We start from the raw sequence: 144179 nt of genomic DNA, 5'->3' as shown, positions 1-144179 counted from the left end.
CTAGCCATCTTTGAGAGAATAAGAGAAGAAAGATTCATATTTTTGGATAGAACAAAGTTGCATGATAAAGAAAGAAAGAAAGTGAAGTTTCTAAAAGCCTTATAGCTTATAGAAGATAAGAATAGACGTCTTCGTACCGATCCTCTAGACTCTAGCAAGCTTGCTCATGATTCGTGAGACCTATATAACCTAGTGCTTTGATACAAACTTGTCACGACCGAAAATTACAACCAACAGGGCCGTGATGGTGCTAAACATCACTTGCTAGGAAAGCCAACACATAACGATAAATAAGGAAAATAGGCTAACAGTTAACAACATAATGATATTATGGAATAAAAGTAGACTCGGAAAATACATAATTAATATAAACCAACACCGACTAATCAACCATCTCACGGTCTGGTTTCACACGTACATGAGCTACTAAGAGAGCTACAAACATAGTTCGAAATGAAACGTAGTACTATCTGATACAAGCAAAATGTTATAATGAGAGCGAAGATGACTCCGGAGTCTACGGATGAGAAAGTAGCACTACCTCAAGTCTCCCTGATATCCAAGCTATGCTAGGACCCACACCAGAATCTGCACAAGAGTGCAAGAGTTTAGTATGAGAACAACTGATACCATGTACTCAATAAGCACCAAACCTAACCTCATCGAGGTAGTGATGAGGCTATGACAACACACTTACCATAAAGACATGTACAGTTAATAAGCAGCACAAATAACAATAGAGATCACAGTAATAATAATAGGAATTTAAAGTAGGAAATAGTAAAAAGAATCTAATATAAGTAATGATAATCACGTTTCATAAATAATGCAACCAAAACCCTTTTCAGCGGCTCAAATCAACGGAAAAGGAATGATATCCATAATTGACACAGCCAAAGCCCCACAAAGAAAGTCCATATCATAAAGAAAACCAACATCTCATAACACATACATTGTGGCGTACAACCCGATCCAACACATACAAACATCATTGCGGCGGCAACCCGATCCCATGGCCATACTATTATTATGGCGAACAAGCCATTCCTTGTCATAATATTGTCACAATGGCAACCCGATCCAATATATCGATTTACACAGAATCATCCAACAAAACATCCAAATATAGAGAAATTCATAATAACTATCGAGGAGAATAAATAAGCATAATTTACTAAGGAAAAGATGGACACATACAAGAAGTAATGGCAAATCCCATGTTTCTAGAGCTAATATTACTTATGTAAAGCAACAAGGATCCAAACAAGGTTATTAACACGCAAGCGATCAAATGATCGCATAATCCCCAACATAGCACATGAAAATCATGCATGAAACTAGTATAGACATCTTCTAGTAAAGGCATTTATTAAGTAAAAGCATGTACCCAACAAGTCATACATCAAATAAAAGCATATAACAAATAAGAGCATGTATCAAATGAAGGCATATAGAAAGTAAAGCAAGTGACAAGTAAGGCATGTATCAAATAAAAGGCATGAAATAAGTAATACTTATAATAGATAAAGGATCGGAACATGTCAGAGCATGTAATAAATAAAACATAAATAAACTAGCTCTACCTGCATGCTTGACCTATGATACACTCATCACCTAGCATATACACCATCCCCAACACATAATTCATGTAGCAAATAGACTCAATAGCTTTTCAATTCCCACAATCAAGGTTAACCACGATACTTACCTCTTCTGAAACCCAATCAACAATCCAACAAGCTTTGATTTTTGCACAAGCCTCCAAACAAGTTGATTATAGTTAAATAATATTCAAATAAGTCGAAAAAAAGCTTTAAAAACTATCCTACTATCAAAAAGGTTTGATCTTTGACATATTTGAAAAAGCCAACAAAAAGTTAACCCAGACCCACATGGTCGAAATCCAAAATTAAGACCTAATCCCGATTACCAATTCTGCCATGCATCCAAATATGTGATTTGTTTTTAGATCCAACCTCAAATAAGGTCTAAATCTCTAAAATACAAAATCCTAAATTTCTATCCCAAAACCCAATTTCTACTCTATAAAAACGGGATGAAAATCTATGGAAATTAATCAAAAAAAAGTTAAAGTTACTAACCTATGAAGTTGGGATGAAAATATCTACAAAAGTTGGGTTTACACAAAGTCTAGATCTCAAAAATGAAAGAAAATGAGATAAAACACGAAACCCTTCTCTTTTACCTAGCTGCAGATGTTGCATTTGCAGACATCAAAAATGTGATCACTTAGCTCGCAATAGATAACTAACGTCGGTGCAAATACCGCATTTGCGACTACGCCATCGCAAATTCAAACAACACAAATGCGACCCAGACATCACAAATATGATCCTCCCCTAAGCTGATCTCCTTCGCAAATGCAAGCCAGCATTCGTAAATGCAGACATCACATTGTGCTTCGCAATTGCGAACCCACCTTCGCTCTTCCCAAAATCGCAAATGCGAGGTAGCATTCACAAATGCGAGACTCATATTTTCGATGTTGCCTTTACATTTGCGACAATAGCAGCACCAACAAATCTCAAGTCTTCCAAAATAGCCCGAAACCAATACAAAACTCACCTGAGCCTCTCGGGCCCAAATCAAAACATCCACACAAGCATATAAATATCATACGAACTCACTCATAAGCTCAAAAAAACAAATTAAGATCAAGAGTCAAGAATCACATATCAACTCTCAAAGATTTCAAAGTTCATAAGTTTAAATTTTTAACTTTTCACAATAAGCATTGAAATAGACTTGGGTCACCTGAGACCCCAACCAAACATGCGTACAAGTCCACAATCCTCACACGAACTTACTGGAATTGTCAAAATACCAATCCGAGGTTATTTACCTACAATATTGACTGTGGTCAACCCCAATAACTTCTAAGTTCAAAAATAAAGTTTTAGTTGAAAATCACATTTAAATTTTTCAAAAATCAAAATGGATCATGCATGCAAGTCATAATTCATCAAATAGAGTTATGTAAGGTCTCAAATCAAAACATGGGAAGCTAGAACTCAAAATGACCTGTCGGGCCATTACATTTTCCAAATGCGATCGCTCCAATTACAAGTGTGTTAACTTTACTCATCTAGTACAAGCTACTCGACCGACAAGTCACACAGAATTCCACAAGGAACCTCAAACGACGTGGTTTGTGCACCATACAAGAAATAACCCAAATACATCAAATTTGTAAAAAAAATAATTGATCACTCTTAGGACTCCCGAGTCTATGGTATCCTTCTCAACAACTCTCTGAGCATCTATATACCTCGCTCAAATAAGCAAACCAACTCAACCCAGCAAAACACTTGGCAAAATTGCCATGATCATACTGTGGACTGCTATTCTCATCAAATCGGATGGTAGCAAGTATCTCATATAACTATAACCCTTTTGCATGGCATATCCGTATGACACCTTGCGTTGTATAAGAAATCTGACCCAACATAGAACATGCGGTCACAATGGCCTACTAGTAAACTGATCCCAAATTCCTCTAAAATAGGTAATAAGCCTTCCATAAGCATTTAGTGATCTGTTCCAACTTCTTCTCATGGATGTTCAAGTAAATTTCTAACCCACCAGTGTCAACTACTAATATCTAGCCAGTATCATCTCAAATACTGGGAAGCAACACCTTGTATCCATTTCCTTCATGCTCTTCCAACTACACAGGCAGCAGATGATCTGCTACACCCTTGTCGAACCTGAATGCATTGAATTCTCTAGAGTGTAAGTCTTTGAACTCCTTACTTAACCTCATTATCGTTCTAACACAAGGAAACAACGCATACAACCTCTTGAACCATACTTCTTATCCCAATAGGCCTCCATAAGATGTATTTTACTACACTTAAGCATATTTTCTCCAATTCAATACTACTGATCATGTGTCTTATCAAGTACTAACTTCCTTAAGTTACCCATAGCAGATACACAGACCCAACTATATAGTCATTAACTTACTATCACTGCCCACATCAAAAGAGATAGTTCTGCCTCTAGAAAGTCCGATATCTAAACTTCAAGAACTTTGAGTTATGAACTCTTTTATTGATCTTGGGAAACTAAATGATAAACACAATTAGGGGTGCTTGGCTTGGCTCAATATAGGGATAGAAAGAGGCCTAGTTTCCTAGGACATTTTTGTAAGTTGTTTAGAGTACCAGAACCTCATTCCCCTATTTTATGCTTATCGTAGGTCCATTTGATGTTATATAACTTTTGAGAATGGGAGGTTTGGTTCCCGAGGGGTTCGGAGTGAGTTGAAACACTTAGTTTAATTTTGGAAGTCTTAAGTTATAAGAGTTGATCAAGCTTTGACTTTTGGGTACACGACCCTAGATTGGTTATTTGGAGGTTCCAATAAGTTCATTTGATTATTTTGGACTTGGACGTATGTTTAGATTTGGTTTTGGAGGTTCTTAGGTGAGTTCGGCACCATTTGTCAAAATTTGGTATTTTGAAGGATTTTGGAGTTCATAAGTTTGACCAATAGTTGACTTTAATGTTATCAAACTCCGATTGGTGTTCCGGGACTGTGGATAGGTTCGTGTAGTTTAACTGAACTTGTATGCAAAGTTTCATGTCATGACCTAGCTATACTAAGCGGCCATGATGACACCTAACTCACTTTCTAGGCAAGCCAAGCATAACAAAGACGAAAGACGAATCATAATAACAGATTTGTTAAAACTGATGCAAGTCAAAAACCTTCAACATAACATAGTAACATCAATACATGATAAAAATTCCCTAAAACTGGTAAATATAGATTCAGGAGTTCTAAAACGGAAATACAAGTCTGAACAGCTAAATAACAATACTGTCTGAAATAAAGACAACAGTACATGGAAAAGAAACTCCAAGATTGTGGTCGAAATGCAGCTCTACCTCGTCTCTCGGATAACTCAGCAAGCAACACTCTACTACTAGTGGCTCGTTCCAACACATGGATCTGCACAATTAAGTGCAGCGTTTAGTATGAGTACAACCAATCCCATTTACTCAGCAAGTATCATAACTAACCTCGGCGAGGTAATAGAATCATGAATTATAAATGATACTCATTATTCACCTGTACAGTTCATGAATTCAACAAGTACAGAATAATAGTATGATCAAGTTATGAATCACAGAAAGAATCACCTTGGTGCACATAATTAGTTAACGAACTCTGCTCAGTCAAAGATCCAGTATATAAAGAAAGAATGCCAACAAATAAGGTAAGCAACCAAGGAAATTGCAAGTAAAGATGAAATGCAATAACCAAAACAACATTGGACAGCTTTTCCTTAGAATTTCCATAATCGTACCAAACCACTAATTAGTTTTTCTCAATAACATCATGTACACCATCAAGAAGGAACATGAGAGGGTGACCCTAGGGGGATGGATCCATATCCACACGCTTCACGGACAACTCACATGATGCATAGACAACTCATGTGCCAATAATATTAACTGCACGGACAACTCACGTGCTAATAATATCAATATCTGGATTTGCATGGATAACTTACGTGCTAACAATATCAACCGAACGGACAACTCATGTGCCAATATTACAATCCGTCGGCGTGGTCACAGGCTCAATATCATAATCTATCCGGTATGGTCACAGACTCAATAGCACAATCCGCCCCGCGTGGTCACGAGCTACCAATCCAAACCATGTCACAAAGAAAGCAGATATACAGGAATACTTGTACATGATCCAACTTGTCACGACCCCAAATTTCCTCCATAGGATGTCATGATGGCACCTAGTCTCTAAGACTAGGTAAGCCTATCAATGCGAAATAAATAATCTTCAAATTCACATAACTTCAACTCCTAAAACCCGGTAGAAATAAGTCACAAGCTTCTAAGGATTTATCCTCAATGAATCTATATATATCAGGGTCTAAGGAAAAATAAGGAAGCAACATAATAATGATAGAAGGGGACTCCGGAATCTGTGGACACTGGCAGATATACCTCGAAGTCTCCGTATACAGGTAGATCACTGATCTGGACTAGTAGGATGTACCTGAATCTGCACAAAACGATGTGCAGAAGCGTAGTATGAGTACACCACGGCGGTACCCCGTAAGTGCCAAGCCTAACCTCGGTAGAGTAGTGACGAGGTCAGGTCAGGCCCTACTGAAATAATAAAAGACAAGGTGAAATGTTTAACAATATAATAAAAATAAAATGACAATGGAAATTAATCAAGTAAGTAGTAGGTGACCAATTAACTACGCAAAATAATGGCAAATAATATCTCATGGAAACAAAACAGAATTCTTTTCAACTTTAAGAAAATCACAACAATAATCAAAGGCAACTGCGGCCATAAATCAATATCAACAAGGGCACTCCCGAGGTACCACCTCATAGTCCCAAATCATAAATAAATTCACAATATCTCATTTTCTTATATCACCGCGAGAGCCTTCACATTTAATTTTTTCCGAAATATCATCCCGCATTTTAGCCACCCTTATCACACCGCATGACTTCTAGTAGTTCTCCTACTAGCCACGCGTATCAAGCCACCCTTATCTCACCGCATGCATTTCAACACCCAGACCTTATACCACCGCATGCGTATCAATATCACATTATATCATAATTTGCACCTCAAGTGCCCAAATATTTCAATTTGCCAAAATAAATAACATCAATAATATTTTCCACAACAGGGAGCTCACCGCTCAATCATAATGAGTACAAAAATCTCACAAAATATTTGAGAATTAAATAACTCAGCAAAAATAATATTTAAAAAATTTTAATACGTTGCCTCAGTTCTAAATTTAAAATATCAAATACTTCATATTAATAACATTTAAATTAAAGAAATTCCACCTTCAAATAATGCACAGAATAAAAGAGACCAAGTTTTAGCCAAACAGGTAAAAACAATTAGCAGGAGAAAGTCAAGCAAATTTAAAGTATATAAATCAGATCAACGATGGAGAATATAACAAGATTTAATAATTTAATTAATATGCAACAGTGATCTACACAATTTAAAAACATAATCTTTCACATTTAGCCCGTGTACACACTCGTTACCTCGTATACACGACTTTCATCACATTACTATTATCACATCAATACCAATCCTAGGGGAAATTTTTCCCACACAAGGTTAGACAAGTCACTTACCTCGACTTGCTCCAATTTAATCCATTAGTAGGCCTTTTCCTCCATTATCCAACTCTGAATGGCTCGAATCTAGCAAAACTAATTCGATATAGTCAACAAAAATTATAGGAATCAATTTCATAAGAAAATACTACATTTTTTAATAAAATCCGAAATTAACTCAAAAATCCCCAGTGGGGCCCACATCTCGGAATCCGGCAAAAGTTACGAAATCCGACAACCCATTCAATTACGAGTCCAACCATACCAAGTTCACTCAAATCCGACTCTGAATCGACACCGAAATCTCAAAACTTCGTTTCTATGAGATTTCTAAAATTTTCTCGAATTTCCATCTCAATACACTAATTAAAGGGTGAAAACAATGATATATTCCTGTATATTGACCAAATCCGAGTTAGAATCACTTACCCAAATATTTTTCCTTAAAAATCTGTCAAGAATCACCTCTGCTCAAGCTCAAATTCGTCAAAAATGGCAAATGGGACGAAATTCCCAGTTTTATAAAACTGCCGAGGCAGCCATCGATCCTGGGCATCGATCATGGCTTCGATCTCTATGGCCCTCGATCACTGGCCTCGATCATAGCCCTCTATCCTGGGCCTCGATCCTGGGCCTTCGATCATGGCCCTCGAACCTTGCCTTCGATCATGGCCCTCGAGCCTGCCTTCGATCATGGCCCTAGAGCCTTGCCTTCGATCATGGCCCTCGATCTTGCCTTTGATCATGGCCCTCGAGCCTAGCCTTCGATCCTTGGCTCGATTTCTGGGCTCGATTTCTAGCAGAAGAAGATTTGCAGCAGCTTTTTGCAGCAGCTGTTTAAGTCCCACTTTCGATCCGTTAACCAACCGAAACACACCCGAGGCCCTCGAGACCTCAACCAAATATACCAACAAGTCCTAAAACATCATACGAACTTATTTGAAACCTCAAATCACATCAAACAACGCTAAAATCACAGTTCATACCCTAATTCAAGCTTAATGAAATTTAAGAATTTCCAACTTCTACATTTGATGCCGAAACCTATCAAATCAAGCCCGGTTGGCCTCAAATTTTGCACACAAGTCATAAATGACATAACAGAGCTATAAAAAATTTTAGAACTGGATTCCGACCCTGATATCAAAAAGTCAACTCCCCGATCAAACTTCCAAACTTAAATTCCTATTTTAGCCATTTCAAGCCTAATTTAGTTATGGACTTCCAAATAAAATTCCGATCACGCTCCTAAGTTCAAAATCACCATACAGAGCTGTTGGAATCATCAAAATTCTATTCCGGGGTTGTTTACACATAGGTCGACATCCAGCCAACCTTTTCTACTTAAGTTTTAAACTTTGGAACTAAGTATTCTAATTCATTCTAAAATCTCTCCGGACCTAAACCAATTACTCCGGCAAATCATATATCAGTGATAAAGTATAGAATGAGTAGTAATTAGGAAAACAGGGCTACAACTTTTAAAATGATTGGCCGGGTCGTTACATCCATGAACATCAAATTTCATACTCCTGGAATGCTGTAACTGACATGCTATGGTGTGTGCATGTGCAAGTGTATGTCATAGTTCAAATCATGTAAATAGATCATAAAAATAGCAATTATCAGATTCAATCAAGAGATTAACCTCTATGTAACCTCAGACATGGCTCAGAAACCTCTCAACTGGGGTACAAATAAGAGAAACATCATAGCATGAAGCTTAGCAATTACTTCAAGGCATATCACAGCCTAAGCACTACCCCGAGCATGAATAATACCCTGGTGCATGCACATGGGCTTAGCCCCACACATGCGCGCCACCCATAGCACGTAGCTATCACAAATAACTCAGGCAACTAGTGCATCAACCAAGTTTAAGTAAGATACTTAAGCAAGCCAAATCAATCCTCTAATAAGCCCTTCCCGCGTGAATCAACCTCCAGACGACTTGAATCTAGCCAAAATAATTTAATATTATCAATAAAAGCCATAGGAAACGATTCTAAATAATAAAGCTAAGATCTTGAATCAAATATGCAAAGTCAACCCCGGACCCGCATCCCGGAACCCAACCTAACTCACAATTTCCAAACACCCACTCTGATATGAGTTCAAATATATGTGTTTCATCCAATTCCAACACCAAATCGACCCTCAAATCATCAAATCTAACTCTCCAAAATAATAGTCCAAAAACACCCTAAATCCCACCTTTAATTCATATAAATTAGGCAAAATACATCGACAACCCCTTTAAGTTGTCCACACTTTTCATTTTGATACTCCATCTTAAGTCTTTTCCATTTGAAAACTCCAACAGCAACTCGAATGTGTCATTTAGACAAAAAAATTACAGGCAGCCAAACACAAAAGGAACGTGAAATTCACACACCAGACTGACGAAAAAGACAAGGACACGTGGATTTAACTTAAACAAATATAAAAAATTAGAAAATAATTAAATATAAAAATGAGAACCCCACCCACCCATTGTCATCTTCCCCAATGACCATTCCTTGCCGGTAAAATCAATTTCCAGCTATTGTTTTCCAACTCTTCTCCAAAGAATTGGTCCGTTCTTTCTTCATTTTCTTCTTTTTCTTCACGTTGGAGCTTTGGCCAATTTGTTTTTTGAAAGATCCAAATCTGATTTTCTCCTTCTATAGATTCAAGAAAATTCGCCAGGAAAAATAAAGTTTCGCCCTTTTTTGAGATGTAAATCTGATTTTTCTTGGGATTACAGTCATAAAGTTTAATTTCGTTAATGTTGAGAAAAAATGAAACTTCGCCGGAAAAAAATAATGTTTCGCCGGAAATGTTATTATTAAGATTTTTCTTCTTCTTAATGTTAATTTTGTTACTTTTAAAAGAGGTAACAAAGTTTTTCTTTCTTGTTCATGCTACTTTTGGACAACTCACAAGATTTTTGTTATTTTTGGGCTGAGGAGATAGCGATGAGTGCAGCTTACGTAATATTTTTGTGCTTCTGTGCGTGAGTTATTTGGTGGTGTTGGGGATGCTCATTTTTAGACATAAAGGGGTTGTTGGACGTGGTTATTTTGAGTGTTACACTAAAGCTTGGTAAAGCTCACATGGTGTAAATTGATAGGATATGGTGGAATGAGAAGATGGAGAGGTGAGAGAAAGAAATTTACTTTGTTTTTTTAAAATTTTTTCTCTATTGACGTTTATTCTTTGGGACCCAAAACAATAGCATTTCATGCTCTCTAAAGAGGTGAGCAACACACACTATGCCACATCACCAAATTGTGTTTAAATAACATATTTGACATGTGCTTGGTCTATTCAAATGGAATGGATTTAAGATGAAGTATCGAAGTTAAAAGTGAGGACAACTTTAAGGGGTTGTCGATGTATTCTGCCTATAAATTATATGTAACAATCTATGAGTAATCAATATCTAACACTAAAATCAAGTAAGGATCACTTACCCATTCAATTGCGATGAAAAGCCCTCCAAATATTGCCTCAAACTGAGCTCCATAATTCCAAAAATGAGAAAAATGATCAAACCCTCGATATATGCATTATGTCCAGCAAAACCGCATCTGCGGTCCATAACATCGCACCTACAGTACCACATTTGTGGTCAAATTCTCGCATCTCCGAGTTCCACTAAAGTACTAACCTACCGATTATGTGGTCAACCTCTCGCACATGTGCACCTGCTTCTGCAATAAACCTTCCGTATATGCAGTCCCTCCAGCAAAATTCCACTTTTCTGGCCCCCTCCTCGCAGAAGCGCATCTGCTTCGGAACCATGTGCGCATATAAGGACTTCCCCCTGCCAGGACAACCTCGCACTTACGCAACAAAGGCCACACCTACAGCTCTGCATCTGTGACCAAGTCCCAGATGCGAAAACACCAGAAGCCCTGAACCTTCAGGAAAATAACTATGTCGAAAAATGATCCGAACTTAATTCGAAACACACCCGGGGGACCCCGGGACCTCGTCCAATCATACCAACCAATCCCAAATCATAACACGGCCTACTCTAGCCTCTAATCACGCAAATCAATATCAAAACCACGAATCGCACCTCAATTCAGGCCTAAGGAACTAATCCAATTTTCAACTTCCAAAACTCGTGTCAAACCATATCAAATCAACTCGAAATGACCTCAAACTTTTGCATGCAAGTCCCAAATGATACAATGGACCTATCCCAACTCCCGAAAGCAAAATACGAACCCGATATCAAAAAGGTCAACCCCCAGTCAAACCTTCAACCTTCCAAACCTACAACTTTTCAACTTTTGCCAAAAAGCACCAAATCAACCTACGGACCTCCAAATCAACATTTAAACATACGTCTAAGTCCAAAATCACAATTCAAAACTATTGGAACCATCAAAACTCCATTCCGAAGTCGTCTACATAAATGTCAAACTCCAGTCAACTCTTACAACTTAAGCTTCCAACCTTGGGACTACGGGTCCCAATTCACTCTTAAACCTCCCCGAAACCAAGCCAACCACCCCGACAAGTCACGTAACCACAAATGTACATAATTAAAACATCCAATAGGGAAAATAGGGCAAAAATACTCAAAACGACCGGCGAGTCGTTACATTCTCCCCCTCTTAAATATACATTCATCCTCGAACGGGTCTAGAATCATACTTGGAGACCCAAAAAGGTCAGGATACCTGCTTCGCATCTCCTGTTAGGTCTCCCAAGTAGCCTCCTCGGCCGACTGACCCCTCTAATGAACCTTCACCGATGCTATATTCTTCAACCTCAACTTTCGAACCTGCCGGTCCAAAATGGATACCGTCTCCACATCATAAGTCTAATCCCTATCTAGATGCACCTTGTTGAAGTCCAATACATGTGATAGATCACCGTAATACTTCCGGAGCATGGAAACATTAAATACTGGTGAACTCCAGATAGACTAGGTGGCAAGGAAAGCCTGTAAGACACCTCTCCGACTCTCTCAAACACCTCAAAAGGACCAATATACCTAGGGCTCAACTTACCCTTCCCTCCGAACCTCATCACACCCTTCATGGGCGAATCTCTGAGTAGATCCTTCTCACCCACCATATATGAAACATCACGAACCTTCCTGTCAGCATAACTCTTCTGCCTGGACTGCGTTGTACGAAGCCGCTCCTTAATTAACTTCACCATCTCCAAGACTTCATGGACCAAATCAGTGCCCAACAACCTAGGCTCCCCATGCTCAAACCAACCAACAAAAGAACGATATCTTTTCCCAAATATGGACTCATAAGGAGCTATCTGGATACTCGAGTGATAGTTGTTGTTGTAGGCAAACACTGCTTACGGAAAAAATTGATCCCATGATCCTCTGAAATCAATGACATAAACACATAACTTATCCTCCAAAATCTGAATTATGCACTCGGACAGCCCATCCGTCTAGGGATGAAATGTCATACTCAGCTTAACCTGTGTGTCGAACTCTCGATGCACTGCTCTCCAAAAATGCGATGTGAACTGAGCACCTCAATTTGAGATAATAGACACGGGCACACCATGAAGGCGAACAATCTCATGAATATAAATTAGAGCCAGCTACTCTGAAGAATAGGTAGTTTGACTAGAATAAAGTGTGAAGACTTGGTCAGTCTGTCTACAATCACCCACACTACATCAAATCTACTCAAGGTATCCATAGTGATATGCTCCCACTTCTACTTGAAATATCAAGCCTCTGAAGCAAACCACCGGGTCTCTGATGCTCTTACTTCACCTGCTGACAATTCAAACACCGAGCAACATACTGAACAATATCTTTCATCATCCTCCGCCACCAATAGTGCTGCCTCAAATCATTGTACATCTTCACGACCCCTAGATTAATGGAATCCGCAAACTATGGGCCTCCTCAAGAATCAACTCTCGCAACCCATCCACATTCAGAATATAGATCTGACCCTATAACCTCAATACCCCATCATCACCAATAGTAACCTCTTTGGCATCACCGTGTTGTACTGTGTCCTTTAGGACAAGCAAGTGGGTATCATCATACTGACGTGCCTTGATGAGCTCAAACAAGGACGACCATGATACAACACAAGCAAGAACCCAACTAGGCTCTGAAACATCCAACCTTATGAACCGATTGGCCAAAGCCTAAACATCCAATGCTAATGGTCTCTACCCAACTGGAATATAAGCAAGACTCCCCATGCTCTCAGCCTTCCTACTCAAAGCATCAGCCACCATATTGGCCTTCTTTGGATGATAAAGAATGGTGATATCATAGTCCTTTAGTAACTCTATACACCTCTGTTACATCAAGTTCATATTTGTTTTCTTGAATAAGTGCTGGAGACTCTTGTGATCTGTGAACACCTCGCAAGACACGCCATAAAGATAATGCCTCCAAAGCTTAAGCGCGTGAACAATGGCTGCCAACTCCAAATCATGTACTAGGTAGTTCTTCTCATGGGGATTCAACTTATGCGAAGCATAACCAATCAATTTACACTCCTACATCAACACAAACACCCAATTTCAATCCGTGAAGCATCATAATAGACTATGTAGGAACCCATCCCGTAGGTAAAACCAAAACAGGAATTGTAATCAAGGCAGTCTTGAGCTTCTGAAAGCTCTCGCCACACTCATCAAACCACCTGAATTGGGCACTCTTCTGTGTCAATCTAGTCAATATGGTTGAAATAGATGAAAATCCCTCCACAAACAGGCGATAACACCCAGCCGAACCAAGAAAACTTCGGATCTTAATAGTAGTAGACAGTCTGGGCCAACTCTGAACTGCCCCAATCTTTCAGATCCACCTCAATCCCCTCATTAGATACTACATGACCCAAGAATGCCACTAAATGAAGCCAAAACTCACACTTGGAGAATTTAGCATATAGTTTGTTCTCCATCAAAGTCTAGAGCACAATCCTCAAGTGTTTCTCGTGATCCTTCCGGCTACGAGAATACACCAATATATCATCAATGACAACTATGACGAAGAAATCAAGATATGGCTAAAATACATTGTTCATTAATTGCATATATGATGTTGGGGCATTGGTCATCCCCTCGCAGATGCAAAAACACTAGAAGCCCTGAACCTTCAGCAAAACAACAAAGTCCAAATTGGTTCGAACTCAATTAAAAACAACCCCGAGGCCCCCGGGACCCCGTTCAATCATACCAACCAAATTCAAAACATAACACGGACCTACTTGAGACCTCAAATCAAGCAAAACAATATCAAACCCATGAATCGCACCTCAATTCAACTCTAAGGAACTAATCCAACTTTCAACTTCCAAAACTCATGCCGAACCATATCAAATCAGCTCGGAATGACCTCAAATTTTTACATGCAAGTCCCAAATGACACAATGGACCTATCCCAACTTATCAAGACCAAAATTCAAACCCGATATTAATAGGGTCAACCACAGGTCAAACTTATCAACCTTCAAAACCTTTAACTTTCCAACTTTCGCCAAAAAGTACCAAATCAACCTACGGACTCCAAATCAACATCCGGACATATGCCTAAGTCCAAAATTGCCATACGAAGTTATTGGAACCATCAAAACTCCATTCTGGAGTCATCTACATAAAACCCAAACTCCGATCAACTCTTACAACTTAAGCTTCCAACCTTGGGAATAAGTGTCCCAATTCAGTCCTAAACCTCCTCGAAACCAAACCAATCACCCGATGAGTCATGCAACCACAAATGCACATAAGTAAAACATCAAATAGGGGAAACAGGGAAAAAATACTCAAAATAATTGGATGTATCATTATATTTGGTTGAGATCTGAGGTGTTTAGGAATGAATCGAATGCCTAGTTGGATGTTTGGAATCTTAGGAGCTCAATATATGGTTTGGCTTTTGATTCTGTATGTGTTTTGAAACCTTGGTTAGGTACGGTTAGTGCTTATGGAATTGTTGGAATGTTTGGATGGGGTACCGGGGGCTCGGGTGAGTTTCAAACCACCCGGGGCATGTTTTGCAATTGTTGATTTATGGTGTAGGAGCAGTTCTTCGCAATCGCGGAATGGAGGCTCGCGATCGCGTAAGGGAGTTTGGCAAATAGCCACATTCATGTAAGTTGGTACGTGATCGTGTAGAGTATGTTCAAGGGGCCAGAAGCTTATGCCTTGTGATCGCGTAGGATGGTTCACGATCACGTAGGTTGGGCTGGCAGAGCTTCGCGATCACGTTGGTTTCGTAGCGACTGCAATGAAGGACTTTCGGGCAGTGTTGGCTAGTGCTTCATGATCACGTGGGCAAAGACCAAAAAGCTAGCAGGGGTATTTTGGGTCCAAATTTTGGGACTGGACTCAATTTTTACCATTTTTGAGTTTTGGAGAACGTGAAGAAGATAATTGAAGAGGAAATTCAGTACAATCTTGAGGGTAAGTAATTTTTACTTGGATTTGATCATATATCTTAATTTCTCATGGATTTCTACACCTAAAACATGAAATTTTTAAGTGAAATTTGGGATTTTTGTCTATAACCTAAGAGAGTGTAATTTGAGGTTTTGGAAATTGATTTGCACTTGGATTTGAAAACTAAATACATATTTGGACTCGTTGGGTTATGAGTCAATATGATCTAGTTCTAAACTCGAGCTTTGACCATGTGAGCCTCGATTGACTTTTGTAGACTTTTTGAAAATTTATTAAATATTGAAACTTTATTATTTGAAATTGGTTTCTATGAATTTATTTTACCTTATTGAGTATTGTGTAGCTAGATTTGAGCCGTTTGGAGGAGATTTCCAAGAAAGAGCACTTTTTGAAGCTTTAAGCTAGCCCAGGAAGAGGTAAGTATCTTTGTTATCCTCGTTAAGAGGGAATTCACCTAAAATAAACTTGACTGCTATGTGTTACTTGATTTGGGGTGGTGTATATGTGAGGTGATGAGATTATATAAACGAACCAAGGATTTTATCGAGTTTAAGGTAGTTTTAGGCTTCTTTATGCCTTGTTTGATTATGCACCCTTCATGACACATGCTTTATTTGATTGTGTGACTACGTGGGCTTTATAATTATGCTACAAATCATGTATGCTTATGGTTCCTTATTTGGACATGATGATGCATTCTTGATATATTGAGCTACTTTGCTTGAGCCATAGTCATACTTCATTCTCATGAACATACATTCGCATATTTATTTCTCTATCTTTGTGTACCATACATGTATTATATGAGCTGAGTTAGGTCATGATGGTATTTTTCTGTGCGGATTGACAAATGGCACTGTGAGATACTTTGGCACATTGAGACATATGAGCGGGTTGAGGACACTGATTATTGAACCATTATTATATCGACACTTGGATATGGATCCGTCCCTCTGGAGTCTGGTGATCTCCCATGTTACCTTGGGCCCTGTGAGTGTCAGAAATATGAATTTATGCTTAGTGAGGGGCATTTATGCCAGGCACACGTACAATGCTAAGTGTATGTGGTGTGAGGAGCGCATGTGCCAGGCACACGGGGTGTGCTGAGTGTGTATGGACCATACATCATGCATTCATGTTGTAGTATCCATTTACCTGCTATTTCGTGCACATCATTATCTTATGTGAACTCAGTGAAAGGATTTAGCTTTGAGCATTATATCTGTGAAGCATGCATATTATCTTTCCTCGACTGTGATTCATATTACGGATATGCACTGCTTTGGAACTGTTCTATCTCTTTATTTATATTTGTGAATATCTGATTGTAGAAGTAAGTATCATATTAGTAATAGCCTCATTGCTACTTCTTTTAGGCTAGACTTGATACTTACGATTGTACCCATACTATACTTCTACACATTCTTGTGTATATTCAGATATGGGTACTAGTGGAGTACAGTAGGGTGCTTAGCTATTGATCTCAGAGACTCAAGATGTAAAGACCTGATAGGTTGTTTTTAGTTCTAGCTTTCCGTTTTGTGATTTGAAGCTTTGAATAGCTTCATATAATATTTATGACTTGTGTGCATGGTTCATTTCGATTTTCAAAAGGTTTAGATATGTTTTGGTAGATAAATTCAATTCTAGTGCTTTAATGTTGTTAGAGTTGTCCACGTTCAACATTTTTGGTAAACAACCTCGGATCGGATATTAGCTCATGTTATTCCATTTTTTAGACCTAGACTCGTTAGGAAGCGATTTTTGAGAGGGTGTTCTTCAAAACATCAAAGGATAGTAACTTTAACTAGTTTTTGATTAGTTTCTATTATTACCCATAGATTTGCATCCCAAAATCTAGGATTTAAAGAGTAGAAAATAGAATTTTGGGTAAAACTTAAGAAAATTGAATTTTGGAGATTTAGACCTTGATTTGAGGTCGGATCTTGAAATAAATCACATATTTGGACTCGGGGATTAATGGGTAATCAGGATTTGGTCTTGATTTCGGAGTTCGACTAAGTGGGCACGGGCTGACTTTTTAGTTTACTTTTCCAATATGTTAAATATCAAACATGTTTAGCATTAGAAGGGTTCCTTGATCTTGTTTTGTCTTATTTGAGTAGTATTTGGCTAGATTCGAGTTGTTTGGAGGCTTATTCTAAAGGGAAAGCAGTCTTGGAGAGTTGATTTGTTCTAAAAAGAGGTAAGTGTCGTGGTTAATCCTAATTTGAGGGAATTAGGTTGTAAGTGTTTACTTGATATGTGCTAAATGTGTTGGGGATGGCGTATATGCATGGTAACGAGTGTATATGCATTTGTTGTGGGTTAAAGCATACGGGTAAAGTAGTTTATTCATATATTTGTTTAATTCTTGTGTTATTCTCTTATGCTATGTTGGATTGTGAGACTCCTTGATTACTTACATTTTATTGGTCATGTTTGGGGCCTTGTTGGTATATATTAATGAGATGGATCTTGAAATGTTTAATTGTCTATCATGTTTATCCTTTCCTTGGTATATTATGCTTACTCATTTTCTCTACGGTATTATGTCATGCTCTTTGTCATGTTTGTTGCTTGAGTTGTGTTTTCATGTGGATTGGTATTAAGATTGTATTGAGTTGCATGCCACAATATTATATTAGTTGGATCGGGTTGCAAGCCGCAACGGTATTAAGATTGGACAGGGTTGCACACTGCAACGATGTTGATGTTGAATCGGGTTGCGTGCCGTAACGGATATAATTTCTTGAGCTTATTTCATGTTTGTTGTTTCTCCTCTGTAGTATTTGTTTGAGGTTATTTATTCTTTTATTTGAACTTATTCTTTTATTCTTCTCTACGTTTCTATTGCTTTCTGCTTATTACTTCCACAGGTTTATAAGTAAGTGTCTTGTCATAGCCTCGTCACTACCTCGTTGAGGTTAGGCTTGATACGTACTGAGTATGTTGGGTTGGTTGTACTCATACCATATTTTTGCACTTCTTTTGCAGATCTAGGCATTGTTCCTAGCGGTTTTTAGAGGGGTAACTAGCTTGGACTACTGGGAGACTCGATGTAATACTTCACACCTGTATGCACACTCTGGAGTCGTCTTCCTTATAATTTGTTATTGTTTAATTATATCAGACAGTATTGTACTTTATTTAAGATGTTGTATTTCGTACTCTTAGAAGCTCATGTACGCAGTGACACCAGTCTTTGGAGGTGTTTAAGATTGTAGTTTTGGTTTTAGAATCGTTATGTATTATGGAGATTTTACTCTTATTTATGATTTTATGTAATTATATGTTAGATTTGGTTCTTTTATTATTGTTAAGTGTTGGCTTGTCTAGCAAGAGGTGTTAGTGCGCTATCACGACCCCTTGGTTAGGATTTTGGGTCGTGATAAACTAGTATCAAAGTACTAGATTGCATAGATCTCATAAATTATGAGCAAGCTTTGTTTAATCTTGAGGATTGGTACGAAGACATGTGTACTTATCTTCGAGAGACTATAAGTCTTTTTAGGAAACTTCACTTTCTTTATTTCTCTGTTGTGCAACTTTGTTCTATTCAAAAGTTTGAATCTTTATTGTATTATTCTCTAACAACTGGTAAGGACACGCTCTTCAGTCACAGTAGAGCAGGAGCTGGAGCCCTAGGTTGTAGCCACTATCAGGGGTAAAGGCTGGGGAAGGGGCAGAGCTAGAGCCCAGCCCAAGGTATGTGCCGCAACACCTGCAGCTACTCATGCTCGTGCTAGAACAACATCAGTCGAGTTGTAGATAGCTCCAGATGATGAGCAGATACTTGATGAGGTTAAGCTGGTAGGGCCAGTCCAAGTTCCAGAGTGGTTTATTGCTACCCTAGTGCTTCAGACGCCTTGGTCTGTATGGTTGGCCTTATGGAGAGCATAGCTCAGGCAGGTATACTTCCTATGGCACCAGCCACTTTTCAGGCTGGGGGAGGAACTCTGATTCCTGCTATTCGCACTACGGAGCATATGGATCATGGATATCAGACCCCATGACCTACTAGTTGGTGTGGTTCAGCCTGTCATTGCAGCACAACCTGAGACTAGGCCCGCGATGTCAACTGATGAGCTGAAGAGGATGGATAGGTTTCAGAAGTTGTTTCCTCCTCACTTTATTAGTGCACCTTTAGAGGACACCCATGAGTTCTTGTATCGATGTGTAAGGCCCCGTGAAATTTCACCAATAATCTGACGTCTTATGGTGCCGAGGTAGGCTCGGACTTTTTGGGTTGTGGAATGCATTGTGGAGTTGGTGGAAGAAATTTGCAGAACATGGCATTTCTACGGTCTTTTATGCGACCGCAAATCAGTTCTGCGGGCCGCATAACCATCATAGAGTTGACAGAAGAAGCTCAATTTTGAAGGTCATTTTTCGGTCAATTATGGGGCCGCATAACCATTCCACGGGCCACACTTCCATCACAAAATCGGCATGAGAAATTCCAGAGGGAGGTTTCGCGATCCATTTTGTGGCGTAGAAGTTATATGCAGACCACAGATCTATCGCAGACCGGACCAGGCCAACCCAGGTTTTTGAAGGCCATTCCGCAGTCCATTCTGCGGACTGCATACTTATTTCTCGGTCGCATTTACTATTGCAGATCTAGTTCGGAGGGTCCATTTTGGGAATTTTTCCAACCCAGCCCTATTTTAATAAAATGCCTTTGGGGTCGTTTTGAAGTCAAAAATCTGATATTTTGAGAGAGAGAGAGAGAGAGAGAGAGAGAGAGAGAGAGAGAGAGAGAGAGAGAGAGAGAGAGAGAGAGAGAGAGAGAGAGAGAGAGAGAGAGGGAACTAGAAATAGAAAGAGGAGCTCCAACATCATCCACTCTAATTCCTTGCTCAAAACCTTGGAGATTCAACAAGAAAGCCCCCAAAACCTTCTGCTACAGAGGTAAGGTTCTATCCTCTAGCTCTCAATTTCGAAATTGGGCTGAGTGTAAGTAGTGGGAGGTATGAATCTTGAGAATAGGAGTTGGTCATTTGTGCATGCACGTACCAATAAAGGTAGTGGGGGGGATTGTGGAGCTAATATTTGTGATAATTTTATGTTGGGATTGGTTGTGGAATGAAGAATCACCACCATAGGGCCTTGTAGTCGAAATTGCACACTTAATGTTCGACGAAATGTTTAAATGAGCTGAACCTATAAGCACCTTCCTAACTATGGCTCAATTTTGTTATGTCTCTATAGATTGAAATTGCTAGGAGTCTTGAAACATTGTAGTAACCCTAATTAAAGCTCAAACAAGGTATGTTGTCTAAACTAAAATTGTAGAATCGAATCCCATGAATTTTGCGTAAACTCCAAGCATGGTTCTGTTCAAGTTCCCATTTTTATTGTTCTGAATTGCTTCGAATGATCTATTTACGTAATTGATTATGTACCCAAGTTATATTCCAATTTCCCCTATTATATCACTCTCATTTGAAAGAATGTTTCAAGTATGGTTAATGTATCAAGTGCTTATGATTTTTAATTCATGTTTCAATTGCAAATCATTATGCTCTCTTTTGGGGAAGAAGATTCAATGTGTTTAGGACACTTATCACTTATGTATTTAAAGTCATGATTTTTAAATGTTCTCTATGTTGATGACATATGATGATCCTTGAAAGTGAAATAATGAGAATATGAAATATTGAAATGCGACCATCGTGCCAAGAACAATGAATTACGTGTACGGCCAAGAGTGCCAACGAAGTGAAAGAGATTGAAGAAGGCTATGAGATGAATTGTAACTCTTTTACATAAATGTTTTGGAAATATCTTTAGGTCACCGAGGAAGGGTGGGTTGAAATGACCTAAACCCGAAACTACACGTGCCAGAGATAAATTCGTATATTAACGTGTTGAGATTATTTCCCTTAATTGGGATGAGATGATAGCTAGCAAAGGACCGTGTCGGCCCATACAGCATTGTGGTGAGACGGCTTAGCCGATCGGAGAGTGACCGGATACCATGCCGCACACATGGTAGTGGTGTTGTGTTTCTATGTCTACCCGCACACACTAGGGTGAGACGGCTTAGCCGATCGGGCAGAGATCGGTCCCCATGCCATAAGCATGGTGGTATATCGGTACCAAATATCTTACAACTTTAAAACATTAATATTTACTTGCGGATTCGCCTTGCTATTAACTTGGCATTTTAGCGTACTTGAGTTTCTTATTGATTCCATGTTTTTTGTTGATACTCTATTCCATGAGAGGGTATTTAGTTTTACATACTACTACTATTCCATATGTACTAACATTCCTTTTTATCGGGGGCGCTGCATCTTTAATGGATGCAGATGGTTCCTCGGCAGGTGGCAGTGACCAATGATAGCATCATACCCTCTTCTCAGCGATTTTGGTGAGCCATATTCTATACTGGGTCCCATATATTGTATTGTCTTCATGTATATTTACTTTTGAGGTATATTTGGGGCCTTGTCATTGGCACTCCCATATGGTACTCATATTCTCTTAGAGATTCCGTAGACATGTCGTGGGTTGTATTTTGATTTGGGATTGACAAACTAGAAATGTTGTAATTGTCAAAAATGATTCCACTTTTAAACTATGAATATGTAATATTTTGGAAGTTTCTATAAGTATTGAGATGGGTGTTGTACGTGTTATTCTCTCATTGTCTAACCTTTGATATTCATCCTCGCATTATTCATGGGTAAAGTTGGGTGGAAGGCATCAAGTAGGCTCGCTTGACTGGGATATCTCGGTTGAGCGCCGGTCACGCTCCCCGAGGTCGGGGCATGACACGTGTCATAAACTTTTGTGCAATTTAGAACTGGTTGAGTCGAATGGAGTTGACTTCACCGCCTTTCAGATGCATGTTTCGGCCAAGAGGTGGAAGACTTATGAGATGAGCAGACTAGGAGGATTACCTCCTCTTACTTGGACTAATTTTTTATAGTTTTTCTTGGTGAAGTTCATTCCGCTCACACAAAGGGATGAGCTATGCAGCCAGCTTGAGCGCCTTTAGCCGGGTGATATGACATTCACCCAGAAGGAGACAAGATTTGTTGATTTGTCCCATTATACAGCTGTCCTAATCCCTAACGAGAGAGAAGGTACAGAAGTTCATAGTGGATCTTGCTTATGGCATCAGACTTCAGATATCTAGAGAGGCCGAGACTGAGACTTTATTCACTCGGGCAGTTGAGATTGCTAGGAGGATCGAGCATATCTGTGGAAAAGTGAAAGAGGCGACATAAGATAGGAGACCTCATCATTCTGGTGATTTTAGTGGTGCCTCGTGTGGAGGCAGGGGTCAGATTGGCAAAGGTAATGCTATCAAGTTGGTTCAGCCAAGACTCTAGGTTTCTCATGGTCCTTCATGCAACTGTGGTACTTATAGTTCTTACCCAGGCCAGTTATCATATAGTGCACCTCCAGCTCAGGGTCCTATCAGTACACCCCCAATATAGAGTTTCTATAGTGGTCATTCAGGTCCTCACGAATAGCTTCAGATTCAGCTGCCACATCAGCAGAAGGGTTGCTTTGACTTCGGAGATGCAGGTCACATCAGGAGGATTTGCCCCAAATTTTTGAGTGGTACGTTGTCACGACCCAGCCTAGGGCCGTGATGGATAATCGACACTAAGTGACGATCCTCACTAAACCTGTTGATAATCTATTAATCATGAATATAAACTGATAAACTGAACAAGCATAAGCATAGCTGATAAGAACTGTATAATCTGGAAAGCCGACAAGGTTAACACAAGCTGACATATAAAAACATACTAATTGCACAAGTGCATATCTACAGGCCTCTAGGAGTGCTGAACTGAATAAGTACTGGACATAACAAGGCCCTGCCATACCCAAACTATATGATTGTACATATACCAAAAGATAATTAATTTCGAGAGTAAGTGAGTGACTCCAACAGCTGGTGGATGGCCTACTTATGTGGCTCAAGCGTTGATCTATCTGGACCTACGCGGTATGAAATGCAACGCCCTGGAAGGGACGTGAGTATGATATATACATAGTATGTAGGGTGTAAAACATATGTAAAGCATACTAAACTATGACTATAAGATGGAAATTTGAATATGAGCTGAAAGCTAAACAAGAATGTGAACTAACAACTGATCTAGAACTAAAGCGAAGTTTAAGCTGAAACTGTGTTGAAACTGAACTACTATCTGAATTGGTACCTGTATGGCGTTATGGGCTATATCCCCCCAATCAGGTAACTGTACATCTGAACTAGCCTCATGTATAGTCATGTAATGCACATTGTAGCTATATATGCGTATATAACATGCTTGGCTAGCGTTATGGGCTATATCCCCCCAGCGGGTAAATATATAATCAATAGGTCTGACTGGTATTATAGGCTATATCCCCCAGCATATAATCAATAGGCCTCGCTGGCGTTATGTGCTACATCCCCCAGCATAATCAATGTAAGCATGTATGAGGCATAACACATGTGGCAGCATCATATGGACTCAAGAGATCATGAAGGAAGCTATAAACGGAATCACAAACGTAATCTGACGCTCGTCATCCATAAGTTGGACGGAGGAGCCTATCCCCATTTTAGGGAGAACTGAGCATGTACATTACATACTAACACTAATTAACTCATTATGATCCCTCTATGATCAAATTAGAACGAAGGAACTCAAAATTTGTCCAACTCTTTGAATTTCTAAAAATTTCTACAGAGTTTCCCCTAAAACTGGACGATCCCTAAAAACATAGCAAGCACCACAATATACATGGGAATGGATACCTGTACATGATGATAACATCAAACGAAAGGAGATACATTTATCCACAATAGTGTCAAACGGTCAACAAAATAGAATTATGAACGTAATGTCGGCTCACAGTGGCTAACTTGAGACATAAAACATGATAATTAAGCTTATATAATCTTAAATGTAGCTATTAGGATCATATTGGGGTTAGGTATACATAAAAACATCAAAGGAACAGAACAAACGGAAGTCCGGATGGCATAGGCCAAATGGGCGATTTGCCCTTTTGGTTATTGTTGTGTTTTGAAGTTCCAAGTTTCTTCCATACTTTACATATGGAATTGAATAATATACAAGGATACAATACATGCTGAAATTTCCCTTGAACAACTCTTAAAAGATCAAGAAGAAAGTCTAGAATATAGCTAAACCAAATCATGCCGAAAACGAAACGAAAACCCTACATACCTCTTGTGTTCTTGCTTCCAAAACTTGTTCCCTTTTATCCATACCTTTCCTTATGCTTGTATAGCTAAAATACAAAGGTGACAAGCTTGCTTAGCTACGAATATCTTTCCAAAACTTGAGTTATAAGGAGAAAGAAGGACGACAAAGTCAAAGCTCTTTTCAAAACTCGAGTTATAAGGAGAAAGGAGGACGGCAAAATCTTTCCAATGTCGTAAGGATTGCGTTGATGTGTTCGCTTCTTGATTTTGAGTTGTGGATGATGGACTTGCTTCAAAACCCTAAGATACTTCTTGTAGAGCTATGAAAGATCTGCTTGTGCATGAATTTGTTGGAAAATGAGGAAAAAGAAGACTAAGTCTTCTATTTATAGTAAGGTTGAAAAGTCAGCCACATATGTGCTTCACCGGCCCTTCTTCCGGTGCTCATATCTCTTTATCCGAATGTCGTATGAATGAGCGATTAAAAGCATTGGAAACTAAATTCCAAGACCTTCAATTTGGTATATAATATTTTCCCAAAATACCTCATATAACTAACAAAATTAATTCCTCAAAAGGCAAGTTCATAGTCAGTTTTTCCCCTACTTATCTGATTTTCCCAAACTTTATATTCACTATCCAAACATCATATATAGTTATATTATAACTCTAAACTCATCTAAATTATGTTTAGCAAGTCCTTTACACAATATATGACATCATAGAAGTACGGGGTGTAACATACACCACAACAAGGTATCATGCCATGGTTCCAGTATCAGTTGCCACACCACCCACCAGTCAGCTAGAGGTGGCGGTTAGCCATCTAGAAATAGAGGTCATCCAGGTGAGGTCGTCCTAGGGGTAGAGGACAGGCTGGTGGGGCTCAGCCCCATTTTATACATTTCTTGGGAGGCCTAAGGCAGAGTCATCTGATGCAGTCATCACAAGTATTATCTCTGATAAAGATGATTCAATTTTGTTTGATCCGCGGTCTAATTATTCATATGTGTCTTCATATTTTGCATCACACTTGAGTATGCCTCATGATTCTCTTAATATTCCTGTTTATGTGCTTGCGCTGATTGGGGATTCTATAATAGTGGATCGGGTGTATCGGTCTTGTATTGGTACTATTAATGGTTTTGATACCACAGTTGATCTCTTGTTTGTGGATATGGTGGATTTTGAGGATATTCTTGGTATGGATTGGGTGTCACTCTATCACATAATCTTGGATTGTCACACTAAGACTATGACTTTAGCTATGCTAGGGTTCCCTAGACTAGAGTGGAGAGGGAACCTTGGTCATTCCACAAGTAGGGTAATTTCTTTCATGAAGGCTCAGCGCATGGTTGAGAAGGGATATTTAGCATATATTTATTACATTCAAGATTCTAGTATGAAGTTTCCTTTTATGGATTCAGTACCGGTAGTAAGAAAGGTTCTAGAGGTATTTCCTGCATATCTATCATGCATGCCACCCGATAGGGATATTGATATTTGTATTGATTTGGTTTCTAACACTCAACCTATATTTGTTTCTCCATACCCATGGCTCCAATCGAGTTGAAGGAATTGAAGTAATAGTTATAGGATTCGCTTGATAATGGGTTCATTAGACCGAGTATTTCTCCTTGGGGTGCACCGGTGTTGTTCGTGAAGGAAAAGGATGGCTCTATGAGGACGTGCATTGATTATCGGTGGTTGAACAAGGTTACTATCAAGAACAAGTATCCATTACCTCGTATTGATAATTTGTTTGACCAGCTTCAGGGTTCCAAGTGTTCTCCAAGATTGATTTAAGGTCCTTCTATCATCAAGTGAAGATTATGGCTTCGGATGTCCCTAATATGGCTTTTAGGACTCATTATAGTCATTATGAATTCTTGGTTATGTCCTTCAGTTCGACTAATGCTCCAGCAACTTTGATGGATCTGATGAACCGAGTGTTCAAGCCTTATTTGGATTTCTTTGTGATTGTATTCATTGATGATATTCTGGTTTACTATCATAGTAGAGAGGAGCATGAGAATCACTTACGGGTTGAACTACAGACTCTAAAGGATCATCCGCTTTATGCCAAGTTTTCGAAGAGTGTGTTCTGGTTGGACTCAGTTGCATTCTTGGGTCATGTGGTGACTAGCGACGGTATCAAGGTTGATCCTAAGAAGATTGTGGTTGTTTAAAATTGGTCTAAACCTACATCAGCTACAGTCATTCGGAGTTTTTTGGGTTTGGCAAGCTACTATCGTTGTTTTATTGATGGGTTTTTATCTATTGCAGCTCCATTGACCAAGCTGACTCAGAAAGGATCTCCTTTTAAATGGTTGATGAGTGTGAGGAGAGCTATCGGAATCTCAAGGTTGCTTTGACTATGGCTCAAGTATTGGTGTTGCCCACAGGTTTGGGGCCTTATACCTTGTATTGTGATTCTTCGTGCATTGGGCTTGGTGTAATTTTAATGCATGATGGTATGGTGATTGCCTACGCATCCTGTAAGTTGAATACCCATGAGAAGAACTATCATGTTCATTATTTGAAGTTGGCAGCATAGTGCATGCACTCAAGATTCGGAGGCACTACTTGTACGATGTATCATGTAAGGTCTACACTGATTGTTAGAATCTCCAATACTTGTTCAAGTAGAAGGATTTGAATTTGAGGCAGCTAAGGTGGTTGAAGTTGCTGAAAGATTATGATAACACTATCTTTTATCATCTAGGCAAGGCAAATGTGGCAGCGGATGACTTGAGTAGAAATGTGGCAGCGGATGACTTGAGTATGGGTAGTTTGGCATTTATTCCAGCTGAGGCTCTGGCTATGGATGTTAAGGATCTAGCTAACAGATTTGTGAGATTAGATATTTTTGATCCTGGAAGGGTTTTTTCTTGTGTTGTTGCGCGGTTGTCCTTGTTTGAGCGTATCAAGGCTCGTCGGTATGATGATCCACATTTGTTGGTGCTTAAGGACTTTTGTGCAGCGAGGTGGTGCCAAGAATATAGTTATTGGATATGATGGTGTATTGTAGCTTCAATGTCGGATTTGTGTTAAGGATGTTGATGGTTTGAGTGAGTTAATTCTCCAAGAGGATCATATTTCACGGTATTCTATTCATCCAAGTATCGCGAAGATGTATCGTGAATTGAAGCAGCATTACTGGTGGAAGAAAATGAAGAAGGACATTGTTGGGAATGCTTCACGGTGTTGAATTACCAGTAAGTGAAGTATGAACAACAAAAACCAATAGGTTTAACTCAAAGGTTGGTGATACCAGAGTGAAAGTGGAAGCACATTACTATAGACCTTTTTGGTAGAATTACCATGGACTTTGAGGAAGTTTGATGCTATTTGGGTCATTATGGATAGATTGACCAAATCTGCACATTTCATTTCGGTGGTGACTTCTTGCATTTCAGAGATGTTGGCTCAGATCTACATCAGAGAGATTGGTTGGTGATGCCTTAGATAAGGTGAAGTTGATTCAGGATCATCTTCAAATAGCATAAAGTAGGTAGAAGAGTTATGCCGAATGTCCATGATGTGGATTTTATGGAGAGCGAGAAGGTACTTTTGAAAGTTTTTCCTAAGAAGGGTGTGATGAGATTTGGGAAGAAGCGCAAGTTGAGTCCGATGTTTATTGGTTCATTTGTGGTATTAGAGAGAGTTGGGGAGGTTTCTTGTAGGCTGGCATTGCCTCCCAACCTAGTAGGGTTACATCCGGTATTTCACGTTTCTATGCTTCGGAAGCATCATGAAAATAAGTAGCAAGTTCCGGACTTTGGTACGGTGCAGCTTGATGAGAATTTGACTTATGAAAAAAAGACAGTAGCTATTGTAGATCGGTAGGTTCGAAAGTTGAGATCAAAGGATATTTCTTCCGTGAAAGTGCTTTGGAAAGGGCAGTCAACTGAGGAGGCTACTTGGGAGACCGAGCCCGATATGAAGAGTAGATATCTGCATCTTTTTGCCAGTTCAGGTACATTTCTACGTCTGTTTGAGGACGAACGTTTCTTTTAGAGATGGAGAATGTAACGACCCAATAGGTCATTTAGAGTTCTAGATTTCCGTTTCTTGACTTGATGTCTTGAATAGCTTAATTTGATATTTTATGACTTATGTGCATGGTTCGTTTTAATTTCCAAAAAGTTTAGATGTATTTTTGTAGAGAAATTCAATTCTAGAGCTTTAATGTTGTTAGAGTAGACCACAATAAATATTCTTGGTAAACAACCTCGGATCAGTATTTTAATAATTTTGGTAGGTAGGTCTGTATGATGATTTTGGACTTGTACTTATATTTGGTTTGGATACAGGGTGACCCGAGGCCATTTCAGCGCTTATAATTGAAAGGTGGAAATTTGAGTTATGAAAATGTGAATTCTTGAGTTTTGATGTTTGATTCTTGATTTTTAATGTTAGTTTGATATTTTGAGCTTACGACCGAGTTCGTATAAGGTTAATATACTTGTATCGATGTTTGGAATGGAACCCGAGGGGCTCGAGTGATTTTCAGATTAGTTTTGAGCTATTTACGTAAGTGTTTCCATTGTTGGTGCTGCAGTCATCATATCCCTAAAATATAGCTCATTTTATTCTATTTTTGAGACCTAGACTTCATTAGGAGGCGATATTTGGGAGAATTTTCTTCACAACTTTAAAGGTTAGTAACTTTAACTTTTTTTAAACTAATTTCTATTATTCCCCATAGATTTTTATCCCTAAATCTAGGATTTTAAAGAGTAGAAAATAAGATTTTCGGTTGAACTTAAAAAAATAAATTTTGGAGATCTAGATCTCGATTTGAGAGTGAATCTCAAAATAAATCACATATTTGGACTTGGAGATGAATAGGTAATCGAGATTTGCTCTTGGTTTCAGATTTTGACCAAGTGGTTTGGCTTTTTTGTTGAATTTCCAAATATGTTAAAGACCAAACCATTTTAGTATTAGGAGGGCTCCTTAAGCTTGTTTTGACTTATTTGAGTAATATATGAGTAGATTCGAGTTGTTTGGAGGCTTGTTCTAGGGAAAGCGGTCTTGGAGAGTTAATTTATTCCGGAAAGAAGTAAGTATCATGGTTAACCCTGATTTGAGGGAATTAAGTTGTAAGTATTTACTTGCTATGTGCTAAATGTATTGGGACAAGCGTATATCATGGTGACGAGTGCATATACCTTTGTCATGGGCTAACGCATGCGGCTAGAAGTAGTTTATACATGTCTTTATTTAATTCTTGTATTATTCACTTATGATATGTTGGATTGTGAGACTCCTTGATTACTTAAATGTTATTGGCCATGCTTGGAACCTTGTTGGGATATATAAACGAGATGGTCCGAGAAATTTGAATATTATATATATATATATATATATATATATATATATATATAACCCATAGTTTTAAAAATAGCTAAGAACCTAAGGGATCGTTTGGTACAAGGGATAAGACATAATTAATCGTGGGATTAAATTTGAGATGAGTATATCCCACATTTGATTGAGATAAAATTGCAATATAACTAATCTTAGGATTAGTTTTCCCGGGAGTGTAGTATTATTTTTATCCCTATGGGAGGGTGGGATAACAATCCCAGGATAATTAATCCTGGAACAAGTTGTTTCCCAACCGAACGACCTCTAAAAGATTGAACCATAGAGCTTAATAGCATATTTGGCCAAGCTTCTTTGAGGCCAAAAGTAATTCTTTTATCAAAAAAATGCTTTTTCAAAGTTGAGGTGTTTGGTCAAGTTTTAGGAGGAAGAAAAATGTTTTTAAGTAGAAGCAAAAGCTATTTTTGACAAGCTGAAAAAATGGCTTCACCTTAGAAACAGAAGCTATTTTTAATTTTTCTCTTGGAAAAAGTACCCTTAAAAAATATTGTGTATACCAAAAAAATCGAACTCAATTTAACCTAATATTTAGCTATTCTAAACGCAATTCTCCTAATGTATAAGTAATTCTTTTTATTTTTAGGATAAATTTCTAATATATGGTGGCTTTCGAGGTGAATAACTTTTATATTCGTTGAATGATGTTATATTTGAATTATTAAAATAGCAAAGTATTTTCAAATTATTTTTATATTTTAATGCTAATCTTTCATAATAAAAATTTAAAATTGTTTATCTGCTTAAATGACATCAACTATTAAATAAATCTATTCATGTTCTTGTTCATAATTTGACATGTCAACTTTTTGAAAAGCTTGGCTAAACATAAATTGTTGCTCAAAAGTGCTTTTCAAATTGATTAGCTAAACACAAACTGTTTTTGTTTTTCAAAAGTATTATCTCTAAAAGTTTTTTTTGAAAAAAATACTTCTCAAAATAAACTGATTTCAAAAGTTTCGCCACACATGCTATAAATCCTGAATCTATCTCTGTCCACTATTTTTTGAAGGAAAAAAAAAAAAGAACTAAATGCTTAACAACAAATGCATATACACTTAATAATCATGATGATTACCATATTACTGTATTACAATCTCTTTGGTATATATCAAGCTCTAACTGACAGGAGACAAGTTTTTGCCCAAACTCAATATTACATCTGGTTTTTAAACTTAAGAGATAAAGGTCAATGTAATTTGTACTCAAGGGAAGTAGATCCTCGGCCATGTAGAAATAAATACATAACAACATTTTGTTTCTACATTAGAAAATTATTGTAGCCGAAATCCTAAAATCAAGTTTGCAAATATATTATTTTTTAAAGAATGCACAACATGATATAAGTCAAAATTATACAAAGGCCTATAAAACATGGGACTCTCTTGGGAGGCACCAGTGCAAAATTTATTGAAAGGAAGATAAGAATGATATTAGACTCCAGGACTTTGATCTAGTGGTAAGAGTGCAATGCCTAATGTGCAGATCAAATGCACGTCATAGGTTCAAACCCTACCTCAAACAAAAATCTACTATTTAAGTGGAGAAGGATAAAGAGACAGTCCCATTATCAATCATCTAAGCCTGAAAATACGGTAAGAAAACAAGATAATCCTCTGTTGTAATTTAATGAAGATGAGGGCAAAACAAGCTCTACTTCTATTAGTGATATTCAGCTTAAAGTATGTATATTTATATGTATATTGCTTTACATTTTACTCATATTTCGTAGATTTCGGAAGTGTAATCTAATAATTTTGTACTAATTTGTGGTATTTTTATGTTTAGGAGTCATCCGGAGGCAATTGGGGATGAAAGTGCACGAGTTGAAGCAAAAATGGAGCAAAACAAAAAAGTGGGATAGTGTAGCGCCACAGGTAGCGTGGGGCGCTACCTGTGGCCCTGTTTCCAGAACGTCAAAAATCCCAGTACCAGGGCTAGTTCCTCACACTACCCTAGGCGCTGGTTACGGAAAATCACTCTTACTTCACCCGGGACAAGGTTATTTTGGCTCAAGACCCCTCCTCCCCCTCCCCAACCACCAACTCGTATAAAAGTAAGTCTAAAACTAATTTGGAGGATATTTAACTTATATTGAAGGATAATTCACGTGGGTGAACACACATCATGCATGGAGGAGGCTTCTAACTAGTTTTTCTTCTCTTCTCTTCTTTTAGTTTCATAGTTTATTAGTTCTAGAGTTTTGGGTGCTACATGAATGTTGTAGTTTGAAGCTTGAATTGTTCTTATTATTTTATCATATTGGTTTATTTATTCAATCTTGCACTTAATTATTTGATTGCTTGATCACCAGTTGAATACTATCTATGAATCTAGGATTGAACTCGGGAGAGGGAATTCTTGATTGCATATAAGATTGAGTAGAGCGAGATCTTGAACCTGAGTATCGGGAACGGATTTGCGGTTAGGATATGGATATATCTAATCGCCTTGTTTGGTTACTATACAGAAATTATTAATGCGTTCTTGTTAATCCTAATTTCATAGGAATATAGGCATTAGGTTAGCTTGAATAGGCGAGTAGTACTTCGGGAGAAGGCTACGAGTAATATTAACCCTGTCAATCAATAAACTAGATAAATTAATTAGACAATTTAAGTGGAAGACTCAACGGGATTGTTATCTAACCCATAGCTCTATAATATTTTCTCTCATTGAATTCGTCTCTAATATTCGCTAAATTGCTTCCTTTAATCTCTTAGTTTGTTATTCTAGACTAGTTGTAGTTAAATATTCATACTTTAGGATTCACTTGAATAGATTAATTGTTTGGGTTTAATTTAGTTGATAGTTAATCATAAGTCTCAGTAGGTACGATATCTGGACTTAAAATCCTATATTACTTGTCGATCATGTATAGTTGCGTGTGCGTTTGGGAGCAACAAGTTTTTGGCGTCGTTGCCGAGGACTTGGAATTTAACTATTTTTCTAGATTACACTTTTACTTCTTATCTATTCAAGTTTTTAAATTTTTGTTTTGTTTAATATTTTATTATCTTTTTTTGATGGCATATTGAAATGAGAATTGGTCGAATATTGATTATACTTATTTTGGTGATCCCTGTCCATATTGTGAAGGACCACACTTGTGGCAAAATTATGAATCTCAATCTTATGGGTGGAATTTATGTAATATGTGTGGTTGTCAAGATGGCCATTGGGATGGTTGTCCTAATTCTTTTTACCCTTCTCTGAGCCTTTATTATGATGTTTCTAATAATGTTTATGAGTTTGATAGGAGCAATGAAGTGGAAGATATGGAACGCGTTGCTCGTATTATGGACATGATGAGGCAAGTAGCCGAGCAATAAGATGAAAATCAAAAGGCTATACAAAGAATTAGTGCAGCAATCATGAGAATGAAAGCTGAGGCGGAAGAATTGGCTAAAGAGAGAGAGTGCCCACAAGAAGCAGATGTAGTGAGCCAATCTTGGCTAGAGGAACAAGCTCATCTGATAAAATTTCATGAGTCTCTCTGTGATGGCCTTTCAGATATGATAGAACAACTGATAGAAGGAAGAACAGAGCTCAGGCAAGAGATAGATCAATTTGGCTCAGATATCGATGACCTGCAGGCTAAATTGAATAAAAAGGTTGAGGCGTCCGATGCCCTACAACCAATTATTGTGAATACTGGCCAGCATGTAGAGCTGAAAGAGGAAATCTAACTATTCGACCACAATATTATTAATGATGCCAAGGTAGAGGGAGTGTGCAAAAGTGAGGATGTTAAAAGTAAAGCGTTTTTAGAGTTTGAGCATATTAGACCTCATTCTAAACACTTTTCAACATTGTGTTTAGTTGGTGACACAAGAATTGATCCATTCGAGCATATGGATGAGTCAATAGATGAGGAACAAGGTGCATATATTTTGAAATTTGTGATGCCAAGGAGACAAAATGACATACCTCGCTTAAGGACCAAGACGTGCAAGATGCGACATCTATTGCTTGGTTCCTTTATTTTCACACCACCGCCCCAGGAACGTGATAGAAAAATTAATGCAAAATTGGGGGCGCAATTCATATCGTCAAAGTGGAAGAAAAAGTGGTGAAGTGGTACAAGTCGTGTCGCGACGTTAAATCAAGTGCTTGTTGGGAGACAACCCAATTCTATTTTTTTCTTTTTATTTTGTTTACTTTTTTTATTTATTATTGTATTATTTTTGTAGTGTTATTTTTGTATTTTTGTAGGAGTATGATCATGGAATCAAAGCCAATAGGCATGTGCAAAAGCGAGGGTTGAAACTAAGTGTGGGGTGCCCGCACAAAGGATCATACATTGGAGAATTCTGAATATCCCGTGAGCTGCTAATGCTTCGGCTTTTGGCCTACCAGGGAGTCTCTTTTACCCTCTTGTTATATATTATGTGCATTGAGGGCATTGTACAATTTTAAGTGTGGAGTGAGGAGATTATATGGGTAATTTTATGTGCTATCCTAGCTTAATTGTACTATTGTTTCTTAGTGTATTGATATTTGTAATTAAAAAACATTTAAAAAACGAAAATTGAGGAAAAAAATCAGAAAAAAGCTCGGACTTTTCTCGACGATGGATTTTGTGGACAGCATTCTTGAGGGATTAAGGTCCAATAAAAAATTTAATTTTTTTGTTTCTAGTTAGTTTTAGTTAGATAATAATCCTCTGTGATTTTTCTTTGTGCCTCGGTTCTTTTTTATGGGATGTAGCTTGAACCGGGTTGTAATTTCTTTTTTTTAGTAAATTAGAATTTAGGAAATAAAAGAAGGAAGATTGATGAACTTAGGCTCCTTTGACTTGTTTGATAGTAGCGTATTTAAACTTTGGCATGTGGAGGATCTTCCCTATGTTTTGAAATTGTTCATGATGCCTTGATGAAATTGGATAGCATGTTTTGTGACGCCTATGTCTCTTTTATTTGACTATTGTTCACATTGTGCTTAATGCTTAATATCTTGTGGCTGCGTGAATACTTGCATTGTTTGAGAGTCGGAATGAGATCGTCCTTAGTGAGTCATGTGACATGTGTGAAGTGAGGTTTGTGTAGTCCATGTTATTGTAATTGAGTCTAGAACTTGCCCGGTATGTGAGTTGAAGCGAAATTTTAGGTGATGCTCGGTTTGAAAAATAATTTTAGGCTTTCTTTGATCTTTTTTAGCTTAATTGCTTATCACAAATAAAATTGATCTCTAGTAAACCCTTTTGAGCCTATAGACTTTTAATTGGCACTCACATTACGAGGTTATACCCTTTTATTCTTAATCGACATTATTTTGATCCCGTTACCTCTGAAAGCACTTTAATTGTGAATTGAACGCTAGAATAAGTAAGGACTAAGTGTGGGGTGGCTTTCTAGTGGAACCAATGAAAGAAAGAAAGGTGCACTTATTTTGTAGAATAATACTCCACTAGCGAAAATTGAGAAAAAAAATCTAAAATAAAAAGAGAAGGAAAAAAGATAGAGATGAATAAATTGTTGTCTTGTTCTTGCTAGGGGGATATAAAGTAAAGTAGTGCTTAAAGAAAGAGGGAATAATTTTGGGGAATCATCTTTTTTGTGAAATTGAAGTAGATTGAAGAAGTTGCGCTTAAAGTTTATTATGTGATGTGTTAAAGTACTTAGGAGGGTGAACCACTAATCCTAAATATATCCTACTTGTCCCTTAGCCCACATTACAACCATATAAAGTCCTAATTGATTTTAGATCGAGTGAGCCTACATTAGTAGAGATTTACATTATGGGCAAGCCTATAGTACCTTTTGCATGCATATGACTTCTATGTGAGAGTGAGAGATTTTCTTTGATATATGTGAGTCCTTAAACTATATTTGATCATGAGATTCGAATGTGTGGATTCAACTTACTCTCTTGTTCTTGTTGTGAGGACATATGGTTTCATGAGGGATATGTAACGTTATTAAACTTCTCTGTGATGTTGGATGTTCAAGCCATGAGTGCATTGTGATATTGAGTCGGCTTTTGAGGCTAGGATTGTTATGAGCACGTTATCTTTGCTGTGAATATTTTTGAAGAATGGCATACGTAAAGGGAAGTGTAAGGGATTGCATATGCTACAGTTTAATTATTGCTATCAACCATAGTCAAGGGTAGAGTGTATGGTTAAAAAATTGAAGCGCTCTTCCCTAGTTGAGATAGGTACGTTGTTGGGGTGTAGTTATAGTTCCATAGTTCGAGAGCGATCAAGAGTCTAAGTGTGGGGTGTTGATATTCGGCTTAAAATATGTATATTTATATGCATATTGCCTCGCATTTAACTCATGTTTCGTAGATTTCGGATATGTAATCTAATAATTTGTGCTAATTTGTGGTATTTTTATGTTTAAGAGTCATCCGGAGGCAATGTGGGACGAAAGTGCACGAGTTGAAGCAAAAATGGAGCAAAACGAAAAAGTGGGACAGTGTAGCGCCACAGGTAGCGTGGGGCGCTACCTGTGGCCTTCTTTCCAGAACCTCAAAAATCCCAGCACCAGGGCTAGCGCCCCACGCTACCCTGGGCGCTGGTGACGGGAAATCACTCCTACTTCACCCGGGACAAGGTTATTTCGGCCCAAGACCCCCCCCCCCCCCCCAACTCGTATAAAAGCAAGTCTAAACCTAATTTGGAGGACATTAACATACACTGAAGGAGAATTCACGTGGGTGAACACACACCACTCTTGGAGGAGGCTTCTAACTAGTTTTTCTTCTTTTAGTTTCATAGTTTATTAGTTCTAGAGTTTTGGGTGCTACATGAACGTTGTAGTTTGAAGCTTGAATTGTTCTTATTATTTTATCGTATTGATTTATTTATTCTATCTTGCACTTATTTATTTGATTGCCTGATCACCAATTGAATACTATCTGCGAATCTAGGATTGAACTAGGGAGAGGGAGATTGCATATAACATTGAGTAGAGCGAGATCTTGAACCTGAGTATCGGGAACGGATTTGCGATTAAGATATAGATATATCTAATCGCTTTGTTTAGTTACTATATAGGAATTATTAATGCGTTCTCGTTAATCCTAATTCCATAGGAATATAGGCGTTTGGTTAGCTTGAATAGACGAGTAGTACTTCGGGAAAAGGCTACGAGTAATATTAACCATGTCGATCAATAAACTAGATAAATTAATTAGACAATTTAAGTGGAAGACTCAACGGGATTGTTAGCTAACCCATAGCTCTAGAATATTTTCTCTCATTGAATTCGTCTCTAATATTCGCCAAATTGTTTCCTTCAATCTCTTAGTTTGCTACTCTAGAATAGTTGTAGTTAAATATTCATACTTTAGGATTCACTTGAATAGATTAATTATTTGGATTTAATTTAGTTGATAGTTAATCACAAATTCTTGTGGGTACGATATCTGGATTTACAATCCTATATTACTTGTCGACCACGTATACTTGCGTGTGCGTTTGGAAGCAACAATGTAATGCAAAATAAGCCCCATCGGTGATACCATTACACCAACAGTGTCCTATAATCTAACACGTTAACAATGCTCATTTACAAATTCTCTTAAGAAAACACTAATGATCTTTTGCATTTCTAATAGCAAAAATAAGATCTTCAGTTGGATTGTACACTGTTGTGATAGAAATTACAGCATGGATTTAGCAAAAAATGACAGAAAGCACTTCGCAGAATGCATTTCACCAATAGGGACAAATATAAAAAAGAACAAATCTTTAGCCACCATCACAATTTCATTTTTCTTGAATATGTTCTTGATGTTGTTTCTTATTCCTTGGCTCTCCCTTCCCATGTTCTGTCTGCGTAAATGTGCCCTTTTCTTTTTGTACGTGTTTGGGAAGGTGAGAGAAAGGTTATTGTGTACAAGGGATGCACCACTTGCTTTTATCACTGTGCTTATCTGGTCCGGAACTCATTCCTGAATCTAGTTAGATTGTTGGAGAACTTATCCCTGTTCTTCTGATCCAAGCTTCGAGTTATATCAGCCATAAGTTTGTCAAAGCACAGTGAAAGACGCTGTTGTTGGTCTGTTGGCTGCAGATGAAAATGGATAAATAGGAGCTGTCAGCACAAGGAAGTAGATCATTAGTCCACGAAGATGTGCATTGATACAACCAATCCACCTTTTTCGTCTTATGGTAAAAAAAATGATTGTTGGATTACGAACAATGATACCAAATAGACCAACATTATAGCAATAGACAAAATAAATTATCCCTAACTAACAAGTTTCTCATACCTGTGAAGACAAAATCTGAGCTCTTAAGTTTGAGAACATCTGCAAGATGCGAATGAATCATAATCATAATCATATCAGGAATAGAGTAATAAACAATCATTCCTCTCCACTATAAAGCATATTCTAATATCTAAATGATTCTATTTGCTACAATGTAATGCATTCATTAAATGATTTCTTCCTATAAACCTGTGATGCAGGTGGATTAACAAAGAATATATCATAACGGAACTCCATGGATTAAACCATGACAACCTTTTAGAAAGAAGCAATGGACTAGGCAAAGGGAAAACATCAAGCTCAGTGGATACAACAACTATTTCCGACATCTAATTAGTAGAAGCGTTTAGAACAACACAAACACATCTCAACTGTAAACGCAAGATTAAGTCTGCTGATTCAATCATCCATAATGTGATATAGTTATGATTTGCTTTTGTTACTACCATAATTTAATGAAATTCAGAATGTGGAACTGGTGATTTAACTTGCTCACAGAACCCAATACTGCGTCTTTTGTGAAAACACAGGCACAGACATATGTATGTGTGTATCATAGTCACATTTGCATCTTGCAGTTTTCGAAATAATAAGTAGGACGGAATCTAAATGCTACAAAAATCAGTGTCACCTCTTCGCTGATGAGTATCATACTCAGCATCGGTCTACTTAGGCTCCACTGGTTGCCACAATCTTCAAACAGAACAATCTCAAAGAGAGTCTTCATTATCTATCAGGGAAAATGATCACGTTGGCATAACAAATGAATCAGTTCCATATCACAAGAACTTTTTTTCTTTGATAAGGTAAAGTAAATTTCGTTAAAATCAATACCAAGAAGGTACTATAAAGGGTAGAAGAAGAAGGGAATTACAAATTTTGACTATGACCCCATGCTGTCTAAAAAATGAAAAAAAAAAAAATGTGACATGCTATCAAACATATGACCCCTTACACCAAAAGTATATATTTTGTAAATTAAACACCTATGCTTTACAATAGAAATGTTATTTGTCTTTCTCTCAAGCATCTCTTGTTTCTCTCAAAGCCAAACAGTCCACTGCATAATGGAGCAGTCTTCCACAATGTCTTCGATCTTTTGCTTATCTTCTGACCCTGCCAGCACAGTAATAGGCTCCTTATATCCCCTGGCATGACCCAGCTAACTCCAAAGAGATTTAAAACAATGAGCAGATTAGCCATACTTTACAGGAATAACTGTCTGCTGCTCTCCTGAGAACTTTCGCAGAAGAAGCATCTACTGCATAAGGGCAATCCTATTCTTTGAAGATTATCCTGAGTCAAACAAGTATTCCTAGTTGAAACTCAAGTAAAACAACCACTCTGGGAGGTACTCTTGATTTCCAAATAAGTTTCCAAGGCCAATCAGCATTCCAGCAACCATTTTATTTTTTAAACAGATTACATTAGCTCTTAACAGCAAAGTCTCCCCTTTTACTGGACAAGTCAGATCAGTGACTCATTTTTCTCATCATTTAAAGATACAGACTGTACAGCCTCTAGTAGAAGACCAAACTCATCAATCTCCAAATCATTGAGATTTCTTCTAAGTTGCAGATGCATCTAGCTTCAGAGAAACAGTCAGCCACCAAACTTTTATTTACAGCCAAACTAACATAAAGTATGAATTTTTGCGCACACTCTAATGTCCATCTAATGATCCAACCAATATTTTACATGTTTACCGTTTCCCACATTCAATCTAGTATATAGTTGGAAGTCACTCCAATAACTACAGATATGCTTCCAGATAGTTATTTGTTATGCGTAGGTGTAGATTAGGAGTCCAATGATCTACAATCCCATATTTGGTGAAAAATAACATCTTTCTATAATCCTGCTTTACCATCATTAAATCTCCAGAGCCATTTGATAAGTACACTCCCAAACTTTTATTTTGAAACTTGAGATTCTTCACTTCCATGCCACCACTTTCTTTATGAATCATCACCTGTTGCCATTGATAGATGCTTCATTTTCTGTGTAGCACTACCTTGCCAGAGGAAATTATTTCTCAGCTTATTTAATCTTTTCTGCACAGTAGAACAGAATAGGATAAGGCCTCAAATATGTAGGCATGGTATCCAACACAACATTCAACAAAGTGAGTCTCCCACCAAACCTTTATTTGAAGCTTGAGATTCTTCACTCCTGTGCCACCACCTTCTCTATTTATCATCACAAGTTGCACATGACTAGACATATCTTTCTTGTGTAGCATTATCTTGTCAGGGGAATTATCCCTCAGCTGATCTAATATTTCTCCACAGTAGAAGGGATGGGGATAAGGGGCATCAAATAGGTAGGTATGTCATCCAACATACCATTCACCAAAATGAATCTCCCACCAAAGGGTAAATATAGTTTTTTCCATGCAGAGAATTTTCTCATATCTGCCAAGAACTCCCAGCCAAATCCCTTTGGCCTTCAATTTAGCAGCAAGAGGAAGACCCAAATAAGTAGCAGGGTAAGCTTCTATTTTGATCCGAGTATATCAGAGAGCTCCAGAAGAATACTTTCTGCATTTAGAGCGAAAATGCTACTTTTGGCCAGATTAGTTTTAAGACCAGACAATGCTTAAAATGTCAATATGATGATTCTAAGATGAAATACTTGGCGTTAGAAAATGAAATCATTAGCATAAAATTTGTCCGACCAAGTATTTCATATATGTCAGATATCCAGTTTTTTTTCTCACTTTTTACCATCAATCTGGAAACCCTCAAGCCATCTAAGACTTTTAGCCCTCTTTAGCAAAAGACTTGGTGCTTCCATCACCTTGACAAAGAGATGAGGTGAAAGTGGACCACCTTGTCTTAAGCCTCTCTGCAGCTTAAAGAAACCTTCAGGATCCCCATTAATAAGAATAGCAAACCTGATAGTAGATATACATGTATGTATCCACTGGATCAATTTGTCCCCGGACCCCATTAACTTTATTATATGAAGCAAAAATGACCATTTCACATGGTCATATGCTTTTCCTAAATCCAATCTACAGGTTACCCCATGCCTGTCTATCTGCAAATACTGGTCCGAGCATTCATTAGCAACATAGCAGCATCAATGTTTTGCCTGTCTTTTATAAAGGCAATCTGATTCACAAAGATTTGTTAATCACCATCTTCGAGTAGTCAGTAAGGACCTTAGTAAACACTTCCAAGCATGCTGATGGGCCTATAATCTTTTATTTCCATAGAAATTTTCTTTTGGTGTAAGCGCTATGAATGTGGCATTAAAACTCCTTAAAAAGTGTCTTCTTTGTAAAAAAAAATCAAATTTTTTTATTATATCATTTTCATAGTAGGCCAACATTTCTGAAAGGATATACTGAATCCATCAGGTCCAAAAGCTTTCTCCCCTACAAACTGTTGTCACTGATTCCACTTCCTCAGCAATAAACTGTCTTTGCAGGCAATAAACTGTCTCTCATCATCGGGAAGAACAACCAACATGTTATCTTCCTATACACTTCTCCATTTTTCATTCTCTATCAACAGCTTCTCATAAGAGCCCAAAATGTGATTCTTAATCAACTTTTTGTCTCCTACCGGCTTGCCATGAATGTTATTAAAAGCCATTGCTTCGTCACCTAAAGTGATGAAGTGATAGGTTATCGCTTCACCGGTGAAGCCATACCTATCACTTCACAGGCAGGAGCAAATTTATGGGGGAGATTATGGGGCACTAGAACTCATGGTCTCTCTGCAAAATTAGATATTTTATGTGCATATTTTCTAAAATTGGTATAATATTAACTGTTGGACCCATGCTCCAAGAAGGCTGAATGGTACACTTGGTTGAAGGTTGAGTTATTTACCAAGAGGAATAGGGATCAATTCTCACTTAATACATTTTTTCTCCTTTTTTTAGTAGTGCACCCATATACTAGGAATCATAAATCCGCCTCTGTTCACAGGTGAAGTCATGTGCGTCAAAGGAGTGTGCAGTCCAAAAAATCACACAATGTCATCCCACAGAGAAGTAGTTGATTCTTTGAATCTCAACTTTGAGGAGTTTGATCAATATCTGCATTATTTATTGTCCCAGGGCGAGTGGGGCATGGTACGAAACTCGATGGATAATGGGCCCCCCTCTACTCTCCTTCATTTAAATACTCAACTTTTGTCCATGGCAAGGTTAAAAACTGTGACATGCACCCAGACATCATGTGTTGTGCTCATACCACTTGACCGAAGTTCTCGGGGTAGAAAAATATCTGCACTACTGCATATTAGATGCTGAAATTAATTGTTTCTTGTAACGACCCGGCCAGTTGTTTTGTGTATTTGAGCCTCGTAAACCTATTTGATGATTCTCGTATGCTTGTTTGTTGTTTTTTGACTTGCGGGGATGGTTGGTTTGGTTTCTGGAAGGTTTTGGAATGAATTGGAACACTAGTTCCATGGTTAGAAGCTTAAGTTGTAAAAGTTGACCAAGGTTTGAGTTTGAGTAAACGACTTCGGATTCGTGTTTTGATGGTTCGATAGGTTTGTGTGGTGATTTTTTACTTAGGCGTATGTCCGGATTTGGATTGGAGGTTCCTAGGTTGATTTGGCTCTAATTGGCAAAAGTTGAAAATTTAAAGGTTTGAAAAGTTTATAAGTTTGACCGAGAGTTGATTTTGAGGTTATCGGGTTCAGATTGTCGTTCCGGGAATTGGAATAGGTCTATTTTGTCATTTGAAACTTTTGTGCAAAGTTTGGTGGCATTTCGAGTTGGTTTGATAGGAATCAGATGTTTGGTTGGAAGTTTAGAAGCTTATGAACGTAAGAGAAGTTCAATTGATGTTTGATCGTCGATTTGTAGATGTGGTGATCTTGCATGTGTTTGGAGACTTCGGATAGGTCCGGGTAGTGTTTACGGACTTATTGGTATGATTGGACGTGGTCTTTGGTGGCTCGGGTGAGTTTCAGACCACCCGGAGCTTGGTTGAATTGCAGATTTTCTGTTGGTGTATGGTGTGCTTCGCGATCGCGGAGGCTTATTTGGGGCAACTGTGGTATTTGTTCTCCACGTTCGCGAATAGGGTGTCGTGTTCGCGAAGGGGTGGGGTCGTTGGTCTTCGCGTTCGCAGGTAAAGGGCTCGCTTTCGCGCAGAGGAGAAGGCTAGCTAGGACTGGGGTTAGCCTTCGCGTTCCCAAAGTTTGGGACGTGTTCGTGTAAGCTTAAGTTGCTCGTGTATCGCGCTCGCAGGTGGTTGACCGCGTTCGCGAAGAGTCTTTTTGGGCAGAGGCTAAGTTGTGCTTCGCGAACACGAGGCTTGGGCCGCGTTCGTGAAGGGTATCACTGGGCAGACTTATAAGTGATGTAATTTCAGGACTTAGACCCATTATTTCATATTTTTAGCCGTAGACTTGGAGATAGGCAATATTTGAAGAGGATTTTCACACAAGGCAAGAGGGTAAGTGATTTCTATCTGATTTTAACATTATATCTTGTTTCTCCATGGATTATTACACAGATTATGGGATTCGAAAGAGAAACTTTTGGGGGTTTTGGCTATGATTTTGGAGAGTGAAAAATGGAGATTTGAACCCCCATTCGGAGTCGGATTTGGATGAAACTTGTAATTTGGACTTGTATTCGAATGGGTAGTCGGAATTTGTGACTTTGGTCGGGTTCGAAAAGCGGGCCCGAGTTGACTTTTTGGTTGACTTCGTTTTATTTATTAAAGATCGAGCCTTTATGCTCCGATGTTGTTTCCTTTAGCATTATTTGACATAGTGGTGTGTTATTTGACTAGATTTGTGCCGTATGGAGGTCGATTCGCATGGGAAGGCATTTTTGGAGTATTGATTCAAGCACTTTCAGGTAAGTAACTTGTCTAAACTTGGTGAAGGTAATTTCCCTGTTGGCTATGATATTTGAGACATGTTGGGGGTAACGCACGTGCTAGGTGACGAGCGTATGCGTACACCGGGGTTATTCATGATCCAGGTTGACCTTAGGCTATTATGGGCCTTGTTTCGCTATCATGCTCCACTATTTCCATGTTTTCTCCACTTGTATGACTACGTGAGCTATTATTCATGTTAGAAATCATGCCTATGCTATGTGCTCATTTGTTTGAGACATGAAAGGGTTATTCTTGCTATATTGAGTTGTTTGCCTTAATTGTAGTCATATTCTCGGTCATGATGTTACATATGCGTATTATATCTCTATCTCTATGCATTCTTGATATGTTATCTCACATATTGTTGGTTCCCTTATATGTGTGACACGAGTTGAGCGGAGTATTGTGAGATGTGACCATTTGAGACTCGAGCAGTTGATGACTGATCTTGGCCATAGAGTTGATCTGATACTGATAGTGAGGTGACGTGTGCGCCAAGCCCACATTGGGCTGAGTGGTATTGATTATGAGATGTCGCGTGCGTCGGGCCCTATATTGGGCTAAGTGATATTGATCGTTGACTTAGATCCGATCAGCGCTTGGGCTAGGACCAGCCCCTCCGGAGTCACACCCACAGGTCATATATATGCCTTGTGAGGGACTTGTGTCAGACACCCGTATAGTGCTGAGTGTGGTTATGTGTGATGATTGAAGGGTATTTGTGTCGGGCACTATACATGTGCTGAGATTGGGTATACTTGATGATTTAACTACGATATTGTTGATTCTAGCATGGATACTTGTCATAAAGGTATAGAGTTGTGTTTTTTCCCTCATGCTAATTGGTACTTAATGTCTCTATTTGATGTGTAGAACGTGGAATCACAGTAAAATTGATAAAACTATATTTAGGTGATTTTTGTGGAAGAATTTATGTCTTAACTTTTATTCTTGAAAAGCATGCTTATTTCCCTTCTTATTGTGAAAAGGTTGAACTTGATATTACTTGAGCAACTTTTCCTTTTTGCCGTTATTATACTATTATTGTTGTTGTTGGCTATTTGAAATGAATATTGGACCTTGCCAAGCTCGTCACTGCTTTCAGCCCGAGGTTAGGTTTGTTCTTTATTGAGTACATGGGGTCGGTTGTACTCATAAAACACTATGTACTTCATGTGCAGATCCAAGTGCTGCTGAGAGAGGTGATTGCTAAAGAGTGGCTTCGGCACTAGTTTTGTAGGTTTCGAGGTAGCTGTTATTTCCATTCGCAGGCCTTGAAGTCCCTTTTCTCTTAGTTCATGTTATATTATACCATCTTTAGACAATATTGTATTTTGTGTTCAGACTCTGTATTTGAATTCTGTAGCGTTCATGTACTCGATGATACCAGATCGTGGGATGGTTTTCAGTTGCATTGTTATTATTGATTTCAGTTATTTATGTTATTCCGATGTTGAGATTATTTAATAATGTTATTTAAGTTTGTTTCTGCTAATCGATTGTTGGCTTGCCTAGCAAGCAGTGTTAAGCACTGTCACGGCTCCGATGGGATTTTGGGTCATGACATTTCTATTGAAACCTTACATAGATAGATATATGTTTATCTTTTGAAATTTTTCAATAATTGTGCGCTTCACTTCAAAGAAGCATGAAGCTTTCACTTCTTGCTTTTCGCCAACACCATGGACTTTGTTGCTTTCTTTATGCTTTTTACTTTTATCACCTTGCTTGATCCATAAACAGCTTTATTCGGCCTCCACTATGTTTCTTCAGCTTTGGCAATCTCTTCAGCTCTTTTGAAAGGTTAGACTGCATGGATTCCACCTCATACTCAGCTCCTCCTACCAAATTTGACTAATCCATCATAGCAAGTTTTTCCAAAACAACTTTCTATATTTCTTGCAGCATACCAAAGACTTCCTTAGTTCCTTGTCCATTTTTTGATATCCAGGTTCAACAACTTCAACTTTTTGGCTAGGGCAACATTCCCTGTACCTCATATGATTTTCACCATCTATCCACTAAATCAATGAATTCATTTCCAGCCAATTTAAAATGACCTTTCTGTATTCCAATCCCCCCATTCCAAGAGAATAGATTAGTGATTTGCACAAACTCTAGGAAGGCCCCTCGGTTTTATAGTCTTAAAAGAAGTCACCCTGTTTAGTAGATACAAGGAACCTATCGATCCTTGATGCACAAGAAATATCATTACCCCTTAATCAGTTGAATTGTCCACATTGGAAGGGATAATCCATCATAGGTAACTCATCAACTACTTTTGTGAAATCTCTTATAGATCTAGGATTGAAAACTCCGTCACATCTTTCGTCGCTAAATCTTGTGACATTGAAATCCCATCCGACAACACATGATGATGCTTCGAACCCCTAATTATCAACCATTTCATGCCAAACCTCCTTTCTCCCCCATCACAAGGACAATAGACATCCGGAGTTCAACTCCTACAACAAAACAGTAGCCGCGCAGACCCATCAATCGTTACATATCCATATTGTCTTGTCCAGCAACAGTAGAATACCTCCACTACTTCCCTAGGCTTCCACAATCAGCCCTTCTGCTCATGTACTGCCCCCTATCTTTTTGATAAGAGAAAAATCTGCATTCTTCATTTTTGTTTCCACAAAACAGATGATATCTGCTTTCCAATCTCTAACCATCAGCCTGATCAATCTTTATTCATCTTTATCTTTTAGGGGTTCCAAAAGCTTAACTTCAAATTCACTTTTTTTCATTCGATAACTTCCTCCTGCTGCCCACTGCCCATATATCCACTAGCATCACCATAATTGACATTAAACGAGCAATTTCAAATCCCTTTAAATATAGGAGAAGGATTTTTAGAGTTTGACACCAATTTATAGGTCCTGATCTTTCCAATCTGTAGTAACATATCAAGGAGCTCATTTTCGAGTTCCATCATATGAACCCCAAGTAGTTTACACATTTTCAGTATATTCCTTCTTACCCATCTTGACGCCCTTCTCGGTTTAATCTTTTACTGAAATTGCGCATAAATATATCAAAGGAGAATCAACAGAGCATGTGTTCGTGTGAATTCTTCAAAAACCTTTGAATGAAATTCTGCTGAAAATTTTCCCATGTCATATTGTTATCTTCAGGTAACGACTCCATCTCAACCTTTCATCCTCGAAATATTCCAGAGAAAAGCTTTCTTCGGACCTATGGGGAAGGTCTTGAACAAACATATCCAAAGAAGCAAGCACAGAGACTGTAGTATCTTTATTTCCCATCGATTCCAACATCTGCATGGAGCTCTCAACTTTCCGACACTATAAGATACATGAGATAAGGGTCTGGGTCTTTAAACATGGGTCTTTAGCTTTGGACTTGCAGATATTTTTAAAATTGGCTCCCCATCCATTAGATATATGAATGTTTGAAACAGCTGGGCTGCTCCTCATTTTCACCAATGAATTGGATGGGCCTATCTACTTACTAGAAGACCCAGGCGCACCAGACTCAAAATTAGAAGAGGAAAATTGGATCCCCGTCCATTAGATGTATGAATGTTCGAAACGGTTGGGTTGCTCCTTATTTTCACCAATGAATAAGATGGGCTACTTTTATTATTGAAAGAATTACAACAAAATACATTTGACTTCACACCATAACAAAAAATGGCCCACGTTTTTAAGTTTTACCTGACCTATCCCATATTGTACATATTTTGAAAGCACTAATAAATTCAAAATCTATGTTCTTACAACTATTGCTTTCACTCTCTCTTCTTCTCACATCTTCTACATTTGCTTCAAGGGGCCGTCCGCCATTACTGCTTCTCCCCGTGTATCACCTGGTTGCAATGTAAGAAAATTGAAGAGTAGAAGTCCACCATTGAAGGTCATTCAAAGCTTTGCTTTCGAAAATAGGATTTTTTGAGTTTATTAGTTGTTTGGATTGGGTGTTGTTCCAATTGATTGAAAATATCAAAAGGAGTTCAAAATCTAAATTTGAAGTGATTTGGAGTAGATTTGAGCAAGATTTGAGTTAAATTTCAGAAAAGACGCAATGAAGAAGACGAAGTTAGTTTTTTGTATAATTATGTATAATCTTGTATAATAGTGTATACGAGTGTATAAATACATCTTATACACTTTTATACACCTTTATACAAGCGTCTGTAGACGAACTTCTTCCACGATTTTCAGTTGCAATTCTTGTTCAAAACCAGTCCAAATCTCCATTAAATGACTTCAAATTTTATATACAACCTCCTTATAGTATTTCTAACAAGTCTAAATAACACCCACTCCAAATTTCTCACAAAATCAAATTCAGAATTTAAACCCACATATTTAAGCTTGTTAAAAATTTAATTTTCACCACCCAAATGGATTTGGTTTGTTGAACTAATATTTTAGTCACAGTTACTGATTCAAAAATTAACTTAAAAGCTTGAGCAATCTTTTTTAAAAATTAAATAGTAATTTCGAGAACCTATTGGAGTTGAATGTTGAATCTTAGCCTATTATTTTTGGGCTAATTGGTTGTAAATTGAAATATGGGCTATAAAATTGAAAAGTAGGGAGCCTAGTTGTTCTTATGTGAAATTTTCCCTTTATTACTTGTCTACTTTTATAAGACCCAGGCGCACCAGACTTAAAAATTAGAAAAGCAAAGCCTTCACAAGATGGCCCTTTTCATTTTTAAATTTTAAATCTGGTTGCGCAATTGACATGCATCCCGTACGCATGTTAGAATTCCACAATGGATTCTTATTGGGAAACTGCGACACTGCATTCAAACCACCAAGGTTCTACACCTCATCTCTTCCATTTCTGTGATAGCCGTATTTTACATCCTGGTCAACTTTCTCCACCCAAGCATTGGATTCCACCCATATCCGAACACTAAACGTGAAGTTATCCACCATGATTTTAATCGTCGTCGGGACTTTTATCTCCGCAAAACACATGCAGATTCTAGCCCATCTCAAGTATATTTTGTATCTCTTATTATCATCCATTTCTAGAAAATAGAATCTGTCTCCAATTTTTCTTGAAGATGTCTTTCGACCGCAGAAAACTTGAACATCTTATCCAAACTTGGTCGGGGCGCTAATTTTGTCGATGACAAACGTTGATCAGTGACCACCATTTAATTCTTTAACTCATCTAGCCGGAATATTTCAATTCTTGCAGCCCATTTTTGAAATTCCCAATGACTAGGGCAATTTTCTGGAATCACCAAAGCACCCAATTAAGCATGTATACAAATACTCCCTATACCTGAGGGAATTGTTGTCAATCAAGAATATATTGCTCCGTTCTATCGTTTTTTAAGATTCTAATATCTTCCCTTTGCCAAATCTTTATCTGTACCACATAAGGACAAATCCACTCCAGGTGGTCACTCTTTAGACATCTCTTCCTTCCACGACCCTTTCTCAACAAATTTAATCATTGTATTAGCAGAGTCCAGCCATCCCAAGTTCTCTCCCAATTGTGGAATGATATTGTGGATCTTTTTTCTTCCCTTCACAGACACTACTATAATATAATTTACAAACAAATTGAAATTTTAGAAGATAAACTACTATGGCGGTACTATGATATACAATAGAAACTTTATCTATACTCGTAGAATTAGACCGACAGAGGGCCCAACATTCACTACCTATTGTTGAACATAATTGTGGCATGTGAGACTTTTGAACAGAGTAGTAATGAGCATGCTATACCATCTTCCGAAATCTACTGCATTTTCCAGCCCAAACTCCACATTCCCGCACCACCACCCGAACAAAAATATGTATATAAGAACAATAACAAAAAAAATAAAAGATGAAACCTCATGAAATAAAAGGGACAAAACGAACTGGAGGGAGGGGTCAAAAAGAACAGAGTTCCCTGATGACTGGACTGCCACGGCTAAAACGAATATGCAGTTTCTAAAAAAGGTCTTGAAATCATTAATCCTTTAAATAAAAAGAGCAGTTGAACTTACTTCAAGAAATATGTTCGGACAATCTGCTAAATGCTGAGCCAGGTTAAGAGCCACGGGGGTAGTTGGTGACTCTCCAGCTGTTATGTGATCGAAATAAAAAGTAGCCAAGTTGTCCACAGCAGATGCACACTAAAAATAAATAAATTGGAGTCAGTTTGTTGAGAACGAATTATATGATTCATCCCAGCAAGGCTGTTATTGAAGCGTGACCACCTTATACAAAAGCTTAAGCTGTCAGATAGAGCACACTTTTAATTATTTAACTAGTTTTTGGCCACTTATTCCTATCAATTTTATATAATATATGTTAATAAATAGTGAGCATATTCGACCGACTTAATTATTAAATACAAAATAAGTAGGTTTACATAAATATGTAATATGAACATATCCTGCTTCCTTTTTCTTATAGACAATTAATAGAGCCTAATTATCATATGCCTTCTCTATTACTGTAAGTTCGTTCCTCATTGTTCTTTCAACACTTTGGATTGGAGCTCAATTTGATATAATAATATAAAGGAAACTATAACACCACCTATATGTAGATTGACTTCATTCCTTCAACACATGAATTATGGTGATTTAGAAAGGAAGAAATATAATACGTATATTTGAAAACTATTAAAATCTATGTTAATATTAAGAATAAACAAAGAGAAAAACAGATGCATATCTGATATGGAGCTCGCTGGCATAGAGAAACACCGAACTAATCAGAGTAGCACAAATGCACATAGAGGGGGACATATGAGATGGAGCTCGTTGGTTGTTAAGCATATATCGATCTCATTTAAAATCACAACTTAGAAAGTATTTCTGTATAGGTCTGCCTTCTTTTTCCCCTCATCCAAGAACTTTACATATCTATCCTTGACGTGTGGTCATCTCCTTTTGCACTCAATTTGAATCTCTACCTTTTGTAATTGTGCTCTCATTAACTTACATATATAGATGATATATTGACACTACCTTTGCCTTTTCATTTTTTCTAGAGCTTAGGTTATTTGAACTTTAAGTATAGTTGTTCAAGTGTTATTAATTCATTGGTAGTATAAAAAAAATTACTGCTCAATGTGAGAAAAGAATATAAACATAATAGAATTTACGAAGTGATTTTGTGGGTTATTAACGTATAAATGAAAGAAATAATTAAAAAATTAGATAAATATGAAAATAGCAAGAAGTACATGGAAGAGGTGCAACTTTACTAATATGAGTATTTATTATGGAATGTTTTCCCTAACGTTTCTGCACATTAGTATAATAAAGTTTTGGTTTAAAGTTGATGAAAGAAGAACTTATTTATTTTTTAAGGGTATTAATGTCACTTAATTTTATAAGGATATTTTAGTCTTTCAACTTCACACTAAAGCCTTCACACTTATATTATAGTATAATTATATTAGGTCTCACTTGTGGACCTGATTGGGTCAAACACGTGAAATATTTTTTGCTTTTTGAGTGGTGGTGAGATTTGAACTCACGACCTTTGCCTGCTCAGCCACCATGTTGAAGTGTGTGACCACCTCGTATAAAAGTTTAAGATGTTAGAGAAGAGCACACTTTTAATACTTACTTATATTATGTCTCAACACTTGCAAAGATCAAACAAATACAAAGAAATGGCATCCAACATCCCAAGGACAATGGTCGAACACAGCACAAACCTGTGATTTGATATTTGCATCCAGTACTTTAAGTCCAGACTCAAGAGATCCAGCAATAAATATAAAGCTACTTGAGTCCAAGTTTAGTATCAAATGGATCTGGTTTTTCATCATGATTTCCAGGAATGTGAAGTAAGCTCCTGAAAGCTGTAGGATAAGACAACTGGAAGTGGTTATATTGTTAAAATGAAATGCAGACAATGTGATAATTTACAGAGGGAAAAAGAATATATACCCCACAAAATTCGTGTAAGAGGTATGTCCACTGCTGAGGACACAACCAGGGATCAAACCACTTTTAAAGATAAACAGCTTAAAGAAATTAGCTCAATTTGACACCACTGCTCATTCGAAGAATGTTGAGGCTCTAATTTTTAAGAAGCAGCAACAGCGCTGATTGAACAGATAAATTTTTGCCAGAATAACAATGAGAAGGTCCACTTTAAAAATAAGTGGTCAGTAGTTTAAAATATTTGACTCGATTATACCAATCAAAAGAAAATGTAAGCTATAGACAAAGACACAGAAAAAAATGAAAAAGGAACTGAAAAAGAAAACCAAAATGATCAACTTCTTCTCTGCATCTGCTCCCCACATACACAAGACTCAAAGACGGCTTAAATCTACTTCAAGCAAACACTAAAGGCATACAAATGGCACTCCAAACACATACAGAACTACAAGTGGCTGCTACCAAATCCATATTTAAAGATGTATATCCTGGTAAAATAATTTTAATCAAGATACTTCTGCAGTTTTCATATGCTAGCATCATAGTCAGAACCAAATTGCCTAAATGTCAGTTCCAACATAATGCCCAATAGGTAACAGGACTATTTCTTTCCACCAGGATGTTGACCTCTCAAATGTCTCAGTAGTCTCTATATTTTCCCGTGTTGTAATTGTGTCACTTATAAGTATGTTTTCTTAGCTGAGCGAATGTAGACAACTCACAATAAACCATACTTTACATCTGCAACAAGCACATAGAAACTATGGGCTCAAACTTGGTGCATATGTGAATTGTGATGCTCCCATTCTTTGTTGGGAGTACACTCCAAAATAAGTAGAGTGCTGGCAACAAATTTTGATGTTTGTTGGGAAGTTTATATGTTCCAAAATCACATAAAATATCTTTGCTCAGAGCATAAAGCAGCAGAAGGTTTTATCTCCAGAAACAAAATCAGTCTGAACATACTATCTTGTTAACATCATATAGTAAGAGGAGGCAATTCTCATGTGATAAGCATCTAAGAATAAAATAACCAGCGATATTTTTGAATAAATCAGCTCTTAATATAATACCTTTCTATATGCGAGTATATCAGCCAAAGGAATAGATAGAGCCATCCTCATAGAAATGTCAAAAGCATCTGCTAGCGCTCTGTCCCCATAAATCTCAAACACCCCAAAGTTGACATAGTTACCAGCAAGTGCTACAGTGTAGAGTAAAGCATAAGCAATTACATAATGATGAAAGGACGATCAATTCAGTTTTTTACATTCCCATTTGTTAACATTACATTTTCAGGGTTACTGTAGTGTTGATCAGCTAAATACACAGATGGGGAAAATACATACAATCTGCTAGGCAAAGAGCCACATATATTTTGCACAAGGGAACAGAGGGACAAAGAGAAAAGGGGAAACAAAGGAGAAAGAAAACAAAGGGTTAACAGAACTTGCTAAAACAGCTGTTCACTTGACTGTTAAGAAAAATAAGATGGGGTGGATAATTGAAAAAGCTACTCCTCTAAATTTACAGAGTTTAGAGGAAGAGAAGGACCCAGAATTTGAGGCTTCAATTTGGGTGCACCAGAACATAATCAGACTCGGCAAGGTGTTTGTGATAAATTTTCAGGGATGCGAGAAAGAAGCATTGGCGCTTTTCATGAAAATTGACAACAAGAGACAAGAGAACAAAGGGTTTCCAGATATGCAAGTGTCAGAAACTCCACGACGAAAAGGAATTAAAGAACTAAAAGGGCTGAAAATAGGAAGCAACTTCAGAAGCAATAGTACTAGAAGTAAGGGGGGCGTATGGTTATCCAGGATCAATGAAGGTAAACATTCTCTTATGGAATGTTAGGGGGTTGAATCGACATAGAAAAAGAATGTTGATCAAGAGTTTAATTCACAAGTGGAAAGCAGATGTATATTGTTTTCAAGAATCAAAAATCGAAGGAGACATTGGAGAGATAGTAAAAGAACTGTGGAAATAATAGATGGGGGAAATATGCACAATTGGAAGCTAGTGGGTTTAGAGGGGGGTTATTAGTTTTGTGGGATGGTAGAATGTTGGAAGGGGAGATTAGTAGCTTGGGATCATATACTATAACCTGTAAATTTTCTGGGAAAAGTCAGGAATTTACCTGGAATTTATCCAGTGTATATGCACCAAATGATAGGAAGGAAAGGGAGAAAGTCCGGTGGGAATTAGCAGGAGCTAGGGGGCTCTTTGAGTGGTCATGGCTGGTATGCGGGGACTTCAATAAAGTGAGGTTTCCATCAGAGAAGAAGAATTGCAATAGAATCTCTAGAGCAATGAATGAATTTTCAGAGTTTATTGAAGACGTGGAGTTGGTGGATTTACAACTGGCAAGAGGTAACTACACTTGGAGAATGTGATAGCAGCTAGGTTGGATAGGTTCTTAATCTCTATGGATTGCAATGAGAGCTTCAGAAATATTAAGCAATCAATCCATCATAGAGTGACATCTGATCATTCCCATGTGATGCTTCAATGTGGCAATTGGGATCCAGTCAAATTCTATTTCAAGTTTGAGAATTGGTGGCTTCAAACTGAGGGCTTCCAAACAAGGATTAAACACTGGTGGAACTCTTTTAATTGTGACGGAAGACCTGATTTTATCCTGGCCTTAAACTTAATGCAAAAACTTAATATCCTAAACCAACTAGCTGAACGGGAGGAAATACATGATCAGAGATGTCTGACTGAGGAAGAAATACATGTTAAGTCTGCTTTAGCTCCGGAATTTGAAGAGATTGCTAGAAATGAGGAGGTGGCTTGGAGGCAAAGAGCTAGGGCTCTTTGGTTGAAACAAGTGAATAAAAACACTACATATTTCCACAAAACTGCAAATGCTCATAGGAGATACAGTAATATTGACAAATTGAATGTAGAAGGGGAAACTATGGAGTGTCCGGCAGACATAAAAAAGGAGAATGTCACATTCTACCAAAAGCTATATTCTGAACCAGAAATATGGAAGCCACAGGGCAATCTCAAAAATTGTCCTATAATTTCTCCAGAGGAGAACTTAATGTTGCAAAGTCCTTTTGAAACTCAGGAGATCTGGGAAAGTGTAAAGGCATGTGTAGGGGACAAAGCACCAAGTCCTGGTGAATATTCTATGGCTTTCTTCATTCAATGATGGGAGGTAGTGAACAAGGAAGTAGTAACTGCAATCCAGAAATTACATGAACAGGGTGTGTTTGGAAAGAGTTTTAATGCTACCTTTGTGGCATTAATTCCTAAGAAGGTGGGGGCCAAAGAGTTGAAAGATTTCAGTCCTGTGAGAAAGCACGGGAGAAAATATATTATTGAAAGACTCAAAAAAGTAGTAAACAAGCAGGTGGATGCTCAACAGATGACTTTCATTTGGGGCAGACAGATAATGGATGCACTTTTAATCGCCAATGAATGGGTAGATGCAAGATTGAAAAGCAAAGAGCCTGGAATATTATGCACACTGGACATAGAGAAGGCATATGATCACTTAAATTGGAACTTTCTGTTGGAAACTCTGATTAAAATGGATATTGGGGGTAGATGGATTAACTGGATAAAATTTTGCATCAGTACAGTGAAGTTCTCAATTCTGGTCAATGGTTCATCAGCTGGTTTTTCCTTCTCAGAGGGGTTTGAGGCAGGGAGACCCTTTATCTCCTTTTCTCTTCATAATCGCTATGGAAGGATTGAATGATATGTTAAAAACTGCCCAATTAAACAATTGGATAAGGGGTTTTAAGGTAAATTCTAGGGCAGACAGCAATACGGAGATATCCCATCTACAGTATGCTGATGACACTATTGTATTTTGTGAGGCTGACAGTGAGCAACTGAAAGTGTTAAGGGCAATTTTTATCTTGTTTGAAGCTACATCTGGATTACATATTAACTGGAACAAAAGTTTTACGTATCCAATAAATATTGTAAATGAGATCCAATGCTTGTCTAGAATTCTTGGAGGTAAAATAGGGGAGCTTCCTACCGTTTATCTGGGAATGCCATTGGGGGCAAAGAGCAAATCAAAAGGGATATGGAATGGTGTTATAGAGAAATGTGAAAAGAAGTTGACTAACTGGAAGAGTCAGCACCTATCAAAGGGGGTAGATTAACTCTAATTAACTCTGTATTGGATGCTACGCCTGCTAACATGATGTCCCTGTTTCCTATTCCTGTGAACGTAGTGAAGAGAATAGATGCATTAAGAAGGAACTTCTTGTGGGAAGGGAGCTGTGATAAGAAGAAAATACATTTAGTCAAAGAGAACTCTCATACAATCAACAAGAAGGAAGGGGGGTTGGGAATAAAGAACTTGAGAACTCAGACTCAAAGCTTGATGATGAAGTGGTTATGGAGATTTGCTGAAGAAGAACAATCCTTATGGAAAGAGGTGATTAGGGAGAAGTATGGTATGGATGGTAAATGGACAACAAAATCAGTGAATGGGCCTTATGGGGTTAGTCTATGGAAATCCATCAGGAATCTATGGCCTAAATTCATGAACAAAACCAAATTCAGTGTAGGAAATGGCATGAAGATATCCTTTTGGAAGGATAATTGGTTAGGGCAAGGATCTTTGAGACAAATGTTTCCTGACATCTACATCCTCAATCAGCAACAAAAAGCAACAACAGGAGAGGCTTACTTACAGAAGACTGAGTTTTACAATATTATAGAAAAGTTCAAAGGAATTTCAAACTCTGAAGACAGTATGAATTGGCAAGGAAATAAAATTGGGAAGTTTTCTGTTAAATCAGCTTATAAGGAATTCAACCTTTCCATGAATCAAGTCAGTTGTTGGCCACGGAAACTGATTTGGAAAGTTAAAATTCCATATAAAATTGCTTGCTTTTCTTGGTTGTTGGCAAAGGAGGCGGTGTTGACACAGGACAATCTAGTCAAGAGAGGATATCAATTATGCTCTAAATGCTACTTATGTGGAGAGGAGGCAGAGTCAATTAGTCATTTAGTCATCTCTTTTTACACTGCAGGTTGACTGCTCAACTGTGGAGATTTATCAACTTAAGGGGTATTTTGTGGACTATGCCAAGAATAATTCCTGAAGTTCTTACATGCTGGAATAGAGATGGTAATTTGTCTAATCAGAAGGAGAGATGGAGGAGTCCCTGCTTGCATCTGGTAGATAATTTGGGAAGAGAGAAACCAGAGATGTTTTGAAGACAAGTACAATCATGTCCAGAAGATGAAAACGAAGTGTCTATTGTTGTTCCACTTTTGGTGTAAAAGAAAACTTTTAGAAGACCATGAGTCTATTTTTGATGTTTTAGATTCCTTGTGAGAAGAACAAGGATTAGGAGTCTTTCTTCCTCTCCTATGTAATTATGGGATGTGTAGTCTTTATTAATATACAATATGTTACCTTCTCAAAAAAAAAAATCCTAAAATTCCAAGTTAATAGAAAAATCAACTTTATAAAATATACTAATTCTTATTCAGAGAAATAAAACTTAGTCAAAACAAAAATAATAAGCTACTCTACTGAAGTTTATCACAGGTAGAAGACAAAAGAGGGGGGAAAACAAGGCAACGTAAAACACAAGTAGTGGGCTCCGAAACTCTTCTCCTAGGCATAAAACTTAACAGTCAGGAGAAGGTTAGTCTTAAGAGCAAACAACATACAGGAAGCCTTCCATTTGAAGGGCCATACACAGGGAAATCTAGAATATAACCAAAATATATTTTTTGAGAATGAATATAACCAAAATATTTTAGAAGCTAAAAATTCCTACCTCTCGAAAGAATAGTCAAAGAAATCCAAATACCCTTGTATTTGAACTGATACATATCCACGTGACTAGGCAGAGAGAGAATTCTGGATCCATATGCAACAATTAATTTGCTGACTTCTCGAAAAAGAAGAATGCCATTGGGAGATGAGGTTTCAAAATTCAGTCGTTGGGACTTGTTCAGCACAAACTCGGCTATGAATTTAAGCAGCGGTGTTGTCACCTAATACATTAATAAAAATGAAGACACAATTATATTAGCTTTAAAGGAGAAGAAGACAAAAGTCTCCAGTGTGCACCAAAGCACAAGCACTTTCTAGGGATCAACTTCTCTGTTTTTTTTTAATTATAATGTGCTAAGATCAGAGTGAATGAAATAGCAATAGAAAAATATCTTAAATTTTAAGGGAAAATTGCCCCCTACAAGTTGATATCACAAAAAGTTACTTTTTTTGTTTTCAATATTTGTTAGATCTCCTGCAAGGGAAAAAAGTTTCAACAATCTGGTACGCTTCATCTCACCAGCATGTTAACCCATATACACAAATGTTCTTTATCCAGGACCGACACTGCAAACAGAGTAGCTCATTCTTGTATTGGCAAGTAAATGTCAAGAGAGAGATATACGCACAGCATATATTTGGATGTGCTTCCATTGGGTACGAATTCTATGGAAGAATGTATGGAAAGGGAAAACAGAACAGTAGTAAAGATTTAACAGTAGAATCTCTAATGCTCTTTAAAGATTAAATCTCACCTCTGGAGTGTCTGCCCATATTGTTATGGCCTTAACAAGAAGGGGAATATGTGCTGGATATAACCAATCAAATAGGAAACCATATGTTCTTCGGCTGTTGAACAGTAGGAATAGGAGGACAAAGATGAAGTGAGAGCGTTTGAAAAAACCAAGTCTTATGCCTCAACAGGAAAATTCATATTGACCATGCTACTAACCTACTTGTAGCCATTGCAATTCCTCTGAGATCCCTCATCAACCCAATTAATGCTTGCTTAACATCATCAGTGCGAAACAAGGCATCCAGAATCAGTTCCAAACTCAGCAAGACCTTTTATTGCATCATTACCGCTCAACTCATCAGTGTGAGGAACAGAAACATAATTACAGCTTCTGAACTTTTACAATAAGGCGAATGACTAGGAGCAGTTTATTCATGGAAAAAAGAGTTGAGCAACTTCTGGTGCAATTAAACAAAAACAAAGCTGAGGTAAAACTCTTTCGCATACTATTCATCGTGGTAAGACAAATTAGAAAGTTACATAATTATTGCTCCAAACACACACCTGCAGAAGTGGGTCCATTGATGCTTTAAATTTCAAAAAGCTATCTTCCATAAAGATCAACAAGCCAATAATATAGTAAAAGGTAGTTCTACTACGAGAGCACCTGTAGTCCCCCAAAAACGGGAATTCTTCCCTCTAAATATGAAAAATTTAAAGTATTAGTCCAACCAAAGCTACAAATGTTTAGGAATCAGCAGAAAAGAGAGCAATGTACCACAGCTATAAATGATACTTACATTACGATTGGATATTATTAATTGAGTAGTATCCAACTTTACAAGAAGCTTTGCAGTCATATATCTGCCAACCCAAGAAGATTAAAGTAATTAGAATAGAACAAGGAGATGCCTCAACTCTAATAATAGAGAAAAACTTGAGAAGAAAAGTAAGATGATACTTGCCCAGATGCCATTTCCAACATGAGATTCAGTGTTTGACTGATAACTTCCTCGCTCTAATGAAAAAGAAGAGATATAATGATTCATGATCATGGCAAAATCACAAATAATCAATTATGACAATTACCTCTCCATAAAACTTAAGATTGGTTGCTATCTTCCCAACAATGACATTCAATATTAGCATATGATCATGGAGCCCAAGAAGCTCAGCCAATTTAGCATATAGTTGCTGTAGAGGAATAAATGGATTAAATACCCAGCAAGAGAAATGACAATAGAAAGTTTTTGGCACTTGGGTACCACAGCAAACAAATTTCAATTGTGTACCTTAGATGAATGTATTGCCTGATCTCCAACATACGACTTTCTAAAGTTCTGGAAGAACACAAGAATAGCTAGATCAAGGCGCTGTTTGCTCGTTTCTACATATCTCTGCATTATATCAAGGATAAATGACATAAACGATGATGTCAGAACAAACCCAATAAATACAAGTTTGATCAAGTTCCCAAGAAAAGAAAAAGAATAAAATGCTTGAATGTGTAAACGAGGATGTGCTATTGACACAATAGAGTTTCACCTTAATTTTAGTTCAGGGAATGTTACAATAACTTTCCTACATTTCAGAGCTATAAGAGTGCCAAAGTATAGGGAGGAAATTTGAGTGAACCTGACTGCGTAAACCACTATCAGTAACATTTATCAGCCGCAGTACGCGTGCTGAAAGTTCTGCATCAAGGATTTCTTGAGATTCCCCACTGAAAGTGGAAACAAACATGAGAGAAAATTAGGAGAATGCGAACCTAAAACGACACAGCTAAAATAAGTAAATAAGCTTGGCAATACCTGTATCCACTAAGTTGCTTAGTCTTAACAATAGCTGCAATTATGTGAACTATCCAAGCAAATTTTGTTTCCACCACTGTAAGAACCTGGGGATCAGCGGATTCCTGTTTCAAACAAAAATAATTGTATCACTGCAAACACATAAGCTTCATTAGACCTTCAACCCTTAGAAATTGTAAAACAAAAAATCTAAGCATACCATATACATCTGCAGTAGAGGATCAGTAATCTGAATAATGTATGAGCTACAACTCTCATACTGTGTCAAATTGATTCAAATTAATCCAAATTCAGCAATTTCAGTAAGTCAAAAACCAACAGTAAAAACAAACATTGAACTTAAATGAATTAGAAAGTCAAGCAACTTTCAGAACATTTTGATAATCTCAAAAGTGTAAATATTTTAGAGTCTAAACCTGAAATCTGCAAAGATAAGGAAGACAATCAAGCTGATCTTGAAGAAGGTCAACATTGTCAAGGGGGTTCTCTGAGAGATCAGAGATTTCGCCCTGCAACACAAAATAACAGAAAGTAAATCAAAACCACAACTTAAAATGAAACTCTTGATGCAACCTCACTTGCAAAAACAATACAGTGCAACCTGAAAGGAACCAAATCTTGATGTGATAAAACTTTTCACAATCTCTGGTACAAATTCACTAAGCAGGCTTGGTGTGTCTCCCTTCAAATACGGCACCGATGAAACCAATCTAGACCACAGTCCAAGAAGGTAGTAAACACTACTGCTAGCCCACTGATCATGGGAAAAACCACAATCAGAAATTTCAGACAAACAGAGTTAAGATTAGTGATCAAAAGCTATTCTTGAACCCAGTAATCAAGGGGATGACCTGCCAAGACTGCAAAGATCTCAAAGTAAATTCGGCAACCAGACGTATCCAGTCCGCATAACTTTCCACATTGACAAGCTCCGATAACTGCAATAGCAGTATCCAAATCACAGAAAGAAGGCACATCAAACACATTGCAGGGATCAATAAAAGGAAGTTGAAACAAAATATTTTGGCCTGATCAGACTTGAGACAAATGGCAAATTCAGCAATGAGCATGCCAGTTAGAAGCAAACTTTAGATCAAGCAAAATATCCATGAATATATCCTAATGAAGGCTCTGATGTAGTTGACTGTTATTGAAGAAATAGTAATACCAACTTGTTCAGGTTATGGGCGTACAATTGGCTTACGAAACACAAGATTCTTCATCTTTACACCCCATAACCACTAGCAGCTACTTTAAATGAGGCAATTGCTTATTCCCCGGTCACTGGTCGATACATTATAAACTCATGTCGACTCTCAAACTTTGAGATCTGTGAAACTTAAGGTTGAACAGGAATCTTACAGTCATAATTTGGAAAAATTGTACATATTGTAGCCTAAACTACCAACTCTATTGGAGCAAGAAGCTCTAAACTCCTTTGATGCCAAAGTTATGAAATGAGATTGTAACTGGTCCTAACTTAGCTAAACTTAGTAAGTGATTTAGTACAATAAAAATATCAAAAAAAGGAATCAACGTGATCAAACTAACAATAAACTAACACAGAATAACACTATATTGTTTGGTGTTCGTGTGAAAATCTTCTAATGACATCACATCTCCAAGCAGCTTACCAAGAATTTTAGACAAGGTTCAAACAGTATAGAGAATTAAAAAAATATGGACAGTGTTATGAAAACATGATTATATGGGTAGCAAGAAGCGTTTATGCCCCGACCGTGGGGCCTTATGGGAAGAGTCAAGCCCAAAAGGAACAGCACATCCCCTGCTTCAAGTGCAACGTTGTACCGACTGATGTTATTATGTCTTTTATTTTTAATAAGAAGAAGTGAAAACAACATACTTCACTTTAAATGAAGTTCTTCAAGGTACAAACGTCATCTTTCTGGTACAGTTGTTACTGCACTAATCTTCAAAATATAAACAAAACCTACTTTCAGTCTTTTCTCTATGAGATTATCTTCATATTATTGTTAATTCACAAATCATGGCATGATTAAGTACTTGCTAAAACCCTAAGCAGAAAAATCAATTAACAAATTTAACTATTTAATTAGTAAATCTCAATCTTTACGCAATTAAAATCTTCATCTATTACTTCAAAGTTTCTAATTATTAGTTTTTATTTTTCAGTTTTGCAATTAGTAAACACTTATTTATTTTACATAATACATAAGCAAACTTTAAAGATTGTACAATTGCTCACAAACAAGCAATACAGAATCTCGAAAGAGTAATCATATAAACAATGTAAATATATAACCATGTATCAATAAATACAACACGGAATTGTAGTATATTACAAACAATCGAGCATATGGAAGCTAAGCATATAAATAACAAATAGTAATAATTAAGAACTACATCATAACAAAGTAACAATTACTAGTGCACACAATCAGGGAAATTTAGATTGGATGTGTTATTCTACACATGTTTTGATATCTTTTCTACGTGTTTAAGAGCAAGCTATGAATTGATTGAAATCCTTGATAGCACTTCAAATCCCTTTTCAACATGAAAAGATATATAGATTCAGGTTATGTGTATTCTAATTGAACATAGACCAACATATTGATGAAACAATTAGTCCAAGAAAGACCTCTTGTTCTCTTTAATCTTATTGTGCTTAAAATTTTGGGTTTTCACAGCCGACTGGCTCATACCAAATATCTTTTCTCATTTCTAACTCTTACGACATTTGTTACGTTGTTCATTTATACACAGATTAAACTCCTAATTACCATTGATGAGAAGAAAGTGGACATCCAGCAGAGTAGCTAGAAAAATTCAATTTTATCAGATTTTCTGAGGCCTCAGCAATCATCCCTTAGCCTCCAGGATTTGTATACATTAGCCACAGAAAATTTTCCCATTACCAACAAATGTCGCGTGCAAATACGAGCAGTTTCAGCTCCTTTCAGGTAAGATGATGAAACCCCCAATGAAATATCTCCTTCTGGGTGGCCATTGACAGTTATTGGCATGGATAATAAAGGGCTTTTCCTCAATAGATAGATTGTGTCACTTACCTTGATCGTGACCGGCGACCGGATGAAGCATGCTGGCACCTGGGCTGGCCAGGATTGAAGGAGGAGCCAAGGAGCAAGTGAGGGAAGGGACGCAGAAAAGGAGAGGGGGAGAGTAGACATGCAGCAAGGAGAATGAGGAGCAACCCTAATGGTTCTTTAAAACAAACAAACGTGTTTTGAAGCCTTCCATATAAAAAATAAAACAAGTGACCGGTGCAAAAAAAAATTACGAAACACGCGACTTTCCAATCTTAAGGAACCCGCTTGACCACTACTCTAAAGCCATTGTATTTGTCAAGTGGGTCAACATGTATTATAGATAACCTTTTCTAACAACAATTAAGTTAGAAATACATATAGTGAAATTTTTCGATAAGTGGGTCCAGTGAATCCCCTTTGTTGAACGTAGATCCCCCTTGGCTTTAATATACTAACCTAATGGAACTTTCCTCTCTTCTCTTATTCACGACTCTAAGCAAACATGGACATACACAAATGAAATTCTGAAGTTTACAAGATATAATTTCAAAATGCTATTCAGTTAAGAATGCATAATGAAGAAAGTGAGAAAACACCATCTTAGAGTCATACATACATAAGGAACATAAAATTTCAGCCGAATCCCCTGAAGATTCACAGGCACAAACTCAGACATTAAAGTCATCTATGTACATCAACAATGCCTCAATTCAAAGCGAGTTAGGTCAGCTATATGAATCCCCACAAATGAATTTAAATCTATGTGGATACCTAGCACTAACTTTTCATATTATCAAGAAAAAGAAGGTAAGGGAGCAGAGGCTTCAATTCATACCTGATAATTGACTTTAAAACGTCCAAGAAGCCGACAGAACTCATGATAATTATCGTGATGAGCCAGACCTGTTCCAGGAAGGGGGAATGGAGAATCATTTCATCAGATTCTCTAGCAGAACATAAGAAATGAAACACTGTAAAACAGCATCCGCTTGCTCAACCTAATTGATGCTAAATCAATAGGAATCAACTTATGTTCATTTTCCTTTCTCCCACCCCCACCCCATATCAAAAGCTAGGAGAAAAATGTAACTCCCTCCGTCTCAATTTATGTGATGGTGTTTGACTGGACACAACATTTAAGAAAGAAAGAAATAAAGAAAGGCTTTTCAAACTTGTAGTCTAAAACAAGTCAGAGATATTTGTGAGGCTATATATCATCTCATCAAGGATAAAAAGGAAAGTTTAAAGTTAAATAGTTAATAAATATAGAAAGGTGTCATTCTTTTTGGGACGGAGGGAGTAACAAACTCAAAAGAGCTGCCTGATTTAGCAAGTGTACTGCATCCATTGATAATTACAAGTAAACAGAAAAATACAGTAGCATGATTGCATAAAATGAGACCTGCTGCTTTGCCCATGTTTATCTTTGACTTGTGATGGATATTTAAAATTGTTAGTTATAGATTTCTTTTAAGAGCTTATTGACAGAGATTAGCAGTTTGATCTTGTGTATCTGTTCGATTGGCTTGTGTATCTGTTCGATTTTGTTTTGGGGTTTAACTCAAAGATGATATAACATCTTATTTTGGATGAATGGTGGAACCTTATTCACATAAGGCTTCCAGGGGATGCAACAGATACAAAAGAATGCTCCTAATTAAAACACAAGGAAAATCTTTAAATTTGCATAAGCCCTTTTTCCAAAAATATTTGGTTGACGTATAGAAGTGGTTGAAAAACTATTGCAACAGAAACTTTAAAGAATCAATATGATTTCAATTAGCCCAAATTTATCAAATTCAGACATAAATTTCCATTCTATTGACAACCACTAGTTAAGAATGGAAGGTTTTTCTCCAAACCAACCTCATAAAATGGAGTTGGTGCTCTGCAACAGGTCCTTGTTCTGCTGGAAACTATATTAAGTTTATGCATCATCTCTATCTCACAACCTGAATTCTATTCTTTTAATTTTAGAAAGACAACCTACCTGAGTTCTATTCAACTATGAACTTCATAAATCCCAATGAAACCTTCCAAATTAAACAGGAAAATTGGCGCCTGAATAAAAGGGCGTCTTTTGAAGGTACTGAAATGACCTCATAAGTTACTAGAAAGCACATCTCCTATAGAGAGGCCAGTGGCACATATACCTTGGAGCCAGTGGTGCCTGAGAACCCATGCATTCTGCGCACCCATGTTTTCAAATGAGTTCTTAGTTCACTGGCTGAACTTTTGCCATAGGAAAATCGAAACTTTTTCCCCTGTTCACAGGCAAGCGCCATTCTCACATTTTTTTTTCCTTTTTCACCTTTGAATCTTTCTTCTCATCCTTTTTCCATGTTTTTTTCCTGCTTTTATTTCCAAAACCAAGCAGCCCTATAGCCTGTTTGGCCAAGTTTCTTTTTGGCCAAAAGTGATTTTTTCCAAAGTTAAGATGTTTGGCTAAGCTTTTAGAGGGAAAAACGTGTTTTTGAGTAGAAACGGAAGCAGTTTTTGAGAAGCAGAAAAAAGTAGCTTCTTCCCATAAGCACTTTTGAGAAAAATACACTTGCAAGTAATTTTTAAAAACTTGGTCAAACACTAATTGCTGCTCAAAAGTGTTTTTCAAATTAATTAGCCAAACACAAACTGCTTCTCATCAAAATTACTTTTTTTGAAAAGCACTTTTCAAAATAAGTTGATTTTAGAAGCTTGGCCAAACAGGCTAATCTCTTTCTTTTTTCTTTTTTTAAAATTTTTCCCTCTTGAAAAGGATTTAGCATCATACATTGATAATATATTAGTTAAAAGATGTTTACATTATCACTATAATTTTACAGTTTTGACAGGTTAGTTACCATTACAGGTTACCAATCAAATGGTTGTGGTGAGAAATTACCTATAGTTAACCTTCAAGCAACTTAATTTGATAATACTTACTATTCTCCCATACCTTTCATCAACTACCAAGCCCTAACAATAGTGACTTTCGAACATTAGCTTGGAAATTGCTAGAATCACAAATTGGCAGTTGTGACTCGTCCCTCTTCCGCCATCAGCAGTGGTGCACCCATCTTCTTAAAATCCTGGATCTGCCTTTGAGAGAGGCCCTTCTTGAGGCAAGTGCTGTCAGCTAATTAGTTGTGGATTGTGACGGCCAGTTTTGGTATGTGTAGATTAGCATCCTTGTTTTAGATTAAAAAAATGAGCTTCTTCCTTAACTACGGTTGTCTAAGCCAGCTTGCGCGCACCTCAATTATCCATCGGATACTTGTTACCTCTCATCAACACAAATAAATTCTGTCCACTAAGTGCACCGGACCCTGCGCATAACAGGAGCTTAGTGCATCGGGCTGCCCTTTTTAAGGTTTAGGCAAATTTGAAAGAAATCACTTAGAATTTTGCCTCTGCTAGGATTTGAACCCTGATATTTAAGATTTGTATATCACTTCATTAACCACTAGGTCACAACGTTGGTGCATAAAAAAGGAGCATTAAAATGACTACCCGTGCCAAGATTACAAATGAGCATCTTGTAGATCTAAGATGGAAGGGTAGGAAGCTAAATAAGGAGGAAAAATGAGATACTCGGAGTCAGAGGTGAAGGAGGAGTTAACAATGATGTAATAGCACAGGAGACTAGTTGGAGAAAAAAATTGAAAGCACTTTGGTTCAAATGTAGGCTACTCCAATAGAAAGTTACTCCACAGGTTGACAAAGTTACTCCATAGGTTGACAATAGTTAATAGAAGAAGGATGAAGGAACAATAGTGGACTATTATTCTAATTAATACAAACAACAACAACAACAACAACCCAGTATAATCCCACTAGTGAGGTCTGGGGAGGGTAGTGTGTACGCAGACCTTACCCCTACCCTGGGGTAGAGAGGCTGTTTCCGATAGACCCTCGGCTCCCTCCCTCCAAGAACCCCCCACCTTGCTATTGGGGTGACTCGAACTCACAACCTCTTGGTTGGAAGTGGAAAGGAGAGGAATTGGAGACCTACTCCAAGCGCGAAAAAGTTTAGCCAAATAGTCTCATGGTCACAGAGTCAATGGAAGCACTTCCGCTTTACCGATAGCAGATCACCTATACTGTTCATTTCGGTGATGGAAGCAATAAGCAAGATGATGGACATAGCAGTTGTAGGCAGCTCTCTAAAGGATTCAATCCAGGCTTAAGGAGCAATGGAAATGCCAGAGTTTTTCATGTACTATTCACGGATGAGACCCAGAGAGGCAGAGATACTTCAGCTTTTCTACTTGAGATAGGTCCTAGTATAGTTTCAAGTGTTGTCGAGATTGAAAATCAATCCTCAAAAGTGCGAGATCATTCTGGTAAGAGGTGACCAACATTGAGCAATTAAAGAATTGGAGCACTCCCAAAGATTCCTAGAACTACCACTAAGAGCATCAAACAACGACACTCCGGCTTGAAATGTTGTGATTGAAAGAGTTGAGAAGAGATTAGCAGGGTAATAATATAGGTACTAGTCATAAAGGGGTAAGGAAGTCATGATCAAAATCATATGATCAAGTGTTTCCATATATTACATGTCCTTCATGCCTACACCAGCCAACTATAATGGAGAAATTTCAACCAAATTTTTGGTGGAAGATGAACAAAGGGACGAGAGAGCTTCATTTGGTAAGGTGAAAACGTTGTTACATTCCCTATTTGGCATGGAGGGCTCAAAGTAAGAGACTTGAAAGTCTTCAACAGAGCTTTACTTGGAAAGCAGCTGCGGATGTTTGGGAACAAGGAGAATGTATTATGGAGGACAATGACCGTGAACAAGTATGATATACTCAAAAGGGGTTTCAAGAATTAGGGAGTTTGGAGAAGCATCATGAGGTTGGCAACAGAAACTCAAATAGGGTCAGCTTTTTGAAGCACGGATGGAGGTGTGAAGATACTTTAAGGACTCATTTGGATGGATGGATTGAATAAAATGATCATGGTATAAAATTTGGTATTATTTTATCAAGTGTTTGGTTGGTCTTTTAAGTCCTGCATCGCTAATCCCGGGATAATTTAGTACACTAATTTGTGTATTAATTTATACCAAATGTAACATCGAATGACAATACATGGATTAAACACCAAAAGACAAAACTACCCTTTATCTTTTCCTCAAATTTCATCATCGACACCCTTTTAATTTTAATAAGGCTAAAAATAACTCCATATTTTAAATTTTACCCTATATATCCCATTTTTAGTACAAAGAGCCAAACACCCAATAAAAAATAATCTTATTGCTAATCCCTATATTATTAATCCATGTACTATGATCCCTACATTATTATTTATTATTACTGTTTTTTCTTTTACTTTGGTTACCTTATTATTTTTTCTGTCAATACATTAGGGGCCATTTGGTTGAGAAGCAAGTTATGCGGATTAGTTATGTCCGGATTAGTAATGCATGAATTATAACGTCGGAATTATAATACAGTATTTATGTATAACATTGAAATTATAATACATGGATTAAATTAATAATTGTCTAACCTATATGTATTGATCAATTATATGTTAAAGTCACCGAGAATATCCAAAATAGAGACAACACCCTTGAGCAGATTAGCCAACTTTTAAGGTTCTTTTTTTTCCTTCAACTTCTTTTAGTGAGGTAAATGGTGGATAAGTATAGAAAGGTCACTTTAGAATATTAGTAAAACTCATACTTTTATGTTTAACCTACTTGTCATCTATATCTATCTTTATCAATCTAGCTACCTATATGTCTGGTATTCTAAAAGCACAGAACTTTTATGCTAAATATTCTCGTTTTTATGCCTTTAGAAATAAATTTCACATTAGACAAAGTTATCATTTAGTTTTGAGGATTGTGTATGACTTTTAAATTAGCAGAAGTTTTGGCTATTATATACTCCCTCCGTTTCAATTTATGTGAACCTATTTCCTTTTTAGTCTGTGCCAAAACAAATGACCCATTTCCTTATTTGGAAACAATTTACTTTTATGCAATGATTTATAGCCACACAAAATATATATGCCTCATTTTACACCACAAATTCAAAAGTCTTCTATGTTTTCTTAAACTCCGTGCCCAGTCAAATGGGTTCACATAAATTAAAACGGATGAAGTATTTTCTTAATTATTTGAACTATATAGAAACTTCAAATATTCAGGAATTTAAAATCGGGTAAGATGGTTAGCTATAAAGCCTGATTTTATGGTACGTTCATTTTTTATTTATAAATTACAATTAGCAATCAAAACTCAAAATTCTATTTTCACACTTTATTTATCTATCAATATTTATGCAATTACACAAGCACGAAACTTCAACACATAATATTGATTGACTTTCTTACTCTTCGTAAGTAAATTCGATATTCGACAAAACTCTAATTACAATTAATTTTTAGGACTTCATTATTTATTTTATTCGTTGTTTGGCCTTTAATTGTTTCTTCCTCTGTTGAGTTAACTAAATCGTATTATTATTCACCGTTTTCAAGAATTCACATTTTTTTTTTAATTTTAATTGCATCACACAATCATATTATTTAATGCTAATATTCATGTAATTTTCTAAAAATTATATACTCATTGACATAGGGTACACGTGCAAAGCGCGTATCCTAAAACTAGTCCTACTAAAACAAGAATCAAATTACTAGGAAACATGAAATAAGAAATCCTAATCTTTAACGAAAGAAATCTTAATCTTGAATGGATTCTTAAACTTCTTAAATTTCTTGAAATTCTTGGGCCTCAATTGGATTAAGGCTAATTAGCTTAAGCATTTTAAATTTGTGGCCCAATTGTCCAAATCTATTAGCACCTTCATGAACCCAATAAGCCTCCATTATTGTAGAAAAAACATGGTCTCTATTTGTGGTTCTCTAGCATCACGATTTGAGTCCGTATGTTCATCAAGTAGCCCTGCTCATTGGATGTAAAATGCACACTGATATATGAAAAGAAGCCTTTTCTTCTTCTAAAAGCTTCATGATATCATAGTCATTGCTACTTTTTAGGTGAGTTTTCTCCCTCGCTAGGGTTCCATATTTGTATCAAGAGGTCAAGTTTTTCCTCCCTCCTTCATTGTCATTTCCATAACAGTGACGGTTTGCGTCGAACCTTCAAACCGTTTGTTTTTTTGCAAATACTATCACCACCACATGGTTCCTAAGCCTCAGGCGATCAAATCCCAGACAGTTGTTCCGGCAAAATCGCAGTCACGCGTCATCACGTGCCTTTTGAAGTTTCAACGCCGGCAACGCGTCAGATCGACGCGCCGTCACGTGAAAACTTTTTCGGCCACCTTCTGAAGCAGATTTTTTTCCCCTTGGAATTCGTCCAATTGTTCCAACCCTACCACCAAGTTTCAGAAATTTCTAAACATCAAAGGTCATTTTCTGGCGTATAAGATCCTTTTCTGGCGAGAACTCCCCAGTTTTTCATCTCTGAAAAACAGGTTAGTTGGCTCTTGAGATACTAAAAGAAATTTCTCTGGTTGAAGACATGGACTATTATTTGTTCATGCTATAGCGGATACAAAGGCAGTAGATATTCACTCCCTTTCACAAATCAGTGATGTGAAACTAGATGGGGCTGGCACGTATCTTTCTTGGTTAAGATCATGTTTGAGTTTTATTAAGTCTAGAATATTGCTTGGTTATATTACTTGGAAAAAAGGAAAAAAAAAACTGATGCTAACTATGGTCAATGGGATTCTGATAATTCCCTTTTTATGCATGGCTTTTGAATACCATACACCTTCGAATTTCTAAGCAATATTTATTGCTTGATACTGAATTATACTAAGCGCACTTACTCTCACGAGGGAAATGATGCCCAGATCTTTGAAATTCGAAATAAGATTCATACCACTAAACAAAGTGAGTTGACTATCACTGATTACTTTTTTTTGATGAAGTAAATTAGTTTCATTAAAGGGCATCAAGAAGATGCAAAGAGTACAAAAGAGATAGGATAATTAGCTCCATTTACAAAAGCCTATGCTACTATCAGGGAGCTAATGAAATCCACAAAAGTATCAGCACTAATAACAGGGGTGAGATAGTTCCAGCTAAATAAGTTAACTAAACACGCAGCCTTGAGGGAGTAGAGTGGAGTTGATATGCCATCAAAACATCTTCGATTCCTTTCTTTCCAAATACACCAAAAAATTGCAGCTGGCACCATTTTCCAGATTTTTCTGATGGATTTGTCAACTCTCCAAAAATACCAACTTTCAAAAGCTTGCTTTGTTGATTGTGGTATAACCCATTTCAGACCAAAGATAGTGTAGAAGAAGTTCCAAATTTCTTTTGCAACTAAGCAGTGGGGGAATAGGTGGTTTACACTTTCTAACTGTTGTTGGCACATGTAGCATCTATTAACTAGTGTGATGTTCCTCTTGATTATGTTGTCTTGAGTGAGACAGGCCCCATTTAGAGACAACCATGTGAAGCAAGTCACCTTGGTAGGCACTTTAGTTCTCCACATATGTTTCCATGGCCAGTTATCTATTATTGGATTCTGGTCACAGAGGTGAATGTACCCTTCTTTGACTGTGTACTTACCTCTCTTAGAGTTTCCCCAAATAAGTTTGTCAGGCTGTTGATCTTCAATGTTGTGACCTTCTAGGGAGTTTAACATTGTGAGTAGGTTGTTGACCTCCCAATCTTGCAAATTTCTTCTGAAAAGTGGGCACCAAGTGCCATTGTCTCTATTTTGAGCAACAGTGGAATCTTTGTTCAATGCAATCTGATAAATACTGGGAAACATGTCTTTCAAAGGTGTATTTCCGAACCATCTATCCTTCCAAAACTTAATACGAGTTCCATTCCCAACATTGAAAGTTGCATTTAGGAAGAATTCATCCCAGTGGTTGCTGATGTTCTTCCACAGACCAACTCCGTGAGGAGTGTTTGTTTTCTTGGAACACCAGTGGTTGTGCGCTCCATATTTAGCAACTATGATGTCCTTCCATAGCCTAGATTCCTCCTGTCCATATCTCCAGAGCCATTTTAAGAGCATAGCTTTGTTGTGTGCTTGTAGATCCCTGATGCCCAAGCCAACTTTGAATTTTGGTTGTGTTACCTTGAGCCATTTCACTAGTGGAAATTTGTGTGTTTTGCTGCATCCTTCCCATAAGAACTTCCTTCTGAGTTTGTCCATCTGCTTTAGGACTGAGGTTGGAATTGGGAACAAAGACATGTGGTATGTGGGAAGACTGTCCAGTACACTATTGATTAAAGTTAACCTGCCACCCATGGAGAGGTATTGCATTTGCCAAGTCGCAAGCCTCTTTTCAAACTTCTCTAGGACTCCATTCCAAACTTCTTTTGATTTGAATTTAGCTCCCAAGGGAAGTCCAAGGTATGTGGTTGATTTGACTATCACTGATTACTATTCCGAGTTAAATGGGTTATGGCAAGAGATTGACTACTACCAAGAGCTCTAAGTGAAGTGTACTGATGATGTAGTTCTTTTTCAGAAATTGATTGCAAAGAAAAGGGTATATGATTTTCTGGCCGATATGAACCAAGAGTACAATCAAATCAAGGTTTAAGTTCTTGTAAAATTCTTTTCCTTCTCTTGAGGATGCATACTCTTATGTTCAAGAGGAAAAAAGCCGACAAGCGATCATGCTTTATTTAGCATCAACGAAGAAGTGTGGGTTAACTGTGTCTCATGAGCAACCAAAGGCATTCACTTATGATAAAGATCACTTGAACTGTGATTATTGTGGCAAGCCAAGGTATATAAAGGAAACATGTTGGAAACTACATGCTAGACCAACCAAGGTCGTGGAAGGAAACATGTAGGTCCATCACGAGGTCAGGCTAATATAGCAATAAATGTAGAGACATACTGAAAAACTGCTTCTGGAGAAGCTGTCTTCAGACGAAGTTCAGCATCAACGCCATCTCCTGGACAAACTTGACTCTTCTAATGGTGACACTTCCAATTACGTGTAGTCAGCTATTGCCAAATAGCTTTAATGCTCATCTTAATTCTTGGATTATTGATTGTGGTGCGAATAGACACATGATAGGTTCGTCCAAAGGCTTTCAAACTACTCTCCTAGCCCCAAAAGAGATTATGTTAGAATATCCAATAGCTCCCTAACTCCTGTCTCTAGAACAAGTTATGTTGTCTGTACACCATATATTACATTATCATCCGCTCTCCCTGTACCTGAATTTCCTGTTAACCTATTATCTGTTAACGCCATCACCCAAAAAAACTAAATTGTGGTGTCGAGTTCTTTCCTCATCATTGTGTTTTTCAGGATCTTCAAACAAGGAAGTGGATTGGAAGTAGTAGATTGCAAGATGACTAATATTGGATTAATGGAACTCGAGACTCTAGTCAAGCATTTTTTGGAGGAAATAAAAATGTCAACCAAGAACTAATACAGTGGCATAGACGGTTGGGGCACCATCATGTTTTTGTTTTTAAGAAGTTATATCCTAGCTTGTTTTCTAGAACTGAGTTTGAATCTTTGTTTTGTGATGGTTGTGAGTCTGCCAAGCATACTAGAAACTCTTATCCTACGAGTCATAATAAAAGTACAACTCTTTTTTCAACTATTCATTCTAATGTATGGAGTCCTACTCAAACAGTTTCTTTTTCTGGTAGCCGATGATTTGTTATTTTATTGATTGTTGCAAAAGTATGACGTAAGTGTATTTGTTAAAGGCCAAAATTGAAGTTCTCTTGCTTTTAGTCATTTCATAAGATGATTTGTACTCAATTTGAGGCTAAGATAAAAATCTTACGAACTGACAATGGCACAAAAAACATGGATAAAAAATTTGGTGCTTATTTGGAGTCTTATGGGATAATCCATCAAACTAGTTGTCCTTACATTAATGCACAAAATGAGGTTGCTGGAAAAAAAAAAGGCATTTTTAGAAGTGGCAAGATCTCCTATGTTTACCATGAATCTACCAAAACCTCACTGGGGATGTCATTCTAGTAGTTTTCTATCTCATCAATCAAATGCTACTTAAAACTCTCAGTCCTTTGTAAGCTTTACAACAACAACAACAACATACCCAGAATTATCCCACACCGTGGGGTCTGGGGAGGGTAGTGCGTACGCAGACCTTACCCTTAGCTTGTGAGGATAGAGAGGTTGTTTCCAATAGACCCTCGGCTCAGGAAAGCATAAGCACCACATTAATGAAAATATAGACAAGAAGGGACAGTACCAAAAAGCCATATAAAAGCAGAATAAAAACAACAAGATAGCAAGGTGATCAACAATGAAGGAAACAACGGTTAGTCATAAAAACCTACTACCAACAGAAAGCGAAACTGCGTGCCAATACTACTGTTATGAATACTCTAGACTACCTACTCTACTTCCCTAATCCTCGACCTCCATACCTTCCTATCAAGGATCATGTCCTCGGTCAGCTGAAGTTGCGTCATGTCTTGCCTAATCACCTCTCCCCACCTCTTCTTTGGCCTACCTCTACCTCTCCGTAGGCCCTCCAATGTTCAACCTCTCACACCTCCTCACTGGGGCGTCTTGTGCTCCTCTTCCTCACATGACCAAACCACCTAAGCCGCGCTTCCCGCATCTTGTCCTCAATAGGGGCCACACCCACCTTGTCGCGAATAACCTCATTTCTGATCTTATCTAACCTGGTGTGCCCGCACATCCATCTCAACATCCTCATCTCTGCTACCTTCATCTTCTGGACATGAGCGATCTTGACTGGCCAACACTCAGCTCCATACAACATCGTTGGTCTGACCACCACTCTGTAGAACTTACCCTTAAGTTTCGGTGGTACCTTCTTGTCACACAAAACACCGGAAGCGAGTCTCAATTTCATCCATCCCGCCCCAATACGATGTGTGACATCTTCATCAATCTTTCTATCCCCCTGAATAATAGACCCAAAGTACTTAAAACTCCCTCTCTTAGGGATGACCTGCGAGTCCAACCTCACCTCCCCTTCCCCTCCTTGAGTGTCGCCACTAAACTTACACTCCAAGTATTCTGTCTTGGTCCTGCTCAACTTGAAACCTTTAGATTCCAGGGTCTGCCTCTAATTGGACGTTCACACCGTCTCGCGTCTCGTCAATCAATACAATATCATCTGCAAATAGCATGCACCACGGCACCTCCCCTTGGATGTGGCGCGTCAGTACGTCCATCACCAGAGCAAACAAAAAAGGGCTGAGTACCGACCCCTGATGCAACCCCATCATAACCGGAAAATGGTCTGAGTCCCCACCCATCGTCCTCACACGGGTCTTTACTCCATCATACATGTCCTTAATCAACCTAACGTAGGCAACAGGTCTCTAGCCTCCAAACATCTCCACAAAACCTCCCTCGGAACTTTATCGTACGCCTTTTCTAAGTCGATGAACACCATATGCAAGTCCTTCTTTCTCTCCCTATACTGCTCCATCAATCTCCTAACAAGGTATCCGGCTTCTGTAGTCGAACTCCCCGGTATAAACCCAAACTGGTTCTCGAAAATAGACATACTCCCCCCCACCCTTAGCTTTACCACTCTCTCCCATACTTTCATTATATGGCTAAGCAGCTTGATGCCCCGATAGTTATTACAATTTTGGATATTACCCTTATTCTTGTATACAGGAACCATTGTGCTCCACCTCCACTCTTCGGGCATCTTTTTCGTTCTAAAAATAACATTAAATAACCTAGTGAGCCACTCCAAGCCTGCCTTGCTCGCACTCTTCCAAAACTCCACCGGGATTTCATCTGACCCAGTCGCTTTGCCCCTGCTCATCTTACGCATAGCCCCCTCAACTTCATCAACTCTAATCTGCCTAAAATACCCAAAGTCACAACGACTCCCGGAGAGTTCCAAATCACCCAGTACAATGCTCTTGTCCCCCTCATCTTTGCCCCTGCTCCACCGGGATTTCATCCGGCCCGGTCGCTTTGCCCCTGCTCATCTTACGCATAGCCCCCTCAACTTCATCAACTCTAATCTGCCTAAAATACCCAAAGTCACAACGACTCCCGAAGAGTTCCAAATCACCCAGTACAATGCTCTTGTCCCCCTCCTCGTTCAAGAAACTATGAAAGTAGGTCTGCCATCTCCGACGGATAAGCCCCTCATCCAACAAAACTCTACCTTCTTCGTCCTTGATGCACTTCACTTGGTCCAAGTCACGCGCCTTCCTTTCGCGCGCCTTGGCTAACCTGAACAACCTCTTATCCCCACCTCGGCCCTCAAGTTCCTCATACAAACAACTAAAAGCTGCAGTCTCGGCCGCCGTAACTGCTAGCTTTGCCTCTTTCTTAGCCAACTTATAATGCTTCCTATTCGCCCTCTTCTCCTCCTCGTCTATACTTTCCACTAGCTTCAGATACGCTGCTTTCTTGATTTCCACTTTTCCTTGCACCTTTCCATTCCACCACGAGTCTCCCTTGTGACCACCAGAGTAACCCTTTGAGACCCCTAATACCCCTCTCGCGGCTTCCCTAATGCATTGCGCAGTCGTGCTCCACATAGCGCTTGCGTCCCCACTACTCCTCCAAGCCCCCATAGTCACCGGCTTGACCCCCAAGTCCTGCGCTTTAGCTTCCGTCAAGGCTCCCTACTTGATCCTATGTTGGCTAATATCGCCCTCTTCCTCCTCTTCCACGTGATCTCAAGGTCCATGACCAGGAGCCTATGAAAGGTCGAGAGGTTCTCACTCGGAATGACCTTGCAATCCGTGCAAAGACCTCTATCAGACTTCTTGCAGAGTAAATAATCAATCTAAGTCTCGGCCACCGAACTCCGGAAGGTGACCAAGTGCTCCCTCTTCTTCGGGAAACTCGAGTTTGCTTAAAGAGTAAGAATAATTATATTGTTCCTCCAAAGGTGTTTGGGTGTATCTACTTTGTTCACACTAGGTCTGGAAAACTTGATCCTAAAGCTCTTAAGTGTGTCTTTATTAGGTATTCTCCAACACAAAAAGGGAACAAATGCTATCATCCTACCTCTAGGAGATCCTTTGTCAGCATAGATGTTATCTTTCGAGAATCTGAGTCCTATTTCAGTGTTACACCATTACCTCTTCAAGGGGAGAGAAATAAGACAAAAGAGATGATTCTCCCAAGTTCCACTGCGAAACTGTTGAAACCACCACTGAGGAAAATGAAATTGGAGAACAAATCTAAGGGGAGACTACTAGGCGTTTGGATAGACCTTATCTGAAAACTTAAGGAGAAATAGAGCAGAAGAAATCATCATGCAATCTACTGAAATTGAACCCTCTTCTACTGGTGAGTTATCTACATTTCCTAATGAGTTAGATTTACCTATTGCACACAGAACAGAAATCAGATCTTGCACCAAACACACTTTACCTAACTTTGTCTTCTATAATTCTTTTGTCTCCCTCCTATAATAGAATTTTTGCCTTGTCTATTTCTTCTGTGTCTATTCCCCAAAATTGGAGGGAAGCTTTTGCAAATCCTAAATAGAAGCAAGTTATGATTGAAGAAATGAAGGCCTTGTAAAAGAATAAGACTTGGGAACTTGTCTCTTCACCACCAGATAAGAAGTTGGTTGATTGCAAATGAGTCTTCATTGTGAAACACAAAGTTGATGGGTCGATTGAAAGATTCAAAGCAAGATTGGTGGCTACGGGATTCACTCGGACTTACGTAGTGGATTATCAAGAGACATTTTCTCTCGTGGCTAAAATAAGTACTATTAGAATTCTTTTGTCTTGTGCAGCTAATCTTAATTGGGACGTACAACAGTTTGATGTAAAGAATACATTTCTTCGGGGAGACTTAGAAGAAGAGGTGTATATGGATACTCCTCCTGGATTTGACATAGAAAGGTGTGCAGACTAAAGAAATCCTTGTACGGATCGAAGCAATCCCCTAGAGCATGATTTGACAGATTCTGCAAAGTGATAATCTCCTACGGTTATCAACAAAGAAATGTTGATCACACCCTCTTCATAAGACATCAAAAGGGTAAACTCACTCTTCTCTTCTCAGTTTATGTGACAAGAGATGACAAAAAAAGAGATGACCCGATTGAAGAAGTTATTGGCATAGGAATTTGAGATCAGGGATCTAAGAAAATTGGAATACTTCTTGGGAATTGAGGTTGCTAAATCAAAAAGAGAAATTTTTATCTCTCAAAGAAAGTATATTCTGAATCTCTTGAAAGAAACCGGTATAACATGTTGCAGACCGACAAAATCGCCCATTGAAAGCAATCGTAAGTTACAAACAGGAGTTGGAGAGTCAGCTGATAAGGAGAGATATAAGAGGTTGGTTAGAAGACTCATTTATCCCTCACACTAGACCAGACATAACATATTCTGTCAGTTTGGTGAGTTAGTTCATGCATGATCCATGAGATCCTCATATGCAAGTTGCTTTCACATTTTGCGGTGTCTGCTTTTCTCCAAACATGGCCACTTCCGGGTTCCCATGTTAGGCATTCTATAGATGGGGATTCTAACACCAAAAGGGACATTGCCTCAAAATGGACTTCAAGAGGGATAAGCATAGTGGAAGTTTGATTTTAGGCTTTTGGAGGTCAAATGTAGCTATCCTCTGGCAAAACCAGGACAAATGTGTGCAAATTCAATGGCCAAGCAGAGTTAGATATGATATTATCACCCTAGATTTATAACATAAATATAGCAATACAAAATATAAATTTGATATAAAGCCAATCTTAGAAAGAAATAATTTGATAACAAGAACTGAAATAGAAAAATAACATAAAACCGCTGGGAGAAATGGCAGAAAATACAGAGGCAAATCTTGATCTTCAAAGTTATAAATATAAAGCCCATACAACTAACACTATCTGCTATGGTTATGATGGCTATAAAAACAACCAGAATATTTAAAGCAAAATATTTAAGATACAACGATCTTATTCACCTTTCCCAGTTTGCATAATGTCTTTGGTTCCTGTCATCAGGTGTGCTAAGTATTTCACTCTAGAAGTGTCATTTGTAAACAGTGATCTCCTCACTGAAGCCAGCCGGATTAAACACTCCAATGCCTGAACAAAATTAAACTTGTTACACTAGTCAATTTACTGCTACAAGATTGGGAAATTGAATTGTGGACTGAAAAGAGAATCTTGATAGTAGTTTAGCAACTCGACTTTATTGTTCAAGTCACCTGTCACATGAGTTTAGTAGTAAACCATTACAAGAAAAAAGATGAGACATACATATCATTAATTAAGCCTGTGAACAAGTGAAATTCTTAGCAAACCCATTTTCTTTTGGTATTGATCAAAGGAGTGATTTCCAAAACAGTTCAACAATCATTAAGGATTAAAATGATAATTTGCTTAAAAAGCTTAACACAACAACAATAGCAACACCACTACGGCATTTACATGTTTCCAGCAGAACTAAAAGAATTAGTGGTTGCCGCAAAGGGACATGCACAGTCAAAGTTTACTTTTTCCAAAGCAGAGTAACAAAATTAGCTCCTGAAAAAGTTCAAAGTCCCAAACCAAGAGCCCTTTTGCTTCACAAATTTATGCAAATAGAAGCCAATCACATATTAAGCATCAGTGCTCTAACTTCCTGACATATACATAAGAGAGAGAGAGAGAGAGAGAGAGAGAGTAAACAGTAACAGTAACTATTAATTATAACAATAAATCAAAAAAATAAAATAGTTCACGTATTTAAAATGTTCTCAACAATCAAACAAACTAAACATAATCATGTAGGCCATTATAGACTAGCAACTGGAGATTTGATAACAGAATACTTTTATCATGGTTTCAGAGCAAGCTAAATAATTATGACAACATTGAAGCAAAAATACACTTGAAGGCACCGGAAACAGTATGATACTGACCTCCTTTGAAATGTTAGGCTTATTGATCTCATAATAGTCAAAAAAAATCTGCACCGTGGATGAGTCCTCCAGGACTTGCTTCCACGAAGATGGGATCTGCAACAATGTTAAGTGAGCAATATGATATTTGCAGATAGGTTAGACAGCTTGATAAATGCATGTTACAGAAGATAAAAACACCTGAATTGTGCTAAAATCGTCCGAACTTTCATCAACCGTTGTTCCCATAAAGTCGAATGATAAACATTTTAGTGACAGAGCAAGAGCCAGTTCTTGTAGTTTGCTGCTAACCGCATTCTCAGAAATTGTAACTGTATATTAACAATAAGCAACAATAGTGAGATAAGTAAATTAAAGAGATTTATACACCACGTGGCAGCTAAAAAATAAATAAATCAAACTGGCCCCATTTTTTACAAACTACCCGGTTTGAACTCTCTAGACATTTTAATATCAAATCCCAGCCAAACCCACCAGATAAAACCCATTAAGCCCTATTCCCACCCATTGGACAAAGGACGAAAGCAAAGTCACACAAATAGTGACCTCACGTGATATCTTTTCCCAAAGCTAACTTTTTCATCTCACTTCATTTCTCCTTCCTTCCTCTCATAACCCAGCACCATTTTCAGCTACCGCTTCTCTTTTCTCCTATTTCTTCTTCTTCATTCTTTCTTTCTCTTAGCTAAAATGTTATAAATATTTTACAACTACTCCCTCCTTTTCAATTAAAATGACACACTTTCCTTGTTAATCCGTACCAAAAAGAATGACACATTTCTATAATTGAAAATAATTCAACTTTAAAATTTTCATTTTACCCATTCTACCCTTAATGAGAAGCTTTTATAACCACACAAATGTCATGGCCCTACAAAGCTTTTACCCAAGCTTTTAAGACCACAAATTTCAAAAGTCTCCCTCTTTTCTATTAAACTCCGTAGCGAGTCAAACTACCTCATCTAAATTGAAATGGAGGGAGTACTATTTTTCTTTTTTGTAAGATCTATCATGAGTCTTTTTTTTTTCAGATCTGAAGTTGATTTTGTGGGTGAGCCATGGTAGTTAATCTTATGCAATTTCATCCTTTTCCTTTTTTTTTCAATAGATTTGATCAATCAAATTTTTTTTTTTAAAAACACATTTCAGATTCAAGTGTTTTGATTTTTGTGAAAAAATTTATGTTTTTCTTCTTTTGTAAATCGGACATGGCACTACTTCAGCTTACCGAGCACATGACCCTCGACAAGAAGGTGTAGAGGTCGAGAATTAAAGTTGTGGGTTGACAGGTAGTCGAGAGTTTCTCCTTGTCTTACCAGTAGTATTAGCACTAGTCTTGCTTTTTCCTATTCCTAGTTCCTTGTTATTACACGGCGTGTCACTCTCACCTGTAGTACTGGCACCATTCTTGCATTTTTCGTATTCCTAGATCTTTTTATTACACACTTTGCCATTTGCTTCCGTTGCCTATTATCTGTTGTTGTTATTATCTGTTTATTGCTTCTTTTTCACTGTTCTGGAGCTAAGGGTCTACCGGAAACAGCCTCTCTACCTTCTTAAGTTAGAGGTAAGATTTGCGCATACTTTACCCTCCCCAGACCACACTTGTGGGATCCCGCTGGGTTTGTCATTGTTGTTGTTGTCTTCTGCTGTAAATCATCGATTTCTACTTAAATTGGACTAATATTTCTGGTTCAAGCCTTTTGAGTGATCCTGGGAAGGACAAATCGTTTGAGATCTCATGGGTTCAAATTGTTCGCGGGGAGGAATGCTGGGGTTTTACTCTTTTCATAGGCAAGTCATTTTTGGCTAGAAGGTGTTGGATAAATTATAGGGCTAGCGGCTGTTATACTTTTTTGCCAAGCGGCCAACTTTGTCAAAATCCCTAAATTAAATACACATAGCAACGTCAAATATCAGAATTACGACTGTATCTGATGAAGCATTACCGTCATTTTTCAGCTGGGCCATTGATGTCAAGGATATTTGGAATACTTGAAGAAGTGATTGATCTCTGTAGGAGCAAGCCACCCTACGATGCTGCGCTGATGGCAATCCAGGACTAGGCTGGAAACAAGAAAATGTATAGCTGTATGAACGGGCTGATTAAAAGAACCTAAATCAATTTATAAGGTTAATCTATCCATTATTAGGTCCATATCAGACCGCTTGGAATCAGAAGAAATAGTACCTAGCTATAAAATTGCAAAATTAGCAACAAAAATACACTCTTCAACTCATTATACTAAAGTAAATTCCAGTATAATGAACTCAAGAGTTGCCTGAATTAAACCAGGAATTAAACCAGGAGCTGGACTGAAAAGATAACAGTTAGTAGGATACAACCATGTAATTTGACAGCAAGAGGAAGAATAATTTAATACTATATTGATGTCAAAATCTAGGGACTGTCACATGTTTTAACGTATCAGATTGCAAATGAATCACTGTAAGAAAGTCGCAAGAATAATGAATATTTTTTAAGTACATGCACAACCCATTAGGAGAATAAGGCACACTAAATGAAAGGATAAAACACAACATTTTAGGACATATTTCAACAACTCCCGCAGTTGAAACATCGCATGGTATCTCCTTTACTATTTCCCTTTTTGGATTTCATTCACATCGTTTTGGAAAGTCATAAAAGAACTAAGCCTTATGAAAAGACTAACCTGATTCATCTCTGACACGAGTTGATTCAATATCTTCAAACCAATTGCATAACGAGATGCTGTCTGAGGCATACATCATACATCACGAAAAACAAACAATTAGAGATTCATTTGCCAAATTGGCAAATACACTGCTGCAAGATATAGCAAACTTACAGAAAAGAAGGGAAAATAAACACGGGAGTGGGATCAAATGGCAAGATAAAGGGATCCTTTGGACTATCAATGAAAGGTCTGGTATTGATATTTGGAATTCCAGATGGATCCCCAACACTCCATGTCTAAGAAATTCCATTCAAGGGCCTCTCAATATGACCGACCACTATCTAAAAAATTAGAGAAGTAACGCAATTTTTCTAACTTGTCTTTTGACCTTCCCTGTTGTATTATTGATAATATTAGCACTTTAAATCTCTCCCAACACGCTACTACTCCCGACGTCCCTATTTTGGTCCCTTAGTAGCAATGGCAGGTTTAGTATAAAATCATGTTACACTCTCGTTGATGGTCAGGAGGACAATGACATAGATTTTACATGGATTTGGCATCTCAACTACCCTAACAAGATAAAATTTCTCCTGCGGAGATGTTTTTACGATAGACTACCCTGTAGATCTTATCTTAGCCATATTGGTATGAATATTGTTGCTGTTTGTCCAATGTGCAAAACTGAGGATGAGACCATTATGCATACTTTCTTTAATTGTCCTATAACTGATGCATTCTGGAAGAATTTAGGTATTATTCACCTCTCAGCCAATGGTATAACTCACTGGCTTTTCATAATCAAAAACATAAATCTTACGTTGAATCACAAATATCTTACCTGGGAGGATCTTTTCCCTTTTGTTATCTGGAATATCTGGATGAATAGAAACAATAACCATCATAACAATACTAACTATGCTCTATCCTCTAAGATTGTTTTTCAGCAGGCAACAGAATACAAACTCCTCACGGTCAAGGAGTCAAACTCAAATATAAAAAAGAATGGCATATCCCCCCCCCCCGGGTACAAACTTAATAAAAATAGGGCAACGCTAAGAAGTTGTGTTGTGATCTAGGTGAGGTAATTCGTAACAGCTTGGGAGATTGGGTTGTTGGTTTCTATAATTACACACATGCAGCATCACCTCTCCAAGCTAAACTAATAGCTCTGAAACATGGCCTTCGACTGGCATGGGATCTCCAACTGAAACCCTTGGAAATCGAAACAGAGTCAAGTGTGCTCAAATGTCTTGATCATGGTTATCCAACATAGTGATTGCAGGTGGTTGATGCTCCGACTAGAGAAGGTGGTTGGTCAGGCATAGTTTCAGGGAAGGAAATCAAGTGTTGCACCTTTTAGCAAAGGAAGCTTCCAAGCAGTCCAACCTAAACCAAGTCAAGAATTTTGCTCTTCCACCTCCTTTTGTTGAAACTCAGTTTTTGGAAGATAGAGGTGGAACTGTTTTTGTCATACTACTTTCGAAAAATATATGTACTAAGTTGGCTGAGCTTGGCAATCCAAATGCCCTAAGTGGCATCTCTATGGCATGTAATATGACTAGTTCTTAGTATTAATAATATAATAATATAAGCACTCCAATTTCTCAAAGAAAAGAAGATCGTGAAGGCTCACTTGTTTCCAAAAAGTACGTGTAGATTTATGGTCTTGTTACATTAACACATTCTCTTTAGTTGCTTAGATTACATCTGTTAGATTGCTTATTTCTTTCGCAGCAAAGCACCACCGAACACTTCCTCAATTGGATATTAAGAATGGATTTTTGCATAATATACTTGTCACATCTAATTGATTGCTTATTCCTCTCGCAACAATGCGGCACTAACTATACATCAACTGGATCTTAAGAATGTTATTTTGATAAGTATTATTCACACTAAAAGTCAAGCACAAAGCTATTGCTAGATCATTAATAAACTGTTTGGGTCCCTATGAAAAATGGACCCCTGTAAAAAGAAAGGGAAAATTACTATACAAAAATAACTGCCATCATGTTATTTTTCTCATACATACATTCCACTTTACACCAAAGTGCCAACCGATCTAAGCATCCATATTTTAGAATCTGAACAATAGTAACTATGCCATCAAAAACCCTTTTGTTCCTTCCTTCCATAAAGTCTAGCAAATACAAGATGGGATAGTTCTCCGATTTTGTTCAGCACTTTGTTCCCTGAACAAAGCCACCAGCAACTGAAAAGCACTTTGTTCCTTGGCATTACTCAATGAACCCCAAATATAAAAGGAAATAGATACCAAAGTTGCCCGGCAACTTTTGCAGTGAGAATATCTGATTGCTGCTTTGTGTCCTCGTAGGGGGCTGGATATTAAGAATGCCTTTTGCATGATGAACAATTCTTGAGATCAAGGTTTGGCAGGTTTAGATTAGTGGTCATCAAATAGTTTGTGAAGACTTGAAGCTAAGCTGATACTATTTTTTTCATTAAGATGGTGATGATAAATAATTATCTGGTTGTCTAAGTTGATGATGTTATTATAACAGACAATGGCCATAAAGTCATTTCTTAACTCAAATAGCATTTATTCAGCCATTTCCTGACCAAAGATTTGAAAAGGCGAAATACATAAACGGCCCCTTTAAGTTGTCCTCAACGATCAGATAGACACCTCAACTGACCCTTTTACCATTTTGACACTTCAAGTAGCTATCAAGCGTATCAAATAAATACCCGGCCTAGTCAGCCACCTCGCGTGTGACACACAGTCTGAAACGCACGTTGCCTACCCATCAAGTAAATTAGGCTTTTATTTTTTTAGATTTAATTTGAAGTAGACCCCAAAATTCCAACATCTTCTTCCAACAGAACCAGTTGTACTACCATCACATTAAAGCGAATCATTAACCAAAAAATTGTTAAACTCATAACTCATGAAATCTCAACAGAACTACTTCATCCATCCACTTTAGAAACAATTGAAACCCAGTTGCTTGAATCAAGTAATCAACTGGACACCAATTCAAGAAAAATTTACCCAAAAAATTAAAATACTCCAGAAAGAATAATACTTTAAAACCCAAGTTCTGAATCAATAAAATAAGAGAGAGGAGACTGAAGACGAAAAGATAGAGAAATAGAGGTCGCCGGAGCTGCCGAGGTGGTCATTAATGCTATAGCTATTAAGTGTCGACTTTGTCAACATTGACGTGGATGAGCTCTCAAATATAGCATAAGGAGATGAAGAGAGAGAAAGAAGATTGCCGGAAAGGACTTTTTCCAACGAGGTCCTTGATGGATTTTAGAGTTAAATTTTGAAAAGAGACGGTGTTTGGGACGAGGGGTGAGAAGAGGTTCTGTTTTTAGGAAGAAGGGATGGGAAAAGGAGAACTGGGAGTCTTTATTTGGTTATTTGTAAAAGAAGGAAAAATAGGGACGAAAGAAAGGGGGAAGTCAGAAAAGGAGGTGAAAAGAACATGGGGGGGGGGGGGGGGTAAAAGGAAGAAGATGAATGGGAGGGGGCGGTGGTCTCAGGTTTGGTTAATAAAAAAAAAAATGTTTTTGTTTTTGCTTTAAATGGTTTTTTTTTTGTTACTTACATTTGTCAATTTTTTATTACAATTTATAGGTGTCATTTTTTAATTGGTTAATTTGACAAGTCATTGGCGAGTGTAACTCACGCATATGGTCTGTTGGACTCGGGTGTTCACGAGGCTTATTTTTTACGGACTATAAGTGTCAAAATGGTAAACGGGTCATTTAAGGTGCATGTCTGATCGTTGAGGACAACTTAAAGAGGCCGTTTATGTATTTCGCCATTTGAAAAATATGAAGAATGTTATGAGGATTGAGGTGGCATAATCCAAGAGAAGTATTGGCATCTCAAGCACCTTGGAAATATTAGAGAAAATTGTTAAAGGCTTGCTTAAAATGTGCTCAAGCCCTGAATCTCGGCGAAGCTCAGATTGTGCTCTTCGCCTCGCTTAATTGGCACTTTAATGTAGGCGTCAAAATGTTAAGAGATGTCCACCTACACTTGTAGGCTCTATCTTTAAGTCACAGCATCATGCATACAGCTTAATTATGGTTACCTATTCTTTTTTCCAAATAATTATAGTTTGTGTTTACAATTATATTTTCTTGCATTACATTTCTATTTTTTTCTTTATTGGAGCTTTTCTTCGCTAAAGCCCACATTTTAATTGCGTTTTGCGCTTAAACCTCCAATAGACTTTGGCGCTCTTGTGCGCTTCGCTTTTGACTACCCTGGAATAAACAGGCATGTTAGATTACAAGCATGTGAATACCTGTGCGTATCCAACTATCGAACTCATTCCTTAACGAGGGAACCATTAGTAGACCGTGATAGATATTAGATAATCTCACAATCATATGACTAGGTATTTCAATTGCAATAGGTTCTGTCAGTTTCCCCAAGCTCTAGAATGATTATCGGGACGCGTAATACACGTTCTCAGGTATATCAACCGGAGCTCAAAGACGATGATTGTTTTTTTTAAGAACAATGATTGTTATATGAAAATAAGGGTCATTCACATATCATTGGATACTCTGATCTAGATTGAGCTAGTCTCTCTAAAACAATGATCTACCTCGAGATATTGTATAATGATCAAGGGAATCTAATATCTTGAAAGAGTTCAAAATAACTCATTGTTAGATCTAGTGCAGAATCAAAACATCGCATTGTGATTCTTGTCATTTGTGAGAGGAGAAGATTCTTTTTTTCCTCCTCCTTCAGTTGAACCTATCTCAATGACGAGCACCTTCCTACTGCAAGATGAGTCTGCCTTTCCCCTGCTTGAAAATAAACTTCTCCATAATTTAAAATGCATTTAAGTTAAACATATGGACCTGATATATTACAATTAAGCTATCCTTCGCTGCCTCAAATCAAATATGTTAGAAAACATTGAATCCAGATGCATAATCACTAGCATCATCGGTTCAAATTACCAATGTGGGTTTTTAATCAATCCCCAAGAGGTCCTTTTTTTTTTTTGATAAGTTAAATTGTATTAATCAAAAGGGAGAGAACTCCCGTATACACGAAGTATACCAAAGACGTAGAGAATTTACATCAGAACATGATTCTCTACAAAAGACGCCCAATCTTCTATACAAGTAGGGGCTAAATGAGTGCACCAAAAAGCGATCAAAGATAAAAGACTATTCTTAAGATGTGAAAAAGGAGACTCAATCTCCTCAAAAGCTCTCCTATTTCTCTCCCCCCATACTATCCACATGAGAGCTAACGGGGCGAACTTCCACGCCTTTTGCTTTCTTCTTCTACGGAAACCGGCCCAGCTATATAACATCTCCTTTACAGTGCTTGGCATCACCCATTGAGCACCAAAAAGATTCAGGATTACCCTCCACAAAGCAGAGGACACAGGGCAATGCAGCAAAAGGTGATCAACTTCTTCCCCTGAGCTTTTACACATGTAGCACCAACTAACAAGTGTAATTCCTCTCTTTCGGAGATTTTCAGCAGTCAAGATCACTCCCCTTGCCGCTAGCCATGCAAAAAAGCACACCTTTGTGGGCGCCCTAGGAATCCAGATCGAGGAGTATGGAAAAGTGGTCTCCTCTCTCACCAACATACTCTGGTAAAAGGACTTTACGGTGAACAAAACATCGCCGCGCAAGCCCCATCTCCAAGAGTCGCAGGATGGCTGGGGACTGTCTTGCCCATATAGCAGTGCCAACAAATCTTGGAGCTCTGCAATCTCCCAATCTTGCATGTTCCTTCTAAATGAGAGGTCTCATACTACCCCCTTCATGCTCCTTACGAATCTGTTGGACCATCAGTTCCTTCTGGTTTGAAACTCTGAAGACGTGGGGGAAGGAGACCCTCAGAGTATCCTCTCCACACCACCTATGATTCCAAAAGCTGATTCTCCTTCCATCTCCTACCCTGTAAGTGATGTTGCCACTGAATGCTTCCCAATTATTCATGATGCTCCTCCACATGCCACACCCGAAAGGTATTGTGATTGCCTTGGTCCTCCAACCCCCTCCCGTGGAATCGTACTTTTCTACTATGACCTTCCTCCATAGAGCATGCTCATCTACCCCGAATCTCCACAACCACCCTAAGATCTTTCACTCCAAGTCCACCCCACTTCTTTGGAGAAGTGATTGTCTGCCAATTCACTAGATGAAACTTTCTAGTTCCATCCGCCGCATCCCAAAGAAAGTTCCTTTGAAGTCGCTCCAGTTTTTCTGTGATGCTCACCGGTGCTTGCAACAGGGATAAGTAATAGGGGGGCATACTCGATAAAGTGCTTTTGATGAGCACCTCCTTTTGACAAATACCGTTTCTGCCAGCCTGCTAATCTTTTTTCAACCCGCTCGATCACTGGATTCCAAACCGTAGTATCTTTATATGAAGCGTCCAATGGGAGGCCCAGGTAAGTAGTGGGAAGGAGCCCACCTTGCATCTGAGAACATAAGACAAGGCATCAATATTAGCAACCTCACCTACCGGGAAAATCTCACACTTGCCGATGTTGATTTTGAGTCCTGATACTAACTGAAACCACTGCATGACCTGCTTCAGGTAGGTTAACTGATCCATATCGGCATCACAGAAAACCAGTGTGTCACCCGCAAAAAGCAAATGTGAGACTCTTCGGGCACTGAGCACCCCAATCGGAGCTGAGAATCCTCTCAAGAAGCCTCCGCCCGCCGCACGATCCATCATTTTGCTCAGAGCATCCATTACTAGAATGAATAACATGGGGGATAGGGGTCACCTTGCCTGAGACCCCTGGAGCTGCCAAAGAAACCACACGGGCTACCATTAACCAGGACAGAGAATCTGACTGAGGAAATGCAGAACTTGATCTATCCCTTCCATCTTGCCCCAAACCCATCCGCATCATAATGAAGTCCAGGAACTCCCAATTGACATGGTCGAAAGCCTTCTCAAGGTCCAACTTACATAGTAAGCCAGGTTCTCTATTTTTCCTTCTGGAGTCTACAAGTTCATTTGCCACCAATGCAGCATCCAGGATCTGCCTACCTTCCACAAATGCATTCTGGGAGGACGAAACAGTCATGTCAAGAACCTTCTTAAGTCTGTTGGAAAGCATTTTAGAAATAATCTTGTAAATACTCCCCACGAGACTAATAGGCCTGTAGTCTCTGATACAAGATGCACCTTCTTTCTTAGGCACAATAGTAATAAAGGAAGCATTGATACTTCTCTCGAAAACACCATTCACGTGGAAGTATTCAATGGCTTCCTTCAACTCCCCCTTGATGGTGTCCCAAAAGAGCTGAAAGAAAGCCAAGGAGAAACCATCAGGCCCGGGGGCCTTATCACCAGCACAACTCGACACAGCCTCGTGTACCTCCTCCTCCTCGAAAACCCTTTCTAGCCACTCACTGTCTCCCTCCCCTATATGGTTGAACTCTATTCCCCCCAAAGTCAGCCTCCAACTAACTTCCTCTTTATATAAGTTCTCATAAAACCTCGCTATCGCCCCTTTTACCTCCTCCTCTCCCTCAATCCTCACCCCATCCACAACTAAGGACTCTATGAAGTTTCTCTTTCGATTTGCAACCGCCACCCTATGGAAAAACTTGATATTCGAATCCCCCTCCTTTAACCAAGCGCCTTCGATTTTTGCCGCCAACTAGTCTCCTGAGCTATTGCTAACTCGACTATTTCCCTCTTAACCTCCCCAAATCTCGCTTTATCAGATTCATCTAACTCCCTCGCCCCTTCTCCTCTTTCTAATTCCCCCAATTCATGCATAAGCTCCCTCATTTTAACCTCTACCCTCCCAAAAACCTCCTTATTCCACCTAATAATATCTCCCTTGAACAATTTAAGTTTCTTCGAAAGATGGAATGAAGGTGTCCCTGATACTCCGTAGCTTGTCCACCATTCTTTTACCTTGTCACTGAAACCTGGCACTTTCAACCACATGTTTTCGAATCGGAAGGGAGCACGCACCCCCCTCCCTCTGCATCCATCTAGCAAAATAGGCAAATGATCTGAAGTCAACCTAGGTAAAGGAATCTGCAGCACATTCGGCACAAGCTCATCCCATGAGGGAGATGTCAGGAATCTATCAAGTCTAGACCTTGAGTTGGAATCCTCCGCCCTGGCCCAAGTAAACCTTTCCCCTGACAGAGGAAGGTCAATGAGAAAGTGATCATTGATGAAGTAAGAAAACTCCTCCATGGCCCTCGAAATCACACTATCCATAATCTCTCCTCCGGGAATCTAATAGTGTTAAAAGTCTCCCCCTAGAACCCATGGAATGTCCCATTCCCCCACAGTTCCTCCCAGAAAGACACCTTGGACCCTTCCCCTACCGACCCGTATACTCCCCCAAATCCCCACTCCACCCCACTCACTTTATCTTTGACGAGAGCTGCCAAAGAAAAAAACTCCCTTCCTAATCTCCTTTACCTCCAAGCTTCTATCATCCCACATAAGTAGAATGCCCCCGGCACTTCCCACTGTTGGGACCCAATCATATTTCACCCAACTACCTCCCCAGACACTTCTCACGATCGCATCCGACAAAACTTCCATTTTAGTCTCCTGAAAACAAACTAGGTTGGCACCCCACTCCCTAACTCCCACTTTGATGATGGCCCTTTTTTGTTTGGGTCATCCATCCCCCTCACATTCCATGAAAGGATCTTAACTTCCATAAGCGACAATAGCCCCCATTTTCCCACCCCCCAGCCGAGGTCCCTTTATCTCTGTCACACACTCGCCCCCTTCTCTGATACACCACTACATCCCCTAAGTTATTTTGCTTAACACCATTACCCAACTCCCTGCCTGCACCATCGTAAAGAGATTGTTGCTCAATCTCCCTCAACAGTTCTAACACCCTATCTTCCTTCCCTTCAACAGAGACACCTAGAAACTTCCCAAAGTTTAATAGTTTATCCTCCATCCAGAAAGACATATCCCCTCCTCCAATCCGTGACGAAATTGGGCAGGCGTCTTCTATATGTACCCTTTCCTTGCTACTACCAGAGGAATACAAGACCATAGCATTGCTAGCACTAGGAGTTTTAACCTCCGAAAGGGTCTCACCATTTCCTTGAGGGGCAGCAACCTCTGAAATTAACACCCCGCTGCTATAGGAATGTCCAGAACCATCAGTAGGGTAGCATGGAGGAAGAGAGCATGAAACCCTTGGCGGCATATTAACTGAAAGTACTGGTCCGACACTAACATTTGGGGCATGCTCAACAATCTCCCCAGAAGAAGAAGAAACTTAAAGTGTGACCTCAGCACAACTAAGCCCAGGAGCAAGTGAGGGGTTGATGGAACTGGGTCCATCAGAGGCGGGGGGGCGTGGATTAACAGCACCATCTTTAGCCGGTTCTGCCTCTGCAGCAGCGGCCATCGTAGAGGGGCACAAGTCACTAGAGCTCGGTGAAGGAGTGCCACTATGTGAAGCACCATGGCCTGAAGAAGGAGGAACGACTTTTCCCATATGCTTAGGAGCCTTATCATGCGCAGCTTGAGATAATCTAGGCCCCTTAGGATCAATTCTAATGGAATTGGGGAAAGTTGATGGGCCCATGTGAGGAGGCCCAGGCCTATACTTGCTGAAAACTTGCCCAGCCCTATGATAATTAGAAGAGGATCGGCCCATTCTGTCTTTCCAGCCCGCCTCACTAACCCATTCACGTCTTCCCCTCCTGTTAAAATTTTGTCTTCCTCCCCCAGTTTCAAACCTCCCGTCTCTTCTCGATCTAACGTCTGATTCCGGTTTAATCCAGTGATCCGGTGAGCCCTCCCCTCCCCTCAGAGACTGATTTCCCCTCCCCTCCCTTCTATTTGACCTTCCCTTTTCTTCCGCCACTATCACAGGCATAAAGATATGGCGAAATTCAGGGCTCTACCAAACCCCAAGAGGTCCTAGAAAAGAAAACAGTTGTAACAACTATCAAGTGTATAACATGTTCCCTCCACTTTGAAGCAGAGTATTGAGATTATGGTAGATTCGATTAGGACATGGTTAGGTGATTTGAGGGGGAAACAATTATGCTTTATTGATTTTATTTCATTGGATTATTGTAGATTCGATTAGGACAAGGTTAGTTGATTTGAGGGGGAGATAATTATGGTTGATTGATTTTATTTGATTGGATTTGATTGATGTAATCATAACAACAACTACTACTACAATGCCTCACTTTCGAAGCATGTGGGGTTCAGCTATATGAATCCTTATGTTACATGTCACTTCCTTTAAAACCGTCTCAATCCTATATTAAGAAAATGTTAGGTTATTGGTATTAGAAGTTATCTATATTCTTCAGAGACATATAAATCTCTACTAAGACTAAACGTTGGATCTAAAGCAAACATACCAACATAACTAAAACTTAAATTGGTATTGCCTATATGGATCTTCTTCTATCATTGTGTCTTATTTATGGCTAAGTCTCTACAGATTTCAAGAGAATGTAGGACTTAAAACAACTTCCTTACAAGTAATTTTAGGTCTACTTCGCCCAACACATTCAATCGCCATGGTGAAATACCTGTGAACCATAGCATTTGGATGTCAACGTAGGACATGACAAACAATCCCAAGCGAACTTCTTCTTTTCTTTTTATATCTGCTACTTGCACCTTGTCGAATGTGATCATTTTTATTCTAGTCTAATTTTGGACAATCGCACATTCTTCTTAACATTCGCATTTCTGTGACACTCAACTTAAAGATATACTAGATATTAGAGGCCCAACATTCACTCCCGTTATAATATTATCGGTCTTGCACCATTTTATAGAACTTTGCATTTCACTTTGGTGGGTGCCTCTTAAGCATAACACTATGGTAGTATTTCTCCATTTCAACTATTTTATTTCTATTCTATGTGTAATATATTCATACATCATACCATTATCCTGGGATATCAAGCCTAAATATCCGAATGTTTGTATTTAGACACCACAATCTCGTCTAGTCTCATCTTAATTTCACTGTATAGTAGCTCAACTTAGTGCATATATTCAGTCTTATTTCTATTATCCTAAAACCATTACTCTCCAGAAGTTCAAGTTTTAGGTAGACACCCTCGCCAATATCGTCAATTAGCATAGTATTGACTGAAATAGTATGCAGTATGGAACCTCATCCTATATGTTTTAACTCATCCATAGCCAGAATAAACGAGTACGACTCAACACCGATCCCTTGTGTAAACTAACGGTTATGGGAAACTGTTTTTGCATATTTTACCACTATTCTCACACTAATGATGGCTCCTTCATACATATCTTTTATGGCATTTATATACTTTTAGTATGAATTCTATTCTACTCCAACTCCCATCAAAGAGCTTTTTCTTGGCACCCTATGATACACTTTCTCTAAGAACTTTCTTCCTCTCTATAAATTTCCGTCAATCTGCTTAGCTACTTAATAATGCATAAAAATAGTTCACCAAAGTTGTAACATATTTAACTACTACACTTGAGGGAATAATCAAAGCTATTCCATCATTTCTCACCCTTTTCTTCCTATTTTTTTAGAATGGTAAGATAAACTCTTTTCTTCCTATTTTTTTTTTTTTTTTTGATTTTGCACCGGGTGTCCGAGTCTCTTTGAGCCCCGACTAATCCCGGGGGTGCACAGGCCCTCGGCAAGGAGTTTCCCGCAAGTGCACCACGGTTAATTCAGGTTTTACCAAGTCCGATGGCCCTCAGAAATTGTTTGCACCCAGTGGGTTTCGAACTTGAGACCTTGAAAGGGAACAAACCCCAAGGCTCAAGTCAATTGCCACCAGGCCAGCCCCTGAGGGTTCTTTTCTTCCTATTTTACTCTCTATAAATACTTCCTTTGTGGCTCTGTCCCATTTTATATGGCGGTGTTTGACTCGGCACAGAGTTTAAGAAAAAAAGGAAGACTTTCGAAACTTGTGGTCTAAAACAAACTATAGATATTGTGTAGCATTAAGGGTAAAGCAGGAAGTCTAAAGATAAATTGTTTCTAAATAAGGAAAAGTAATATTCTTTTTCGGACTGACTAAGAAGGAAAGAGTGACACATAAATTGGGACCGAGGGAGTAATTATTAAGGCCTCAGTCATTTTTTCTTATTGAAACTGAGTTTCTTTGGCATTCAAGGTTGACGCTTAGTTTTTCTAGCATGTCCTTCATGTGAACAACCTTCCTGCTTTGACTTTTTCAATATGTATTTGTTAGATTGTTTTGTTGTCATGTTCCAGCCTATACTGCTTGGATCCTCCAAAAAAGTCGTTGCACCCGTGTTGAATCCTCAAAATTGCGTTGTTTTGGAGGATCCAACACCAGTGCGGTGAAAGTTTTGGAGGATCCAAGCAATATAAGTTCAAACCAAGATCTTACAATGTATCAGACACAAAGCCCAAGCAACTTACAATTTTTCAACCCAGTTGCAAAGCCAGACTAATCAATTATCACAAAAAGTGGTATTTTCTGCAGGTAAAATCTAGTGAATATAGCTAGAAAACAAACCAAAAACAAAGAAAAGAACACTCAGGCCAACCAAGAGCACTAGTCTCAAAAAATAAGATGCCAACTATGGAAAATGAGATCTCAGAAATTTCAAGCAAAAAGAAGGTGTGGCCAAAAAGTTTAGCAGTATAGACGTAGTTGCTTGCACATTCCAAAGAGAAGGAAAACAGGAAGAGCACAGTAAGAAGACTCTACAGGAAGATAACATACTACATTCCAATTATAGAACCAAGAAGTTCTGAATTTTCAAAAAACCAGATACAAGCAAAAAAAGCTTTAAAGGTCCTCAACCCATCATCTTGTGCAGCTCCCCCATCCCTATCATGTACTCTAGAGGTTAAAAGAAGATCTTAAACATCATTACCTGATTCAGAAAGCTTGTGGATTCTTTGACCACCTCTCTAAAACTGTCATCCTCAAACCAACCATACTTCGTAACTCGGCAAAACAGTTGAATTAAAGATGCAGTTACAAAAGGCTCCAAGTCTGTTCCTCTTGTTGCCAGGTAATTTATGAGATAGTTACCTTCATAAAAGGAACAGATTAGCTAGCAGATTAGACGTAACAGTAATGCATGTGTGAGAGGTATCTAATCAGTATTTTACAACCACAGCAACAGCAGAAGTATAAAATAAGCACGACCATGTTATATGCCAAAATCTGAAGTAGAAGACTCCCAAGATCTTCCACTACAATGGTTTGAGTAAGAATTCCCTACTCCAACATTTCTAGTTTTTGGCAGGCAGATCCTTTACGTTTCTACAAGCAGTAGAATACGGACTTTCGACCATAAAAGTAAGGAAAAAGTAACCGCCTGTACCTTTCACTTTCTTCCTAAAAAGAATAGCAAATATGATGCCAAAATACCTCTACTTTACCTTCATATATTCTAACTTTATGGGAAATAAAGATAACATACCAAAGCAGCATAAAGGTAAGTTGCAAATAATATATACAAAAGGGAAAGAAAAAAAAAAGTAGAGGGGGAGGGGGGATAAACTAAGAAGAAACAATTCTAGGAACACAGGCATAAAACTCTGCAGTCAAACTGAAACATTACGAATATCAAGCCGGATCTGCAAAGATAGGCGTTGTTCTGTCACTTGCTTCAACAAGCTTGAACTAGCCAGCATCAATGCATAAGGAGTCGATGCATTGTCCAAAATGTATTGACATTGTGAAATATAGCTGCTATTTACTGAGAAGCATTTCAGGGTATTCTCTGCATGAGCTCGCTCAGCAGAATCTTGTGAATTGTAAAGCCTCTCACACAATGCTTCAAGTTGCGCTAAGCTCTCCATTGATGAAATAGTAAGAGAATTTCTCAGAGCTCAGTCAATCAAACAACACAAGTTAAAGATGCCAAATTCTTTCTAAATTAGTAATCAATGAACATCTACAAATTTCTAAATTCAAGAGGGAAAGAAGAGACATGGGAGGCATCATTCCATTTCAGGCCATCATACTTCTTCAAAATTGCACAGATCAAATAAATGTAGCAAAGTTACAAATTACAGGAACTTTGAATCTTGACTGTTTTACGTTACAAATATCCCTAGATATAAGGATGATTCAAAATAGTGCCCATTGAACTGCTCAGCAAACCCAAATAAGGTCAGCTTTGCTTCTGTAGATCACCAATAGTGTTGTTCCTGAATTAAAAAATGAGAAAGAAAGAACTATTAGCTATTGAAAAGAAAGAACTTTGAGTTGGAGAGAAGAATGCTGATTTAGCTTTTAAAAGTCTATTTTGAGCCCAAAAGCATGAAGCAAAAACATAACTCCCCGAGCATGTATAGATAAAATACAGTTCTATACTTTTATCATTACACAAGTGCATGCATTTGTTGAAATCTCCAGTGGTAAGGGGACCAATAGATTTCTTATCAAAAGTTTAATTACTAGCCACCTCTCTTTAGTTTAGGGTTTCACAATTAAGATTCACAAACTTTTTTATGTAGAACACAATTCTGAATGAATAAGGGACTGATTCTCTTCCCGTATGGCAAAAGCTTTGAAGTATGTTTCAGTGGTTGTTGATTTGAATTTCTCCATATATAATTTATAAGCAGCATATTTGTGTCATATCATCAAAAAATTAAACTGAAAGGCCAAGGTTATTCAGCTATTGTTTGTTTCAGAAATAGCAATGAGTTTTTGCTTCTCCTTTCCTTTTTTATTTATAGGTCAAACCTAGTAATGAGTTATTCAACATTTCTATAAGTCCAGCTTACTAACATGACGAGAACTAGCTAACTCTCCTGCATTGGACTATAATTCCAAGAGGCTACTAGCATGAAAACTATATCTTGTACTACAGACTGAACTCATACTGAAGTAAAATGCCCGCCAATACAATGATGTATTCTCCTGTGCATCCTTATTAATTTTACAGTGCGGCACCCTTGAACTTTGACACTGATTCTCACTTTCCACTTCTCGTACTTCAACTACTCTGTATGGGGGTATGTAACCGATTAAGAGGGGGTCCTTTTACAATAAACTACCAAAAGAAAACAAAAGGCGGCACTAAACACTACAATGGTTTACATTTCATATAATATACCTTATCCTTTTCTTTACATCCTATTTTCCAAAGTGTAATATCTAGAATCCTGATTATATTAACATAAGTAGCAAATCCTGATTAGTTTGGGTATCCAAATATTCATATAGCAGATCACAACTTTAGTAAATTTAGTAGGTCATCACAATAGTGAATTCATAGAATAGAATTGCATATTAGCTAGTAAAAATCAGTGAAAGCACTCACTACAATGCTTAATATCTCAAATTCTGTATCCATTTCTTTTTCCCATTTTCTAGCGAGAAAGTTACCCAATGGAAGATTAGAAGACCTACAAATATACATGGTTTACAATGATTAATATTTCACATTTTATAGCCTCCTCTGTATCTTTGTCCTATTCTTTCTAGTGATATATATCCACAAAACTGATTAGTAATTAATCAATGGCAGGTTATTTACTGCCGTATCTTTGTTCTTCTCTTTCCCCTATTCTTTGGAGAAATATCCACAAGATTAGCAATGCAAATTAGCAGATTAGTACAAACATCTTTGGATTCACATATTAACGATGTAAACAAGCGAATAAAGAATTACAAAACAAAAAGTATCAGAACTCGCGTTCAGGATTCATTCAGGCTAATTAATAAGTTGTGAAAATCACAGATAGCTGTCATAATCAGATTAACCCAATCGGAACAGACACAAAGCATTCAAATACTTCACATTCGATCGACAGAGAGAAAGAGAACATACACAAAGCCGATTCGCCGGAGGAAGGGATCGTAAGGAGTACGCCGGAGAAAGAAATATATAAGGAGAAGACGAGGGAGAGGAAGTGTAGAGAGTTTAATCGCCTTGCCCATCTTCTATATATATATATATATATATATATATATATATATATATATATACACACTATATTAATTAAAATTAAAATTAAAAGCACATAACGCCAGCAAAATGTCCTTCCCCTTATTTTCCTCTTCACAAGTGTATTCTATTTTGGATAAATTGTAATTATAAATTCTAATAAAAAAAATTCTGGAATAAAACTAAATATTTTTATTACACTTAAAGTTTAGGATTCTTTTACCAAATATTTACTTAGTTATGTCTTTTTGTTGAATAGGTTTAGGATACACTTTAGATTTAGGATCCTTTATCAAAATTTTCTTACGCCACAGATCTTTTGTAACATTTTTGTTTTGGTCTTAATTATTGTATGTAGCTTTATTTTGTTAACAACTTTTATTTTCGTTTTAATTAATGTAGGTATTTTACAATTGATCATTGGATGAAGTTCTTGAAATCGTGGGTTTGGATACGGCGGTAACGACATCTCTAGAGGTAAAATTTATTTATATTTGAGGCAAGCCTTTTAACCTTTAGTGCGTTTTTGAAGTTAAGTAATAATAATGGTTCATGTATTCTTGACAGACTATTATAAATTGAAAAGTTGTTAGATTTGTATTTTTTGTTTACAATTTTTCACATATGATTATTAGTTTAGTGATTTATTTACATATTTTGTACAAGTTGTTTAGACTTTAGGCTAGCGTTTGGCCACAGATTCCCAAATTTATTATGAAAAATCTGATTTGGGTGAAGTTTGGTTTGAAGATGAAGATGTGTTTGAACATCTGTTTTTGGTGAAGTTTGGTTTGGAAAAATATGAAACATGACTTATACCCACAAGTTCTAAAAACTATCACAAATACCTAACAGTACCTTTATCAATAACATTCATTATATTGTCGCAAACCATAGTCATGAACATTAATAAATTTGATACAAAATTATTATTTTTATAATGAACTACATAAAATACTATCAGATGACCGAGAAGACGAAGCAACATCGTTACAAAATAATAAATGGTGGGCTCTTTTATAAAATACAAAAGTTTGAGGCAATTTTTAAAAAATATAATAGTGATATTTTGGCCCAAAACCAGCTATTGAGCTGGTTTTGGGATTTAGCCAAAATGTAGGCAAAATCTATGGCCAAACATGTGCTTGCCAAATAAAACCCAAGTTTATTTTGGAAAAATCTATGGCCAAACGGGTCCCTAGGAGTCTCAATAAAAAGAGTATCGGTTCACTCTTCACCATAGTAGTGTCGCATAAAAAGTGGCTCCTTCCCTTCACTATAAGCTGAGTTCCCAAGTTGGGGAGTACAGGTCCCAGGTCTTTCCTTTCCTCTATGACAGGAAGTCCCTCCCGCTTGGCTCGTTAACCGGGCTACCTATTCAAAGATGAACTAATTGCCTTTGGTTTCTTCTAATGGCAGGTGTAACGACCCGACCGTTCGTTTTGAGCCCTAGCGCGTCGTTCGGCAGTCTGAGTCCATGAGTAGTCTCACATCAGGTATTATGATTTGTGCGCGTGGTCGGAATTGAATTTCGGGAAGTTCGAAGTTGATTTGGAAAGAAAACTATTATTTCGGAAACTTTAAGTTGGAAGAATCTGACTAAGATTTGATTTTTGAGTAAACGACCTCGGAATCGGGATTGGAAGGTTCCAACATGTTCGTATGATGATTTTGGACTTGGGCGTATGTCCGGATCGGGTTTTGGATGACCCGAAAGAGTTTCGGCGCCTATTGTGGAAGTTGGCATTTTGGAAGAATTTCATAAAAATTAGGTTCAGGTGTATTGCAATGTTATCGATGTCCGTTTGGGATTCTGAGTCTGGGAATAGCTCCGTACGGTGATTCTGGTATTGGGAGCGTGTCCAAAAGTGGATTTGGAGGTCTGTAGGTCATTTCGGGGTCATTTGGCGAAAGTTAAAAATTCGAAGGTTTCTGAGAAGTTTGACCGGGAATGGACTTTATGATATCGGGGTCGAATTCCGATTTAGGAAGTTGGAGTAAGTCCGTAATGTCGAATGTGACTTGCGTGCGAATTTTGAGGTCAATCGGACGTGATTTGAAAGGTTTTGGCATCGAATGTAGAAGTTTGAAGTTCTAAAGTACATTAAGCTTGAATTAGGGTGCGATTCTTAGTTTTAATGTTGTTTCGAGCGTTCCGAGGGTTCGAGCGAGTCCGTTTTATGATTCCAAACTTGTTGGTATATTCGGGCGGGGCCCTGAGTGGCAATCGGACGAGGCTCGGACCAGGTTGAAAATTGGGAGCAATAGCTAAAGCTCCAAGTTGTTGTCATAATCGCACATGCGCTTGGCCAGCCGCAGTTACGAGCCGCAAAAGTGAAAGAGTGAGGGTAGCCCAGCCATCGCAGGTGCGGAAGTTTTGGCGCACCTGCATGACCGCATGTGCGAGAGCAGTAGTCGCAGGAGCGGATGGGCTCGCAGAAGCGGTCCTTTTTGTCCGCAGATGCGGAGCTTGACCGGGTAAGGGAAATGCGCACCTGCGAGGATTTTGTCGTAAGTGCGGGACCACAGATGCGGCCAAGGCACCTCAGGTGCAAAAAATCGCTAGGCATAATCGTTTTAAGAGCGGGATTTGGCTCTTTTTCTCTCATTTTTCATTGGGTTGGGGCGATTTTGGAGAGCTTCAAGGAGGGATTTTCATCATCTATGTTAAGGTAAGTGATTCCCGCGTATTGTGAGTTAAATACAAGATTTATACATGGATTCAAGCATGAAAATTTGTAGAAATTTGGGATTTTGAAGAAAAACCTAAAAATTGGTATTCTTGGATTTTGATCACGAATTTGGGCATGAAATTTGAGGATAAATTATATATTTGAGTTCGTAGTGCTATGGGTAGTGTTTGTCTTCAAAAAATTTTGGAATCCGGGCACGTGGGCCCGAGGGTTGCTTTATCGATTTTTCGAGCGGAGTTGAAAATTATTATAAATTGATTAATTATGAGTATTAGAGTACATTTTGATTGGGTTGCATCTTAATTGACTAGTTTGGAACGACGGGCATCGGTTTGAGGTGTTAGAGAGGCTTTGGAGCCGGTTATGGAATTTCGGAGCGAGGTAAGTCTCTTGTCTAACTCTGTGAGGGGGAAATTATCCCTAGGTATTGTATATTGATGTGTGCTACTTGTTGTGGGGAGCTACATATGCGCGAGGTGACGAGAGCCTATACGTAGCTACATTCATGTTATTGTCCTGGTAGACTTAGGTTCACATCATGCTATAGCTGTACTATTTGAGCAGTCTCTCGCCTATTAAATTCCTCTATTTTATATTACTACTTGAGACTAGACTTGCTATTGTAGAGACTACACGAGTTCATGATTAGTCACCGAATAATTTTACTCCTCTTACGGCATGTTTTCATGGTATATATGTTTCATTGAAAGGTTTTTGTTAAAGAAATTACAACTCACAGTTTATTCGTGAGTGGGGTCAAGGACCCGTCAAAGCTTCTTACTCTTATGGGATAGGGCCGTTCGTCTCGGCAGGAATTTGTATTTCATTCTTATGGGATCGGGCCGTTCGCCTCGGCATGATTTATGTACCACACTCTCATGGAAGCGGCCAGTTCGCTTCGGCAGTTTAATAGATGCATCTATGGTTTGTGCCGTTCGACCCTCGACAGTGCATAGTTTAAATATTTATGTTGGATCGGGTCGTACGCCTCGGCATTTCCTATATCATATCCTCATGGATTCGTGCGTAATATTTGGCAAAAAGCTAGTGTATCTGTGAGTTTTCCCGATTTGAGTTATGACAATTTATCTGATAAGATGTATATATATATATATATATATATATATATATATATATATATATATATATATATATATATATATATATATGTGTGTGTGTGTGTGTGTGTGTGTGTGTGTGTGTGTGTGTGTGTGTGTGTGTGTGTGTGTGTGTGTGTGTGTGTGTGTGTGTGTGTGTGTGTTTCTCGTAAAGAGGTGGGATTTGTACCACGTGATTTATTACTTGTTTACCGCATTTATTTACTCTACCTCATATTTACTTATCTCTTTACTGTACCTGATGTTATTGGATCACTAGCGAGCGTCTATGTCGACCCCTCATAACTACTTCTCCGGAGTTAGGCTAGATATTTAGTGGGTACACATTGATTATGTACTCAAGCTACACTTACTGCACATTTTTGTGCAGGTACATATGTGACTAGTGGCCTTGTGAGAGCAGAGGCGTGTATGCATGCGGGGACTTACGTGAGCTGCATTCTACATTACGACCCGTAGCCGGCAGAGTCTCCTTCAGAGTATTTATATTTCTCCTGTCCAAATTTATATTCCGGACAGATGCTGTATTTTATTTTACATTCCTAGTTGATGCTCATGCACTTGTGACACCGGGTTTAGGATGATTATGAGTTGTTCTGTATTAAAATTGTTAAAAATATTATCACTTACTCTGTAAATTCTATCTTCTACTATTTAATGAAAGGAAAAATATGATTTCAAAATATTAAAACGAGAACCAAATTGAGTATTTATTAATAGGCTTGCCTGACAGCGGTGTTCGGTGCCATCACGGCCTTAAATAGATTTTGAGTCGTGACAATATGGTATCAGAGCACTAGGTTCACTTAGGTCTCACGAGTCATGAGCGAGTCTAGTAGAGTCTTGTGGATCGATACGGAGACGTCTCTACTTATCTTCGATAGGCTACAGGGCTATTAGGAGCACTTCCCTTCTTGATTCCTCATAGTGCGATTTGATTCCTTTGAGGCTTATGCCTTCATTTCCTTCCTATTCAATCTTATGCGACGTGAAGCACTTGTTATAAATTTGGAATCGAGGAATTTTAATGGCACTGCTGATGTAGAGCATGATGTTTCTCCCAGCGTATTCGATTGGGCTAATGTCGTCGCCTTGTGGAAGGATGTTCTGTCATCTTAGCTCAGTAGCTGTATTTCTGATGGTTTTGGGGCTATGCACCAATTGGTATGACGTTCATGAGTTGTTATCGCACAGTATTAAAGTAATGGTAGGATACTTGTCTACGTGTAGGGGCTGTGAATGAATTGAAAGGAGTTTTTTTTTCCTCAATGCGTGATTCAGAGGTTCAGTATTTTATCTCCAGCGGGGGGAAAGACAATCAGACTAAGTATGTTCAGGTTGGATTGATGGAGTAACGAGACTTGGTATTTTCAAGTGTGGTGGAATCTTCATCCGAGAGGTGGTATCGTCGTCCTTGATTGAATGTGTTAAGTTCGTTGGTGTTATGGCCTTCTTCAAATCGCCTTTGGGGAAGAGTGTTGTGAAATGGTGCCTGAGATGCGGTTGTCAGAGATAACGGAGTGTAGCGATTTCGGAATCGAATTGGTACTTCTAGTATTGATGGCTCGAGAAAGAAACTAAAAAATATTTACGAATTTAAAGAGAGAGAGAGAGAGAGAGAGAGAGAGAGAGAGAGAGAGAGAGAGAGAGAGAGAGAGAGAAATAATTGATAAGAGTCAATAACACTAATAATTCTGCAAACATAAAAAGCTAAAGTAAAATGTCATATCGATTTTTTATCCTTCGAAAATAAAATTCTTCTGAAATAAAAAATTATTATTAAATTTAAATATTCAACACTTGAAATGAGATAATACTAGAAATTTAAATAAAAATAAATTATTTCCTTTGATGTAAAGATAAATAATTAAGTTTTTATATTAACTAATAGCAAGAGAATTCAATTCAATTCAATTATTTTTCAAATTATTTATATACAAAGTTTTATTTTTTCAAGTTGACAAAATTCCTTACATACATAAATTTATTTTCAAAAGAAGAATGTTGGTGAAGAAGGAAAAATATATATTATAAAATCGATTATAATAGTATTAAAAGTCAAATTGGCTGAGTGCAAACTTGAAGCTATATCTTAGTATAAGACAAAATGTGAATGAGTTGTCATTTTTTTTTTTTTTTTTTTGCTTTCATTCTAACAAATAACAGATCTTATATTTTTTATATTAATTGATTTGTTCTAAAATAATATTACCTTAACATTAATAAATTTTTTTGACTTTACGCATGTGAGTTATAAATTCTTTTATAGGAGTCGTAGGGCCAACCGTAATTCCAAATTTTCTAAAAGATTTAATTTTCCAATTTGTGTTACTTCACATAAGGATATAAATATTTATTATTATTTTAAAATATTTTCTAAAATTATGTTCTCATAAATATAGGATACACGTGCAAAGCGCGCATATATATATAGCGAAATGTCGTTCGCCTTTTTTACCCCTTAAAATTTTCTTTTATATTGGACAAAATAGTAATTTAATTATGTTTCTATATATTCCAAATATTTAAAACCTTAGAATCACCTAAATTTTTGCTTATAATATCTTACCTTATTAAATTAGGTAGAAAGTACTACTATTTAAGAGTTTAAAATCTATCAATATTTTACCTTATATAAAGTATAGTAATTGAAAATAAATTTGTATATATAACGTGATCAGCAAATAGTTTATATGAGATCATGAGTTCAATTCATCACCATAAAAAAGACATAAAATTCATTCAAGACACGAACACATTGTCTCAATGCTAAGCAGTAAACTTTTATTTTTATTGTACAAAATAATAATTCATGTACAATTAAAATTATATTTAATAACATAAAACCGTACAAGCTTAAATATATCTATCTATCTATCTATCTATCTATCTATCTATCTATACTCTATACTATATTAAAAGTATAAATGTCCTTAGGAAAATATAATTCGCCTTTCTTATCTCTTTAAAAATAAACTTTGCACTAGATAAAATAGTCATTTTATTTTTTATGCTATTTAGGAATAGTCATTTAATTAAGTCTCTTATATTTAAGAACAGTCAATTATTATATTTAGAAATATTTGTAATCAACTAAAATTTAAGTTATTAGATCTTTCCTTATTTGAAATATTCAGGAATTATCGGTAAAAATTTTACCTTATTAAAAAAAAAAGAGCTAAAGAAGCTATAGCCCTAGAAAAACGTTATACTTGGAAGATAATACAAAAATATATAACCCTAAGGAACGATATAAAGAAACTTGTAATGGATAAACTAATTTCTCTGGAGCTTGTAATGATTTAATAGAAAGAAAGATTCATTCTTGAAAACATGAACCCTGAAAAGACTTAGACAAAAAATAATTCATATTTATATATTACTCAATGACTTTGTCTTTATTAATAAAGTATAATCTTTTACTATGAATTCTAATTATTCTTCTTTCAATTATCTAACAACAAGTTCATGTTTTGATAAATAAAAGGAATAAAAGAAAGAGTAAAACTAAGAGGAAAAAGAAAGAGACACCAATATGCATAATACTCATTTTTTATAAAAAGTAAAAAATAAATTTATATAACGCTATAAAAAAGGTGTTCTCGACGGAATTAAGAGGTATTGATGTGCATTTTAAAATCCAACGAGATTTATAGTTTTTAATGATTTCAAAATCGTAGTATGTTTAATTAATTCTACCTAATATTTAGAAGTTTGAGATCAACTTATCTTTTGCCTCTATAATTTCAAGATGAATAATTTTATGCCTGACGGAATAGGGATGAGACAGAAGATAGAATATATTCTAAGTAAGTTATAATTAATTGTTGTTCTTTCATTTCATCTTCTATTATTATTGATTATTATTTAATTAATTTTAAGATTTTCTCTCTGCACTGAATTTTTTTAATGATTTTGAAAATTTCTTTATTCCCTCAAAATAAGTGCTTCACCCATTAACAATACTATTTCTTCTGTTTTATATTTATAACTATTCATTATTTATTGTTAAGTTCTCTTGATTTCTGAAACGATCCGACCGCTCATTTTACTTTCTAGATCCCCGTTTCCCTAATTAAGACTTTCCGTATGTGCTTTTACTATTTTATGACTTGTGGGGATGGTTGGTTCGGGTTTGAAAGGGTCCGGGTTGAAATCGGAATACTTAATTCCTTAATAGTAGCCTATAATGGTCAAGTTTGACTTGAGTCAACATTTTGAGTAAACGACCTCGGAACCAGGATTTGACGGTCCCAATAGGTTCGTATGATAATTTTGGACTTGGGCGTGTGTTCGGATCGGGTATATCAGACCCTAGGTATACTAACTGCGGGCGGAGCCTAGCCTGTTGCAGCGGCTATGCCAGAGGCTGTACCAGTCGCGACCGATGATCGGCAGAAGCGGATGGACAGATGGACTAGGCTTCGCCCCCTACCTTTAGGGGTGAGCGGTTAGAGGACCCCCAGGATTTCATTGATCGGTGCAAGGATAGGCTCCGGAACATGGGGATATTGGAGTCCAACGGGGTGGACTTCGCTACTTTTTAGCTTGAGGACTAGGCCTGTAGATGGTGGCAGGCTTATCTTCTTAGCAAGCCAGCAGGTTCACCTCCCTTGACTTGGGATCAGTTCACACATCTGTTCTTGGAGAAGTATATACCACCTTTTGAGAGAGAGGAGCTTCACCGACTTGTCTCGCCATGCAGCTATTATACTCCCCACAGATGCAGAGAGGGTACGGAGGTTAATTACAGGTCTGCACCCTAAGATTCAGGTACCAATGGCCCTTGAGGGCAGAGATGGGGACTTCTTTTTTTTTTCAGGTTGTGGATATAGCTCGGAGGATTGAGCGTATTCGCAAGCGCAGTGGAGAGTTTGCACCGAGGGACAAGCGGCCCCAACAGTTTGGAGGATTCAGTTGCGCCCCACCTTTGGGCAGAGGTCAGTTTATGAGGGGTCATCCCAGCAGGCCCATACAGTCAACACCACCGCCTGCTCGGGGTGCTCTAGTACGACCCTATTTCAGTGCCATTCCAGAGAGTACTTATCGCCCGCCAGCTATTTAGGGTCCTTCTAGTGGGTATTCAGGCCATCAAGGTCAGGCTTCAAGTCAGCAGTTCACCGTTCCGAGGGATTGTTTAGAGTGCTGGGGATCTTGGCCATGTGAAGAGGTTTTGTCCCAGACTTGGGGGCAAGGCTGAGCTTCAGGACTATCGGCCTATCATTACCGCACCAGCAACCACACCAATCGTCCGGCCACCCAGAGGCTGAGGGCAGGTAGGTAGGGGCCGTCCTAGAGGTGGAGGCCAGACAGGTGGCGCGCCAGCTAGGTTCTATGCCTTTCCAGCCAGACCAGATGTAATAGCCTCAGATTCCGTGATCACAGGTGTTATTTCTGTCTGCGGTAGGGATGATACGGTAATATTTGATCCAGGGTCTATGTATACATATATTGCATCTCTGTTTGCTCATTTTATGGGTATTCCTCGCGAGTCCTTGGGTACTCCTTTATATGTATTCACGCTAGTGGGCGATTCTGTTGTGGTGGATCGGATTTACCGGTCCTGTATCGTGACTTTATGTGGTTATGAGACTAGAGCGAACCTTATGTTGCTTGATATGACCGACTTTGAGGTCATCCTGGGCATGGACTGGCTGTGTCTATATCATGCCGTCCTTGATTTCCATGCAAAGACTGTTACCTTGGCAATATCAGAGTTGCCTAGATTGGAGTGGAAGGGTTCATCTGTCAGTGCATCTAGTCGGGTTATCTCTTTCGTGAAGGCTTGACACATGGTCGAGAAGGGATATTTGGCTTATCTAGCTTATGTTCAGGATACTGCTGTAGAGACTCTGATGATTGATTCAGTGCCCGTGGTGCGGGAGTTCTCCAATGTGTTTCCTTCTGATCTTCGAGGTATGCCACCAGATCGTAATATCGATTTCTGTGTTGATTTGGCTCCAGGTACCCAGCCTATCTTTATTCTACCGTACCGCATGGCTCTGAAGGAGTTGAAGTAACAGCTTGATGAGTTGCTAGAAAAGGGGTTCGTCAGACTGAGTGTGTCGCATTGGGGTGCACCGGTGTTGTTCATGAAGAAGAAGGATGGGACTATACGGATGTGCATTGATTACCGCCAGTTGAACGAAGTTACCATTAACAACAAGTACCTGTTGCCACGTATTGATGGTTTGTTTGACTAGCTGCAGGGTGCCAGGGTGTTTACTAAGATCGACTTGAGATCTGGGTATCATCAGCTGAAGATTCGTGTTTCGGATGTTCCGAATACGGCCTTCCGGACTAGATATGGTCACTTTGAGTTTTTGGTGATGTCCTTCGGATTGACTAACACCCCGTCGGCGTTTTATGGATTTGATGAACCGAGTGTTCAGGCCGTATCTTGATTCTTTTTTCATTCTCTTCATTGATGACATATTGATCTACTCGCATAGCCTGGAGGAGCACGAGCAACATTTGAGAGTTGTGCTTCACACCTTGCGGGAACAGAAGCTATATGGTAAGTTCTCCAAGTGCGAGTTCTAGTTAGATTCTGTGGCATTCTTGGGGTATGTTGTATCAGGTGAGGGTATTAAGGTAGATCCCAAGAAGATCGAGGCAGTCCAGAGTTGGCCTCGTCCTACCATAGCGACCGAAATTAGGAGTTTCCTGGGTTTAGCAGGTTATTATCGCCGGTTTGTAGAGGGCTTCTCATCTATTGCAACATCTTTGACTAGATTGACCCAGAAGGGTGCTCCGTTCCGGTGGTCCGATGATTGCGAGGCGAGCTTTTAGAAGCTCAAGACAACTTTGACTATAACACAAGCTTTAGTGTTGCCTTCTGGTTTGGGGATGTATACAATATATTACGACGCTTCACGCGTTGGCCTGGGTTATGTATTGATGCAGGAGGGGCGAGTTATTATATATGTTTCACGTCAGCTGAAGCCCCACGAGAAGAATTATCCCGTACATGATTTAGAGTTAGCTGCGATAGTTCATGCTCTTAAGATCTGGAGGCATTATCTTTATGGGTTGTCCTATGAGGTTTACACCGATCATCGCAGCTTGCAATATTTGTTCAAGCAGAGGGATCTCAATTTGAGGCAGTGCAGGTAGCTTGAGTTACTAAAGGACTATGATACTATCATACTTTATCATCCGATTAAGGCATATGTGGTAGTAGATGACTTGAGCAGAAAGGCTGAGAGTATAGGGAGTTTGGCATTCATTTCAGCAGAGGAGAGGCCATTGGCTTTGGACATTCAGTCCTTAGCTAACAGACTTGTGAGGTTGGATATTTTTGAGCCGAGTCAAGTTTTTACGTGCGTAGTGGCTCAGTCTTCATTACTTGAGCAGATCAAGGCTTGCTAGTTCGATGATCCGCACTTGTTGGTCTTCAGAGATACAGTACTACAGGGTGGTACCAAGGAGGTTACTATCGTTGAGGATGGTGTTCTGTGGCTCCAGGGTCGCCTATGTGTTCCTAATGTTGATGGCTTGAGGGAGAAGATTCTATAGGAGGGACACAGTTCTCGGTATTGTATTCATCCAGGTGATACGAAGATGTATCGCGACCTAAGACATCATTATTTTTGGCGGTGGATGAAGAAAGACATAGTTAAGTATGTAGCGAGGTACCTAAATTGCCAACATGTTAAGTCTATGCACCAGAGGCCAGGTGGCCTAATTCAGCATATGGCTATACCTTAGTGGAAATGGGAGCACATTACTATGGACTTCGTAGTTGGGTTGCGGCGGACTTTGAGGAAGTCTGATGCAGTTTGGATCATTGTCGATAGGTTGACCAAGTCGACACACTTTATTCCGGTTGTGACTACGTATTCTTCAAAGAGATTGACCCATATTTACATTTAGGAGATTGTTCGGTTGCATGGCATGTCTGTTTCCATCATTTTAGATAGAGGCCCTCAGTTCACTTCGCACTTCTGGAGAGCTGTTCAGAGCGAGTTGGGTACCCGGGTAGAGCTCAGCACAACTTTTCATTCGCACGTGTCATTGACTTTGGAGGTCAGTGGGATCGATTCTTGCCTTTGGCCGAGTTTTCTTACAACAACAGTTATCAATCCAGCATCAAGATGGCTCCATTTGAGGCTTTATATGGTCGGCGATGTCGTTCTCCCATCGGATGGTTTAAGCCCGGCGAAGCTAAGTTATATGGTAATGATTTGGTGAAGGATGCCTTGGAAAAGGTAAAGTTGATCCAGGAGCGAGTTCACACAGCATAATCCAGACAGAAGGGTTATGCGGTTTCCAATGCGCGCGATCTATCATTTATGGTGGGCGAGAAGGTTCTCTTGAAAGCTTCGCCGATGAAGGGGATCATCAAGTTCAGGAAGAAGGGCATGCTGAGCCCAAGGTTTATTGGCCCATTTGAGGTGTTGCGGGGAGTTGGGGAGTTTTCTTATGAGCTTGCTTTGCCTTTCAGTCTATCGGGAGTTAATTCGGTCTTCCATGTGTCTATTCTTCGGAGGTATCATGCCGATAGGTCGCACGTGCTAGATTACAACACGGTTCAGCTAGATGAGAGTTTGGGTTATGAAGAGGAGCCATTTGCCATTATTGACAGACATGTTTGCCAGTTGAGGTCCAAAAGGATTGCTGCGGTGAAGGTCCAGTGGAGGGGTCAACCAGTCGAGGAAGCGATTTGGGAGGCCGATGAGCACATGAGGAGCAAATATCTGCACCTTTTTAGCACTCCAGCATCTGGTCATTTTTCTTTCTAGATCCTCGTTCCCCTAATTAAGACTCCACATATGTGCTTTTACTATTTTATGACCTGCGAGGATGGTTGGTTCGATTTTGGAAGGGGGCCGGGTTGAAATCGGAACACTTAGTTCCTTAATAGTATTCTATAATGGTCAAGTTTGACTTAAATCAACATTTTGAGTAAACGACCTTGGAATCAGGATTTGTCGGTCCTAATAGGTTTGTATGATGATTTTAGACTTGGGCGTGTGTTCGGATCGGGTTTCAGACGATCCGGGAGCGTTTTAGAGCTTAATATTGAAAGTTGGCGCATTAAAGGTTTTTTAAATTTTTTAAGTTTGGTTTAGTGTAGACTTTGGTGTTATCGTGGTACATTTGGGATTCCGAGCCTAGGAGTAGTTTTATATGGTGATTTATGACTTGCACGCAAAATTTGGTGTCATTCTGAGTTGATTTGATAGGAATCGGACGCGCATAAGTGTTTTTAGATGTTTTTGAGTTTCATTTAATTCATGTATTTTGGCGTCCCATTCGTGATTCTAGATATTATTTCGATATTTCGATCGTGCAAGCGAGTTCATATGATATTTTTAGACTTGTGTGGACATTTGGTGCCGAGCCCCGAGGGCTCGGGTGAGTTTCAGACACGTTCGGAGGGGTGGAAAGACTTCAATTTTTTTGTTTTTTTGCTGGTGCCTCAGGTATCGCAAATGCATAGATTTGTTCGTATTTGCGAGGAACCTTTCGCATTTGCGAAGTTGGGAAGGCGCTGAGGATTTTGCATTTGCGAAGATCCTGCCGCTTTTGCGAACCTGCCCCTCTTCGCATTTGCGACCATAGCAAAGATGGCTAGCCTTGCGATGATTTTGTCGCATTTGCGAACAAGATTTCGCAAATACGACATATGTGACTGGTGCAAGAGCTTTTATTATGGGACTTAGCTTTATTTCCCTCATTTCCCACTTGGTGTTAGGCGATTTTGAGAGTATTTTGTTGGGGGGGGGGGGATTTCATCAACATCAAGAGGTAATTGATCCCTATCAATTCTTTAGCTAAATACGCGAATCATAGGTAGATCTAACATGGAAAAATGGTGAAATTTATGGGATTTTGAGAAGAACATAGGGTTTTGGTAAAAATGAGATTTGACCACGAAATTGATTATGGAATTAAGTAAAAATTATATATTTGAGTTCGTGAGGCAATGGTTAATATTTATCTTCGAAAATTTCCGGAATCCGGGCACGTGGGCCTGGGGCGAATTTTAAGAATCTTTCAATTTGGGTTGGGTAATTACTCTAATAGCTAAATTATGAACTTTTGAGTATATATTGATTAAATTCTACAATATTTGGCTAGTTTCGGATTGTTCGACATCGACTTGGGGCTTTTAGAGCGGATTAGTGGACCGAAAGTGAGCTTGGAAACGAGGTAAGTCTCCTGCCTAGCCTTGTAAGAGGGAACTCATCCCCTTAGATGTATCTTGTTATGTATTACTTGTGTGGGGAGCTACGTACGCATTAGGTGACGAGAGTCCGTGCGTAGCTATATTTCATGATATGTCCGGGTAGACTTAGATCCACATCATGCCTTTAATTGTACTGTTGTGTTTATCACACGTATTCTTTGTCTAGAATGAAGCTGAGACTAGGGATTTTAAAGTTGCAATTAACGACTTAGCCTTCTTAATTTAGAAAGTTGAGGAATACGTAATAACTATGAAAAATCCATGTCCTCTCGCGTCGCAAGTACTTCCGCGAGCGAGGTAAACTTCTCTACTCTAATGTGATCGGGGCATTCGCCTTGGCAGTATAGTAACACCACTCTTATAGGATCGGACCGTTTGCCTCGGCAGTATGATAACACCACTCTTATGGGATCAGACTGTTCGCCTTGGCAGTATGATGGTAACACTATTCTTATGGGATCGGGCCATTTGCCTCGGCAGTACTGAGTACCACTATTCTTATAGGAACGGGTCGTTCGCCTCGGCAACTCCGTGCTAAATAATTGAAATGGGTTCCAGTTTGGATATAATTGAGTTAGGGTCTTCACGACCAGTTATGAGATATTGGTGATGCTTTACGGATTCATGTTGTATTTATTGTAGTTGCTTTGATACTTGTTGTATGTTGACCATGTCTATTTTATGCACTTTCATTATTATTATTGACCTCTAGTAAGTGTCAAGTCGACCCCTCGTCACTACTTCTTTGAGGTTAGACTAGATACTTACTGGGTACGCGTTGTTCTTCGTACTCACGCTACACTTCTACACTAATGTGCATGTACTGAGACAGGTTCCACCAGTGGTCACGCGGGCACGTAGCCGGTCATTGCAGAGACTTAGGGGTGAGCTGCTTGCTTTGCTACGATCAGCAGCATCGGAGTCTCCTTCCATCTTATTTACTATTCCTATCTATTACTTTCGGAGAGTAGTTTTTAGTAGTTTTGTATATTCTCTAGATTGCTCATGTACTTGTGACTCTGGGTTTTGGGGATTTGTAGAACTTATGTACTGTTGTATTTGTTAGTTTGATCACCGCAGACTATGTACTTATTATGTTGATATTTTGTTGAAAAAGACTTGTCACAATTGAATGGAATTCAGTGTAGTTACAAATATGTTAAAAAGGGGTAAATAAATAGTAGTTTCGCTTATGAGCTTGTCTAACGACAACGTTAGGTGCAGCCTCGACCTAGTACGGAATTGGGTCGTGACAATTCCGATCATTCGACTGTGTAAGTGTCACGACTCAAAACTCACTATAGGCCGTGATGGCGCCCAACGTCGCTGTTAGGCAAGCCAACGGTGAACTACCAACTTGATTATGCATTTTATTATTTTCAAATTCGTGAATTTTATTAGATAAAGAAATCAACGCATTAAAATCACGGAAACTTACACTTTAAATAGAATAGATAATAAAGGTGCATAAATGCTAAGCAAAATCACAAACAACATCTAGAACATCCCAAATTCCGGTGTCACAAGTGCATGAGCATTTACTAAGGAGTACAATAGTAATACAACATCTGTCTGGAATATAAATAAGACAGGATATAGTAAATAGTACGATGGAGACTCTATGGGCTGGGATAAGTAGCCTGGAATGTAGCTCACCATAATGTCTCCTTAGCAGCTGCGCCTACGTGCCAAGATAACCACCAATTGAACCTGTCAGATCCTGCACATTTAGTGCAGAAGTCTAGCAGGGGTCTTTCGTTTCCAAAGAATGTGGATTCGGCATTCTGATTTTCACTTCATGAGTACGTAAATCAATGCGTACCCCGGAAGTATCTAGCCTAACCCTGAAGAAGTAGTGATAAGGGGTCAACATCTGCACTTACTAGAGGTCCAATAAAGCAATATGATAAATCATAAGCAGATAGGAAGCACAGCAACAATAATGGGGTAAAACTGTAAGTTACATAATCTTCCAAAATTTCTTTTAAAGATATAAATTTATTAGTCTTGTATTCTATATCAACAACTCGGAGGTATCAAGTGCAAGTATCAAACGGATAAGGAATACCATATAAAATGCTAGGCATTTATGGAAGGATAATCTCGTAAATATTCGGACGGCTAGCGATATAACGCACGATTATGCCGAGGTCGTACGACCTGATCTCGAATAATGTGTACACTACCGAGGATCGAGCGACACGAACCATAGATGCATGTATTATACTGTCGAGGCGTTCGGCCCGCTCTACAAGAAAGGAAGGAAATTATTGAATTACGAGACATGTACTTACAATACAATACATGAGCACAAAGTGAATATAACCTTTACCGTTTCTCAAACAACTTGCCAACAACTCAAGGTGTTTTTTTTAAAAATCAATTTCAATTATAAATTTTATTAATTAAGCCACCAGAATGAGTTCAAATAATTCAAATATTACATGATAAAGTCCTAAGTCTACCCGGGCATAAACATGTTTTAGCTACGTACGGACTCTCGTCACCTCGTGCGTACGTAGCACCCACAACTAGTAGCATATAACAATTACATAACCTAGGGGGTAGTTTCTCCCTTACAAGGTTAGACAAGAGACTTACCTCCTTCCGAAATTTTTTGATAATGAACATTACCCATGACACCACGAACTCAAATATATAACTTATTCCTAATTCCATGTCCAATTTCGTGGCAAAAATCTAAAAATACCAAATTTTAGGTTTTCTACCAAAATCCCTTTATTTCCACCAATTTCCATGTTCTAATCCATGTATAATTCATGTATTTAACTCACACTGGGTAGAAATCTCTTACCTCAAGATTGATGATGAAATGGCTCCTCCAAATCACTCCAAAAATTGCCCAAGCAAGAGAGGAATGAGTGAAATGAGCAAAAATCCCTATTTAAAACAATTTTGCCCAAGCCCGTCCTTCATCGCGTTCGCTTGCCCATGGTCGCGTTCACAAAGGCCTGACATACAACAACATCGCGTTTGCGTCCAAGACCACGCATTCACGATAGCCAATTTACCCCAGCCTGGAACTCCCCCTTCGCGTTTGCGGTTGCCCTTCCGCGTTTGCGAAGGGAACACTGCAAGTCCAGCAACTCACCGCGTTCGTGACTACCTTGTCGCGTTCGCGTAGGGTAAAGCCCCCTGATCCCAAACTCTCCTTCGCGTTCGCGAGTCCTCCTTCACATTCGCGAAGCACAAAAAGGCAGCCACCAATTTTCCTTCTTCGCGAACACGTGACTCCCTTCGTGTTCGTGAAGAACAAAATTAGAACCAGCAACAGCAGCAGCAAAACAAGGAGAAATGGCCCGAAACCATCCCGAAACACACCCGAGGCACCCGGGACCCCGTCCAATCACACCAACAAGTCCCAAAACATAACATGAACCTGCTCGAGGCCTCAAATCACACCAAACAATATCAAAACTATGAATTAACGATCGAAACCTTTCTTTAAACTTTCAAACATTTAAACTACAACAACGCATTCGATTCATACTTAAACATTTCGGAATGACGCCAAACTTTGCTCACAAGTCGTAAATCACAATACGAACCTATTCCAAGGCTTGGAACCCCAAACGGACATCGATAACCCAAAATTCACTTCAAATCAAACTTAAAAAATTCTTAAATTTTCAAAATGCCAACTTTCCATAATAAGCACTGAAATGCTCCTGGACAACCCGATACTCAACCTGAACATACACCCAAGTATGAAATCATCATACGAGCTTATTGGAACTTTCAAATCCCGATTCCGAGGTCGTTTACTCAAAGGTCAAACCTTAGTAAACTCTTCCAACTTAAAGCTTCCGAATTTAGAATTTTCTTTCCTAATCAACTCTGAACTTCCCGAAATTCAATTCTGACCACACGTACAAGTCATAATACCTGTAGTGAAGCTCCTCAAGGCCTCAAACTGCTGAACGACGTGCTAGAGCGCAAAACGACCAGTTGGGTCATTACATTCTCCCCCACTTAAACATACGTTTGTTCTCGAATGTGCCATGAACCATTCCGGAGTTGTCCAAAATCACTGTTCAACACCTCGTGCACCTACCCATGTCACCACAACCCATGTGAGCACATTAGCTCGAGTCAGACTGAAGACCCTCACTATAATCTTAGCTAACAATCCTTAGAACCAAATTCCAACATCCGAAATTCTCCACGAGACCCGATTTTAACATACGGATACCGCATCAATCACCACACACTGTACCAAAATATGATCATGCACCTATGCTGAAATCACACCATGCACCACATAAGTCTTTTGCCCATAATAACATCCTCCGACCACAATAGCTGCAATTTCACAAGTCCAATGCCCGCAATACACCTCATAACACATATAAGCCCTGTTCCAACTCACGCAATACTGCCACGATAAAAGAGATATGTAAAAACTCATAACCACCTAACGAAATCAATAAATCATGGAGTCCCTTCACCTGACAAGAACCATTACCTCATTCTGAACTGAATAACGATATTTTCTCTCTAATATACCCTACATAAATCCAACCGCACTGATCTCAGGTCTAATCCTCGTCTCACCCAGTACAAGCTGCTCGGGCAATAAGCTACCTCAAACACCGCCTAAAATCTCATACAGCGCCATCAAAGCGCTAACTAGCTACAATTCGAATGTGACCCATAGGGGAAGAACGAACTCTGGGAAAGAACCATCCAGCCCGCCAACGAATAAAATGGCCAAACCGATGTTATGGCTCAATCTCAGAGATGGGAAACAACGTACACAAAATAAGTATAAGGAACCGTACTTAACATTTCACTGTTGCGGCGTACAACCCGATCCAACTATGACACTATTGCGGTGTGCAATCCGATCCAAAGATGACACTATTGCATCATGCAACCCGATCCATACAACATACCTGTGGCAGCGTGCCACCCGATCCAAACAATTTACCCGTGGTGGCGTTCCACCTGATCCACACATAACAATCAATAAGGAAACACCCATCAAGCCGTAATGTTTATAGTTACGAAATACCCGAATATCGACCACAAGCACGCCAAGTGCATAATACAATCCCTGGGGAGACGGATAGCGTCATACGCTACAAAACCCAAGCACGACTAAGGTAAAATAAATGACCTGCATCTTGAGAGCCATCCTGCTCACATAACACCACAAGCTACACGAAATCACAACACATGTGTGAATAATCAAGCCATCTCATAACCCACATGGCACAATAGAGTATTACATGGAATAGATGACGACGGGAATAACATCCAACGCCTGAAGACTCCTCCGTAAGCAATGCTATGCCAAATGAACACATCCTACCTGACGTAGAGCACACACTCACATTAGACCCACCAACGGACCTCAAGCCGATTCTGATCATACTATATTGGGCCAACAACCTTTCAAGGATCCCTAATGGCCCTATTCATGACACACACGAGCAGCCGTCCAATCTGGATCAAACTCTCACAGTCCACAACCAAATGAATAGAGCGCCTTTCAGGCATAAACTCTCACATTAGCGATAGTACCAGAATCTTCATACTTGGTTTTCAATCCTTAACAATCAAGTGACTAACATGTCACACATATACAATTTTCCTGTGGGACACGCTCCCACGAACTTCCGCACCAGGTAGCAAAGTTTGCACCTCCATACTGCCAACCGTACTAATTCTGTAAAGCAAATCAAGAATCTGCAAATCAATACACAATGCCTCTTCCACATAACACCATTCTTAGGTGATACTAAGATAATGCCAGCTTACTCTGAACATCTGAATTCTTCCCTGCTCATCCAAGCTCGTGACATTCTTATCAACACCGAGCCGCATCCTTGATCCTCAACTTCCACTTTCCATGTCGCTCACTGCACCTATCATGCCGCTACACGAGAGTACAAGAATTCATCATAACCCCTGAACTACTAGTAAAATAAATACCTCATTGGCTAGAAAACTTTCACTTAATTCATTTCAGAAGAACTATTACAACACGTAACTGAATTCCCACGACCGCAGAAAATACACACCTAAAGTCATGGTCTAAACCGCCATAACTTTTCCGGGATCCATTTACACAACTAGGCCATAGGAATCGAATACCTCCCAAATCAAGCAAATTATGGTGGCTGTCAAGCCCGTACGTACAACCACAAACCACCTGTATAACTTAACACGCCGAAGGAACTAATCATTGCCACAATCATGCTGATTCAAACCATTACTAACCAACTTCTCTTCTTTTAATTTACTCTTGACTTGCCTTAGAAATAATAATAGCTCCATCCAAAACATAAAGAAACCCAACAACACTCATCCCGAGTGACCCAATTCACGAGACCACAGAGTCTCAATACCCATGAACTATCTTATACCCTCCTTATGCGCACAAGAGCATCTCCAACTGGTACACCCATTCTGAAAGATCCTTTACGAATACGAAGTTGTTTTCTTCCATCTCTCTAACATCGCACCGTAGACCCCCAGTGCTAACATAGAAACACTTCAAGTCCCTTTCATAATCAACTGCAAAAACTCGATCCTTAACCACACAACGGACCTAAAATCCTTAGACACTGCACTTTAATTCTTGAACCTACTAGAACCATTGTTGAGAGTCACCTACTCTGACCTGGTCCCGAATATAATCCAACTCCAATGCTCTGTTAGCTCATGACCACTCCTAAATAAGCAACCGGATGAATGCTTTTCCTTGTACATCACATCCACAAGAAGCATAAACTTTCAATCTTTCCATAACCTGCACAAGGCGAAATATAGCACACATTCATCAAGTTCTTTGCTCGAGTTACCCCTGGAATTCCCTTTTCTTAGTCATAAATAATCCACCAATGCACCGATAACCAGAAACCGCACAAGCAGACAACCATGCGATCCAATCGTAGACGGCGGGCTCCCCCACATAGCTTTAAGCTACCATCACATAAATCTAGAACCCATAATAACTCCTTCTTCTTACTTACTGTGATCTCGCACCGTCATCCCACCAAATTCTCGCAATCCCATATTAAACTTTGCATAAAACATTCCGAATTATCAGCCACAATCGCACATTTGAACTCCTGACAGCCTCCTCGAAGATCATCTTTCTCGAGCCATCAGCATTAGAAACACCAATTCGATTTTGAAATCGCTACACACCGCCATCTCTGACAACCGCTTCTCAGGAACCATTTCACAACTCCCTGCCCCGAATACAAATTGAGGAAGACCATAGCACCGACGAACCTTACTGCGTTCAAACAAGGACGACAACACCACATCACAAATGAGAATTCCACCACGTTCGAAAATATCAAGTCTCGTTACTCCATCAACCAAAGCCCGAACATCCATAGCCCGATTGCCTTTCCTCCGCTAGAGTTAAATGTCGAACCTCTAAACCCTGAACCGAGAAGTCTTCCTTTTGAGTAATTCACTCCCGCGACCCCTAAATGAGCAATCTACCATTCACAACAACACAACATGATAACAATGCATGAACATCATAACAATCTGTGCACAACCTCCAAACCATATGAAATACCGATACATGGTTAAAACGACAGAGCCCCCTTCCACAAGACGACGATAATAACTCGCTCGAATACGCAGGGAGAAACATCCTTCACCACATCTACATTACCACTACAACTCCTTGATGCCCATTTGATAACAAGTGCTCCACGTCGCATAAGATTGAGTATGAAGGAAATGAAGGCATAAGCTTTAATGGAATAAAATCGCACGATGAGGAATCAAGAAGGGAGGTTCTCTTAATAGCCCTGCTGCCTCTCGAAGATAAGTACAAACATCTTCGTACTGATCCGTGAGACTCTACTAGACTCGCTCATGACTCGTGATACCCAAGTGAAACTAGAGCTCTGATACCAAGCTATCACAACCCAAAACTCACTGTAGACCGTGATGGCGCCCAACGTCGCCGTTAGGCAAGCCAACAATGAACTACCAACTTGATTATGCATTTTATTATTTTCAAAATCGTGAATTTTATTAGATAAAGAAATCAACTCATTAAAATAATGGAAACTTACACTTTAAATAGAATAGATAATAAAGGAGTGTAAATTCTAAGCAAAATCATAAACAACGTCTAGAACATCCCAAAACCTGGTGTCACAAAGTCATAAGTATTTACTATGGAGTACAATAATAATACAACATCTGTCTGGAATGTAAATAAGACAAGATAGAGTAAATAGTACGATGGAGACTCCATGGGTTGCGATACATAGCCTAGAATGCATCTCACCATAAAGTCTCCTCAGCAGCTACGCCTATGCGCCAAGATAACCACCAATTGAACTTGTCATATCCTACACATTTAGTGCAGAAGTGTAGCATGAGTACGTAAATCAACACGTACCTCGTACGTATCTAGCCTAACCCTGAAGAAGTAGTGACAAGGGGTCGATATCGACACTTACTAGAGGTCCAATAAAGCAATATGATAAATCATAAGCAGATAGGAAGCACACTAGAAATAATGAGTAAACCTGTAAGTTACATAATCTTCCAAAATCTTCTTTTAAAGATATGAATTTATCAGTCTCGTATTCTATCTCAACAGCTCCGATATATCAAGTGCCAGTATCAAACGGATAAGAAATATCATATAAAATGACAGGCATATGTGGAAGGATAATCTTGTAAATATTCGGACTGCTAGCCATATAACGCATGATTATGCCGAGGTCATATGGCCCGATCCCGAATAATGTAGACACTGCTGAGGGTCGAGCGGGACGAACCATAGATGCATCTATTATACTGCCGAGGCGTTCGGCCTGCTCCACAAGAAAGGAAGGAAATTATCGAATTACGAGACACGTGCTTACAATACAGTACATGAGCACAAAATGAATATAACCTTTACCGTTTCTCAAATAACTTGCCAACAACTCAAGGTGATAAGGCTCGGCCTAATATATATATAAAGTGAGCAGAATGAGTTCAAATAATTCAAATATTACATGATAATGTCCTAAGTCTACCCGGACATAAACATGCTTTAGCTACGTGCGAACTCTCATCACCTCAAGCGTTCGTAGCACCCACAACTAGTAGCACATAACAATTACATCACCTAGGGGGTAGTTTCCCCCTCACAAAGTTATACATGAGACTTACCTCGCTCTGAAGTTCCATAACCGACTCCAATGCCTCTCTAACACCTCAAACCAAACCCATCGATCCGAAACTAGTCAAACAACGCGCAAACCAATCAAAATATACCCAAAAACTCTTAATTAAATAATCTATAACAATTCTCAACTCCGCTCGAAAAGCCAACAAAGTCAACCCTCGGGCCCACGTGTCCGGATTCCGAAACTTTTCGATAATAAACATTACCCATGACACTACGAACTCAAATATATAACTTATTCCTAATTCCATGTCCAAATTCGTGGTAAAAATCCCAAAAAAACCAAATTCTAGGTTTTCTACAAAAATCCCATAATTTTCACCAATTTCCATGTTCAAATCCATGTATAATTCATGTATTTAACTCACACTGGGTAGAAATCTCTTACCTTAAGATTGATGATGAAATGGCTCCTCCAAATCGCTCCAAAAATTGCCCAGGCAAGAGTGGAATAAGTGAAATGAGCAAAAATCCTGATTTAATACAATTTTGCCCAGGCCCGTCCTTCATCGCATTCGCGTGCCCATGGTCGCGTTCGTGAAGGCCTGACAGTCCACAGCATCGCGTTCGTGATAGCCTATTTGCCCCCAGCTAGGAACTCCTCCTTCGCGTTCGCGAAGGGAATACCACAAGCCCATCAACTCACTGCGTTCGTAACTACCTTGTCGCGTTCGCGTAGGGTAAAGCCCCTTGACCCCCAGCTCTCCTTCGCATTCGCGAGTCCTCCTTCATGTTCGCGAAGCAAAAAAAGGCAGCCACCAATTTTCCTTCTTAGCGAACGCGTTACTCACCTCGCGTTCGTGAAGAACAAAACCAGAACCAACAACAGCAGCAGCAAAATAGGGATAAATGACCCGAAACCATCCCGAAATACACCCGAGGCACCCGGGACCCTGTCCAATCACACCAATAAGTCCCAAAACATAACATGAACCTGCTCGAGGCCTCAAATCACACCAAACAACATCAAAACTACGAATCAATGATCGAAACCTTTCTTTAAACTTTCAAATATTCAAACTCCGACAATGTGTCCGATTCATACATAAATATTTCGGAATGATGCCAAATTTGCGCACAAGTCGTAAATCACAATACGAACCTATTCCAAGGCTCGAAACCCCAAACAGACATCGATAACCCTAAAATTCACTTCAAATTAAACCTAAGAAATTCTTAAACTTTTAAAATGCCAACTTTCTATAATAAGCGTCGAAATGCTCCCGGACCACCCGATACTCAACCCGAACATACGTCCAAGTCTGAAATCATCATACGAACTTATTGGAACCTTCAAATCCCAATTCCGAGGTTGTTTACTCAAAAGTCAAACCTTAATAAACTCTTCCAACTTAAAGCTTCCGAATTTAGATTTTTCTTTCCTAATCAACTCCAAACTTCCCAAAATTGAATTTCGACCACACGTATAAGTCATAATACCTTGTAACAATCCGGCCGGTCGTTTTGCGAGTATTAGCCCCGATACCCTATCAACTGTTTCCTCTGTATCATTTTATGCTTATGTGACTTGCCGGGAGGATTTGTTTTTGGTTTCAGAGTGAAATGGGACACTTAGTCCCTAAAATTGAAGCTTAAGTTCTAGGAATTTGACCGTAGTTAGAATTGTGTGAAGACGACTCCGGTAAGGAGTTTTGTTGGTTTTTTAGTCCCGTTGGGTGATTTTGGACTTAGGAGCGTGTCTGGATTGTGATTTGGAGGTCCGTAGTTGAATATGCTTGAAATGGTGAAAATTATATTTTCGGAAAGTTTGACCGGGAGTGAAATTTTTGATATCGGGGTTGGATTCCGATTCCGAAAGTTGGAGTAGGTCTGTAATGTCAAATATGATATGTGTGCAAAATTTAAGGTCAATCGGACGTGTTTTGATAGGTTTCGGCATCGTTTGTAGAAGTTAGAATTTTTAAAGTTCATTAAGCTTGAATTGGGGTGCGATTCGTGTTTTTAACATTGTTTGATATGATTTGAAAGCTCGACTAAGTTCGTATGATGGTTTAGGATTTGTTGGTAGGTTTGGTTGAGGTCCAGGGGGCGTTTGGTGAATTTTGGATGGTTAACAAATTGGGAATTTATCTTGGAAGATGGCTGGAGTTTAGTTATCTAATGCATCTAGTTTCCTTCTACGCGTTCGCGAAGGTTTTTCCGCGTTCACGTAGAGGAGTTGGAGATCACTGAGATTATTTCCTTCGCGTTCGCGGTGTAGGTCACACATTCGCTAAGCACTGAGGTCTTAGGTCTATGCGTTTGCGATAGGGACCTCGCGTTCGCATAGAGGAGCAGGTCTGATGGGTCAGCAAGCTTTTAGCCTATGCGATCGCGTGTCTAAGGATCGAGGTGGGCTTGAGTCGACTTTTTGGGGTGATTTCCTAATTTATTGTTGAAGTCTTGATTTCATTAATTAGATTAGTTTCTTATAGTTATATTTATAGTATTAAATTGCTTTTGGCTAGATTTGGGCCATTCAGAGTCGGAAGGTCGAGGAAAAGGCATTCTTATTGACTGATTGAGCTTGGTTCGAGGTAAGTGACTTGCCTAACCTTGTGTGGGGGAAATCCCCTTAGGATTTGGTACTGTTGTAACAATTTGTGATATGTGAGTGCCGTGTACGCGATGTGTCGAGTGCATACACGGGCTAATTGTTGAAAATTCGGTTTTTGCTAAATAGTAACCTGTTATATCTTAACTAAGTTATTCCAGCATGTGTAGTTATTATGTTTAGCCTAATATCACATGTCTACGTGTCTTAAATGCTTATTTGAATATGTGCATCATGTTTAGTTGAATTTCCTCTTTTCATTTATTTTTGTATTTAGTCTTTAACTCTAGGATTTCTTGCTATGAATTCGTTGTTCCATCGGTTACAAGCTTTGTATTTATTTTGGGACTACGAGGCGGTACCTCGGGAGCTCCCATGTTTCATATTTACTTTTGGGACTACGAAGCGGTACCTCGGGAGTTCCCCTGTAGCTTATTTACTTTTGGGACTATGAGGCAGTACCTCGGGAGCTCCCCTGTTGAGTATTTACTTTTGGGACTACGAGGCAGTACCTCGGGAGTGCCCCTGTTGTTTATCTCTATGTGTTGTGTTGTTACCTCTCTGTAACTTCTCATTGTTAAATTCTCCGTCTTTCCATTATATTACTATATCTTCTGGGTTAATTATTATATTCCAGTAGGGCCCTGACCTGACCTTGTCACTACCCTACCAAGGTTAGGCTTGACACTTACTGGGTACCATTGTGGTGTACTCATGCTACTCTTTTGCACATATTTTATGTGCAGACCCAGGTACCTCCTACCAGCCCCGCTATTAGTAGAGAGTCGTGCTGCTGCTACAGAGACTTCAAGGTATATCTGCCAGCGTCCGCAGTCCTCGGAGTTCCCCTCTATCCTTTTATGTTGTTTCTTCTTTATTTTCCCTAGATGTTGATGTATAGAGACAGTTAGAACAATTCCTTAGAGCTTGTGACTTGTGATTACCGGGTTTTGGGAGTTGTCTATACCCAAGTTGTTAGTTTACTTGTATATGCCGAGCGACAGTTTTCCAGCTTTATTTATATATATACTTGTTGTTGTTAAGGTTTAGCCGTTATTTCTATTATTATTTTAGTTCTTCCACAAATGTTAGGCTTACCTAGTCTTACAGACTAGGTTCCCTCACGACATATTACAGAGGGAGATTTGGGTCGTGAAAAGTTGGTATCAGAGCTCTAAGTTCATAGGTATTATGAGTCACAAGCAGGTTTAATAGAGTCTCGCGGATCGGTGTGGAGACGTTTGTACTTATCTTCGGGAGGCTATGGAACTGTTAGGAAAATTTCCCTTCTTTGATTCCTTGTCGTGCGAAATTGTTGACTTCAGAATTCTAAACTTTTGTCTTGTATTCTCTCATAGATGGTGAGGACCCGTACATCTGGATTAGATGACCAGACACCTGTGCCCCCTGCAGGAGCCGCGAGAGGCCGGGGCCGGGGTAGAGGCTGTGGATGTCCATGTGGTGTAGCCAGAGCACTTGCACGAGCTGCTACAGAGGATCCACTAGTAGCTCCAGTTGGAGCGCAGACACCTGAGACGCCTGTTGCTACACCAGCTCTTCAAGAGACCCTCACCCAGTTTCTGAGCATGTTCGGCACTTTAGCTCAAGCAGGGTTGATCCCACTAGCTCCTGCCATATCTCAATCGGGGGAGGAGCACAGACTCCTACCGCCCGTACTCTAGAGCAGCGGGTTCAGGTCGACCAGGTTCTAGAGGCCATACCAGTGCAGCCAGTAGCCCCAGTTCGGCCCGAGGGTAGGGCACCAGTTTCTGAGGAGGAGCAGCTCAGGCTCGCGAGGTATAAGAAGTACCACCCTCCTACTTTCAGTGGCCAGGCGTTAGAGGATGCCCAGGGTTTTCTTGAGGAGTGCCACCGTATCCTCCGTACTATGGGAGTTGCGGAGTCGAGTGGGGTTTCTTTCACTATGTTCCATCTTAGAGGAGCATCCTATCAGTGGTGGCGCGCGTATGAGTTGGGTAGTCCGGCCGAGGCAGCTTCACTTACATAGACTTAGTTCTCGGATATGTTTTTGAGGGAGTATGTTCCCCAGAGTCTCAGAGATACATGGCGCGTAGAGTTTGAGCAGTTGTGCCAAGGTTCTATGACCGTGTCGGAGTATGCGGTCCGGTTCAGTGATTTGGCTAGACATGCACCAGCCTTGGTTGCTATAGTTCGAGAGCGGGTCCGTCGATTTATCGAGGGGCTCAACCCCATCATCAAATTCAGTGTGGCCCGAGAGTTGGAGATGGATATCGCATTGCAGCAGGTAGTGGGGATTGCTAGGAGATTGGAGGGTATGCTGATTCAGGAGAGAGAGGATAAAGAGGCCAAGAGGTCTCGAGAGACTGGCACTTATGGTGGTACTCATGCCCCATATGCGGTTCGTCATGGTAGGGGCTATGTGAGTCACCCTGTTCATTAAGCACTTTCTAGCCGCCAGCGGTATTTCGGCAACTCCTAGGCCCCAGGCTTTCTATTATGCACCGCCATTGTCTAGTGCACCTCCTGTACGGGGTGCTTTCAGCGGTCAGTCCAACTGATCAGTCCCGAGCCAGCCACAATAGCCACATCCTCCGAGAGCTTGTTTTGAGTGTGGTGACACTCGCCATGTGGTGAGGGATTGCCCCAGACTCGGGAGGGGTGCACCTCCATATACTACTCAGGCACCGCGTCTCCACCGGGTCCCCAGGCTATGGTTACAGCACCAGCTACCACTCCACCTGCTCAGCTAGCTCGAGGTGGAGGTCGGGCAGGTAGAGGTCGCCCTAGAAGGGGAGGCCAGGCCAGTTATTATGCCCTTTCTGCTCATACGGAGGCAGTTGCATCCGACTCTGTCATTACAGGTATTGTTCTGATCTGTCATAGAGATGCATCAGTCTTATTTGATCCGGGCTCTACTTATTCGCATGTGTCATCTTATTTTGCTCCGTATTTGGGTGTATCCCGTGATTCTTTGAGTTCTCCTGTCTATGTGTCTACACCTGTGGGAGATTCTATTGTTGTTGACCGTGTGTATCGACCGTGTTTGGTTGTTTTTAGCTGGTTTGAGACCAAAGCCGATTTATTATTGCTTAGTATGGTAGACTTTGATATTATTTTGGGCATGGACTAGTTGTCGCCCCATTATGCTATTCTTGATTGTCACGCCAAGACCGTGACATTGGCTATGCCAGGATTACCACGGTTAGAGTGGAGAGGTACCTTAGATTATGTTCCTAGCAGAGTTATTTTATTTCTAAAGGCTCAACGAATGGATGAGAAGGGGTGTGACGCGTATCTAGCTTATGTGAGAGATGTCAGTATTGATACCCCTATCATTGAGTCAGTTCCAGTAGTGAGGGATTATTCAGATATATTTCCAGCGGATCTTCTAGGCATGCCGCCCGACAGGGATATTGACTTTGGTATTGACTTGTTACGGGGCACTCAGCCTATCTCTATTCCTCATCGTATGGCTCCGTCTGAGTTGAAGAAGTTAAAGGAGCAGTTGCAGGAGTTGCTTGATAAGGGCTTCATTTGGCCCAGTGTGTCACTTGGGGTGTTCCAGTCTTGTTTGTGAAGAAGAAGGATAGTTCTATGCGTATGTTCATTGATTATCGCCAATCGAACAATGTTACAGTGAAGAACAAGTATCCATTGCCTCGTATTGATGACCTATTTGATCAGTTACAGGGTGTCAGAGTGTTTTCCAAGATTGACTTGCATTCCGACTACCATCAGTTGAAGATTCGGGAGCCAAATATCATGAAGACTGCTTTCAAGACTCGGTATGGTCACTATGAGTTCCTTGTGATGTCATTTGGGCTGACTAACACCCCATCAACATTCATGCACTTGATGCATAGTGTATTTCGGCCCTATCTTAACTCATTCGTCATTGTGTTTATTGATGACATTCTGGTGTACTCCCGGAGTCGGGAGGATCATGAGCAACACCTGAGGACTGTGCTTCAGACCTTGAGAGAAAAGAAGTTATATGCAAAATTTTCAAAGTGTGAGTTCTGGATAGATTCAGTGGCATTTTTGGGTCACGTAGTGTTGAGTGAAGGGATCAAGGTGGATCCGAAGAAGGTTGAAGCAGTGCAAAGTTGGCCCAGACCGTCCTTAACTACGGAGATCTGGAGTTTCCTTGGTTTGGGGAAGGGGTATTACCGTCGATTTGTAGAGGGTTTCTCATCTAGTGAAACACCTATGACCAGGCTGACCCAGAAGGGTGCTCCGTTCAGGTGGATAGAGGAGTGTGAGGAGAGCTTTCAAAAGCTCAAGACAACTTTGACTACGGCCCAGTATTGGTATTGCCTATAGGTTCGGGGTCTTATACTGTATATTGTTATACATCGTGGATTGATCTCGGCGTGGTGTTGATGCAGAATGGTAGGGTGATTGCCTACGTATCTAGATAGTTGAAAGTGCATTAGAAGAACTATCTTGTCCACGACCTTGAGTTAGCAGCTATTGTTCATGCCTTGGAGATTTGGTGGCACTATTTGTACGGTGTCCCTTGTGAGATCTACATCGATCACCGGAGTCTGCAGCATCTGTTCAAACAAAAAGATCTTAACTTGTCTCAGCGGAGGTGGTTAGAGCTGCTTAAGGACTATGATATCACTATTCTATACCATCCCAGGAAGGCCAATGTAGTGGGCGATGCCTTGAGTCGCAGGGCGGAGAGTTTGGGTAGCTTAGCATATTTATCAGTAGCAGAGATGCTATTGGCGTTGGATGTTTAGGCCTTGGCCAACCAGTTTGTTAGATTGGATATTTCTAAGTCGAGTTGAGTTTTGGCTTGTGTGGTTTCTCAGTCTTCGTTTTATGATCGTATCAGAGAGAGTCAGTATGATGACCTCTATCTAATTGTCCATAAGGACACGGTTCCACATGGTGATGCTAAGGAGGTTACTATTGGAGATGACAGGGCATTGAGGATGCAGGGCAGGCTATGTATGCCCAATGTAGATGGTTTGCATGAGTTAATTCTCCAGGAGGCTCACAGTTTGCGATACTCCATTTACCCGGGTGCCGCGAAGATGTATGAGGACTTGAGGCAGCATTATTGGTGGATGAGAATGAAGAAGAACATAGTAGAGTATGTAGCTCGGTGCCTAAATTGCCAGCAGGTGAAGTACGAGCATCAACAACCAGGTGGATTGCTTCACAAGCTAGAGATTCCGGAGTGGAAATGGGAGCGGATCACTATGAATTTTGTTGTTGGGCTCCCACGGACTCAGAGGAAGTTCGACGCAGTTTGGGTGATTGTGGATAAGTTGACCAAGTCAGCTCATTTCATTCCTATGATGACTACTTATTCTTCCGAGCAACTAGCTCGAGTTTATATCAGCGAGATTGTCACGCTTCATGGCGTGCTGGTATCTATCATCTCTGACCGGGGTACACAGTTTACATCGCGGTTCTGGAGGGTCGTACAACATGAGTTAGGTACTCGGGTTGAGTTGAGCACATCATTTCACCCTCAGGCGGATGGACAATCCGAGCGCACTATTCAGATACTGGAGGATATGCTCCGTACATGTGTGATGGAGTTTGGGGGTTCTTGGGATCAGTTCTTGCCACTTGCAGAGTTTGCCTATAACAACAGTTATCAGTCGAGCATTCAGATGGCACCATATGAGCTTCTGTATAGTAGGCGATGTCGGTGTCCAGTGGGTTGGTTCGAGCCGGGCAAGGCTAGGTTATTGGGTTCAGACTTGGTTCAGGATGCTTTGGAAAAGGTTAAGGTGATTTGAGATCGACTTCACATAGCCCAGTCCAGACAGAAGATTTATGCGGATCGGAAGGTTCACGATGTTGCATTCATGGTTGGGGAGAAGGTCTTGCTCCGGGTTTCGCCCATGAAGGATGTTATGAGGTTCGGGAAGAAGGGCAAGCTGAGCCCAAGGTTTATTGGCTCGTTCGAGGTGTTGCGGCAAGTTGGGGAGGTTGCTTATGAGCTTGCCTTGCCTCCCAGTTTAGCAAGAGTTCATCCAGTATTCCATGTTTCTATGCTCCGAAAGTATCACGGTGATCTGTCCCATGTGTTAGATTTCAGCTCAGTCTAGTTGGTACAAGGATTTGTCTTATGTTAAGGAGCCGGTGGCCATTTTGGATAGGCAGGTTCAAAAGTTGAGGTTGAAGAACATTGCTTCAGTGAAGGTTTAGTGGAGGGGTCAGACAGTCGAGGAGGTGACTTGGGAGACCGAGCATGATATGTGCAGCCGTTATCCTCATATTTTCACCACTTCAGGTATGTCTCTATGCTCGTTCGAGGACGAACGATTATTTTAAGAGGGGAAGGGTGTAACGACCCGGCCGGTCGTTTTGAGAGTACTAGCCCTGATCCACTATCTATTGTTTCCTCTGTTTCATTTTATGCTTATGTGACTTGCCGGGAGAATTTGTTTTTGGTTTCAGAGTGAAATGGAACACATACTCCCTAAAATGGAAGCTTAAGTTCTAGGAATTTGACCGCAGTTAGAATTGTGTGAAGATGACTCCGGAAAGAGTTTTGTCAGTTCCGTTAGCTCCGTTGGGTAATTTTGGACTTAGGAGCGTGTTCGTATTGTGATTTGGAGATCCATAGTTGAATTGGGCTTGAAATGGCGAAAATTGGATTTTTAGAAAGTTTGACCGAGAGTGGACTTTTTGATATCGGGGTCGAATTCTGATTTCGGAAGTTGGAGTAGGTCCGTAATGTCAAATATGACTTGTGTTCAATATTTGAGGTCAATCAGATGTGTTTTGATAGGTTTCGACATCGTTTGTAGAAGTTGGAATTTTCAAAGTTCATTAGGCTTGAATTGGGGTGCGATTCGTATTTTTAGCGTTGTTTGATGTGATTTTAAGTCTCTCCTAAGTTCGCATGTTGTTTTAGGACTTGTTGGTAGGTTTGGTTGAGGTCTCGGGGCCCCGGGTGAATATCGGATGGTTAACGGATTAGGAATTTGTCTTGGAAGATGGCTGAAGTTCAGTTATCTGGTGCATCTGGTTTCCTTCTACGCGTTCGCGAAGGTTCTCCCGCGTTCGCGTAGAGGAGTTGGATATCACTGAGATTATTGCCTTCGAATTCGCGATGTAGGTCCCGCGTTCGTGAAGCACTGGGGTCTTAGGTTTACGCGTTCGCGATAGGGACTTCGCGTTCGCGTAGAGGAGCATGTATGATGGGTCAACATGCTTTTAGCCTATGCAATCGCGTGGTGGAGCACGCATTCGCGAAGGGTCAGGAAGGCAAAGCTCTGCATTCGCGGCTGTGGGATCGCGTTCACGTAGTCCATTTTAGTGGCTGTGATTTATTGTTCTTCGCGATCGCGATGTGGGTCCCGCGATCGCGATGCATAACACCTGGGCAGAACTTTAAATGTTCAAAATCGAGAGTTTTCTCCCATTTTCATTTTTGAACCTAGAAAGCTCGGATTGAGGCGAAATTTTGAGGATTTTTTAGAAGAAACATTTGAGTAAGGATTCTTGACTTTTTTTGATTAATATCCAACAGCGGAAGATCCTTAGGCCGATTTTTGGGATTTTAATTGAGGTTTTTGTATCAGATTTGGGTAATTTTGATATGGGTGAACTCGTGGTTGAATGGGTGTTAGTATTTTGTGACTTTTACCAGATTCCGAGACGTGGGCCCGAGTCGACCTTTTGGGGCGATTTTCTAATTTCTTGTTAAAGTCTTGATTTCATTAATTAGGTTAGTTTCTTATAGTTATATTAATAGTATGAAATTGCTTTTGGCTAGATTTGGGCTATTCGGAGTCAGAAGGTCGAGGAAAAGGCATTTTTATTGACTGATTAAGCTTGGTTCGAGGTAAATGACTTACCTAACCTTGTGTGGGGGAAATCCCCTTAGGATTTGGTATTGTTGTAATAATTTGTGATATGTGAGTGCCGTGTACTCGAGATGACGAGTGTGTATACAGGCTAATTGTTGATAATCTGGTTTTTGCTCAATAGTAACTTGTTATATCTTAACTAAGTTATCCGATCATGTGTAGTTATCGTTTTGCCTAATATCGCATGTCTACGTGTCTTAAATGCTTATTTGAAATCTGTGCAACATGCTTAGTTGAATTTCCTGTTTTCCATGATTTTTGTATTTAGTCTTTAATTATAGGATTTCTTGCTGTGAATTCGTTGTTCCATCAGTTACGAGCTGTGTATTTATTTTGGGACTACGAGGCGGTACCTCGGGAGCTCCCTTGTTACATATTTACTTTTGGAACTACGAGGCGGTACCTCGAGAGTTCCCCTGTCGTATATATACTTTTGGGACTATGAGGCGATACCTCGGGAGTTCCCCTGTTGAGTATTTACTTTTGGGACTACGAGGCGGTACGTCGGGAGTGCCACTGTTGTTTATCTCTATGTGCTGTGTTGTTACCTCTCTGTAACTTCTCATTGTTAAATTCTCCGTCTTTTCATTATATTACTATATTTTCTGCCTTAATTATTATATTTCAGTAGGGCTCTGACCTGACCTCGTCACTACTCTACCGAGGTTAGGCTTGGCACTTATTGGGTACCGTTGTGGTGTACTCATACTACTCTTATGCACATGTTTTGTGTGCACACTCAAGTACCTCCTAATAGCCCCGCTATTAGTAGAGAGTCGTACTGCTGCTACGTAGACTTCAAGGTATATCTGCCAGCATCCGCAGACCTGGGAGTCCCCCGCTATCCTTTTATGTTGTTTCTTCTTTATTTTTCCTAGATGCTGATGTATAGAGATAGTTAGAACAATTCCTTAGAGCTTATGACTTGTGACTATTGGGTTTTGGGAGTTGTCTATACCCGAGTTGTTGGTTTACTTGTATATGCCGAGTGGCAGTTTTCCAGCTTTATTTATATATATACCTGTTGTTGTTAAGGTTTAGCCGTTATTTCTGTTATTATTTCAGTTCTTCCGCAACTGTTAGGCTTACCTAGTATTAGAGACTAGGTGCCGTCATGACATCTTACGGAGGGAGATTTGGGTCGTGACATACCTGAAGTGAAGCTACTCAAGGCCTCAAACCGCCGAACGATACGCTAGAGCTCAAAACGACCGATCGGATCGTTACAGTAAGACTAAGAAAATAAAAATAGTAGTGTTTGCTAGCAATAAGAAGTTTTATTTTAGAATTTAAATATCGTGGATCCTCATGTCGAACTTATTTGCCACGACAAGAAGTTAACGATGGAAAAATATAACTGAAAAAATATACGATAGGAACTTATTTGATAAGTTTGGCTAAATGGATCCAAAATTAGGAACTTTATTTTTTTCAATATTTCTACTCAATTACAAATTCTAAATATTATTTAAATTATTTTTAAAAATTTTATTTTCATTAACATGGGTACACACGCAATGCGCGTACCCTAAGACTAGTTATATTAAAAGTACGAAGGCCTTTAGCGAAATGTTGTTCGTCTTTTTTACCCTTTAAAAATAAAAATAGAGTTCACACTAAACAAAATAGATATTTTATTATTTTTCTAATATTTAGGACTAGCCATTTAATTAATTCTCTAATATTTAGGAATAATCATTTAATTGAGACTTTAAAATCAACTAAAATTTTAGTTATTAATTTTTCCTTTTTAAAAATATGTAGGAAGTGCTAATATTAGGACTTTATAATTTTTACCTTATAAATTGGAAGATAGCATAAACCTAAAAAGATCCTAAGAAACCAAAAAAAAAAAAAAACCCAAGTTACGGACAATCTAATCACTTTAGAGTTTGCAATAATTTAATAGAAAGAAAAAAGATTCATTCTTGGAAACAAAACCCTGAAAGACTTGACACAAAAAATGTTTCTTATTTATATATTAATTCGCTGACTTAGCTTTATTTATATGTATTTTTATGATTCTGATTTTTCTTCTTTCCATTATCTAACAATAAGTTCATGTTTTCATAAAAAGGGATCAAAAAAAGAATAAATTTAAGTGGAAAAACAAAAAGACACCAATATGCATAATACTCATTCTATTGTTTTTCATAAAATGTAAGAAATAAAAAGCTACACAGTGATTCTAAAAGTTAGTAAAAAGAAGTTCCCGGTGGAATTAAGAGGTATTAATATGCATTTTACAATTCAATGGGATTTATAATTTGGTATGATTTCAAAATTGTATTATTTTGGATTAATTTTGCCTAATGTTTAAAAGTTTGAATTCAACTTATTGTTTTTACCTAAATAACTTCGAGTTGAAAAATTTTGTGTTTGAGGAATGCGGATTAGATAGAAGACAGAATGTAAGTTGCAATTAATTATTTTTTTAATTTTTCATTCCCTCGAACAAATGACTCTCTATCGTTGTTATACATTAAGTAATTTATTGTAAAATATCATACGAGTTGTCTTGTCTAAACTGGAAGCTTTTTTCAAGATTAGGATTTCTTTTTTAATAATTGTCGATTGTTCACCTTCTATTATTATTGAATATTATTTCATTATTTTGAGATTTTCTCTCTATACTTAATTTTATTCAATCATTTTGAGAATTTCTCTCTTTCCTTCAGAATAAGTGCTTCAATCCTTAACATTTTGTCGGGTGGACTATTCTGGAGTGGATCCAAAGTCCTATATCTGATCATTATTTGTTAGCCTGCATACTTCATTATTTTTGTTAAATTCTGAATATTATTTAATTTATTTTTATAAAGCTTATTTTTATTGATATGGGTACACGCACGACGTGCGTATCCTAAGAAAGAGTTTACACTAGATAAAATTGTCATTTAAATATTATTCCTAATATTTAGGACTTTAAATCAGCTATATCTTTATTCATTAAAACTTTTCATATTTGAAGGAAGTATTATATATAGACATTAAAATTAACTAAATTTCATCCTTGTATAAATCGAAGTCCTAATATTTAGGACCAATTATTAGAAATAATAACGTTGAAATACCTTTTAGATATTCAAGTTATAATGGCATACAAACTACAAAAGATATTACTTTTCTCTTATTTAACGAAAATAAGTACTGGCATTAATTCTTCTAAAAGTGAAGCTATATGAAAAATGTGTAATTTAGTTATCATCTTATTGTTTAGAACTTTGAAATCGATTAAAATTTTGGTTATTAATCTTTTTAAATATTAAAAGTCCTAAGCCGACTAAAATGTTTACCTTCTGTAAACCCTTTTTTATTTAAACATTATTCCTAATATTTAGGACTTTAAATCAACTATAACTTTATTTATTAAAATTTTAAAATCGATTAAAATTTTTGTTATTAATTTTTTTAAAATATTAAAAGTCCCAATAAACCGACTAAAATGTTACCTTATGTAAACCCATTTTTAATTGAACCAGGTAATATAACTATAATAACTTACGTGTTAATGTTTTCTAATATCTTAAACTTTGAAATCAATTAAATTTTTTGTATACGGGCGAACTCGGGGTCAGTACACACCCCGAGTTCTCAGTGAGTCAAACGAAGTAAGAAGTATGAATGTATGAGATAAAGACTGAATCTGAGAACTCTTTGAATCGAGCCTGGAACGGGGTGATCGCCGCCGGGCCTGACAAGACAACACCCCCCCGAACCCGGAACGAGCTCCAAGACCTCGGAAAGCAATACAAACGGTTGCACATGACTAACAGATGGCCGTGATATCCGCACCCAACCGGATATTACGGCGCGGATCTCGCTCGATGCCGGTAGTGTGTCAGTGATTGATGTACAAGGAGGATTTTTACTTTTTTTATAAGGTAAAATTTTCCTACTATATAAAGGGGAAGTTTCTTATTCAATAGACACATTGTAATACGCATATCAAGGCAATACAAATTTATTTCTCTGCTTTCTAGCTATTGAAAGGTTCTTATTTTAATCATAGTTCTTCGTATACATTTGGCTTCCAATCCAGGGTCCGGTCGAGGGCAAAACTAATGTTAAGCTTAAATTCGAGCCTGGACTCAACGTCACAACTAGTTTGGATATTTATTTTATCTTTAATTCGTTTCACTAACATTCTTGATTACTTGTGTTGAATCAATCCACATATCCTTAAAACCGCGTACAAATTTAATTGTTATCCATTTTAAGTGTAAATAGTTTGGCGCGTACCGTGGGGCTAAGGATAATAGTGGCGGTTTGATATAAATATCTACAACACACTCTATTTTACACTTGTTCTTTAAAGTCTCAATTTCAGGTAACCTTAAAAATGTCAAATTCTCAGTCTGCTCACTTGAACATTGAGGCTAAGTCTGGCCATCACGGCGAAAACAACAATTTGGTGCCTAGCAATGAGGTGTCCCTTGCTGATCCCAACGGAGTCCCAGTTGTCGACCCAGTCGATGCTAACTCGCACATGGCCATCGACACCAACTTGCCTACCGAACCCGAGAACAAAGTTCACGGAGGAGCCCGACCAACGGCTCGAGAAGCGCCCGAAGGCGAAGGCGACGGGGTCAGTCTACGATTGATCTTCGAAGTGTTGCAGGTACAATAAGAGGCGATAGCGTAGCTGCAAAATCAAAGCCGCGCCCCCAGCAGAGTTGAGCCAGAACCGTCCCGGAAAAATACCCGAAGAAATGAGCAGATCACCGAAAGGCCGGGGCGAAGCTGAGTCTGATGTCAGCCCCGAAGTAGTGAAAATGCTAGAAGCATTAACGAAACGGGTGGAATCAGGTGAAAAGAAAATTGAGGCAAACGACAAGAAGGTAGAGATATATAATTCGCGGGTCGATCAAATCCCAGTAGCGCCTCCAATATTGAAAGATCTGAACTCCAAGAAATTTGTCCAAATCCCCTTTCCTCCGAGCGCGACATCGAAGCCAATTCCGAAGAGGTTTCGTATGCCCGATATTTCAAAATATAATGGAACCATGGATCCAAATGAGCATGTGACCTCCTACACATGTGCCATCGAAGGTAACGACTTGGAAGACGACGAAATCGAGTCAGTGTTAGTAAAGAAGTTCGGGGAAACTCTGTTAAAAGGAGCGATGATATGGTACCACAACTTGCCCCCAAATTCCATTGATTCATTCGCTATGATCGTGGATGTTTTTGTAAAGGCTCATACCGGTGCCATCAAGGTCGAGACCAGAAAATCGGACCTTTTCAAGGTTAAGCAAAGAGACAACGAGATGCTCAGGGACTTCGTGTCAAGGTTTCAAATGGAATGGATGGACTTGCCTCCGGTTGTGGATGATTGGGCCATTCAGGAATTCACTCAAGGACTTAACCCCCGAAGCTCCTTGGCTTCACAGCAGCTGAAACAAAATTTAGTAAAGTACCCGTCGGTAACTTGGGCCAACGTCCACAATAGGTACCAGTCAAAAATTAGAGTCGAGTACGACCAACTTGGAGCCTCTTATGGGTCCATTTATCCCATAAGAACCGACGACATGCCTAAGAGAGTTGTCGATCATGAATCAAGGCCGATCCGAGATCAGTATCAACCATACAGTGTAGATTGGAAGGGGAACGAGTCCAGGCATAACCCCACGAGGAACGAGAAGCAAAGTGACCGTAGGGCCAATAACCGAGGTCTTATGAGCAATAATGGTTTTGACAGGCCGCTCGGGGGAAGGGAAGCCCCGAGATTATCAGAGTATAACTTCAACATTGATGCAACCAGCATCGTATCGGCCACTGGGCATATCAAAGAAACCAAGTGGCCTCGACCAGTGCAGTACGATCCTACCTAGAGAGATCTTAACCAGATGTGTAAGTATCATGGCATTCATGGCCACATGACCGAGGAATGCCGACAATTGAGTGAAGAAGTTTCCCGGTTGTTCAATAACGGGCACCTCTGAGAGTTTCTGAGTGATCGAGCCAAAAACCACTTCAGGAATAGGGACTCCAACAAACAGACCAACCAAGAAGAACCTCAACACGTCATCAACATGATCATTGGAGGGGTAGATGTCCCTTAGGGGCCAATGATAAAGCGCACTTAGGTATCCATCACGAGGGAAAAACGCACCCGAGATTACATCAGGAGGGAACCCAGCTGAACATCAGGGAAGGACATCAGAAAAAATTGGAAAAACACCTGAAAAGTGAACAAAAATCACTTACGGTCAAAATTCCATTCTTCAGGGAACAACATCTTCTCCTCCGGAATGAGATCACGGGTCCTCACTCAGATATAACGACTCATCCAACCTCGATCCTTGTCTTCATCGATGCTCGACATCAATACCTTCGATGCCCGACGATGAAGTCTGATTAGTCCTCGAAAGATCTGAGGCCGATACAGTCGTATGAGGTGGTTCAGAGAAAAATCTAACCCCCCGGCTTTGATAGAGAAGCGCAATAAGATCACTATACGCCATAAATAGGGATGGATTTGGCCAAGGGTGACTTGATACCTTTTGCAGAAATCAATAATCACCGGGTCGACATGTCCCAGTGTGAAGGGATAAGTGTAAACACTTAAAAACTCATCCACGTAAGTGGTAACATCCTCATCGGAAGACAAAATTTGCAACACGACCTCGGAACCCCAGTTGCAGTCTTTTCGGACGGCCTCGAGGTGATCCTCCGTTATAGAGCATGTATACATCGATACGTGTTCGCATCGACCCGGAACGGAGGAATGGTTCTCCACCTTAAAATCAGTTTTCAAAATGCACGGGCCAGGAATATAGTCATGAACTGACGGCTCCACCGGCGCCTTATCATCAGACGGCCGTGAGGAAGAGGCTTTTTCCTTCTGAGGTACGGTTTTGGAAGTTTTCGCCATTGATATGAAAGGAAAGAGTGCAAAGGAAGAAATAGACAACACCAAAATTTTGGTATGGACGGCCCCGTAGCAGCGAAGTAGAGAGGATAAATAGGAAAGTTTGAAAGAAGAGAAGGCGCAAAAATGGTAAAAGTTGTGTGGAAAGACTATTTATAGACTAAGGCCTGACGGTTCGGTATCAGTGGTGGCCGACCACCGTCTGACACACATTAATTGCCTCGGTAAAACCGAGCCGATGGGACAGCTATCACATACGTCGAGATCGGGTTCGATAGAAACGTCGGCATAAATTTGATCGAGCCGCAGGGAAATCATATTGTTCCTCGCCACATCCTTTCCGAAAAACGAGGGGACTATCTGTGTACGGTTAAAACCGATTTTCAGTCATAAAGACTGATCGAGACAATGACGTTTCAATCGAAGGGTATCCACATGGTGAGCTCGGACGAATTCCGAAGTAGAGACGTCGAGCTTCGAGCTATAAGACCAATCAACGGCAAAACTCGATATCATTATCGAGCCCGTGTCCGAATCGGACTACGGGGTAATGCCAATCAACACAGGCCCCGAATATCGATGCTCCAAGGCAGAACCGAGCTCGAACTAAGACTGGGGATTCGATCTAGCACCAAGCTCGAGTCAGTGCCAAGCTCGCAGACAAGAGCCGTTACAACCGCACCAAAGGAGAGAATCTTGGCGAGAATCAAGGGATCTAAATTTAACGTTATCCGATTTTTCAGGTAAACAAAGTGATAAAGTAATTACATCATATATAATATATAATCATTCTCCGAAGTGCAATGAATGTTAGAGTGTAAAGAATACAAGATGGTCGATGGAATTATGAAAAGATTCCCAGAAGACGTGGTTATTTATATACTATTAAGGTTTCGGGTAAAATTTCTTTTGCGATTCAAATGCATCTCAAAAACTTGTTACACTCTCATAAAATCCTCCATTTTTGTCAATCTTCATCTCAGTCGGACCACAAATGACAAAGATGAATTCATTCTTTTTAAGCGCTCATGGAAAGAAGAAACCAGTCTGTATAAAACTATCATATCTTTTCTTTCTGTTAGAGCTGATGATTATCTCAACCCCATTATTCCGGATCAAGATGTGCCTTATATGACAGCGACGTATAGTATTGAGTATGATCAACTCATTGGTCCTTGTCATGGTTTGATAGCTTTGATGGATGATCTTAATACTCTGTTATTCAATCCGTCAACAAGAAAGTATATGCTGCTCCCGCCCAGCCCTTTTAATTGTCCGAGAAATCACTATCGAACAATCAGATGTGTTGGGTTTGACTTCGACTCCATTGCAAATGACTACAAGGTTGTTAAAAAGTTTTGAAATTTACAGCGAGGATCGTATTGTTATGGTTATCCTATAGAGGAAGGGGGAAAAGTGGAGGTTTATGAATTGGGTATTGATTCATGGAGAGAATTGGATCATGTGGATCCACCGCTACCCGTGTTTGTTTGGTCGCCTTGTTCTCAGGTTTTTTACAAGGGATCTTTTCATTGGTTCGCCAATCGAGTAATTCTTTGTTTTGACATGAGTACAGAGATTTTTCGTAATATGAAAACGCCTAATACTCATGACTGCTCAAATAGAAAACGATATAGCCTCATTAACTTAAATGAGTCTCTCACCTTGATATGTTACCCCTGTCTAGTGCCCGTGATTGATCCAACAAAAGATTTGATGGGAATTTGGATGATGATAGATTATGATGTATATGATTCTTGGATACAGAAATACAAAATTAGAGGTCTTCCTATTGAAACCCCATAAGCAGTTTGGCAAGATTATTTATTGCTTTTTCAAAGCAAAAGTGAATGTTTGATGTTTTACAATCTTAATTCGAATGAACTAAAGGAATTCTATTTACGTGGTTGTCCCCAAAAAATGAGAGTTGTAGTTTACAAGGAAAGCTTGAGTTCAATTCCCAAGGAAGCGAGAGTGGCACGCATGTTCAAAACTTTTGAGAAGTATAACTCGTCACTGAAACTTGATAAATTAGAACATAAATTCAACAGCTTTTTCATAGTTTCATCGCAAAGACTTTAATACTCACTTGGTCCCAATTTTAGTAATTGTATTTGATTAGGTACATAGTTTACTAAAGAAAAAATGATTTTTGAAACTTGTGATCTAAAAAATGTAGATATTTGTGTGAGTATAAAATCTTTTTTTTTGAAGTAAGATAAAAATTTAAAATTAAATTGTTTCTAAATATAAAATATTTTCTTGTTAATACAAGACAAAAAGAGATAGTCTGCAACATAAAATAAGGCAGAGGAATACTTCTATTAGGTAAGTAGTTTGTTAGCTAAGTTACCTTAGTTATGGCTAATTATAACGACCCAATAGGTGTTTTGAGTTCTAGATTTTCGTTCTGTGATTTGAGTCCTTGATATCCTCATTTGATGTTTCCTGATATGTATGCATGGTTCGTTTCGATATCCGAAAAGTTTAGATATGTTTTGGAAGATAAATTCTAATTCTAGAGCCTTAATATTGTTAGATTTGACCATGGTCAATTTTCTTGATAAACGACTTCAGATCTGTATTTTGACAATTCCGGTAGGTTTGTATGATGACTTTATACTGTACGCATGCTTGGTTTGGATCCCGGGTGACCAGATCCAAACCCTACAATGACCTCTTCTTCCCAGTTACCATGATCCCACACCATTGCTCGGCCAAATTCCTCATAAGTTCTTGTTGGACTAATCATAACACATCCTGAATTATCCTCCACAATCATACACTCGGCCTCCTAACCGTCGTATCATCTTCTTCAAGCGATCCAAGCTCACCTCGTAGTACATTAATCCCATGTTGGGCAGAAAGTAGAACTCTTCATAGGAACCGCATCAAAATCACGCAAGCGCTAACCTGCTCACAAAAGATAGCCCACTTGTGTACCCTCATCTTGACCTCCTCTAACTTCACTGCTATAGTTGCATCCATCATGAAATAAACTAACCTCCCTAGGTCCACACTGATCCGCCATCCGTAAGGTACAACAACGTGTTTGAAACTCTAAGCCGTAACTCACCCATGACAATGATCGAATACATAACTTTTTCCTACATTCCAATCAAGCCCTTCTCGTTACATTCAAAATTTCCAAGCATAGAAACCACCTCAGAGATCATATCCCTCGAACCATCAAAATTGGAAACGCCGGTCCACGAGTCTATTGGACTTGAAAATCGGTGCGATCGGATTTATGTAAGGTATATTAAAGAGAAAATGTCAATGATTAGTTCAAAATAAGGAAAAGGTTCTTGTCAAGCGGAGAACACCGTGAGTTATTGAGTTGACGGGTGGTTATGAGTTCCTGCACATCTTTTTAGTCGTAGCAGTATTGCGAGAGTAGGAACCGGTCTTATATGTGTTATGAGTTATACTACAGGCATCTGATTCCTAAATTTGCAGCTATTATAGTCGGAGGATGTTATTATGAACATACGAGTTGTGTGGTACATTGTGAGATCTTAGTATGGGTGCATAATCATATTTGGTACAGTGGGTGGAGACTGTGTCGGTGTTCGTATGTTGGAATCAAACCTGGAAGAGAATTCTGGATGTTGGAATTTGGTTCTAAGGCTTGTGGGCTAAGGTAGCAGGGAAAATCTTCAGTCTGGCTCAAGCTAATGTATTCACCTAGGTTGTGGTGGCACGGGTAGGTGCACAAGGCGTTAAACAGTGATTTTGGGGCAACTCCGAAGCAGTTCTTGGCACGTTCGAAGATGAACGTATGTTTAAGTGAGGGAGTATATAACGACCCGACCAGTTATTTTGAGCTCTATCGCGTTGTTCGGTGGTTTGAGGTCTTGAGTAGCTTCACTTCATATATTATGACTTGTACGTGTGATCGGAATTGAATTTCGGGAAGTTCGGAGTTGTTTCGGAAAGGAAATTCTCAATTCGGAAGCTTTAAGTTGGAAGTGTTGACCTAGGTTTGACTTTTGAGTAAACGATCTCGGAATCGGGATTTGAAGGTTCCAATAGGTTCGTTTGATGATTTCGGATTTGGACATATATTCGTATTGAGTATCGGGTGGTCCGGGAGTATTTTGGCGCTTATTATGGAAAGTTGGCATTTGAAATTTTTTAGAAATTCATAAGTTTGACTTGAACTGGACTTTGGTGTTATCAATGTCCGTTTGGAATTTTGAGCATTGGAATAGCTTCGTTATGTCATTTGGGACATGTGTGCAAAATTTGGATTCATTCCGGGTTGATTTGATATGTTTCGGCACGAGTTTTGTAAATTGGAAGACTTGAAAATTCATAAGTTTGATTTGAGGTGCGATTCACAATTCCGATATTGTTTGATGTGATTTAAGGCCTCGAGTGGGTCCATGTTATGTTATAAGACTTCTTGGTATAATCAGACGGGGTCCCGAGTGGCTCAGATGAGTTTCAGATGATGTTCGGATCATTTCGAATTATTTTGGTTAAGGTTGATGGCAGAGGTTCTGGTGTGTCCGCATATGCTGAGGGCTGGTCGCAGATGCGAGCCCGCAGACGCGGCACTTTGGTCATAGAAGCGAAATGTGGACTGGAAGGGGGGAGCCTCAGAAGTGGAATGTTGGGCACATCTGCGCGTCCGCATAAGCGGATTCCTCGATTGCAGAAGCGGAAGGCAGCGCAAAAGCAGAAGCTTGGATCGCACCTGCGTTTGCGCAGAAGAGGAACTTTTCCGCAGGTGCGAAGGATGGCCTCTAGCGATTCTCCGCAGAAGCGATGTTTTGGTCGCAAAAGCGACGTCGTAGGTGCGGCTACCATTCCGTAGGTGCGAAGATGCTCGGCAGACTCTATTTATTCGAGGTTTGAGTATTTCATTCACAATTTTGAGATTGGAGCTCGGATTTG

The 144179-nt window shown here is 38.9% G+C and overlaps 2 protein-coding genes across 6 annotated transcripts; one reads left to right on the top strand and one right to left on the bottom strand.

The window, feature by feature from the left end:
- Window positions 1-37668: 37668 nt before the first annotated feature.
- On the bottom strand, window positions 37669-98839 carry LOC107774714 (uncharacterized). 5 transcript variants are annotated; one of them, XM_075239822.1, is made up of 29 exons: window positions 98717-98839; window positions 96494-97085; window positions 95798-95958; window positions 82957-83019; window positions 82231-82348; window positions 80462-80592; window positions 80282-80377; window positions 79340-79463; window positions 64297-64364; window positions 61281-61367; window positions 61031-61183; window positions 60846-60938; window positions 60629-60688; window positions 60430-60533; window positions 60254-60341; window positions 59911-60015; window positions 59708-59812; window positions 59584-59636; window positions 59419-59482; window positions 59183-59317; window positions 58835-58947; window positions 58638-58731; window positions 57884-58103; window positions 53189-53319; window positions 51884-52030; window positions 50214-50342; window positions 38994-39092; window positions 38363-38401; window positions 37669-38157 (listed from the first exon to the last, which is right to left on the bottom strand). In XM_075239822.1, exons 2-29 carry the CDS (start codon window positions 96732-96734, stop codon window positions 38020-38022), a joined length of 3159 nt encoding a protein of 1052 aa, XP_075095923.1. In that variant the 5' UTR covers window positions 96735-97085; window positions 98717-98839; the 3' UTR covers window positions 37669-38019. The 5 variants fall into 5 exon arrangements, with proteins under 5 accessions (XP_075095923.1, XP_075095922.1, XP_075095925.1 ...); XM_075239821.1 differs by having other exon boundaries at window positions 37669-38184; window positions 98717-98837; XM_075239824.1 differs by having other exon boundaries at window positions 37669-38184; window positions 96949-97085; window positions 98717-98835.
- Window positions 98840-140013: 41174 nt separating this feature from the next.
- On the top strand, window positions 140014-141128 carry LOC107796180 (F-box protein CPR1-like). Its single transcript, XM_016618924.2, has one exon. The coding sequence runs from the start codon at window positions 140085-140087 to the stop codon at window positions 140637-140639; it is 555 nt and encodes a 184-aa protein (XP_016474410.2). The 5' UTR covers window positions 140014-140084; the 3' UTR covers window positions 140640-141128.
- The last annotated feature ends 3051 nt before the right edge of the window (window positions 141129-144179 follow it).

This window comes from Nicotiana tabacum, chromosome 19, assembly GCF_000715075.1.
Source record: "Nicotiana tabacum cultivar K326 chromosome 19, ASM71507v2, whole genome shotgun sequence".
NCBI lineage: Eukaryota > Viridiplantae > Streptophyta > Magnoliopsida > Solanales > Solanaceae > Nicotiana > Nicotiana tabacum.
The sequence above is the reverse complement of the archived record's forward strand: the minus strand, read 5'-3'. Positions and strand labels throughout refer to the sequence as shown.

What these genes read in the sequence shown, in the direction of transcription:
- LOC107774714 (XM_075239821.1), bottom strand. Translation starts at nt 96,734, where the DNA reads ATGGAGAGCTTAGCGCAACTTGAAGCATTGTGTGAGAGGCTTTACAAT. An exon ending in ATCTTAAGTTTTATGGAGAG is followed by an intron (nt 59,637 to 59,707) that starts GTAATTGTCATA and finishes CTTTTTCATTAG; the next exon opens with AGCGAGGAAGTTATCAGTCA. An exon ending in ATTGCAATGGCTACAAGTAG is followed by an intron (nt 58,732 to 58,834) that starts GTTAGTAGCATG and finishes ACTGTTCAACAG; the next exon opens with CCGAAGAACATATGGTTTCC.
- LOC107796180 (XM_016618924.2), top strand. Translation starts at nt 140,085, where the DNA reads ATGTTAGAGTGTAAAGAATACAAGATGGTCGATGGAATTATGAAAAGA.